The sequence below is a fragment of the Medicago sativa genome, chromosome 5 (assembly GCF_051527215.1).
Source record: "Medicago sativa cultivar Bolivia chromosome 5, Bolivia_mono, whole genome shotgun sequence".
NCBI classification, from domain to species: domain Eukaryota; kingdom Viridiplantae; phylum Streptophyta; class Magnoliopsida; order Fabales; family Fabaceae; genus Medicago; species Medicago sativa.
The window spans coordinates 8,910,295-9,052,736 of NC_140753.1; the positions used below are offsets into that span (position 1 = coordinate 8,910,295).

Consider the following 142,442-nt stretch of genomic DNA (forward strand, 5'->3'; position numbering starts at 1 on the left):
TCTGTTGGTATATCAAATGCGAATAAGAGTCTCATATTAGATAGAAAAATGGATGTTAAATAACATATAACTATAAGTGGGATGATCTATATATTCAATGCCTTGATATTTTCGGTAAATATATGGTGTGTAATATACTTGTGTGATTGTTCAAAACCCACTACAATGATAGGTTTCCCTCATGATCCATTAGTATTAGAGTCGATGATTTGACTAAAAAGTGTATGTGGATGAATAAACTTCCTCCATTTGAGGGAGAGTTTACACAGATGAGGGAGAGTTTACTTAAGTGGAGATTGTTGGTGTTTCAAGTGTGAGTTAAAAGTCTCGCATTGAATTGAAAAATAGATGTCGATATATAAATGTGTTATTCAAATCACTTGTGTGTGGTTGCTTGTAATCCAAAACCCAACCACACAAGCAGTGTTGAAGCACTTATATACCATATGGCCTTCACCTTGAATCAACATGCAGACATTTAGGTGTGTGTAACTTATTTAATGTTCAACAAAACAATAATGCAACTGTACATTTTAGTTACTACATCATCATAATTATACCGTATCATAATCATTAAAATATATTTTGAAGTAAATGCATAAAACTTGCTTGGATTTCTTGTACTTGTTTCTATGTTCAAGTGCTTTCATTTATTACAAGGTTTCTCAAATCCCAGCCACAAAAATGCATTCATTCTGTTTTATAGTTTGTTGAGTATCACTTTTCTTAAAGTATCAATCTATAGTTCTGTTTTGTAATTTTTTGAATTAAAAAATTGTGCATTTGAGTATTCTATTCTTTTCTTTATATATATGTCATACCACTTTCTTTAAATATTTAGATAGATTTTATTATGATAGCTGTTAATTTGTTAGTTATTAGAGTGCAACGAATATTTTAATTTCTGTTATGTTTAGCTTGTATAAGTAGAATTGGTTAATGAACTAATACACAAGAAGAATAAGAAAGAAAGCTAAATAGTTTTTTTTGGACAAGGAAAGTTAGTTTGTGAGTAATTTTGCTTCTTTTTTTTTTTTTAAAGAGCAAATTTATTAAAGCAAGTCTGTACAAGACGCACTCGGCTGCAAACCACAAAAGAAATGACATACAATGGTTTCGTATATAGGCGGACACACCCCAAGACCAAAACAAACCCCAAGGATGAAAACCAACTCATACATAGTCAAACACAAAAGGCTAAAACAGAACCGTTGTTGGCTCATAAAACAAGCGCAGCAGTTTCCCCCAAAACCAGCAGAAAAATAACCTCCACGGCAAGCCTACCCGCCCAGCTGCTCTGCAATTGACAGCAACATCCCCTACGCCCTAAAACAGCAACCCCAAAACAGCCGCAAAACACGAACAGCAGAAACTATCTGATCTCACACACCGAAAAACAGCTACCGCTTCAGCCTGACCTTCCAAAATCCACAATTACTTAGCTAGACTCTCCCTTGGATTCCAACACCACTCATAGTATAAATAAGAAGCAATTTTCATTCTACTTAAACTCCAATACCAATCTCCCAAGCTTTGTTGTTAAAGACCAATCCTTCCTTATCTACCAAATAACCCAAATCGTGGCATGCCAAATTAACCAAACTCCACGCCTTTGTTTTTTAGCAAACACTTCATTTGTCCAACCATTGAGGTGATAAAACAAATTTGGCGGAGATAAAATTGAATTGCAACCAATTCATCACCTTAACCCACACTTTTGAAATCACATCACAATGGATAAAAAAGTGAACCAATGTTTCCTCCATGTCACAAAAAATGCACAGTCTTGACATATCAACATTCAAGAGATGTCTCTTTGCAAGATTTTCTTCCGTTGGGATACAGTCAAGTAGAAGCGTCCAAGAGATAGCCAGAACCTTTGACGGAGTCAAACTCTTCCATAGATACTGGAAAACCACCTCCTCCTCTACACTAACTCCCTCGTCTAACAAAAACAATTTTCCAATAAAGTATAACAAGATTTTCCCAAAAAAAAACTCCACCCTCTTCCGGCTTCCACTTCCACGAATCCACTTCCAAAAAAAAAAGACTTTCTTCATGATTAGTAGTATTAGATATGATAAGATATTAAATCAAATAAAATAAGATACAATTATAACTTTTTCTTCTTGATTAATACTTTTTAATGGGATTACATCTTTTTTTTACACAAACTAGATTGCATTTTTTTTCTTCCTGAATAAACACAAGAATCTATGAAGGGAGAAATGAAAAACATAAGAAAAATCAAGAACAATGATCATTGTAGGTGTTTATTTTTGGTGTTCCGTCTATATACAGCGCCTTTGTAGTCTCTGATTCACTAATCTCTGCTCTTCTTGAGTAGGGATCTAGTTTTTAATCAAATTTTCCGTTAAAAAAAATGATCATTGTTGGTCAAATGAGCCCATCAAATAGTGTCACTTTTTGTAGTGAAACTATGGCAACAAATATAATTTTTATCATTTAGCTCCTCTTTGTGTTTTTGACATAATTAATTGTTCATGAATGTAAAGCCATCAATGTGGCACTTCAAACATTTAAATTGATGTAGAACAGTAGAAGCAATGAAAACTTGAATCGAGTAGTTTGAGCTTAGCTCTCAACCATTGAATATACATTCACAGCAATACAACGTTGATTCTCTAATTTCAAGTCTCTTAAAAATGAGACTTGAATTGAATAGTTGGACCTTAGGTTCTCAACCATTGAAATGAATAATAAGGCAATTCGTAACCTATGTATATACATAATCAAATTTACATACACAAAGGGAAAGATGAAAATCACAACACTTATGTTTACACTTAGCTTTAACGAAATTTAATAGCTTCATCAAAGTTAATAAAACTTGGCAAGTAATCACTTATTGTGCACTCTATATATTCACAAAGATTCATTGGCCAACGATTGCTCCATCGCTTTCCAAAACTTCAGCTCTACGGCAAGATTCAGAATGCACTGATTTCTGTTCTACATGGTTCTTCATATCACTGCAAAATCAACATAACTATTAAAGAATAAGTATGCATATATTAGCCAAAAAAAAATGACTCTGTTTTGAAATGAATAAGTATATCTATGCATAGTTTAGTAAAAGAATAATTCATAAAATAGAATATCGAAATTCTCTAGGTAGTGTAGAATTCTAATTGTAACACACCTGCAGCGTGGTATTCTACATTCCGAGTCTTTGCAATTCCTGGAGTGAGAAGTTAGTATAAACCATATCTTTTTACAATGCTGGCAGCCCTCATTTAATTGAATTTTGCACTTACTGGCATGATAGAACAACTTCTTGATTTGAGAACAGTTTGGATGAGAGCATGGCTCAGCATTACTTGCCCGGCGGCGGCATTGAGATGCATGCTTCAAAACGTTCAGCAGTTTCACCATCTGTGTGTAAGTCAATAAGTATGATCAACAATCTAGCTTAGGACAAATGTGTGAGGAAAACAAAAAAGCGAGAAAATTAAATTCATACATTTCTTCATTTGACTCCTGGTTCTCAGATTGACATACTTGTGTTGAACAGTTTTGAGTTAACTGGTGTTCATTTTGAGTCATCGCATTAGGATTGTGTAGATGGTAGAGAATCATCATAGAGGAATACTTGGCACGACGGAGTGTGTCAAACTGAAACTGAGACTTCTGGCAGAAGATCAAAAAGTTGTCCCTATTTCCAAACAATCTACTCTCAAGGACAATATCATTATGTTTAGTGTTGGAGGGGATATCATCAACAACGGCCTGAAAACGTTACACAATTATACGAAATCACTAATGATGAAACAATCATATGAAATGAAAAACTTCAGGTTTAGGTTGTTACCTGACAAAGTGTATGCACCTCACCATTCTTTGAAGTGTGTTGATCATAACTATGGCATCTGAAATACTTAAAGTGAAAGTCAATGACAAAAGCCCTTTTTATTTCATTCAATGCTAAAAACAGTTCAATGTGTATTCAAGTTATCATACCTTTCACACTCCTGAAATTTCTTGCATTTGGTGTAAAACCATCGCTTCCCAGACACTATCACTTCACGGCAGTGCAAGCATGAATATTGCAAGTGAGCTATGAGGAAGTTTTCCCTGGTAGGCAATATATTTTGGCCAACCTAATAGAAGTTAGGGGGAAAAAGAAAAGGAAGAAAGATCAGATTACACATGTACATATTATGAAAATAACTTAAACTAGTCTATAATAGGAACATAGCAACATTTCATTTACTCAAGTATAAAAGGATATATCCCATTGGATGACAAGATAGACATACTTTTTGCATCTCCAAAGTCTCTTTGGAAGGCTTGGCATGTCCCATGTCCTTTAATGTTCTATTTGACACTTGTTTCAACAACTTCTCATAGTCTCCTACACTCTCTTTTTCGAAGGTCTTGGCTACTTCCATAGCATTACCACACCAGCAGTCTCCTTCAAAGTATGGCAAACGAAAAGCTGTCACCTTGGAGTTCCCTTTTTCAGTAGGAAGAAAGAAATGGTCATGTATGTTGGTTAAACCAACGACAATATTTTCTTCGGTAGCTTTTTTTAGCATCAAAAGATACCTGCATAAACAAACAATATAAAAATAAGGAAAATAGCTCATGAAAATTCAACACACACAGACACATAAAGAGAAACAAAAGACAGACCAGCGGCGTAGCTTATCATTCTTCGGAGTCTTTTGCTCTTCGGGATGGCAATATAGTATATAATCATTCCCTTTCTTTGAAGGAGCACAGGTCCATATGTAGCAAGTTGAGAAACCCCTTTTGTTACAAAAATCAAGGTATCTAATCTGATGATAAGAAATAAAAATAAAGCATAAAAAGAGAGAATGGAAAGATTAAGTGTTCATTTTATTAGTTTTATTGGCATAGAATTAGAGTTTAAAAGAAAAATACCAATATCTCATGGTAAACGAAGGTACGAAGGGCTTCTCCACACTTTGTCCTTCTTTCAGGCCTAAAATACTTGACGGAATCAAGATATGATATGCATACACAAGCGCTGATTGGGACTGCTGCATTCAGAGTCAAATTCCTGGACGTACATTCCAAAAATGCATACATCTGCTCCTTCAATCAGCTTAAACAGAAGAATAACCTGAAATCAAGAGAACTTCTATTAAATGTTCGGAATAATTCAGACATGTTAGAGTATACATCAAGAGACATTTAGTTCAGAAGAAGCAACTGGTGGTATATCCATTTATTCATTGATAAACCACTGAACTTACTCTTGATCTATAAGAGAATTCAGCAGGGTAATTCTCCTCTGGGATGATGTCCAGAAACTGCTTATTCACTTTCAATTGCTTGTTGATAGATAGCACTTTTCTAATTGAAAGACTTTCTGCTGCTAAAACCTGCAATTTTGCAGTAATTCGAGACACGTAAGTAAATAATCTAGAATTTTCAAATCAATATATATTTCGAAGAAAAAGATCAATAATTTTAAGGGAACATGGCAGGATACTAATTTATTACTATTTTCAATTTACATGCTTGCATAAGAATAAGAAAATAAGATATTTGAAGTTTATGTGCATACATGCAGATTTCTCAGTATTACCTCATCAAGATTCTCATTCCCTTCAACTTTTTCCCAGTTTTCTCTCTCTTGCATGAGACGCTCGAAAAGTCTTATCTCTAAGTGGTCACTTAGCACTGTTCTTGGAAAGTCCTTAGCATCAGAATTAGCCGCCTTTGGTAAGGGAACATGCATTCCATTTTCAATTTCTTTTTGGTGGTATACATGACATATATATTCAGCACTGCAGTCTAAATCTGCTTTCTTGTTGTAGAGTGCACAAATTTGATGCTGCCATCTATTGCATTCATCCCACTAGAAGAAAAAACAGTCATAAAGAGTTAGTTTAAATTTCTCTCTATCAAGCTGAATTATATAGTAATTGATATTAAAGACAGACATAATAGAGTAGACATCAAACTTGGTGTAACACTTTAAACTTTAAACTTACTCTTAATCTATAAAAGAATTCAGCAGGGTAATTCTCATCTGGAATGATGTCCAGAAACTGCTTCTTCACTGCCAGTTGGTTGTCAACAGATAACACTTCTCTAATAGAGATACTTTCTGCAACTACAACCTACAGTTTTGGAGTCATGCATGACAAATCAGACAATAATGAATATTCAATTTCTTTTTAAATAACATACTAGGAAGGGACTGAAAAATATCAATAATACTGATAAATTTCAGACTACTATTGATCGGACTGATAGTTATATAAAAGGAATCAATTATCTAACTAATTATTACTGACAGCAATTATTGACATGTGTTGTTGTCGCCCACAGTTGAACTCTGTTAAAAAAAAAAGTGTCAACTTGTATATGGCTTAGAAAGACACAACTTCACAATGCATTAAAATTCCTATGTTATAAACCAAATGCTTAGACAACATGAATTATCATAAAACCAAATGCTTACAAACATGAATTATCATAAATCAAATGCTTAAAAGAAGAGGAAGACCGATGCCTAAACAGATCAATGTATTTAAAAACACAGGAAGGTGGTGTACTAACCTGAACGGATTTGCTTTTTCAGACTTCAAATATGTTTGGTTATTTGATCATGGGTGGACAGATCAATCAAGGAAACAACATCATTTATTTTATTTGAGGATGTGGTTTGCTTCTGTTGATTAGCTTTTGGCTCAGTGAATTTCTTGAGAATCTGTCCCCTCCTGGTTGAATCAAATTCCGTCTTGTTTGTCCTCTACATCAATAGGAATTGGAAGCTGGCTTACGAGGGCATGCATATTGTCATTCGCTCCGATGTCAATTTCCATTGAATTGTTGTCTGTCATACCATGTATTTCAAGATCTTTCCCCTCCTCTGATATCTTTTGAGCAACTGTCCCCTCCTGACTAAATACTACTCTGCCTTGTATGTCCTGTTCAACATCATCATCAATAATAGCTCAGACACAATTCAAGAAACAAACCTTTGAAGCAGCATCGGTAAATAGCAATATTTCCACAATAGGTGCAAATTTCTCGTTCTAAATGATTTCAAAACTGAATAATTTCTTTGAAAACTAAATCACTTTCACTTACATTTTTCTTCTTATCCAATTACGGTTGTACACAATTTCAGAATGATACCGCCAGTCTGTGGAGAATCCTATTTGATAGCTTAATTCTTCAAAACATCTCTTTCGTGGAATGTTTGAGATAACTGATGAAGAATGATTTGGTACTTCGCTCCAATTATTCGCACCAATATGACAACCCTTAGTAAGCATCTTCTCGCTTTATCAGATGCTATTTAAATTCTGAAGCCACAAGAAACAATCAACAAATATAAATTAGAGAAATTACAACAATGTTCTTGATGTGCCATAAACTAATAAAGAGGGAAAACATGATTAACATAAATTTAAACAAGCTCACAATTAAGTGTGCATATATAAATACCAATGTGAACAGCAATCAGAAATCATATAATCAAAGATCAAATGTTTAAGTAGAAAAGTCCATGATTCACTATTTGAATAAATAAACAAAGAAAGTGAAGAAAAAATATGCATACCCTCTTCTTCAAACGTCAATATAAAGCTTCCTGCCACCAAATATGTTGAAATTGGAGACTCCCAGGAAACTATTGGTGAGTTTCATTTTTCTTCTCTGAATTTTAAGGTTTCTCCTCCCACTTTGCGTTTAGTTTCTTAACTTAAATTATAATTCTTCCACGAGGGTAATAAGAAGATTATAAGTGAATAAATGATTGTTTGTAGCAATGGAAGACATTAACAAACAGATTGAGGAGGACCCGCTTCTTGCATTTGAGACGCTTCTTACTGAAGTGCAAAGTTATTCCATTAGAACTTTACTTCAAGAATTGAAGACTTTGATGGACTCATCATCAGACCTTGACCAACTTGTATCTAACCACGAGTCCAGATTGAAGTTGATTTCTCTTTTTCATGGACTGAATCAGCATCAAGGACTCATACCTTCTGATGTGAAGGAGTTTGTTGAGATAGTGCAGAACTTCTTCAATGACAACATTATCAAACAGGACACTTCTCAAAAAGTACCAAGGAAGCACAATCAGAAAGTAACTCTTTACTTTGTTGTGCCCATTCAGTGCATTAGCCATCAACTTCTCCTTCTGAACATCACATTTGTTCACTGCTGATTTCAAATCATCTCTTTGTTTCACAAGATCGTCAATTTGTAAAGAGAGTTTGTGTATCTGCGCATTTGCAGTTGAAGATTCACTGTCAATTTGGGTTTGTGTACTCTTTGCACTCCTAAGCTTGTTCATAAGATCAGCTTTCGAATCAAGAAGTTGGTTGTGCTTCCTAAGTACTTGTTGAGAAGTGTCCTGATTATGTTGACATTGAAGAAATTTTGCACTATCTCAACAAATTCCTTCACATCAGAAGGTAAGAGTCCTCGATGTTGATTCAGTCCATGAAAAAGAGAAATCAACTTCAGTTTGGACTCGTGGTTAGATACAAGATGGTCAAGGTCTGATGATGAGTCCATCAAAGTCTTCAATTCTTGAAGTAAAGTTCTAATGGAATAACTTTGCACTCCAGTAAGAAGCGTCTCAAATGCAAGAAGCGGATCATCCTCAATCTGTTTGTTAATGTCTTCCATTGCTACAAACAATCATTTATTCACTTATAATCTTCTTATTAGTCTAATATAAGAATTATAATTTTGGTCTGATGATGAGTCCATCAAAGTCTTCAATTCTTGAAGTAAAGTTCTAATGGAATAACTTTGCACTCCAGTAAGAAGCGTCTCAAATGCAAGAAGCGAGTCCTCCTCAATCTGTTTGTTAATGTCTTCTATTCCTACAATAAATCATTTATTTACTTATAATCTTCTTATTACTCTCATGGAAGAATTATAATTTAAGTTAAGAAACTAAATGCAAAGTGGTAGGAGAAACCTTAAAATTTAGAGAAGAAAAATAAAACTCACAAATAGTTTCCTGGGAGTCTCCAATTTCAACATATTTGGTGGCAGGAAGCTTTATATTGACATTTGAAGAAGAGGGTATGCATATTTTTTCATCACCAACTTCCTAGCAATTCAAATTAATTAACAAATAAGATCAAATTAATTAACAATTCAGGATGAACATGAGAAAGAAAATCAAAGAAGACAAATCTAATCAAAATAACAGAGCCCCTATTTGAATTTCACTTGACCAGAAAAGTTATATCGTAACATTAAAAAGTAACAACCAATGTTGTTGAATAACAGCTATAACAGCGCTATACCACTAAATCGTGGCCGAATTTTAACAATCATCTATATACCGAATTCCGCTACGCAACAATGTTATAGCACCGCAGTATTTTGTACTAAAAGTGTACTGTATCTAACAACACTCCCATTGTCACAATTAAAATCTTCCTTTCTTTTTTCTTTTTCCTTTTTTTATCCAAAATTAAAAAAGTGTCAAAGATTCTTGGAACCCTTTATCATCATCATTATTATTAATCAACATTCAAAGACTCAAATTCATTAATTCAAAGAAGAAGAAAAAAACGAATTAATTTTATAAAAGAAAACAGAAATTAACAGCAAGAAAGAAGTTATTATAATCAATTCATAACCATAGCAACGTTACAAAACTGTGGATTGAATAATCACTTGATTTAAAAAGAAAACCCACAAAATTTGAATTGAATAAAATTAAAATTAGGGTTTAAGAATTGGGAAAAAGAGAAAATTAGAGATAGAGAAAGAGGAAGAGAGACATACAAGTTACAAGCAACTTGGTGTTGACGCTCTGAGGTTGACACAATTGTTGTTCTTGTTTTCTTAATTAATCTGATAATTATTTCTTCTGAAGTAATCTGATAAGTCAAGTAATTAGTACGTATTTATACATAGCTTTCATTTCAAATGATTAAATTTCTAATCAAAAGTAATCTTACAATCAATTCTTTTGATTAAAATAGTTTATGGCAAAGTAATAAAGTCTGAGAGCTGATAGGTAAACACCCTTACGTGGTGTACCCCTCTCCTACACCCCCCACTTGTCACAATGAAGTATAAAAAAAGCCAGCTCAACAAACAAAAAAAAGAAAGTCTACTCTTTCAAAAAAATTGTCTCTCTCATTCAGCATTCAGTTCTCTTCAACCTTTCTCACTTATCCAACCACCCGTTCATCTCCACCACAACCACCGTCCTCCGCCCTCCGCCGTTTTCAACCTCAAATCTTACCACCACCACCATCGTCGTCACTAACCGTCGTCCTCATTCCGACCCTTAGATCCATCACTGTCGTCACCACCCTCGCTGTCGTCGCTGCCATCCTCACCCTCTCTTCTCGGGATCTATTATATCTCCCTCACACTCCTCCAAAACACAATGACAACAACCTTTTTAAATAAATCCAACAAAAACATTTTCAAAGATGCATACAGAGGTGGGAACGCTGGCAACATAGGCAACAAAAAGAAAGTATTGAGGGAGAAGAGAGAAAAAGAGACAAGGGGTTGAAGAGTGAGAGAGAAAGGAAGAGAAAAACGTGTAACAGAGAGATACTCCCTTCGATTTCAAAATATAAGCAAAATTCACTTTTTAGGTTCATTCATTATTTAACGATGTATGTAGACCACATACATCGTTAAATGAATTAACCTAAAAAGTGAATTTTGCTTATATTTTGAAACGGATGGAGTAGATGTGAGAGTGTTCTATTTTTTGTTTTTAATTTTTTTGTTGGATGAGACAAAAAATTAATGCCACGTGGGCAGGGTAGGAGGTGGATGGAATTATGAGATGTCTGTGTATCTTTTCTCTTTCTTTCTTGGGTAAATATTCATGGACACCCTTTTAATCCATCCACCCTTTACACCACTCCACTGTGGTATTTTTTTTCTTATTCAAACAAAATAATATAAAATATAACTTAAATATCATTAAAAAAAATTAAAAGAAAAACAAAAAAACTAGTTTATGTCTCTTCATCCTTCCACTCTCCTAGCTCTATCACTTCTTCTTTTTCTTTCTTTCAATGAAGTCTACCTCCGCCGCTGCCGGTGTCGGCCTCCTTGCCTTGCATCGTCGACCACCATCCCTCTTTTTGTCCATCTTAGATCTATCAAATTATCTTCTTTGTTTTTTCCTTAAGATTTGTGTGCTTCTTGCTATTTTAAGAGGTTGTCTTTTCTGTTTTTTCTGGGTTCTGGTGGTGGTCGGTGGCGGAGGAGAACGGTGGTGGTAGTCGGTGATGAAGGACGATGGTGATGAAAGGAAAGTAAACGTCAAAGGGGAAAGGTGCAGAAAGAAAGAGGAAGAAAGAAAACATAAAAAAAAGTTGTAGAGGAGAGAGTGAACGGCGGTGATAGGCGGCGCAGGCAGCAGTGAGAGGCGGTGTGTGGTGGTGAGAGAAGAGAGAGAGAGTGATGGGTGGTGGACTGGTTTTGTTGAAAAATTACCGAGGATAGAGAAGAGAGGAAGAGGGTGATAAGATGTTGTATGACAAATTTATCCCTTTGTTTTTGTTAATGGACAAAATTGTCCCTGTCACATGGGGATGTATGGAATGGTGGTATGCCACATAAGGTGGTTTGTCTATCACTACTCTTATTTCTTCGTATACTATGTACAAAGAGAAAACGGATATTGTGAATGTCTTCATTTTACGAAAGGACACAAATACTAATATAATAACTAACATTTTTTTAACAAGATAACAACTAAAATATTAACACTTCTTATTAAACAATAAAAAATAATTACACCGTTGATATATTTAAATTAAATTCTTATAAAAAATGATTTTGATGTTTAATAATATTATAATTTAGAGATTAATTTTAAAATTTATTTAAAACAAAGTAAAAATTGTTTTGTGTTTTTTTAGACGGAATGACAAATATTATCTAAAACTTACACACATAGTTACTACATTACCAAACTGATTCCACTCGACTTTTAAAGCATACAAGTATGCATGATGCTTCTCTTGCTACATGTTCTTTGATACGACGCCTCTATATCCAAGGAAAAAAAATCAAGTTCCTCAATTGATTGGCTTGCAATCATTTCGTCCCTGGTCATTACTGCACCATCAAAACTTGGCTCAAATGGCCTTTGAACTCGATGCAATGTTGATGATAAGTTTTTTGTTCAGTGTATTAAAGATTGTTAGAGCTCTAGAAATCTCTAGCATGCCCTTGGTTTCTCAAATGTTGAACTCTTTTTCAACATGGATCTGATGAGATGGATCAAAAGTGGCTTATCTTTGATTAACTTTGACTCTTTTGTCGCATTAATTCGGTGGTCATGTTGTAATCGTAATTCTTATTGTTTTTCTAATTTTGCAATCCCTTATCATCACCTTACCATGGAGGCACACAACATGACCTCAACCTTCCTCTCCTGCTTCTCTAGTTTCCAGTCGGTAATGCATGACAAGGTATGGGTTAAATGGAACTCCTCAATCAAGTTTACGTTATTCTTAATGTAGATAGGAGCTGCCTTGGTAACCCCGTTAGAGATGGATTACAAGTTTTAATTTGTCACTCTTCTAGGAGAAATAGATCTTAGGTTTCTCAGGGCTCCTTTCAGTATCATCTGAAATTCTTCAAGTCGAGCTTCATGCTATCTACTAAAGGTTCCTTTTAGCTAAGAAGTTGAATCACCATGAGGTGGTATGCTTCATGAATTCTCTTCACTGTGTTGACATCCTCCATGATCAAACCCCAAGATTCTACAAGTTGGCTGTAACTCCCACTTTTTCATAATTATTATTTGAGTGATTTATGGCTTTTTATTAGAATATTATTATTATTATATTTATATTGGTGGAATATATGTTAATAGTTAATAAATAAGTATTATTCTTAAGTGGGGGAGAAATATTGTTATTAGTAGAAATAATTAATTATTAGGGGAAGGAGTAAGTTTGTGGTGAGAAGAGCAATTAGGGAAAGAATAAAGTTTGTAAGTGAGAGAGAAAAATTAGAACGCGTACAACTGAGAAAAGAGGAGAGAAAGAAGAGAAGTCAAAGAGAACCCTAAAGAACGAAGAACGCGGCTGTTGGATTTCAGAAAGATAATCTAAGGTAAGGGTGAGACTAACTCTCATTATTAACAAGTTTTGATTCATAGGAAGTGGTCAATTGTTGTAGGTTTAAGGGATTGGGATTAGGTCAAAAATCATTAAATTTGGAAGATTTAAGTGAATTGTTGTGTAATTTGATGTAGAATGATATTAATCAATCATAGAAAACGTTTAGATGTTGATTCCTAACGAATTTGGGGCCTGGGTAGTGAAATTGGATGACTGAGATGAGAGAAACAGAGCTGCGACAGAACCCTGTTCTGTCATCGCTTGCCATTGCGAGCGATTCAGATCGCCATTGCGAGTAAACCCCAACTCGCCATTGCGAGTAACCTTGCTCGCCGTTGCGAGCTTCCCTGTTCAGCTCGCCATTGCGAGTGTTTTTGTGCGCCGTTGCGAGCTCCCCTGTTCAGCTCGCCATTGCGAGTAAACCCCGACTCGCCATTGCGAGTAACTTTGCTCGCCGTTGCGAGCTTCCCTATTCAGCTCGCCATTGCGAGTGTTTTTGTGCGCCGTCGCGAGCTCCCCTGTTGAGCTCGTCGTTGCGAGTAGAGTAGCTCGCCATTGCGAGCTAGTGCAGTGCAGACCTGCTGTTTTGCGAAATTATGTCCTTTCGCCCGTTTCTTTGATGAATTAGCTTATGATGTTTACATTAATGATGATGCTGTTAAATATGATGTTCCAGTGATGCTGTTTTGATGTAATGAGTCCTTGTGAATATTTGTTAATTAATTTAACATTAAAAATGAAGTTGTTGCATTTAGAGTTGAGTTGTTGCATAGTCAGCGATGGGGGCTTAACGCCTGACAGGTTCCTTATGACCTTAACGATGGGGGCTTAATGCCCGACAGGTCCAAATATGACCTTAGCGATGGGGGCTTAATGTTCTGGTGGTACCACATGCATGTTGAAGTTGTCTAAGTTGTTGTTGAAGTTGTTGTTGCATTGTAGAGTCATCATAACTTATAATAAATGATGAATGATGTGATGATGTTGTTGTCTTGCCGTTGTTGTTGCTGTCCTAACATTAATAAATGATATAAATGATGAGTTATAAGAATGAATATGTTGCTTTTGGTAACTAAGAAGTTGTTGACTACTTAGCTTTGTTAAATGATGTTAAAATGATGATATTAACGTTAGATATATGTTGTTGGTTATCTTTTTATGAATTATTATTTGTTAATTAATGAATGTGAAATCTCACCCCTTCTGCTTGAAAATGTTGCCCTTCGTATGGGTAACTTGCAGGTAACCAGGACTAGCTGTGTTCGTGAGTAGACTCCTCACATTGTGTCCAGGATGCTCTGATACGTAACAGGATGGGGATTGTCTGATGTTTGTTTTTCCTTGTTACGTATTTTATTTTAATAATGTTGAAGTATTTTGTGAAGACTAATTTAAATGTTAAGTTGTGGCCTTTTAATGCCAAGAATTTTATGAGACGATGTAAACTAAATTCTGCTGCATTTGGTTATTGAATTTTATAAAGACAGGTTGCTTAAATAAATTGTATTTCCTATTATTATATTTGTTGGAAGTGATGTATTGAAGTATGTGATGCTCCGTTATGTTGATAAACTTTGATAATTTTTATGAAATTTTTAAGTTGGGAAAACGAGGTGTTACAATTGGTATCAGAGCAGGTCGGTCCGTCCGGCCAAGTAGAGAGTCGAGTTGTGTCTTTTAGCAGTTGGAATACCCTTATTATGTTATTTTAATTCTTGTGTGTTGCGCAGAGTAGAGACCTGGAGGCTGCAAACCTTATCTGTTATAAGAGGACTAGAATGGCTGGAAGAAATGATGTTGTGATTGCTGCTGCTTTGGAAGCTGTAGCCTAAGCTGTGGGACAACATCCGAATGTTGGTGCTGGTGTTAATGCTGATGTGAGAATGTTGGAGACCTTTCTGAGGAATCATCCTCCTACTTTCAAAGGAAGGTACGACCCTGATGGAGCACAGACGTGGCTCAAAGAGGTTGAAAGAATTTTCAGAGTTATGCAATGTACTGATGATCAGAAGGTGCGTTTTGGTACGCACATGCTGGCCGAGGAAGCTGATGACTGGTGGGTGAGCATTCAACCTACCCTAGAGCAGAATGATGCGGTTATTACTTGGGCTGTGTTTAGGGAAGAGTTCCTAAACAGATATTTTCCTGAAGATGTTCACGGAAGGAAAGAGATCGAGTTCCTTAAGCTGAAGCAAGGTAACATGTCGGTGACAGAGTATGCAGCGAAGTTTGTGGAGCTGGCTCAGTTCTATCCACATTATACCGGAGATAATGCTTAGTTTTCTAAGTGTATCAAGTTTGAGAATGGTTTGCGTGCTGATATTAAGCGAGCCATTGGTTACCAACAAATCCGTGACTTTTCTGCTTTTGTGAGCAGATGTAGAATCTATCAAGATGATTCAAAGGCTCATTATAAGATTATGACTGAGAGGAGGGGTAAGCAGCAACAGAATCGTGGGAAGCCTTATAGTGCTCCAGCTGATAAGGGCAAGAAAAGGGTGAATGATGAGGGAAGACCTAAGAAGAATGGGACTTCAGCTGGGATTGTTTGTTTCAAATATGGAGAAAAAGGTCACAATAGTAATGCTTGTGGTGCTAATGAGGAAAAAGGGTGCTTCCGTTGTGGCGTTAAGGGGCATACGGTTTCAGAATGCAAGCACGACGACATTATTTGTTTCGATTGTGGTGGAAAGGGGCACATTTCTGCTCAGTGTACTGAACCAAAGAAGGCCCCGGCCAAGGGTAAAGTGTTTGCTTTAGCTGGTACTCAAACAGCTAGTGAGGACCGTTTGATCAGAGGTACTTGTTTTATTAATAATATTCCTTTAATAGCTATCATAGATACTGGTGCCACGCATTGTTTTATTGCTACTGATTGTGCTTCGAGTTTGAGTCTTGATGTGTCGCCAATGAATGGAGAGATGGTTGTCGAAACCCCATCTAATGGTTCGATAACTACCTCTCGAGTATGTTTGAGTTGTCCTTTGTCTATGTTTGGTAGAAATTTTGCTATGGATCTAATTTGTTTGCCATTGAAAGGAATGGATGTAATTCTTGGTATGAATTGGTTAGAGTATAATTACGCTCACATAAATTGTTTCAACAAGACGATACGATTTTCTTCTCCAGAAGAGGAGGCGGAGACCGAATTTATAACTACTAAGCAGTTGAAGCAGCTGATGCTTGATGGAAGTCAATTGTTTTCTTTAATGGCGTCATTGTCCATTGAGAACCAGGCGAAGATTGATAAGTTGCACGTTGTGTGTGAATTTCCAGAAGTATTTCCTGATGAAATTTCTGACGTGCCGCCAGAGAGAGAAGTTGAATTTACTATTGATCTTGTTCCAGGAACGAAGCCTGTGTCTATGACGCCCTATCGTATGTCAGCTTCAGAGTTAGCAGAATTAAAGAAGCAGTTAGAAGAATTGTTAGACAAGAAGTTTATAAGACCAAGTGTATCACCTTGGGGAGCACCAGTGTTGCTAGTAAAGAAGAAGGATGGAAGTATGAGATTGTGCATTGACTATCGTCAATTGAACAAAGTAACGATAAAGAATAGATACCCCCTCCCCAGAATTGATGATTTGATGGATCAGCTAGTGGGTGCACGTGTATTTAGCAAAATTGACTTGAGGTCAGGTTATCATCAGATTAAAGTGAAGGATGAAGATATTCAGAAGACGGCCTTTAGGACGCGTTACGGACATTATGAATATTCTGTAATGTCGTTCGGAGTATCTAACGCACCAGGTGTGTTTATGGAGTACATGAATCGCATTTTTCATGACTATTTGGATCGTTTCGTGGTTGTATTCATAGATGATATTTTGATATATTCGAAGTCTGAAGAAGAGCATGCTGAACATTTGAAGATCGTCCTGCAAGTATTGAAATAAAAGAAGTTATATGCCAAGTTATCTAAATGTGAATTCTGGTTGAAAGAAGTAAGTTTTCTTGGCCATATTATCTCTAGTAGTGGTATTGCAGTAGACCCATCCAAAGTTGATGCAGTATCAAGATGGGAGACTCCAAAGTCAGTTACCGAAGTTAGAAGCTTTTTGGGGCTAGCAGGTTATTACCGAAGATTTATAGAAGGATTTTCTAAGTTAGCACTTCCGTTAACACAGTTGACGTGTAAAGGCAAAACCTTTGTGTGGGATGTTCAGTGTGAGAACAATTTTAATGAGTTGAAGAAACGTTTGACGACGGCTCCAATTTTAATTTTGCCAAAACCTGATGAACCTTTTGTGGTGTATTGTGATGCGTCCAAGTTGGGCTTAGGTGGTGTGCTTATGCAAGATGGCAAGGTAGTGGCTTATGCTTCGAGACAATTGAGGATACATGAGAAGAACTATCCTACACATGATTTAGAGTTGGCTGCTGTGGTTTTTGTGTTGAAAATTTGGAGACACTATTTGTACGGTTCCAGATTTGAGGTGTTTAGTGATCATAAAAGTCTGAAATATTTATTTGATCAAAAGGAGTTGAACATGAGGCAGAGGAGATGGCTCGAGTTACTGAAAGACTATGATTTTGGGTTGAATTATCATCCTGGAAAAGCTAATGTTGTTGCAGATGCATTGAGTAGGAAGACTTTACACTTGTCGGCGATGATGGTTAAAGAGATGGAATTGCTTGAACAGTTCAGAGACATGAGTTTGGTTTGTGAAGTGTCGCCAAAGAGTATGAAGTTGGGGATGTTGAAGATCAACAATGAATTTCTGGATAGTATCAGAGAGGCACAGAAAGTAGATGTGAAGTTGGTAGATTTAATGGTTGCAAGCGATCCAGCTGTAGACAGTGACTTTAAGGTTGATGAGCAAGGAGTGTTGAGGTTTCGAGGAAGAATTTGTATTCCTGATAATGATGAGATGAAGAAGACGATCCTTGAAGAAGGCCATAGAAGCAGTTTGAGTATTCATCCAGGAGCTGCTAAAATGTATCAAGATTTGAAGAAAATGTTTTGGTGGTCTGGTTTGAAGCGCGACGTGGCACAATTTGTGTATGCATGTTTGACTTGTCAGAAGTCGAAAGTTGAGCATCAGAAACCTGCTGGGTTATTGACACCGCTAGAGATTCCGGAATGGAAATGGGATAGTGTATCCATGGATTTTGTGACGAGTTTGCCGAATACCAACAAAGGGAACGATGCAATTTAGGTGATCGTAGATAGATTGACGAAGTCGGCTCATTTCATTCCGATTAATATTACTTTTCCTGTATCCCAGTTAGCAGAGATTTATATTAGAGATGTCGTGAAGCTACATGGTGTCCCATCGAGTATTGTGTCGGATAGAGATCTGAGGTTTACGTCGAGGTTCTGGAAGAGTTTGCATGAGGCTTTGGGTACTAATTTGAAGTTGAGTTCAGCGTACCACCCGCAGACAGATGGACAGTCGGAAAGGACAATTCAGTCGCTGGAAGATTTATTGAGGGTTTGTGTGCTTGAGCAAGGTGGAACTTGGGATAGTTATCTACCTCTGATAGAGTTCACTTACAACAACAGTCACCATGCTAGTATTGGAATGGCACCTTTCGAGGCTTTGTATGGTCGAAGGTGTAGGACTCCGTTGTGTTGGTTTGAAACATGTGAGAGTGTGGTATTGGGACCAGAAATTGTCCAACAGACTACCGAGAAGGTAAAGTTAATTAGAGAAAAGATGAAAGAGTCACAGGATAGGCAGAAAAGTTATCATGATAAGCGCAGAAAGGATCTTGAGTTCCAAGAAGGAGACCATGTGTTTTTGAGAGTCACTCCGGTGACGTGTTGGACGTGCATTGAAGTCAAAGAAGTTGACTCCGAGATTTATTGGTCCGTATCAGATTTCAAAAAGGATTGGAACGGTTGCTTATAGGGTGGGTTTGCCACCACATCTTTCGAACTTGCATGATGTGTTCCATGTATCGCAACTTCGGAAGTATGTGCCTGATCCATCCCATGTGATTCCAAGAGATGATGTGCAAGTAAGGGACAACCTTACCATCGAGACCTTACCAGTAAGGATAGAAGATCGTGAAGTGAAGAGGCTGAGAGGCAAGTAAATATCTCTTGTGAAAGTAGTTTGGGAAGGAGCAGCTGGTGAAAGTTTGACGTGGGAATTGGAGAGTAAGATGCGAGAATCTTACCCAGAGTTGTTTGAACAAGGTACATTTACGAGGACGTAAATATTCTAAGTGGGGTAGAGTTGTAACGCCCACTTTTTCATAATTATTATTTGAGTGATTTATGGCTTTTTATTAGAATATTATTATTATTATATTTATATTGGTGGAATATATGTTAATAGTTAATAAATAAGTATTATTCTTAAGTGGGGGAGAAATATTGTTATTAGTAGAAATAATTAATTATTAAGGGAAGGAGTAAGTTTGTGGTGAGAAGAGCAATTAGGGAAAGAATAAAGTTTGTAAGTGAGAAAGAAAAATTAGAACGCGTACAACTAAGAAAAGAGGAGAGAAAGAAGAGAAGTCAGAGAGAACTCTAAAGAACGAAGAACGCGGATGTTGGATTTCAGAAAGATAATCTAAGGTAAGGGTGAGACTAACTCTCGTTATTAACAAGTTTTGATTCATAGGAAGTGGTCAATTGTTGTAGGTTTAAGGGATTAGGATTAGGTCAAAAATCGTTAAATTTGGAAGATTTAAGTGAATTGTTGTGTAATTTGATGTAGAATGATGTTAATCAATCATAGAAAACGTTTAGATGTTGATTCCTAACGAATTTGGGGCCTGGGTAGTGAAATTGGATGACTGAGATGAGAGAAACAGAGCTGCGACAGAACGCTGTTCTGTCATCGCTCGCCATTGCAAGCGATTCAGCTCGCCATTGCGAGTAAACCCCAACTCGCCATTGCGAGTAACCTTGCTCGCCGTTGCGAGCTTCCCTGTTCAGCTCGCCATTGCGAGTGTTTTTGTGCGCCGTTGCAAGCTCCCCTGTTCAGCTCGCCATTGCGAGTAAACCCCGACTCGCCATTGCGAGTAACTTTGCTCGTCGTTGCGAGCTTCCCTGTTCAGCTCGCCATTGCGAGTGTTTTTGTGCGCCGGTGCGAGCTCCCCTGTTGAGCTCGTCGTTGCGAGTAGAGTAGCTCGCCATTGCAAGCTAGTGCAGTGCAGACCTGCTGTTTTGCGAAATTGTGTCCTTTCGCACGTTTCTTTGATGAATTAGCTTCTGATGTTTACATTAATGATGATGCTGTTAAATATGATGTTCCAGTGATGCTGTTTTGATGTAATGAGTCCTTGTGAATATTTGTTAATTAATTTAACATTAAAAATGAAGTTGTTGCATTTAGAGTTGAGTTGTTGGATAGTCAGCGATGGGGGCTTAACGCCTGACAGGTTCTTTATGACCTTAGCGATGGGGGCTTAATGCCCGACAGGTCCAAATATGACCTTAGCGATGGGGGCTTAATGCCCTGGTGGTACCACATGCATGTTGAAGTTGTCTAAGTTGTTGTTGAAGTTATTGTTGCATTGTAGAGTCATCATAACTTATAATAAATGATGAATGATGTGATGATGTTGCTGTCTTGCCGTTGTTGTTGATGTCCTAACATTAATAAATGATATAAATGATGAGTTATAAGAATGAATATGTTGCGTTTGGTAACTAAGAAGTTGTTGACTACTTAGCTTTGTTAAATGATGTTAAAATGATGATATTAACGTTAGATATATGTTGTTGGTTATCTTTTTATGAATTATTATTTGTTAATTAATGAATGTGAAATCTCACCCCTTCTGCTTGAAAATGTTGCCCATCGTATGGGTAACTTGCAGGTAACCAGGACTAGCTGTGTTCGTGAGGTGAGTAGACTCCTCACATTGTGTCTAGGATGCTCTGATACGTAACGGGATGGGGATTGTCTGATGTTTGTTTTTCCTTGTTACGTATTTTATTTTAATAATGTTGAAGTATTTTGTGAAGACTAATTTAAATGTTAAGTTGTGGCCTTTTAATGCCAAGAATTTTATGAGACGATGTAAACTAAATTCCGCTGCATTTGGTTATTGAATTTTATAAAGACAGGTTGCTTAAATAAATAGTATTTCCTATTATTATATTTGTTGGAAGTGATGTATTGAAGTATGTGATGCTCCGTTATGTTGATAAACTCTGATAATTTTTATGAAATTTTTAAGTTGGGAAAACGGGGTGTTACATTGGCCACTTTGATCTAAAATATCAAAGGTATAATTTCATCAAGATTGGAAGTCTATATCTCCCACACTCTTTGAGAAGGAAATAGTTTTGTTGATTTTCATGCTAAGCTAGGTGTTTCTTATAGCATAAACTACACGAGTCATCCTTTCCTATCTCGCCCTTCCAGACCTACTCATCACAAACTTTATGGAAACCTAGTTCCATAGAGTGTAGTTCTCTTTTTCTTTTTATTGTTGTTTTTCCTTTCGTATCTTTAGCCTTTGTGACAAAAAAACACACACAATATGTTGTAGCCATTGTGAGTTTTGACAAATACTGTCATTTTTCATCGATGTGTATGTGGTATATATTTTATGTTGAAAGATAATGTGGAAGAGATAGAAACACACTTGCTGAATGAAGACGAAGTAGAAACAAGCAAGGTCTTAATAACTTGCAGCACAAGTTACTGATTTGTATAGTTGTTTGAACTTGTAACTAACTTGCTTGGCTGTCAAATAGTTAGTTACTATATGGTGTAACCTAGTACACAGTAGCTTATGATATAACTTCAGTTACAAAGACTATATAAGGTTGTTGTATCTTGCATTTCAAGTCAATGAAAAATATCATTCATTTTACACAATTTTACTCTCTTTTCATCAATCTTCATCTTCTCAAATCACCATGAAGAAAAGCATTGTTCACATCTAGTTGGTGCAGATGTCAATTGTGAATGGATGCAATAGCAAGAAGTGTTCTCACTGTAGTTAGTTTTGCCACTGGTGAGAATGTATCAAAGAAGTCAAGGCCCTCTATTTGATTATAGTCTTTAGCCACTAAGGTTGTGTGGATACAAGAAGATCAACCACTGGTTTATGTTTCTTTCTGGGTTCTTCACTCATATCTTGGAAAGCAAAGAAGCAGCCAACTATCTCTAGGTCCTCTTCAGAAGCTGAATATATGGCTCTATCAATGGCAACATGTGAACTTCAATGGATATCATATTTGTTGAAGGATCTTAACATCAACTGTGTTAAGCAGCCAGTTCTTTATTGTGACAGTCAGAGTGCTATCCACATAGCATCAAATCCAGTTTTCCATGAGAGAACAAAACATCTTGAGATTGACTGTCATTTGATCAGAGAGAAATTGCATAAGGGTGTTCTCAAGCTTCTACCTATTTCAACCAATGAGCAGCTGGCAGACTTCTTAACCAAAGCACTTCCACCTACAAAGTTTAACTCTTTCATATGCAAGCTGGGAATGATCAATATATATCATGTTCCAGCTTGTGGGAGGCTGTTGAAAGATAATGTGGAAGAGATAGAAACACACTTGCTAAATGAAGAAGAAGTAGAAACAAGCAAGGTCTCAATAACTTGCAGCACAAGTTACTGATTTGTATAGTTGTTTGAACTTGTAACTAACTTGCTTAGCTGTCAAATAGTTAGTTACTATATGGTGTAAGCTAGTACACAGTAGCTTATGATATAACTTCAGTTACAAAGACTACACAATTTTACTCTCTTTCTTTCTCTTTTTTCATCAATCTTAATCTTCTCAATATTTTACATTGAAGTTGAGTTGATGAGTGTTTTAAATACCACTTTACTAAATTTATGAAGACGTGTGATTTATCTTGATAAATGTTAATTCATCTGGTGTGTATTTGCATGAGCATAATGTTGATGCATTCTTTGTCAATCAAAATTTTACATGAATGGCATATTGTTTTCAATAAATATAGTATTGTAAAGAAACAATTTGTTTCACTTATCCTGTCTGGTGTGCAGAAGAAGAAAAAAAAGGTAGTTTTGTTGTAAATTACATCTTTTATTTTTCTTTTCTAAATGGTAATATTAAAATATGGGTTGGGCAGGTTCATCGAGCTAATTCATAGTTCATTAATGATCTATTGTGAATTTCGTCGGCTCATGTAATTCATGGGTTAGTCCAATCCAGATTATTTAGATGTATTGGGCCACTCGAGTTGTGGCGCTATTTCATCCTTCCCGATACACGTACTTCCTTGTCACGGTCGTATTCCTTGTCACCGGCATATTATGTCGTCACCAATCGTGAGTCGTGACTGTTGTGGCTAGGATCAAATTTCGGGATTGAGTTATTTCAGATTAAGTAAGTGTTTTGGAAGGAGACAACAAATGTGATTTTGAGTTATTTTGTCTTTTATTATGTCCACCGTCAGATTCATCCAATGGCTAATATTAAGAGAAGGAGAGAGAAGGAGACAATTTTGAAGGAGAGGATCCAATTCCTTAATTTTTTTTCCACAAGATAATATAAGCTTACGTATTTGAAGGGTTTATGCACAGTTGCAAAAACAAGATTGCTTAAAAAAATAAAAATAAATAAAAGGTGCATTTGATTTGATAAAAAATAATTGATTGAACAAATTTTTTGATTTAAAAATTGGTTGTGGGACTAGACAAAACAAGTAATAAACACCGGGACAAAAACGATAATTCTTGTCCCTCACTAAACCACGCAACAACTTTTTGTCCAAATTATAAACTATCAAAAATACCAAAATACTACTTTTATTTTTCAACATAAAAATCTTTTTTTTTTCCTCCAATTTTATCCATTATTTATTGCTTTACGAATCAAACATAAAAAAGGGTTGGCACTCGAAAAATAACTTAACATAAAAATCTTTTTTTTTCCTCCAATTTTGCATTGAAGATGCTAAGAGAGAGAAAAAGGAAGAGAGAGAAAAAACAATAGAGAGAGAAAAAGGAAGAGAGAGAAAAAGAATCCATCATGACAATAGAGAAGAGAAAAGTAAGGTTGTCATGAAAGTTGTCTTTCATGAAAGTTGTCATGAAAGTTGTCTTTCATGACAACCTTACTTTTCTCTTCTCTTATTGGTCAAAAACAATAGAGAGAGAAAAAGGAAGAGAGAGAAAAAGAATATCATTTGAGTATGAAAGAGAAAGTTGTCAAAAAAGTTGTCACAAATGGTTGTACAAATATCATTTCTCTAACCACAATAAACCAATTAGTGATACTATTGTTCAACAATGAAAAGCCATTTGAGAAAATTATTAACACGAAACTATTTTGATGAGATATCATTATTAATCAACGACCGAAAAATCTAGAATTTTTTCATTGCTGCAAAGGTGGATATGGATGTCAAAGGGAAGAACCGAGAGGAAAGAAAAAGAATAGTGACAAATCTAGAGTTTTGTAATTATATATACAAAACTTTCCTCTCAAAAGAACTATACAACTTTATTATCAAAGGACAAATAAAAAATAAAGGAGTGTTATTTAAATAATCATTTGGTTGACAATTTATAAGACAACTATAATTTAAAAAGAAAAAGTAAGTATTTTCATGAAAATCAAAACAATAGAGAGGTAAATTAAAAAATAATACGAGTATAAGAGAAAAAGTTATCAAAAAATGGATGTTCAAATATCATTTCTCTAAAAAATATTCTAACTTAAAATTCGTTTGATAGAGGAGAATCTATATCATGTGTTCCACTAATTTTCCGACAGAAATTAGTCTCTATTAAACAATATAGGAAATTTCGTATCAATAACGTAAAAAAAAAATAAAAATAAATCTAACTTAACCTTGGTGAAAACCTATCAAACTCTCTCATCATATCCTTTATATCTAATGGTTGCAAACATGCCAACCCTAATTCTAAAACCCTAAACCTAAAAAAATGGCTCCAAAAATTTGAAATTTAAATCCCACATTTTCAGCATTGGAAAACCATGATAATTACTATGCACACTACTCAAAACGCGTTTCCTCTTTCCAAGCTCACGCGTTTCTTCTTTTTCCTCTTATCATCATCACAACTGCCAACCCTCTCCCCCCATCCATCGGCAGCGGCGACCACCACCAAACCTCTCCCTCAATCCACCGATGTGCTTCCAACACTGCTTTCTCTCTTCCACACGCTTACTCTCCCTCTGTCCACCACCGCCTTCCCTCACGCTTTCTCTCTTCACCCCTATCTCTCTCTCACGAATCAGAAATCAACTAAAACCTTCCCCCATCTCACCACTCCTCTATGTCGTGAAATTTTGATTCGAATGCTTCTCCGCCGGATTCAGTGGTGGGTGCGGATTCAAGGAATCATTTTTTGATGAATGCATGCCATGGCTAAGGTTTCCTCCATTTCCTAATCATTTTTCTGCTGTTAACGTTTATCTTGAATCGCAAAGGTTCTGTTCCGTTTGATGAACAAATTGCAGGTGAATCTTCATTTCGCTCAGGTTCGTGGAGGTTTAGGACGAGGATTTCGAATGTTTTGTGCAGGAAAATTGATGTCGGGATTTCGTCGAATTCGAGAATGTCAGGTGTGGATTTGAATTGAATTGTGTGGCCTCTTCAGTTCATCTCTCTATCTCTGTATTCAACACTGATTTTTTTTTCATCAATGACCTCTTTCTCTGTATTCTCTGGTTTTGTCTGTTCTTTTTGATTTGTTTTTTCTTTCTTTTCAGATCTTATACATTCCTCATTAGATTGATAAATTGTTTGCGGCTGTCTTTGTAAAAACAGGTTTGTTTCTTTTTGTTTTCAAAATCTTCAATGTGCATCTTTGGATATTTGAATTATTATTGATTTTATTGTTTTCAATGGTCTGATTTTCTCCCTTTGGTTTATTCTTCTCGGTGCTGTTGGTTATTGCATATTGTGGTTGTTTGTGCAAAACTTAACTATGCTAATTTTGTATTTAACTTGAGTTGATGCCTTAATAGAGTTAATAGTAATCCATGATAAGCTACTTTGAGAAATGTCAGAGCTTTTAGATCATTACATATGAATCTCATTTAAGAACGTGTGTCAATTAGTTCTTTTTGTTGAAGTCTATTTTGACTCATTGCTGCTACATTGATGTGAGAATTGATTACATATTCCGTGCGAAAGATTTGTTTTGGTAATTAAGCGCTTTGATTTGGTCATGTTGTGTGCTCTGATTTGATATGTGATGGCTGATTCAAAGTGCATCGACAAATTTTTTCATGACTATTTCTACGCCTTTCATTGCATTGTTTTGGTTTTGGCAAGGGTCTTTGCTGCTGCAGTTTCTATGTATGCTTTGTGTGCATATAGTGCATCTACCATTTTGTCAAATTTAATATCAATTACACGTCATTCCCTTTTAAGAAAGCCACTTTTCATTCTAAGTGTCTGATAGATCTTTTTTATTCTTATTCCCTTTCACTCATTTTATCAAATTTAGGTAGACTTTTTTGTAGTTATTGTGTTTGATTTCTATAGAATTTAAATTTCTAATTCAATACACAATAGGAGCTATTTTAAAACTCAAGTGTTCATATAAAAGTTTGCAGTTAAAGAGCTCTAAGAATGGACATTAACTGGCTTCTAAACATCTTAATGAATAAAAAATCTGTTCACTTTCAAACTATTAGGTTGTTGATTATCTACTCTTTCAATGCTTATGACTCTCAATTCCCCACTTTATCGTTGGTGTAGTCCTCTTCATTTACATTCGTGGGGAAACTACAATCATACATGCTTTGCTTCTCATAAATTTCTTCAATTTCTTTTTTCATTGAACTATTTTGGAATGTAGTGCATTACTAATGTGTTAGGATTCATTCATATTCATATTGCTCTTTGCTTTTAAAGATATGAATCCCCTAAAAGTTTTGAAAGTGTGCATCTGTTTTATATCTGTCCTAATTCACCAAAAAATTGAAAAAGTCTTTTTGTTTTCTTTTGTTCAATATCTATTTATGGACAGTCCTGTTTCTACATCAATATGGCAGCAACACGGGTGTTTGGGCTGGTTTTAGGCACTACAATTGGTGCTCTAGATATAAATATCAGGACGATTTTACTAAATGATGGAAAGGAACCATAGACTAAAACACTTTGGTTGTTTTTGTTGCAGTTTACAATGTTCAAGTGCAAAGGTCTTGGTTGCAAGTTAGGAAACTGTGATAACAAGAATGAATCAGAGATTGGGGAATTTGACATAAAGATGTGTGAATATAGTTCTTCAATATTCAATTTAAATTTTCTGAAAAAGTTATCCTATGATTCTAACCTCCTGCAGATGGTCATAGATTTGAGTTATCCAAGTATTTATATGCGGTAATGCTATATAGTACGATAGGTTTACCCAGCAAAACTCACGAATGCTCACTTCTCCAAATTTTAAGGAAAAAAAAAACTGATTTAGTATTCGTAGAAAAAAGAAAAAATTGAGTTAGGTCATGTTCTATATTCCATTTGACATATGGCTGTTTATTAATTTCAGTTTATAAATTGTGGCGAAAACAACCAATGCACTCCATAGCCTGAGTGGTACGTTTATAGTCCATTAGTTCATGTTCTATATTCCATTTGACATATGGCTGTTTATTAATTTCAGTTTATAAATTGTTTGAACATATGCAGCTGACTTCGATTGGTTATTAACTCTCAGCAACGACGGTCTTTTTCAATTTTCTCAATTAAAGTGGCATACTTTCGTTGTTGAATTCAATCCAAAGGAGGTATCTTTATGTATTTGATTGATTTTCTTTGTAATTGATGACATAAGTAAGTTCTCATATTTTTCATCCCTTTCTCATATATAACAAAATTATTTAGTTTTTCCAACATTGTTGATTAAGACTTTGGGGTCGAATTTGAGACGTATTGTGTTCTTTAATGATCCTGCCTACAATCAATTTAAAGTCCTAATTGAGAAGATAAACGGAAGATTATGCTTCAGTGCTGGATGGCTTGAACTCCATAATGTTTATGACTTACGAGATAGTGGTTCTGTAACTTTGATCAACGTTCAACCAGCTCGATTCGTCATCCAAGTGAAGGATCATTATGGTGAGGAGGTGTGTATCCAAAACATTCTCTGCCGTTGTTTCAAAGATTGAACCGACTTAAATTAAATTTCCAAGGCTTGATCACTGATAAATATGGCAATTTAATTAATACATCGAAGGTTGGCGTTCCTGTCATGCTTCTGCGCAATTTAAATAATCACTGACTTTAATTTCCAAGGCTTGATCACTGATAAAGTTGAAGGTTGGCGTTCCTGTCATGCTTCTGCGCAATTTAGACGCTACAGCTGGTCTATGCAACGGTACTCGATTAATAATAACGAAGATGAGCAGATATGTGTTTGAGGGCAAAGTAATCATAGGCAGCAACATTGGAGATATAGTTTATATACCGAGATTGTCGTTGAGTCCATCGGATACAAGAATTCCATTCAAGTTTCAGCGTTGACAGTTCCCTATATCAGTTTCATTTGCAATGACGATCAACAAAAGTCAAGGGCAATCATTGAAACAAGTTGGAATATACCTTCCCCAACCGGTTTTTTCCCACGGCCAACTATATGTTGCGGTGTCTAGAGTTACATCAAGAAACGGATTGAAGATATTATTGACGGATGAAGATGGCAATTGTATGAGCACTACATCAAATGTGGTGTATAAAGAAGTCTTCCGCAATTTATAATGATGCATCAACGCTGTTGGTGTCCTACGATAAATTTACACATAAACAGGTAGCTGCTTAACTAATAATTCACAGAAATTTACATTGTTTTGTTTTCATCGCAGTGGTTGCAGCTGATGTATTAAGTTGTTTGTGCGTTTGTCCAGGGCATTATTACTATGAATGAGAATATAGAGGCTGTTAGTTTTTGGCTGACAAATATGAGATCGTACTTATAATCTTAAAGGCAATGGAATGCATTCTACTGTCATGCAAGTTGCTGTTGTGATAAAGGTAAATAATGAAATATTATAATAAAGCATCTAAATGATTATTTAGTTATGTTCCTGTACACACCCTAACCAGTGTTCACATTTAAATCATTTGCCTGTATTGCAGGTGATAATTGACTTCATTTTAGTCATAGCTTTGGAAGGTATTTTTTGGTGATAAATTGATGCTGGTTTTTTCATGCCATTACAATTGCAACATTGTCCCCGCTGTTTAAGTTTTAGCTATCTTTTTCATGTTGTTTAAATATGTCGTCGGCCGTTGCATGTTCACAATTGTCCAGGACTCGGTGGATTTGGAGGCAAGCCTTCAGTTGATTTTATGTACACTGATGAACTTGCTATATGTTGCAATTTTATATGGATATCTATATTAATATATGTTACTATATGTGAAGCTCTTTGTAATTTCGTCAGTGCAAAGTAACTGATTTAACTTGTGTCAATTTTCTTGAATGCTAATTCACCTTGCTTTCAGATCAATTCTATTTCTTCCAAATCGTTTTGTAACAGACACATGTTTGGGATTTATTAATTGCCGTTGAAGGTTATTGACGTTGTTATATTTATTTACGGTACTTCCACAATAAATTACGTTACAAATACCGTGGCGTAGTCAACCAAATGTTACCCGCATCTACTAACATTTATTCATCAAATTAACCACACTAATTCAACTATATTACCACATTGACAATTTTACATTGATTCAAGTTACATTTTTAACTTTATCTGACCCGTGCGGGAGCACGGGTAGACGTCTAGTAACTAACACATCACTATCCATTAAATATTTTCCTTACTACTAGTACTAGTTAGTACATCGTTTTCATCACTTTTGCATGTCAAACAAGAAGGCATGAGATAGAAAATGGTGTTTGACTAGTGATGGTATTGGTAGGTGTTACTTGGCGTGTATATATGATCGTTGATCGATCGATTTACTGCGTGACGTTTATGACATTGACGCAGATACTGTGGTGGTCCATCTTGGTAGGACAGACTTTATACCATATTATGATGGATTCGATATTTTTCCAGTTTCCACATCAAATAATAGTTTTTCCATTCCAATAATAGTTAGCCACGTACTAGTATGAATAACAAAGAATTACTAGTCAACATAAATATGTGTCGGGTTAATGTGACGTTGTTGGGTTGGGTCGAACAAAGAAAAAGATAGAGGCAGAGACTGAGACGTTTGATCTAATGATCATATCTGTCTCTGACCTCACCGTCCTCATTTTTTGACTCTATGCCCTTTTTTTTCTTCAATGCATTATGCAATGTAACGCCATTAATAGTCACCGGCTCACCCCTTATAAAAAACATGTTAAAGGAACAAAGGTATGATAATGGATTAAATATAAAAGAGAAAATACCAAGGTTTCTTAGAGAGTAAGAATTTGATAAATCATATTGGTTTAGTAATTCAGTTTAGTTAGAGTTAGAGTTAGTTTTATCTTTTAATAGTTTGTTAATAAACTTGCACTAGAAGTAACTATCTCAAGTTACTTGCATGTGAAGTAATGAGTTTGTTAGGAGTTTGTTTCAATTTTTGTTACATTACTTGATGTATAAATACTTCACAGCCTTTGTACATATGATTAGTTCATTCAATCAATAATATTTTCACAAGTTTATCTCTCTCTCTCTCTTCCTTCAACAACAAGAAACCCTAGAAACCCTAACCCTAATTTCTTCAAATCTGCACATAGTTCTTGTGATTTTCATTCAATCTTTATGCGTTGTTCCATCAAATTGGTATAGCAGAGCCTGGTTCGTTCATTGTTGTTAGAGAATTCGCGAAGAATGGCAACTCATAACAGCAATATCCCTGCGCATCTACCAATCTTTGAAGGCAAGAATTTTGATCAATGGAGCGTAAAGATGAAGGTGATTTTCAGATATCAGGATGTTCTGGAAATTGTGAATGAAGGTATTGCACCAATTGCAGCGAATGCAACTGATGTTCAACAAACAGCACATAGAGATTTGAAGAAGAAAGATGGGAAAGCTATGTTCTTGATGCACCAGAGTGTAAGTGATGAGATCTTTGAGAAGATCATGCACTATGGTAGCACGAAAGAGACATTGGATGCATTAGAGAAACTGTATTCTGGTGATGGGAAGTTAAAGAAGGTGAGGCTTCAAGCGTTGAGAAGACAGTATGAAGTATTGACAATGGAAGAAGAAGAATCTGTGAGTCAATACTTTGATAGGGTAATCAATCTCACAAATCAGATGACAAGGAATGGTGAGACATTCACTGATGTGATGAAGGTGGAGAAGGTTCTCAGAACACTAACATCAAGGTTTGATCACATTGTAGTGGCTCTGGAGGAATCTAAAGATCTGGATTCTATGAAGATAGAGGAACTACAAGCTAGTCTTGAAGCACATGAGTTGAGGCTGATTGAAAGGAATAAAGAAAGAGGGAAGAGCGTATCATCTGATCAAGCTTTGCAAGCTCAGTATGAGAAGAGAGGAAAGTCCAAGAAAGGGAAGAAATCCTGGAACAATCAAGCTCATAAGGATGGTGAAGGTTCTAGTAAGAATCAAGAAAAGGATGATGCAAAGTCTGATCAGAAGAAGAAAAAGAAAGATAAGAAAGAGATTCAATGTTATAATTGTCAGAAGTGGGGACATTATGCATCTGAATGCAGATCAAAGAGAGTTCCAAGGAACAAGGATGAAGCTCAGTTTGCTCAGAATAAGGATTCAGATTCTGATGAAGTACTCTTGATGGCAACAATCAAAGAGGAAGAAGAAAGAAGTAATGAATGGTATTTGGACACTAGGTGTTCAACTCATATGACAGGCAGGAAATCTTGGTTCACTGAATTAGATGATTCAGTAAACAGGAAGATAAGATTTGCATATAATAGCATAGTTTGTGCAGCTGGTATTGGGAAAGTACTGATTCATAGAAAGGATGGCGAGAGAGCTTGCATCACTGATGTGTTGTATGTACCAGACATGAGGAGCAATCTCATAAGTATTGGTCAGTTATTGGAGAAAGGATACTCTATGAAGATGGAGGCACAAATCATGAAGGTACTTGATAGCAAGAACAGGTTGATTTTGAAAGCTCCTCTATCAAAACAAAGGACTTTCAAAATTAACATTAGTGTTATTGAAGATAAGTGTCTGCTGTCAGAAGTCAAAGGTGAAAATTGGCTATGGCATCAAAGGTATGGGCATATCAACTTCAGGGACTTGAATATGCTTAGTGACAAGAAGTTGGTGTTGGGTTTGCCAAAGATAAAGCTGCCTGATGAAGTTTGTGAGAAATGTTGCACTGGAAAGCAAGCCAGAAATTCTTACAAATCAGAAGTACCATTCAATGCAACAAGAAAACTTGAGGTAATTCATTCTGATGTTTGTGGACCCTTTGAAGTGAATTCAGTAGGAGGAAATAGATACTTTGTGACATTCATAGATGAATTTACCAAAAAGTTATGGATTTACTTGTTGGTTAAGAAAAGTGATGTGCTCAGTGTGTTTAAGAAGTTCAGATTGCTTATTCAAAATGAAAGTAGTGAAGTAATAAGCAGATTAAGAACAGATGGAGGAGGTGAGTATACATCCACTGAGTTCAATGATTTTTGCTCATCAAATGGCATAAATCATGAAGTAACTGCACCCTATACACCTCAACACAATGGATCTCAGAGAGGAAGAATAGAACATTGGTGAATATGATAAGGAGCATGCTGAAGCAAAAGCAGATGCCTCATTATCTGTGGGGAGAAGCAGCTGCTACTGCAGCATATCTCATCAATAGAAGCCCCACAAAGAAGCTGCAAGACAAAACACCAGAGGAAGCATGGTGTGGAGTAAAACCAAGTGTTCAACATCTGAAAGTGTTTGGTTCATTGTGTTTCAGACATGTACCTGATCAACTGAGAAAGAAACTTGATGACAAGTCTCAAGCTATGATCATGGTTGGATATCACTCAACTGGTGCCTACACACTTTATGATCCAAGCAGTAAGAAAGTTGTATTCAGCAAGGATGTAAAGTTTGATGAATCAAAGGGCTGGAACTGGAAAGACAAGGCATCAAATAACATTGATAGTCAGCATCATCTATCTGATTCAGAAATAGAAGATGCTAGTACTGAAGAAACTGAAGAAATAGTTGGTGATACAGATGAAGGAGGTGCAGGAGTTGTCAATAGGCCAACAAGGAATACTCAACCACCAGCCAGGTTGAGAGATTATGAGAGGTTCCCAGATCAAGAAATCACAGATGAGGGTGATATGATACAGGCAGCAATGCTTGCTGAATCTGAACCAGTATCATTTGAGGAAGCTCTTAAGCAGAGTCATTGGAAGAAAGCAATGATTGAAGAACTAGACTCCATAGAAAAGAATGAAACTTGGAGATTGGTTCAATTACCTATTGGTAAGAAGTGTATTGATGTAAAGTGGGTTTTCAAGACAAAACTGAAGCCAGATGGTCAGATTGCAAAGTACAAGGCCAGGCTAGTTGCAAGAGGATTCCTGCAGAAGTATGGTCAAGATTATTATGAAGTATATGCTCCAGTGGCAAGGATGGAAACAATCATATTGATTGTTGCTATAGCAGTGAAGAACAACTGGTCAATGTATCAGTTGGATGTTAAATCTGCCTTTCTCAATGGTGAACTTGAAGAAGAAGTATATGTGAGTCAACCATCAGGATTTGAGATAAAGGGAAAGAAGGAGTATGTATATAAACTTGACAAAGCCCTGTATGGTTTGAAGCAAGCTCCAAGAGCTTGGAATAAGAAGATACATAGTTTTCTTGTTCAGCAAGGCTTCCTGAAATGTGTGACTGAACATGGAACCTACTGCAGGAACACCACAAATAAGCTCATTGTATGCTTATATGTGGATGACATGATTGTTACTGGAAACAATGAAGAGGAAATGAAAGTTTTTAAGAAGAATATGATGAAGGAGTTTGAAATGTCTGATCTGGGCAATCTCACATATTTTCTAGGAATTGAGTTTGAAATGAATTCACAAGGAATTCTAATACATCAAAGAAAATATGCACAAGATGTTTTGAAGAGGTTCAATATGCTGAATTGTAAACCAGTTTCAACTCCAGTTGACACAGGAGTGAAACTGTCTCTGGAAACTGATGAGAAAGAAGTGAATCCCACTTTGTTCAAGCAGATTGTGGGATCATTGAGGTATCTGTGTCACACTAGGCCTGACATTGCATATGGTGTAGGTTTGATCAGCAGGTACATGGTGAAACCTACCACTTCACACTTAGTTGCAGCAAAGAGGATTCTAAGATATGTGAAGGGTACAAGCAGTTATGGGATTCAGTACTCTAAGAATCAGAGTGGTGAACTAGTTGGCTATTCAGACTCTGACTGGAGTGGAGACAAAGATGATAGGAAGAGCACATCTGCATATGTGTTCATGATTGGAAATGCAGTTTTCTCTTGGAGTTCTAAGAAGGAACCAGTGGTTGCGCTATCATCCTGTGAAGCAGAGTACATTGCAGCCTCCATGACAGCATGTCAAGCTCAATGGATCAATATGTTACTGATGGAACTTCAGTTGGTGAAAGATGAGAAGATGGAGCTCAGAGTTGATAGCAAATCTGCTATAGATTTGGCTAGACATCCAGTGGCACATGGAAGAAGCAAGCATATTGAGACCAAATTCCATTTCCTAAGACACCAGGTAAACAAAGGAAAGCTGGAAGTAAAGCATTGCAAGACAGAAGAGCAGATTGCAGACCTGCTCACAAAGCCTTTGAAGCAAAGCAGCTTTGATTATCTGAAGGAAAAGCTAGGAATGGCTGAAGCATCTAACTAAATGAATTAAGGAGGTGTATTGGTTTAGTAATTCAGTTTAGTTAGAGTTAATTTTATCTTTTAATAGTTTGTTAATAAACTTGCACTAGAAGTAACTATCTCAAGTTACTTGCATGTGAAGTAATGAGTTTGTTTCAATTTTTGTTACATTACTTGATGTATAAATACTTCACAGCCTTTGTACATATGATTAGTTCATTCAATCAATAATATTTTCACAAGTTTATCTCTCTCTCTCTCTCTCTTCCTTCAACAACAAGAAACCCTAGAAACCCTAACCCTAATTTCTTCAAATCTGCACATAGTTCTTGTGATTTTCATTCAATCTTTATGCGTTGTTCCATCAAATCATATGTTTGCATCTGAAATATTTTTATTATGTTTTTTTATCTTATTCTATTTTTATCAAATTCTGTTATCTCATCTATGTTTATTCTATATATCATGATAATCTAAGAGATTAATGAAGCAATATTAATTATTCTTTGCTTTTGTTTTGTTTTCGCAATATTAATATTATTCTAGTTACGTCAACGTAAGTTAATATTAATATGATTGATATGAAGTTAGTTCATACCTTGAAAGAGTGTAGGTTCATTTCCGTTGTTAGCGTAAAAAAATATTGTTTATGAATAATTCGTAAATATGTTTATAGCGTTGTATGAACTTTGAGGAGTTAAAGATTATTTCTATTTATAATCATTTCGATTTCTTCTGCTTTGAGAAATAAAGATACAAAAAAGTTTGAGAAAAAAGTATAAAATGATTGACGACCATGAGACCTACTTAGTAGTATGATCCGCTATTTATTTTATGTGTTTATGTATCTCCAAATGACATATTCCATTTATTTTGTCAAATGAAGAGGATCCTCACCTAACTTTGAGACATGTCTAATTCTTACACTTCTTTAAAATCCAACTCATCTAAATAAAATAATGAAAAAATAGTATTCTTTTTTTAAGGATAAAAAAATACTAGTATTATTCTAGTTGCTAATTAAATCACAGGATAAATTTTGTGAACAAAAAAATAGTCTAGTTTTGAAGTTGGTTACAAACAAATTTTAAACAACCATGATTAAAAATAAATAAACTAAAAAAAATCATTTTATTGGGTTTGATCATTGTTTAGTCCTTTTTTTCTCCATTCTTTCACGTCTACTTAATAATCAAAATGCTAAGTGTAAGCATATGAGTTGGAATTTGGATCGGAATCAATTACTTACAGTACAGCTCTCGTAAATCAGAAGAACACGGAGTCGTCTCATCGAAATCATCATGCATGTAAGATAATTATGGACATGTGACAGATAAATCAGAAACAGAAGCAGTATGTATACAGAGTTGAATGTTCTGCCGTGGACTCTAACAATGGTTGACAATGAGATCAGAGATGGTTGATGGAGTACATCCTTTTTTGGGCTAAATAATTTGATAATTGTTTGATAATTGCTTCATTTAAAATGTTTAAATGGTGTTTCTATTATTGTACGTTTAATAATGGTTAATTTATGTCGGAGAATATACAAAACATACATTGTGGTTTCTTCTCTTTTAATTGAATTATCTTCTTACACAAAAGATGATCAATAAGAATCAAAGTCCTCTCAATTTTCTCCATTGTTATAGTTTTAATTGGACACCCTAAAACATTTAAAAAAATTAGTAATGAATATAATAAAAGTAGAGAGAAAATGAAAGGATCCGGTCTCGTTTGATAGTATAGTAGTAGTATTTAATTAACTGCTAGAAGGAGAGAATGTTTGTTATAGACTATAGTGCTTGGCAACAACGGTAAACAGTGGCAGCTAGCGTTAATATAATTAACCACTAGCACAGCATATACTTAAAAAACAGTGATTAATGTTCTGTAAAAGTTGGTTTAAATAATAAGGAAATGCATTCTTTTTAGCATGAGTGTATGATTTCGAGTTTAAACGTTAAATTAAGATGTGCCTCTACACTAACTAGCAAAAGAGAAGACGATGATGTGCCTCATGTGCTATATACGACACGTAGTGTAGAGCGTGCAGCTCTAGTCCACTCGACTGACATGGCAGAACAGGAACACGATTAGAAGCAAAACAGCAACAACTAGAGGAAGAGCAGTAGCGACTGTTTATTTGTGGTTCTTAAGGTTAAACATAGTTACTTTACTCATCCATCCGTCATTTTCCCGTCTTATATTAACCACTCCTTTGTTCTTCTTAACTATACTAGCTAGGTTTTACTTTTCTCTCAAAACACTATACTATCTCTTGACTCATTTAATAATTTCAAACTATGAAAAATGCATAAATTAAAGACTCAAAATGTTTCCAAGAGCATAATTGATTTGATGTAGAAGTGAAATTTCTCAACTTAGTGAAATTTTTACCATTAAACTAATGTACAAAGTCAAATAACTTTTTTACTCCCTCCGTTTCAAAATGAGTGTCGTTTTAGGTGTTTACACACATATTAAGAAATGCAATGATTAAAAGAAAGAGAATAGTTATTTTACCAAATTATCCTTATTACCTATTGGTTAGTTTTAAAAGTAATACTTTGGAAGTAGTGTGCAGAGTATTAATTGGAGGGTACAATTGAAAAGAAAAAGTTATTATTGCATTGGAAACTGAAAGCGACACTCATTTTGAAACAAATTTTTTTGGCTAAAGCGACACTCATTTTGAAACGGAGGGAGTACTTAATTACTCTTATCAAATATCAATATATGGAAACTAATAGTACATTATAAATAGTTTTTCGCATGAAAATAAGAATTCTCCCAAAAACTCTTCATGCAACAAATTTAAATATAAAATAGTAGTATATCAAGAGTAACATATTGTGATATATACTCCGTCCGGTCCTTTTTATTAGAAATAAAAGTGAGAATTTTTTTGGTCTTTTTTATAAGAAATATTGACCAAGTTTCAAGTACCATGTTTAAAACTAAATTGCTTTTGTACCCTTATTTATTATGAGAGAGAATAATAAAAGTAAGTAAGTTGGTGGAATAAAAAGTAATTAATTTATGGATATTCATGGAAATTTTTTTAAATGTGGAGGTGTATTAAATGAAGATGACTATTTTCAATGTATTTTCTTGGTCTTGATGTTTTATGTCCTTTGTTTCTTGTATAAAGGGCTAGAGGGAGTAGTAAGTAAAAAGAGAGTCAACACATGTTTTCAGGTGAGCGTTTAAGAGTCAACTCATCTAAACTTTAAAAATACTAACAACTTTTATTTTTCAATTTTTTCCTTTAACTTTCACTCTTTTATTGAATTCGCCTGAGTCTTACCATGTCATGTAAGACTCATTTTAAAAGTGTGCGACCCCAATGATTTCACTTATAAGACAATGAATGATAAAAAGAAATGAAAAGAGAGTGTTCATATCGCTCATTCAAGATATTTAAGCTCAAAAGTATGCATTGACATGCGTAATAGGGTCAACTGTGTCATGTATTATGGGACGGAGGGAGTATTATTTATTGTGGCGCGTGGGGTGCAGGTGATAGTAAGTAGCGTGAAATGATATAGTACAAAACCCGCACACAAATCTTTCCTCCATACCATGTCCATGTCCATGTTCTTCTCTTCCCATTCCACTCCATGGATTTGTGAAAATATCATCAACATTCAACTAGTTATAGTTGTTGCATAATGCATTAGTAACATTACTATGTTCAATGTTCATTCATGCTGTTCACACAAACAACACAACACCGCACCGCACGTTAACTAACCCAACCAAACCAACTTTCTCGTAACTCTCAAAACTCCACAACCATATTCAATATTTTCACACCAAGACCAAGAGAGAGAAAAATGGAACATAACAACAACATGGCTCGGTTTGACAAAAACATGTCCTCTTCACAAGACGAAATCTCTCTTTTTCTTCATCAAATTCTCCTTCGTTCATCTTCATCTTCTTCCATGCCAGGATCCATTAACCAGCTTCAAGATGGAAAGATCTCAGCCTTTGATTCAACTTCTAGACCAAACCATGCTTTAAATGTATCTTCCTCTTCTGTTGGAGCAGGAGGACTCAGTGGTAATGACACTGATGAATATGACTGTGAAAGTGAGGTATTATTCATTACTATTTTCTACTCTTCAAGTTTCAACCTTTCTTTTTATGTATTCATGTGGGGTAGCTAGTTTCTATATTTTCTTCATAACAAATTATCTTTTGTTAATTTTGTTAGAATACTATCATAAAATAATGACACTGTTTTTATTTTTTTTAATTTTTTACTCAATGTCTTGGAAAAGGTTCTTGGTTTTTAATGCAAGCAATAAAACATGGTAATTTATTGTTTGTATGTGTATTTTGGCTATGTCTCTGACTCAAATTGTTAACTGAGATTGTTGTATGTCCTAAAAAGAATAATACTTTGATTCTTGGTCTATTTCTAGTGTGGATCTTTGTATGCTATTTTGATTTAGATGAATTTGTCGTTTTGTTGTTTTTGTTGGGATTTGATTTTGGGGTTAAAAATTGCATCTTTTAAATTTGCAGGAGGGTGTGGAAGCATTGATTGAAGAAGTTCCAACAAAGTCAGCTGGTGCTTCTAGGAGTTCTTCAAAAAGAAGTAGAGCAGCTGAAGTTCATAATTTGTCAGAAAAGGTTTGTCAATTTTTGTTGATTGACGTTTCTTGATTTCAATTTTATTTGTGGTTATGTAATTTTGCTTGTGGATTTTTGTGGGACTTGTTGAGCAGAGAAGAAGGAGTAGGATTAATGAGAAAATGAAAGCTTTACAAAATCTAATTCCAAACTCTAACAAGGTGCATACAATTTTTAAACCATAGTTTAAAGGGTTTTTTTTTATTTTAATTTAGAATTATTCTTAATGTAGTGGATTGTTTCCATGTGTGTCACAGACTGATAAAGCTTCAATGCTAGATGAAGCTATTGAATACCTTAAACAGCTTCAGCTCCAAGTACAGGTTTGTATCTTTTTTATTTACTGCACTTTTGTCCTATTTTGGGAGGTTGAGAGCTTCATTTATCCTCAACTTAAACCCAGCATCTCCACTTTTCATTTTTTTACATAGGTCCCACCCTTACACTCATTTTTACTTTTTACAACACAACCACCCTATTCTCAGCCCGTCATCAATACTAAATATTTATGAAGCATTGACACATACGCCAGTGTCTTACAAGGCACCAAAACTAATTTGAGAAGATGTAAGTAATGGATTCTAAATACTTCTCTCGACGGCTGACAGTGACACATGTCAGACACCAGACACGTCTTAAATTTGAATCGTCGGTGCTACATAGATTAATATTGATTACAATTGGAGATTTTATGATATAGAGAATTACCAACATTTGAAGGATAATTAGTGGAAATACAACATGAAATGTTTGTCACTTTTCAATTAAGCAAATTGGAATATTGTTGTGTTACTACGGAGTATCTTGTTAAATCAAAGTTTATTATGTTTTTTAAAATATAAGAAAATTGACCTTGTTAGATTGAATTTGCTATCAAAGGTAGCTTAATTCCTGAACTGTATGTGATCCTTATGAGGATATTTCAGATGCTGTCATTGAGAAATGGATTGAGTTTGCATCCTATGTACTTTCATGAAGGCTTACATTCTCTGCCTTTGTCTCGGATGAGTACGGTGTTGAGTGAAGGAAACGGTTCTAACCCTTTAAATATGACATCTACTCTGCCTCATCCCCTAGACAACTCCTTACTTTATGCATCCAATCTACCTAACAAAAACACATTGTCGAGTCAGCCATCAATGTCTTCCTATCCTTCATATATTAACAACACAGAAACTTCTTTCGGGGTGGAATCTGGAATCCCAGCACAGAAAAAACGTCTCCAACAATCTTCAGAGGTAAGCCAATCCTGCAAACTTGAATGTCGTATTTAGTTAAATTTTGAATGTATGATGTTAATCATTGTTACATGTTTTCTCTTGATTTGTGAAGCCAATACACGGCGAAGACTTGTTGCAGCACCAGCAATTGAATGCAATAAATTCTTTTACCAATCTATTAGGCGGTTCTCAAGGTGAGCGCATATTTCTTCTTTTCTAACTCAATGTAACTGTTCCACTTTTATACCACAATCTCACGCTCCTTGTTTCATAACTTCAGCTGTCAAAGAATTTCAGTCGGGCGCAATGGCTACACCTACTACTAACAATACTTTGCAAACTTGTGTTGCCGGAAGAGATCAGTCAGGAGCGGTCATGAGAAATAGTGAGCCCAACATTATATTTACATCGCAGTTAAGTAGGTAAATGGTATATGAAGCATGCCAAGATTAGATGACAAAACAAAAAATCAGATTTTTTGAAGTTTGTCGCGCTTCAAAATACGTATTTTTAATTTTACTTGCCTCGTAAACATAGAAATCCCTTAAGCATTTTGTGGTGTTGGTAAGTGGTAACAAGCCTCTGGCCTATTTGACTTGGGGGATGAGTTTACATACCCAATTTTTAAAGTTGGTAAATTATGTATAATGTATGCAGACATTATAACTACTAATTGTTGTGCTGGGTATATAATAAGCACTGTAGTAAAACCTTCTACAATGATTTCAGCTTAAGATAATGTTTATTGATGTTTCGGACAACAAAAATGATGTCAAAATAACATTTGTCTAAGTACTTGGGAAGACTTTATGGGATGCTATTGTATTGTTGGATGCAGACAAAAAATTGGAACTTGTAAAAGAATTAATGTTGAAAATCTTGACCAAGATTAGATGAGGACGAAGCTTATTGTTTGTGGAAGTAGTGCATCGACCAGCTTTTGGGTTCATGCATGTAAGAAAAAACGAGATTTTGTCACCTTGTTCGAAACACGAGATAGTGTACACAACAATCATCACACGCCACAGTCCACACGTAGTGTTTATAGATTGTGGTGATATTTATTTTTTAAATAGCAAAAAGTTATATGAGTTGCATTTTGAGACTCACGTTAACGAATCGCTCAACATATGATAACTAAGATGTTTACAAATCATCTATCAAAGAAATCTATACGTTGTTAGCATGAGTTGAGTTCAAATCGAGTATGAGTTGAACTCATATCTTTGCAAGATATGTGTCAGCTTCTTATCAATTGAGACAACCTTCATTCTGGATTATGGATAAAATTGGTAATTCATGTTTTCTTTAGCCCGCAATGATGCATGTGTGCACTTTTAACAAAATTAGTTTTCCAGAAAATTTTAGATTATTGACAAATATTTGTACCAATTCCAGAGTTTATTCGTTTTTATTTTGGTAGTATATTGGAGTATACATCGAAGCAAACAAAAATAACTACAAATCATGCATACCCCAAAAAAACAATCAATGTCAGCCCTCAACTTGGTAACAAAATCATGCACACATGCTTGGATGACATTTCTCATTTATGTTTGTATTTTTCTCAATATTTCATTCCAGAAATCCAATCGTGTGTAACATTCTTGTTGAGTTTTAAGTGTGAGCGGCTAAGAGCAACATCGTCTACGAATGAGTAAAATGTTAAATATATAATATAAGTGACTCATATATCTAATATCTTAAGATTTTAGGTGAAGATGTGGCGTCCTCCTCTTATGGTTATAGAACATTGACCAGTTATTACTTCCGACACTCTTTGGACCCCCCCAAACACATCTATAATAGACTTTGTTGTCATTCATGACACTGAACATAAGATTTAACAATTTGATGACCAATTTGCCTCATAACCCGAGAAATCAGTAGCTACGTACACTTCCATCTTAATCCTGATCAAGTGCTAAATATTCATGTTAAGAGTCCCACATCGGTTAGGAGTTGGCCTGACAATTTGTTTATAAGTGGGGGCAATCCTCGCCTCACAAGCCGATTTTGTGGGGTTGTGTTAGGCCCAACCACGATTTCTAAGATGGTATCAGAGCCTCTTCACGATTCTGGGCCACCTGTTATCAGGTTTCCGTTATCGGGCCACCCGTCATTTATGATCGGGCCACCCGTCATTTATGTTCACGCTTTAGACGTCCAATCTTGAGCGTGAGGGGGTGTGTTAAGAGTCCCACATCGGTTAGGAGTTGGCCTGACAATTTGTTTATAAGTGGGGGCAATCCTCACCTCACAAGCCGGTTTTGTGGGGTTGTGTTAGGCCCAACCACGATTTCTAATAATTCATGTAGGTTTCCGTTATCGGGCCACCCGTCATTTATGATCGGGCCACCCGTCATTTATGTTCACGCTTCAGACGTCCAATCTTGAGCGTGAGGGGGTGTGTTAAGAGTCCCACATCGGTTAGGAGTTGGCCTGACAATTTGTTTATAAGTGGGGGCAATCCTCACCTCACAAGCCGATTTTGTGGGGTTGTGTTAGGCCCAACCACGATTTCTAATAATTCATGTATGGATGGAGAATATTAGTTTTAGTTAATTAAGAATAGGATGGATGACACATTAATTCGAGAAACCTTCTTCATGGTTCGTTGCATCAAAGATTATGCTCCACCTTTAATTCTTCATGATTCGTTGCATCAAAGATTATGCTCCACCTTTTAAAATGTATCAATTCATTGTTATGGGATTATGCTAAATGTTGCAAAGTTAGCTGAATAATCCATCTCATCTGGTAATGCAAAATAATGGAGTGTGAAGAAATAGATCTATTTGCATTCCAATTATGAAGAAATTTATGTCCTTATAATGTTGATGGAAGTTTGCTTGAATGGGATTATGCTAAATGTTGCAAAGTTAGCTGAATAATCCATCTCATCTGGTAATGCAAAATAATGGAGTGTGAAGAAATAGATCTATTTGCATTCCAATTATGAAGAAATTTATGTCCTTATAATGTTGATGGAAGTTTGCTTGATAATTTGTTTAAGAAATGCTTTTTATTTTGGTACAAGAAGAGGGCTGTTTAAGAAATGCTTTCGGATAGAATATCACTAAGTCTCTAATAGTAATGTTGTTGTAGTTTTAAAAAATAAATGACTTATTTCATCTACACACAAGATAAATAAATTGTTCCCCAAAAAAAAAAAAGATAAATAAATTGTTTAAAATTTTAAATTGTTTTTTTCATATAAAAACTGTATATTTAGTCAAAAGACTTCTAGTGCTAGTGCAGTTTTTTTTTTTTTTAACTTCTAGTGTAGTTTTACTTAAAGATGTTCATATTCAAATCGATCTAAAATAAAACTGTAAAATGATCTAAAAAATCTAAAACTAACACAAAATGTTTTTTTAAGGGAAACACAACATGAATATTATTGAATGTTATTGGATGCCTTTTTGAGAAAATCACTTGGATTGAATTTTGAATATACATAAATTTTATTACTTATTTAATTTTTTATTAGTATGGAATACTGCATTAATCTATTAATTTTTATTTTAATTTAAATGCATTCACCTGGGATCTCAATTATAAGATAAAATTATTAGTTTAAGGGGTATTCATCGTTTAGATTAGCACTTTTTAATCTCATTAATGTTTTGCATTTAAAATATTGGAATGGATTCTCTCCATTGATTTTTTTTTCTCATTTTTCTCAATTGGAACATTTCAATCATAAAAATTGAAAATTAGAGAGAGAGAGACAAAATTTTAAAGAAAATATGATATTGACTTTGAAAGTTGTTGTTTCAAATATAAAATATAAATTGAAGATCCATTTTATACCTCAGATTTTTTTTTCCAATCCAATTTAGTATTTGACAAAAAATAATACTCAAACTAGTCCTTGATATTTTTATTAGTACAAACTAGTCTTCGATTCATTACAATAGATAGACTAATTTGTCTATGAAACTAGTCTCAAACTAAAACCATTCCGCCAACATAAAACAAATCCCAAAATAAGTCCAGCAACCAATGAGATGCAGCAGAGTCAACAACGAACCCTAGGAAGTACAATGACAACAATGCACTCTTCTCTCTCAGTAATAGAGTTTCTTTCTCGATGTCTCAACTCTCACAATAGATTGATCATTGTTAACAAAACTCTAAATTTATTTAAGTACTAGTTTTTTTTTATTATTATATAGCATTGGGTTATGATGAGTTATGGGGTGATTCCACTTTAACTTTTGCCTAACTCATTGAAAGAAAAAAAATAGCTGGTTGATGTGTTGGCGAGCTAAACTGCCTCATTCATGTCTCGTCATGTTTTTCTTTAAGTTAAGTACAACGAGATGTTTTTCTTTAAGTCAAGTACAACGAGCCAACTAAAAAAAACGAGTTTGAAACTTCGACGCAACCCGCCTAAAATAGTGGGCTAAATAAGCTAGCCCATCAGGTTGAATCCGTTTTGCCACTCCTATAATTTGATCCACCAATCCACCATCCTTCAACTCATTAACCCATCCACCTAACAAACAATTAGTTGATGGATTGGATTGAATCAATCCATTTCATAATATGGATTGATCACAATCCACCCATTTATATTTTTGAATCCAATGGATCAACTAAAATCAAAATACAAATTCATTGTATAAGTATAAATACTTTATTGTAAAATTAATATAAATTCTTTTTTGACCAAATATTAATTCAATCTATAAAAAAAACTTCATATTTAAATTAATTTAAAAATATTAATAATACGTTAAAAACCAAAAAAAAACATTGGTGGTCAATATTTTAATGATGTAATTAAAATTGATTTTTTAGCAAAAAAATATATATTTATTTTTCCCTAACAAAATAGAATATTTAATTTAATAATGATTTATATTAAACTGGGAAAAATATAAAAGGGAGTGTAGGTAATCAACATTGGAGCACCGCCGCATGTCAATGGAGGACCATCGTGCACTGGCGTGGGATTGGCGGCGACAATTGTGGGTCATCCAGAGCCCAGAGGTCTGGCGTTGACCTAGTTATTGACCACCTCCATTAATATTCATAAATTATTTAATTTTTATTAACATAAATTTATTTTAAAAATTTATAATATTTAACTATTTTTTAAAAATTTGGAAATATTATTTCAGGCCCAATAAAAAAAAATGAGCTAGAAGTCCTCTAAGTGCGGCTCGGTTGATAAGCTTCATTGACAATTAATATACGGGAGTCGGGGTTTGAACCTTGGTTTCACCATTTATGCACACTTATAGTGTGTGAGTCTATCTACTAGGCTACTTCATAAAAAAAAAAAAATGCACTCATAATAATTTTATGTTATTGAAAATAGAATAATTAATGGATTGAATGAATTTTATGTTTAACGGATGTATTGGATTGAATCTTTTGAAATAATTTTTAGTGGATTGTCATTGAATTAATTGATTGTTTTGATTCATCCATTACCATTTAATCACTCTTAGTGGGGATTTGAAGAATCAATCTGTTTTTCACTGTCCAAACTTTCTTGGAAATGAAACAAATGAGATTTATGCAGTCAAGTTCCTTAAAAAAAGTAAAAATTTGTACTCACAAATTTATCACATTGAACACATTCCCAGTGGTTAGATAAAGAACGGACGATCCAAATTTTAATGAATTTTTAATTCATTTTAAATTAAAAAAGAAACTTAATAAAAATTTAAATCGTCTGATTTTGATTTAATCATCGCAATGAGTTGATGTAGTAAGTTTGTGACCTCTAAACCCATTTGGGTTAGCCAAGTGGTTGGCTTGGGATCTTGGAGTGTGCTCCTCTCAAGGCTTAATAGTAGTTTTCGTCACCTAACTTTTAAGAAGTTGCGATTTTGACCCCCCTAAAAAAAAACTACAAAACCACCCCCTAAGTTTTGCAACTGTAGCAATTTTGGCCCCCCAAGACAAAAAAAATAAAAATAAATAACACGTGGCACCTCACTTAGGGTGCCATGTTAGCGTAGACCGAGTCAAAATTGGCCTTGAGGGTCAAAACTGCCGCATGTGCAAAACTTAGGGGGCGGTTTTGTACTCACAAATTTATCACATTGAACACATTCCCAGTGGTTAGATAAAGAACGGACGATCCAAATTTTAATGAATTTTTAATTCATTTTAAATTAAAAAAGAAACTTTAATAAAAATTTAAATCGTCTGATTTTGATTTAATCATCGCAATGAGTCGATGTAGTAAGTTTGTGACCTCTAAACCCATTTGGGTTAGCCAAGTGGTTGGCTTGGGATCTTGGAGTGTGCTCCTCTCAAGGTCTCAAGTTCGATTCCGTCTGGTGCTAATTTCGGTGGACAAGTCCATTTAGAGTTTTGTTCTGGCTTAAAACGGGACCCCCGCAAGTGGGCGGTGGGATTGGTCCCCTCGAATTAATCGGTCCTTGAATCAGATACCGAATTTTTTTTAAAAAAAAAGTTTGTGACCTCTAGAAAGCTGTCCTAAAGAAACCCTTTCGTGTTACAAAAGACAGAGAATATTACTACTACAAACAAACAAAAGTACCAACAGAAATCATTGTCCAATCCAAACATTTTTACAAAAGAAACCCTAACGTCTGTCACCTTTTTTTGTTTGTACGCGCGTGAGCTCACGCTTTCTTCACACTGAAACTTCGTTTTTCTTCTTTACTTTGAAGAAGAAGAACACCAACGCAACAACAATGGATTCAAATGGTTCCATCAAACCCTCTAGGGTGATACCTGGACCCACAAATCCAATGGTAACACCTCTACTCACAGATCACTATCAATTCACAATGGCTTATGCATACTGGAAAGCTCACAAACATCAAGAACGTGCTGTGTAAGTCATCATCATCATTCATCATTTTCATCCAAAATATTAAAATTGTTATATTCTTCGTTCATTACATAATTTAATTTTATTATTGAATTCTAATAATGTTTTATTTTATGATGTGAATTGTCATACGTTGTTTTGGTTTATAATAATATAAGAAGATGAGATTCGGTTTAATTTATAATAATGATAATGTTTTTATTTTTCAGGTTTGATTTGTATTTTCGTAAGAATCCATTTGGAGGGGAGTATACAATCTTCGCTGGTTTAGAAGAATGTGTGAGGTTCATTTCTAATTACAAGATATCTGAGGAGGAGATTCATTTTCTTAAGGATAATTTGCCTGGTTCATGTGAGGTAGGTAACTAAACCATTATCTGAATTGCATGTGATATTGTGATTTCATTATATGTTGAGGAAGAAGAATTTAAACTATGCAAATAATTGAATTTAAGTCTATAGAAAAAATTTCAATAACAAGATGTAATGTAATTATAAAGACAGTGTATATTAAGATTTTAGTTGTTACATAGGGGACTGAAACAAAAGTATATGATATCAAGTGATTAACAACTTAATCAAGTGATTATGTATATGTTATATTATAATAGATTATCACTTCAAAAATATAATTTGAATTTGCTAATTATGGATTAAATTTAAATCATAGGATGGTTTCTTTGACTATCTTAGAGGAATCGACTGTTCCGATGTTGAGGTGTATGCTATTCCCGAAGGAACTGTTGTTTTTCCCAAGGTTCCCCTTATGAGAATTGAAGGTCCAGTTGCAGTGAGTATCTTCTACCATTAAATACTCTATTAGCTCATACACTTATTATTTTTAGTCTTATTTCTCTCAAGGACTATCCACATCTTACGTTGAATCCATGTTTCTATTTTTCAGGTTGTTCAATTGCTGGAAACACCTTTTGTCAATCTAATTAATTATGCATCGTTAGTTGCTACTAATGCTGCAAGGCACCGTTTTGTTGCTGGGAAATCTAAAACTTTACTCGAGTTTGGACTACGAAGGGCTCAGGTTACTAACTCTTACTTAAAACAAATGATGAGTTCGTTACGGAAGACTTCCTTTCCTCAATATTCATCAAAAGAATGTTGTTTTAATGCAGGGGCCTGATGGCGGAGTAAGTGCATCAAAGTACTGTTATATTGGAGGATTTGATGGAACAAGGTATTATCTATTAAACAACTTCAATTCCGGTTTGTTTGTCACGGTAATACGAAGGACATTTTGATAATATTATGTGTATATCTAGAAGTAATCTGGCTTGAGATTTTTTATGGACTATGCTTTTTACAGTGCGATATTCTGTCGTGTTAGTATTGGTTTCAATTTAAAATATTTCTAACAAGATTTTTTCATACATTGCAAAGATTAGAGAATATTTAGTTGCTTTCAATTTAAGATGGCAGGGCATGATTTTGGCATGATAGCATGTAAAATAGGCCCTATTAGTTTGTACTTTGTAATTAAGTTAGGTTAAATTGCTTCCAAAAATCTAGATTCTTTTGGGTTTTGTTCAAAAAGTTCTAGTAAATCCTGGATCACATAACTTGGAGTATGGTAGGATATAAATAAATTCATTGGAAGCAATTAGTATCTGTTACCACATACCGTATTCAGCCATATGTATTAATGCATCCTGTTGCAAGAAATCACGGAAATCTGATTTTGAAAGTGTAATTAGAGAAGAGGCAGACTTGCCAGGGATAAAGAGTAAGGTTTAAACATTGATTGCCAACTCTTGATTAAAATATCAGCATATTTTTTGTGCCATAATGATCAAAATATCATGACATCCTTTAACATTTTGTTTTGCTTTAGTAAACTTTAATTTCTTCTTGTTGCTTGTGTAGAATAACTTGTTTTTTCATGTGGCACGTTCTAGCAATGTTGCAGCAGGAAGGTTATTCGGGATCCCCCTTCGTGGCACTCATTCACATGCCTTCGTTAGCTCATATATGGTGAGTTTTCAACCATTTCATCGAATTTTTGATGTATTTAGAAAATATTTATGAAGATAATTTCAACGAGTTGTGCTCAATATTTCATTTGTAATACATAACCATTTATCGTCTAAAGGGAAAAATTTCGGTTTGATCTATCCATTCCATCCAAAATGCCAAAAGGGACAAAAAAAGTGTAATTAACTATTTCCAATTACTATGTTTTTCAAAGGAGAGTTCAAATTTTTCTAATGGAAGAAAGTGATGAGGCATGCTATTTAGTGGGAAGATAGAGTATATCCCCTCCTATTATAATAATAAAAAACCAGTCCAGAATTTGTTGATTCATATTCTTCTCTGATTGATCATGTTATGCTTTATTATGATATTATGATCTGAGTCATTTCCTTTGCTTACTTTTGTATGTCCTGCAGAGCCTTGGTGACATTTCAGACAAATCGCTGCTTAAAAAAGATGGTTCAAATACATGTAAAGATTTTGTTGTTTTGGTTCAAAATTGGCTGAACAAAATTAAGGTAGCATCCATAATGATATATTCTCGTGGTACTTAGCTGAATTGTTTTGGGGGAGTAGGGATTTGGTTTGACGTAATCTTGATAGCACTTACTTCTATAACCACATGACGACAATGATGTTCTATCGAGTTGATGATGGTATGCCTATTAGGATTGTCTTATCATGAAAGATGGAAACTTCAATTTATGTCAAAGTTGTAAGCTATTACTATCTGAGGAACATGGAATATGAATAGCAGGATATAAAATACGAATACAACATACAAGGATTATTAGGTTTATGAGAATTTATTGTTATTTTGGAATTGGTAATTTTAGGGCTATTAAGGTGTTTTAAAGAAATTTAGTAACTTAGAGCTCACATTTCTTATCAAGTTTAGATTGTTGTGTGCTTAGATTTCTACATCGAATTATGTTATGGATTAGGCATCACTGTATTGTTTGTCCCTTGTAGGCCAATTACGTAACTTGTTACACTCCCCAATTTCTTCCCCATGTGACCATTCTTATTGCATATATGTATGATCTCTGTTGTGTTTCCACTATGCAGTGGTCAAATTCGCTGTGTGGCATTTTTTCTGAGACCAATCAAAGTGAGCTGACAGCATTCATATCATATGCATTGGCATTTCCTAATAACTTTCTTGCCCTTGTAGACACTTATGATGTAAGTATTTAATATTATATTAGTTACTTTATATTTCTTACAATAAACACATAATCTTTGCTAGACTGTAACCTGCAATGTCCAATGGTTGTGGCTTAGGCTTAGTTTAGATTAGCTTCTAGCTTATGGGAGCTTCTCAATTAAAAGAAATTAATGGTTCTTCACTTATAGAAAGTCCTATATTCATGGAGAAATTAAATGAAATGACATTTAAAAAATTGAGGTGCAGAAGTTAATTGCAACTTATACGAGAAGCAATTAATTGAAGAATTCATTGCAAGATTCTTTCAATATTTCTTAATTCTTAACCGAAGGGTAAAGACCAAAAAAAAAGTTTCTGTTTCTGCATTTAATTACATTTGCGTCTCTTGACAGGTCATGAGAAGTGGAATTCCTAACTTCTGTGCAGTTGCATTAGCTCTCAGTGATCTAGGGTATGTCAAGATGTTTTTCATGTTCACCAATATAACTTGAGTATACGGTTTACGTGGCTATTTGAACTCTTTCGCTTTCTCATTTTGCTTCTGTGAGCTGCTTCCTTATTGTGGAAAGTCTATTTTTTTTTCGGCGTATCCTTAGCAGTCTTTCTGTGGCATACCTGTTTTTTGATGCAAATGTTTCTTATGTTAAGAAGCCTTTACCTATGCAGATACAAAGCAGTTGGTATTAGACTGGACTCTGGTGACCTTGCATATTTATCTAGTGAGTCGAGGAAGTTCTTTCGTTCCATTGAGGAGGAATTTGGATTATCCGGTTTCGGGAAGATGAGTATCACAGCTAGTAATGACCTTAATGAGGAAACATTAGATGCTTTAAATAAACAGGTAACTTTTATTTGGATACTGAAATTTTTAGCTTTTTTTTTATACTCAAAATTATTTGTTGGTTATTCATTATACTAATTTTAATTGCTTATTCAAGCATATATTAATTTAGTTTCTCATAATATCCTACTTTTTTGTATTGGATTGGATTTTTCCCTGTAGGGTCATGAGGTTGATGCCTATGGAATTGGAACATATCTGGTTACATGTTATGCTCAAGCAGCTTTAGGTGTGGTTTTCAAGCTGGTTGAGATAGACAATCATCCGCGTATCAAACTTTCCGAAGATGTCTCGAAGGTTTGAACACATCTAACACAAATGGAATCGTCTATTCGCATTTAATTATAAATCAATAATCTTTCTGTCCTTTTTTTCTTCTGTTTTGCAGGTCTCTATTCCTTGTAAGAAGCGAATTTATAGATTGTATGGGAAAGAAACTTACCCCTTGGTTGACATAATGACTAGAGAAAATGAACCCCCTCCAAAGGTAGTTTTTGACTTGGTTTGTGTGACCCTCTTCAAATGGATTAATAAATTTTGAACTCGTTTGATTATGCGTTGGTGCTCCTAAACTCACGTCTGCATTGTCACTTCTAAAAAAAAATTCTGCATACAACGTGAAAGCTACTATGTAGTAGCATCTCCAAAATCAAGTCCGTGTCCAATGTGACGCACCATCACACACATGCTTAATCCATGTCAATCTGCCATTATGTTGGCTAGTTAAGATTACCAGTCACATCCACGTAATTTAATCACGGGATTAATCTCTAAACTGAGAGTGACTTTAAAAGGATAAGAGACAATTATATCGATTAACTACCACTATTTTTAAAAAATATAAATTTAATCATTACTGTTTTAATCAATTATTCTAAAATGAATTTTTCTGAAATCAAATCATTATAAATGTTACACATTTGACTTTGCTTTACTACCGTAGGTAGGACAAAGAATATTGTGTCGCCATCCCTTTCAAGAATCTAAGAGAGCATATGTAGTGCCACAGCATGTTGAGGAGCTTCTAAGATGTTACTGTGATGGGAGTTCAGGTAAAATAGGACTTAATTGACATATAGATAAAAAGAAGCTTATTGTAACTTTACATGCATTTATCAGTAATTTTGATATACTCAGTAAATGTAGCTGACAGTAAAAAAAATTGTTTTTCTTTTATAACATGCTTTTTATTTATTGAAGGAGATAAACAGAAGCTTATTGTAACTTTACATGCATTTATCAGTAATTTTGATATACTCGGTAAATGTAGCTGACAGTAAAAAAAAATTGTTTTTCTTTTATAACATGCTTTTTATTTATTGAAGGTAAAAAGAGTGAAACCTTACCACCTTTGAAAGACATAAGAGAGAGATGCATCAAGCAACTTGAACAAATGCGACCTGACCACATGAGGAGACTTAATCCAACTCCATACAAGGTCTGTAGCTTTAAATTATTCTGTAATTTTCATTTTAAACAATTTTTTTGATATTTTTACTTCAAACTTTGGGCAGGTTAGTGTCAGTGCAAAATTGTATGACTTCATTCATCACCTGTGGCTCAATGAGGCACCTGTTGGGGAGCTGCAGTAACTAGAAAAATAAAATGGCATTGCTCTTTGTGATTTGGGCTAAAAGAATTACTATAGAATTCCGTACAGTCGGAGTATATACATGTTGGAGTAATCATTATTCTGTCAAGAATCATGCGCGATAAATTATCTTGGCTCTCAAGGAAATGGCCTGCTTTTTGGAACTTTTTTATTAGGTTACATGTAATATTGATTGTAGAACTTACTTGTCACAGTAGAAGTAGGAGATGCCAACGGTTTTCCTCATATGTTACAGAATATGTCTGTTAAGAGTTTTAAACTTGATTAACATATTCTGAATGCTTACAAGATAATGCTGTGTCTGTAAGAACAACACAATTCTTTATTGCGCACACACACACGATGTGTTGAGATTTCGAAAGAAAGAGATAGATGATAGGATTGAAAGAAGAGAATAGAGAGTATTTCACTTGAATGAGGTATATAATTATTATTGATCATCACTAGGTATTTATACACTTGCACAAATCCACACCCAGTTGGATCTCAACCAAAAGGGTTGCAACTAACTAACTAACAAAAAATTGAACTTTGAAACTAACTACGGTTACTTGCACATCAAGTCATCGACTCTAACTAGCTTGAATTACTCATTTCTCAACATACCACCTTAATTCATGTTAGTCAATGATTTGATTCCCATTAAATATCTCAGTTTCTTAAACACTTCGATTGCAACTCCTTTGGTCAACAAATATGCCACTTGATCTTCACAATGCTCTAGTCTTAGCGTTTATTTGCTTACTTGCTCTATAAGTAATTAAACCTCATCTCTATGTGCTTACTCCTACCATGTGCAATGGAATTTTTTGCTAGTGCATCAATATGATTCTACCAACAAAATAACTAGAACAATATGAGTCTGATGATGAACAAGTGGCATGTTCAACTTAGAGCATCTCCACCGCTAGAACAATGTTGATGTTCTCAAGTTAATTTTTGTGGGCCAATAATTGCCACATAGGATTCAAGAACTTTCCTCATTTTCACTACAATGCATTTAAGTTCTTAATTTGTTTTATATGGAATCCACCATGAACATCACATATTATATTTTCTTTTCCTTTCCTCTTCTCTCTCCCCTTGTTTTTGTTTTCTCTGACACAGCACTGCAAGAACGTGTTCCCCTACAAGAACGGTTCTCCAACTTGTCCTTCCATGTCATTCTCCTCCAATGCCTAGAACAAAATTCTATGTTCTTGTGCTTGTGTTTTAAGAACAATAGGTAGAACAAGCGTTGTTGATGCTCTTACTCACATTTATAATCAGACAATTCAAATCGCAGATTAACTTTTGGGTTGCACTCGCTTTTTACCTGCGGATACTCATTTGCTTTTTCATCCTTCTCCGGGTTGTGTTGACCTTTTATTGTAGGATGTTGCCAATATTTTTATTTTGACCACCATATTCATTTGTATTTTGACATAACGGCCTCCATTTTATAAAATAAACCAGACATACTTCCCAATTTTCTAGAATAAAAACCATAACTCTTTGGCAATGATGTAGTCCCTGAAAATGTGGATGGAATTTTTTTCATGAGTTGTGCATCTTTTCAAAATAAGAATGTTTTGTTTTTGTTTGCACAAATGTCGACAACTGACACCGTATATGAATACAGTTTTTTTTTTTTATTAATTTTTTATCCTTCTTCAAATACCTCTCTATGTAGGCGGAAGAATAGAGTAGGCATTGAGTAGTGTAGAGCAAGCCAAACAAAGTGTTAGACATTTTCTGAAACTAAAAGCTTCAAAACCCAACTCCAAGTTGCTGGAGTACTATCTCCCCTCATATTATGCAACCACTGAACATTATTTCATCGAACTTCATGCCATAGAGGAGAATGTCCTCTATGAAGAAAAATGGGAGTTTTTATCATCAACACACTACAATTGAGAAGACAACACAACTCTTGTGTGCAGACCTGCCAGCACAAAGAGATGTTGTCTCTGTTAGAAAATTTATGTTCATTAAGGTTTTCTACGGTTTGGTTTGGATATATTGTGGAAAAAAAAAATCATCTAATTTGCGTTCGTTAAGGTTGTACAAATTTATTTAGCACAACCAACATTCAAAATTTCAATTACTAGGTAAATAAAGTTTGACATAATATGTCACATCCGATAAACCTAATAAAACAACATATATTATCAAGGAGAAACTGTGAGATGAATTACGAGTAAAGAAAAATTGTATCCTCACAAACTAAAGGGATAGAGGGGGTGGACAGTGTATCAACCCGAACATGGTTCTTTCTTCCATCATGCATTGCCAAGTCCTTTAACACCCTAATTTTAATTCCATTTCATTTCGGATTAAAGTCAAACTTGGTTCATAGCTTGCAGGACAAAAATGGGTTCACATGATTGATCGGATTTTGTGGACGCCTAGTTAATTGATTGATAAAATCTTTGTTACTAACTTGTTGATCTTCGGTAAGTAAAGACAAACGTGTTAATTTTCAAAAGTTTATAATAGAAGATTCCTATTTTTGAAACAAAATAAATATCAACCTTACACTTAATTACAAAAATTATATAGAACTTAATGAAGATTACTAATGCAGAAATTGTGATTTCATAAGCTAGCAGAAGAGTACTGAGCCGGCAGAAGGGTTAAATATGTTTTTATTCTTTTATAAATATACTAATTTTTTGTTTTAATCCTCTAAAATTTTTCATTTAACTTTAAGTTCCAATAAAAAATTTAATCACTACTTTTTGTCCCTATTTTTAAATCAATTTTTGTACTTATTTTTTTAATGCAATTGTGCAGAAATGTGTAAAATATTGTAAAAATCTCTCCAAAAAAAATTAATTTTTTTAACAAAACATAAATTAAATATAAATTTTTAACCACCAAAAATATAAAAATTTATATTTAATTCATGTTTTGTTAAAAAAAAAACATTGGAAATTATTATAAATTTTTATGAAAAATTTTATTCAAAAATATGAATTCTACATGAATTTACTTTAAAGGAGAGACCAAAAGTGAAGATGAAATTTTTTTTGATAAGTTAACTTATATCAACTACTTTGACATGGTTTGGATAAAACATTTACAAATATTTGTATTGTTCTATGGATAATTACACAATCGAGAACAAAAGTCATTTCTGCCCTAATGAACCAAGGATGTGGCTGTAACACTTCACATTCTTCATAATAAGACCATAGCTTCACTTGCAAGCTACAACCCCCTTGCTGGTGTGGATTCACATATGAGCAGCTGGACAAACTGAATTTGGCATAAAACCTGCAATTTAAATTGCAACAACTAGATCCTGCAGCTTCACCCACCCAAAGGCACAACGGTCCCTGATCTTTTGTATTGTTGATGCAGCAAGATCAACTATTGGCCTGATTTTGATCAACTCCTTCTCTATCGGTATCCTAGACTTTGCCTCCATCTGGTGTAATAAAAACATGAAGCAGCAAATATAATTAATGATTAATCAAGCTGATTAATCAATTGATTGTTATTCATATTGATTGTTATTCATTTATTTGACTTTGATAACATGATTAACAAATTCTTTATAAATTTACAGGTTTACGTCAGGTTTTTTAAAATATTATCTCCATTAAGCATGTCCTAGCATCCCAGTGACATACCTTTTCTATATAACAAACAGTATCAAACACATGACAAAAATATGAGAGCTGCTTGTACAAGTCCGCTTCAGTGTACTGAAAAATCAAAGAAATATTTCGTTAGTTAATTCAACAAACCAAAGCATTAAAACCTAACTATTATAGATCATATAAATGAAAAAGCTGTTCATATTTAACAGGTTTGTGGAGTGAAACCTTTCTATTAAGATGCCCGTTGCAGCGAGGATAATTTGGACAAACAGTTCCTCGCTCAGAATCACCAACCAAACGAAAGCTGACACTTCGAGTTGTATGCTTACACGTTTCATCGTCACACTGGGTACAAAAACAGATAAGCACAGCAACATCTAATTTTGCAGGCTTTTAATATTCACAATATGCTTTAGAGAGGTGACTTACAATTAGTAAACCTCTATAATACATTAAAACAAACTTCTCTGCTCGCCGTTTGACCTGACATGAAGCAATAAGCAGATAATCACTAATACTATTCTATGCTAAATCAAAACAATCATGTTATTAAATGCCAGCGTGATAATCTGCTAAGATCCATGATCTGATATCAGCGTAAAAACCTTCATATGGCTGAAATGGCAGCTGAACAAATTTTTAGAGAAGCCTTAACCTTAAATTAATAATACCTGATTGGCTATAATTGCAGGGGAAATTCTACCAACACCATTTTCAAAGCATTTGGGACAGCACAGCTTGCGCCAGAAATTGTAGTCAGATTCCTCCGCGCCTGAGCTGGTTGGCTTTTCATTTCCCAACATACAAATAGATTTAAACACAGGAGGGCAGTCAAATACACTAGAGCAGCTGGGGCATGACAAGACCAACGGCTCACATCCCTGATACCTGCATTTAATTTTATATCATCCAATCCGTTAATTATTTACAGCTAGAGAAACCTGTATTCAAAATGAAACTGGAAATACAGATTGATAAAGAAGCTCAAAAACTTCAAAACAGAATTTATAACTACTATAACTTTGAACCTCCACATAAAATAGCTAAGTAGTAACATGTCAACAAAAAGAAAGCAGCCTCGTGTCAAAATTAACATCATAACAACTAACAGAAATTTTGGAAACAAGATGTACCTCTCATCATCATCACCAGCAAATAAAAGTGAGCTTGTAGGATCATCCCTTGCTTCACTTGATTTATGTTGAAACTGCAAACGCCAATGCAAAAGAACAGTTGATATCAAAAATAATTAAAATAAATTAGCTGCCTCTGAATGCTGAGACAAACCAAGTTTTACCTTTGATGTGTCAAGCCCTAAACAATCAGCCAGTCTTTCAGGGCTTGTGCCCTGAATTGATGCACAAAGACGTGATACCACAGGATGAATCTGCAAGAGGAAAAGAAAATACTCAAGCAGATCAGTACAGTACTTCGTAATATATATATATAATTAGGTACTAAACCGCAAGGCACCTGTTGTGACAAATAGTAATCAATATCAATTAGCCATGTCCCCTGTTCTCGTTTCAATTCATCCGGATGTCTGGCACGTAGAGCAATTCCGGTCGCACTGCCTGAATTACCGCCCTACTCAAAGAACATAATAATAAATACAAAGCAAAACTTTGGATGCCTGAATTTCAAATACCCGATGCAACATATTTCAAAGTTATCCCGGTTGTATTTTGATTGAGAGCACTAAATGACAAACCTGCTCACAGCAAATTACGTAAGGGATTGTATCGCCAACAGAGCAACCAGATGCGTAACCTTGTTGCTTCAATCTTTGTGCCACCTATATGTTAATCAAGATAGCTATCCTCAGAATTGAGCAGATCAGAACAAAATAAAACACAGATCAAATCATTTTAAGTAAAAAAAAAAAAATGTCCGTGCTTACAAGAACATGTGGCTGGTTTTTGGCATCAGGATATGCTTCGGGTGGTTTAGTCAATGTCTTTGTGATGACGTATTTTTCCAATGCTACTTGTCCGTTCCTCATTTCTTCTTGTACCTGTATTAAAACTAGCATTCAATGGTTGGCTGGAGAAATAAACCTCATACTCCAATTTTATGAAAAATTAAAAGGTAGGGAAAAATCTACTAGAACAAAATCTCCAACAAACTCTAACGCCTTCTCCTATGATTAATAATTAGACCAATTTAAGAAGTGCCATCCGCTAATGACAAATCCAATCAAATTTGGATATGCATCAAGGCATCTGGGCAACAAACCACCCTGCTATAGCATTTGGGCCCAAAGATACAAGAAGTTTCTTCCTTTAAAATTCTCCAATCATATGGTAGGTTATTATAAGCAAATATCTTATACTATAAGACATCACAATTTACCTTCATGAGAGAGTTGTGAATTGATTCGACGACATCTTCGCATGACCTATAAGCACGGAAGCCGCAATATTAAGTTACCACATAAATGAGTAAATATTGCATCCAGAATAGCCAGAGTGTGCAATGGTAACATACCCTCCCGACAAAATTTGAGTCAAGCAAAAATCTCCTAAATCTTTCGCTAACAAGCTCCAGTCACGGCGGACAATATCAAGACCTTTGCGTTCAATAACCTGCACCATATGTTAATCCTACTGGCATGTTCTTCTAAAATGTTAGATAATGCAAAATAATAAGATAGACATACCTCATATGGGGTGCCATCTTTAAACTGCACCTTAACAGCTGCATATTTCTTTTTCTTGAGAAGTAGCATCCTCTTATACAAACCATCAAGATCAATTTCTAAGCACCGATATTTCTTATTGACCTAATGACAAATTAAAGGAGAAATCACAGATCATTAGATCAAAAACGAAAACTACAATAAGGTAAAAATCATCTGTAAACATATATTCTTGAAACATGCCAAAATTATCTGTAATAGCAAACTCGCTGATGGCAAGAAACAGGAAATACAAACATTTTAAACATCAAATGCTCGCTAAAATTTTAAGTCTAGAAAAAAATCAATAAATATAGTCTATTTCATGGGGGGGGGGGGGGGGTAAAAGGCTGGAAAAGTTTGGCTCTGACATACTATGTTGCAAAAGAAAAGAAAGTTGAGGTAAATATAAACCCAATCACCACGAGTTCATCATATAGGTTCAAAGGAACTTCACGCAGCTAATGGTCAATTCTTACCTCTTGAATAACTTTCTTAGATATTGAATGTGCTTTTGCAATATCATCTAGCCCACTGTAAACCATTATTGAATCAGTATCACCATAGATCACCTACAAGACAGTACAATAATTAAGAGCTAATACCACACACAACCAGTCAAATCAAATGACCTCGTGTACATAATAAAATCGTACAATACTTCAAGAAACAGTGTAGTAGAAATAACCTCTAAATTCAAGTTATTTTGAACAAGATCAACAGTACTTTGTAGTATCTCCCTTCCCTGTATGACATCAAACATGGAAGTCAAAATGCACGTGTCTGAGACTATATTGAGAGTATGGTAATGAGTAATGACTGGTTTTGCAGAAACAAGCCAGCATATTCTTCTTACTTGTAGGGTAATGAGCTCAGCCAGCGGTTTTGCATAAAATCTTGAATTGGAAAATCCCAGGCATCCATACATACTGCATCATACACCATAACATTTTTTTATTGCAGAAGGAAGAATAAAACGTTAATTTTGAGCACCCGGAACTAGAGGCTGGGAAAAACCAAGATAAAAACCTGTTGGCAGTAAGCTTCAGTGCTTGCTGCTGAATGTCCAGTTGCTGACGTTTAAGACCAGATGCAGTTTTCATCGATGCCTTTTTGTCTCGCCTCCACATAACCAGTTTTTTCAGCAACTAGCACAAACAAATAAAAAAATGAACATATGCAACAAATCTCTGCAGTCTCCAGGAGGGGAAAGAAAATCACCATATATAGGTTACAAAGTATCTCAAATTTTTAATGCATTAAAAAAATGAACGCAAAACAGACATGTTATTTAGACCGATGTAAATCCTTTCAAATAAATATTCAAGGACCTTGAATGTGCCATTCTTGGTCAATGTAATCAACAGAGGTGCATTCTGACAGAATTCTAAAATGGCATTTAGAGAATTTAAAATGTTTATCATAAAATGCGTCGTTTGATAAGTTCAAAGAAAAATTAAAATTTTAGGGTTCTTTATCATCTCTTTTTACCTTACTTATAGTGCTATACCCTGAAGTGTCTTTCTTTGTTTCTATCTGGTTCAATTGTATTCTCTACTTGAAATAGTGAGGTAATACATCGTATAAAAGATGATCAAATCCCATTTCGATGCAAAAAAAACATCCACCATGGTACTAGAAAATAGTAAAATAGAGATGTCGTTATAAATAGTCTTTCTCTGGTCAATTTTTAACCACCTTTTATTAGCTTCATTGTAACAATCATTGCAACTAGATTTCGAATCCTTTCCTAATTTTGTGGTATTTCAAATACTAAAAGTTCTACAAATTCTCACTAAAAAGTTGGCCACAAGACTAAGAACGGCAGCTAAGATGGAGACAACTCGAGAAAATCTAATTTCATGCGCAATTATCCAAACAACAAAACTGTAAATCTCAAAATATCATTTCCTAACACGAAACACAAGATACTTTAGCCTAAATCCAATGCTAAATCAAACTTAATTAGACCTCATTAACAAACACTACTTTCATGCACCCAAAAAAAGACAACTGAGTTGTGAAAGCTGCAATGTTATCAAACACGGTAACACGGCAGCAGTTGGACACATCAAACTTGAAGTTCAAAAGTATCTGAGAAGTCCTATAACACAAAATGATTTTAGAGATAATCTTGTTTGTATCCGTGCATTTTTACCTCTGGCAAGACTCCAGTTGTTTTACTAGATGGCAGACGAGGAAAAGATCCATCTGAAGATCTTTCAACAGTTGTGAAGCAGATATTATATTCCTGCGATGCAGTTCAGTAAGTTGCAAAAGAAGAAACTGCCATAAATTACACCATAGAGGTGAAGCAGATAAGTAAATAAAATAGACAAAATGCCAAAGGAGTGGAAGTGTCACAGGAACCAGAAGCACATTTTGAAAGAGAATATTATCAACCTGAATGATGGAAGGGTATAGACTGTTGAAGTCCAGAAGTAATATGTATTTATCATATAGACCCTTCTTTGGCTCTAAAACCAGTCCTCCAGCATAGGAAGCAGCCTTTTTGTTTTTCTTATGATCACTTTCAGAAGCATCATTATGATAGTTTCCATCATTAATATCTGCATCGTCAAAGTTGCCATCATCGACACCATGAGTTACTCTGCGCTTCGTCAATTTTGTTTCTTTTGCGTAATTAGAAAACTTGTCTGGAACAATATATTTCTTATTATGGAATTCATGCAACAAAAGATACTCCACCCTCTGTGCCCGGGCACCCTGAAATAGAAAACAGTAGATGTCAACCTCCAACTGCTACATCGTGTATAATACCAAATTAAGCCAGCAAATAAATGCTGCAATGGCTCACCTGAAGAGTCTTCCCCCATAGGTTGCCACTTATATTCGTCAACTGGCGTGTGAGAGGAAGGACACTCAAATAAAACATGAGTTCCATTGACAACCATGCATCCGTTTCCCCATATTCAATCTGACCAAATCAAGAATACTATAAAAACCAGGATAGAAGCAAAGATGATTCATGTTTGATCAATCAAGTACGTCAAATGAAAGCATTTAATATAATTATCATGTTTGATCAATAAAGTATGTCAAATGGAAGTAATAAGTTGCTCAATCAACACCAATTTTTCAAAACAATTAGTTGTGAAGATCCCTTACTTAATCAACTTAGATTCTTCATTGTTCATGATAGTCATTAGACTCTGCAGAATAACTACAAACTACTTCCAACACCTTATCACTTTGAAGTTTCAACAACTTAAATAGTTGGCCAGAAGCATTATCAAGTTCAAGGCTTCAAGCTACTGCCGACATCAACAATAGTACAAAGCAAAGCAAGAGAAAATAAAGTGCTAACATCAACAACCATGACAACTGCCATACTTTTATATCTATTGGTGCAGCCTATTGCATAATGTATCTAGATGTTGTGATGCAGAAAATCAGAAATGAAAAAAAGTTCCATAACAATGAAATGCTAATCATCGGAAAAGCAACCCAAGTTTAATACTGCATAATGTATCTACATTTTGTGATGCAGAAAGTCAGAAATGAAAACAAGTTTGAAATGCTAATCAGCTACTTTATATCATTGACAAAAAAATTATATAAAAAAAGGAAAGATAAAACTGTTCTGGGACAGTGGCACCTACTAGCTCCATCAGGGATTTTGCAGTTTGGAACATTTTTGGAACTTCATTTGGAGCAACTTCCTTCCGAGACTGGTTTAGCTGTGTTTTTGCAAGGTGAGTTAAAGAATAGCTAACCTGGAAGAACCAATGAAGGTAGTTAGTAAGAAATAAAAAGCAAAACCTAAATTCCTACTTGGCAAGATTTCTCAACAAGAGAAATGCTAACAACACTCTCTCTAACAATCCCTCATTTATGGGATGAAATCCATATGAATCTCACCACTTTATGTGGAACCCATTTTCAAAGCGTGGGACCCACATTGATTTCACCCAATAATTGTGTGAGTGTTAGAGAGAGTTGAAAAAAGAGTGTTTCTAGCACTCCTCTCTCAACAAATAATTTACCTCCTTTAATAGGTCACGAGAACATAAATACGTATCACAAAGAAGCCGACCGGCAACACAAGACATGATAGCAGGATCAGCTCCAAAACCAAATGTTTTGCCTCTTCTATCGAGCTTAGGCATTGTAGAACGGTTGAGACGGCCCAGTTTAGACCACATGCTGCTTGGTACTCTACAAGCCTGCACAAGTTTTTATTTGGCTTTAAGGTGCAGCATCTTCTTTGCAGTGTAAAATGAAAGTTGGATATATGATGAAAAGAGTCTGAGAAGTCCTATTATACTTAATTTAATAATTGTCTGAAGTTGCATATTCAATTAGCTACCTTGCCGGTATATCCATCATAACCTTTCGTCTTACGTGATTTTCATACTACTTTCAGCCTAGTCCAAACAATTTGAACCAACTGTTTATCATCAAGATATCATCCATTTGAAAACAAAGAATATTTAAAAAAGCTATAAACTGAAAGAAACAATTGAGTTAATTTCTTTTTCCTTTCAGACAAAATTCAGTTAATTTTTATTCAATGAGAAAGGTCATATAATTGGACAAGAAAATGTTTCAGAGAAGCAGCCAAATTCCTACCTGAGATCTGTGTAGAAGAACATCGAGGTCGAATCCAGAAATATTATGTCCAACAAGAACGTCGCTATCCATCTTGTGTAATTGTAACATTAGACGATTTAACAAAGCTCTTTCACTGAAACAAAGTAAATAAATGGGTCAATCCTGGAAGCAAGCATATGGTATTCGAGAAATTTTTTTGCTATTTACTGATAGCATGGTATTTGAATTCTAAGGACGACATGTGGCTGTGAATAAAAGTAAAATGCTCAAACTACTAACAAATCTTAGTTTCCACCTGCTTTCAACACACAGAACATTTGACCCAGCTTTTATGTTTCTGTCCGTGACCTCCTTATTGAATCCCATTGGAAATATATTCCCATCAAGTTTGCGAATAACAGTAAAATGGGTCAGCATTCCAGGTCTCTTCCACTCTGAAGCCAGCATAGGAGTGTCAATCTAAAAAGTCAAACAGGAAAGGTTACTGTGGATCATATTTCAACCTTAACTACAACTTATATAGTATAGAAAAATCAGTACGTATCTTTAAAATTGATAATAATATTCAAGCTGTCAGTATTTACACACAGAATCTTTAAAGGTATTAAGTTCATGCTTTAATTTGTTTTAAGCTTCAAGGAATACAACGAAAAATTCAGCCTAGTGCATATTGTATCAGCTAAGATGATTATGCACAAGCACAGTCAAGCCAACTATTTGACTCTTAAGCAGAAGTATGTTAGATTGTTAAGAATTTTTTTTAGGGCTAAGATTATTAAGAATTTAGTATATATATATGCAATCATCATAAATTCCAACATATTGTGGAAGGTTCAAAAGAAATAATTAAATTTGTATTCTTCTGGTTTGTTGAATATTCCTTACAACAAACAATAATACTGGATCAGCCTGAATAGTTAAACATATGAAACTGAGTATAATTGCCTGAAGCTTAAAGCTTTGTAGTGCCATAAGTTCATGTTACAACAAGAGAACATGAGATTAAATTGAGTCAATGGCCACATTAACTGAATAAGAGATTGTGGGTTTTAAGTAAGTGCATAGAGAACATGAGATTAAATTGAGTCAATGGCCACATTAACTGAATAAGAGATTGTGGGTTTTAAGTAAATGCATTTGTAAAAGTTGTTAGTGAACACTAGTTTGGTAGTTTATTCACCCAGTATGCATCATTACCAATAAAAATATACCAAATCTATTCAAATCTGAGTTTGAAATTTATGTATGTAGGTCTCGGTATTCTTATCACGTGAAAAGAAATAGCATATAGAAGTGGCAAAGCAATGATATAACTTCGTCAGCCATAACAAACTCAAGAAGCATATTGACAGTAAATCAAGCCTTCCTGAAAAATAGATTTGCATATAGAAATATCTATGAAAAAGTGCTGGTACGCATGTGCAGATATATCAATGCACTTTGAGAAATGATGGCAAGAAATCTAAACACTAATAAAAGAACTGCAAACAACCTTAACCATATTGCAACTGACAACAGATGCAGATACAATTTCATTTATGTTCTGTTTTTCATTTATGGTGGTCTTCAAGTTTATTGCTGTGACAACCACGGGGGGAGTCACTCGAGTGATTTTTGAAGAAGAATTCCTGATGTCTTTAGGAGAGTCGACAGTCACTTCAAATTTGCACCAGCTAACCTGTAAGCAAAAGAAGCTGCTAAGACTTCAAAAAAGAAAAGGAGGCCTGTATATAGAAATAAACTATATCATATACGTAACTTATAATAGATGTGGAAAGTAAAATCTCACCCTTTGGGATGCTGAGCAGGTAGAAAAGTTTGAAACTTGTAGCCATGAAGGCCCCATAATCTTTCTTTTAATCAGAAATAACTCAAGTGCACTGCATGTGGGGATACAGTTAGTTCATCTGTTTTTCTGACAGAAATTATCGTTCAATTTAAGGACACTTTTCAACACAAGTTTGGGAATTTTAGCACCAATAAATCATTTTGGAAAGCTTATTACTGAGCAAAAATGCTTCATTGGAACAGATTTTTTGAGTACCATGACAGACAAAATAAACACACCCGAAAAATACATTTGTTATAAAGTTTCAGAAAGGCTGATTGAATAATCATCCTTCGCTATTGCATACTTTTGTTATAACCAAAAATATCAAAGGATAGCAATACCTGTTTCGAGCTCCAAGAAGAGCACAGAAACTTTCTCCTTTGAGGTCTACTGGAAGTGCCGTATCCTGTAATGTTTAAAATATTGTAAACATTGAAACAAATTACACACACATAACAAGCTTGTCGGGAAATAATGAAAGACGTACTTTGACGTTTTTAATTTAAATTGATTATGTTAATAGATTTAACATGTACCTTGAACGGATAATTTATTTTCACCACATAATTTTCACCTGCAGGAATGTCTGTTCGTTCAAATGCATATTTCCTCTGCAAAATGAGCACAGGGTCAAAATAGAAAGACGAACAAAAAATGTATGTGGCACAAAGGCATAACATAACCCATTTATGATTTGTGGCATCAGAATTTGTTAATCAGCAAACCTTAACAGGTGCCATGCTAAAGGAAGAAACACCCAAATCCACCAGATGTTTTGCTATCTCATTCTTTGTATCAGATACTGCATCCTACAATTTTAAAGAGAGGTGGGACAAAATAGACTTTATCAACTCTAGCCAACAGAAATTAGGCAAGAAATTCAAACTAACATAACATAAGAACAAAAATTATATAAATGATGTCAAAGAAAGTAAAAACTTACTTGCAGCTTTTTACGGAAATCTGCAGGAGAAATTCGAGACTCTTGGACATCTTTCTCAAGCTGTATCATCTCACTGGTTGAATGCAAAGGATGACTTGGAATTGCATAGACACACCTCTGCATGTTCTTCACAACAACACAGCAACTCTGATACAAAGTCCCTGTTTTGACCTAATTATCAACAAAGAAAACTAATAGTCAGAATCATTTTCTTTATTCAAGTTATACCAATAGGCAGAAATTATAAACTGACTGTTTAATGCAACCCGGCTTTCTGTTGGCGCCAAGTCCCAAAAACAAAGCTAAAAAACTCATTTTCACAATATGCTTTGACAACTTGCCATGTTGATGAGACCTTGGCACCAGAAAACTAACATGTTATAGGTGAATAAAAACACACGCATTATCATGCATCATGAACAAAAAGGTTCCTACTTTAATTATATTCTTGCTCACTAACAATGGGTATTAGGAGCAGTATTGTTAAATAACGGCTACGGTTGCGCTGTAGTTCTATTGCATAGCAGAATTTTAACTAATCGCTATTGTTATGCAATATGCTATTTAGTACAAAACATTGTGAAATAGCAGCTATAGCAATGCTATGCTTTATAGCATTGTCACAGCGGAATTTGAACAAAATGATATTATTCGAACAAACTGATACTATTCGTGATCCACATAACACCGTATGATAGACAATATGTGAATGTGAAAAATAAAATCATGCACGCTTTATATCAAACAACTAAGAAGTATTACTTCAAAGTTCAAAAACATATCTACAGGAGAAGTCATAAAATGTCACAATCTTCTCAAGGGAACCAGCAAAAATTAAAATGATATAAAGAACTTGAAAAATGAAATTACTAATTCAAATTAACAGATCACTTGAATTCAAAACCACAAAATTACCTTCCCAAACAAATAAAGAGTACCCATATTAGCTCCATAATACTCCTCATAAGCATCAAGTATGTAAAAAGGCAACGATCCCTCCGGATCCAAATTAAACTCCACCTGTTGTTGATTATTCGAATCAGCGACATTTACCTCCCCGCCTCCACCACCACCACTCCTCGCCGCCTGCCATCCAGCAGTAGCACACAGCTTCGGATCCACCACTTCTTCACTAACTTTCGCATTCAAAGTAAAACCCTCCTTCTTCACAACAGGTTTCACTTCCATTTCTTCATCTTTCACCTTCGCCACTTTCTCTTCAACTAAATCCCCATTACCACATTCATTACCTTCCACCACCATTCCTCCCTCGCAATTTCCCAAACTCTCGTTCACTTCTACTTCACTCTTTTCCTCTAACCCTAACCCTATTCTGGATCCATTATCCTTATCCTTACTAACCCTACCAGATTCAATTTCACCATTTCCACCATTACCGATTTTCGCAAAATTTTCACTCGCGTAAGAACCTAATACAGATTCAGCAGAGGGCTTAGGTTTAGCCTTAATCCGTGCATCATTAACAACAGAAGACGAATTCGATTGAACCTTCCTCCGACTAATTTTATCGTTCTCATCCGGCGCAAACTCCTTAAGAACATCATCAACAATACTCTCACAAACCTTATCATCTCTACTTTTCTTAAAATTAGCAGAAGTAAACATCGACGAAACTCTTGATCCGCCCATCATAGCAGCAGCAGCTGATAATTTAGCCGCAGAAGAAGAAACAGAAGGACGCTTGATCTGCGAAGCGTCTTTCTCTTTCTTCCGTTTAGGTTTCTCAGATTCATCGAATTCTTCGTCTGAGGAAAGGGAGAAACCGGCTTTGGACCAATCCTCTTCTTCGCCTTCGTCGTTGTAACCAAATCCGTCGTCATCAACGATGAATGAGCGGGATTGTTCACGGCGGCTAGCGACTAAGGCGGTGTATTCTTCCTCAGGGATTGTGTCGTAGATAGGGTTTTCGAGTCGGATTTGTGGTGTGGTGGTGGATCGGGGACCGTTGGATCTGCGGGATCGGAGAAGCTCTAAGGCTTGGCTGCGTGCGGTGGCGTCAGGGCCTCGGATTGGTCTTCGCTTCCTGCTTGAACCGTCGTCGTCCGCCATTGCTATCTCTCTCTCTCTAACTAACTTTGGTGACTGACTGTGATTTTAGAAATTTCAGAAAGGAATGAGACGATGATACGGCGCGAGGGTTTTTACGTTTTGAGCAGAGCGCGGGAAAATGTGTCCATTTTGGCGCGCTTCTGAAACAAAAGCATTTGTGATTTACTTTTTTATTTTTTATTTTTATTTTTTGGTCAAGCATTTGTGATTTATTTATTGACAAACAATAACGGCAAAAAAAAATCTTACGTATATATGCTTAAAGTTAAATGTATTGTTGGTCTACCAAAAAGACTTTGATAATATGATAAGAATCTTTTGTCAAACAACAAAAAATAAGAATCTCAAATGTTCTCGTTTTAAATTGAACAATGTTCAATCTACTAGGAGAGAGTTTAGTTACATGTTTTTTTAAACGAATAAGTTTTAGTTGGTCACAAACACAAAATAAAAATTAAGCGCACACACATAAATAAAAAAATTTAAAAGATTAAAATAAAAAATTATGTGACTAATTTATTTTTCTTTTAAACTTTTTATTTGTGTGTGTCCAAATATTTTTTATTTGGAGTTGTGTCTAAGTAATTTTTATACAACTACGTCTAAATAATACCTTATTCGTATCAAAAATAAATTATCTCTTTCGAAAAATCAAAAATAAATAGTTGTTTTTTTCACTTATTTACAATTGTATTTATTCCTCCTTGTTTTAAGTAAAAAAACTAACTCTCCAATTTCTGAAGTGTCGGAATTTTTCTTAAAGGCTCATTTTTTTTTATTAATGAAAAAAATATACATGAGGGTCAACTTTTATTAATGAAATTTTTTTTTGAAAAAAATGAATAAATGTAGTTATATTAAGAGTCAGTATAAAGAGAGACAATCTTCTTCTATATGAAATATTGAAATAACTAATTGTGATTAAATTAGAAAGCAAATTTTTTTCTTCATTCTATTATTTTCTCGTGCGTCTCATTTAAATAAAATTTGGAATGTTTAACGTGTTTTGAAAGGTTTTGTAGTGTGTGTATCTTAGAAAAGTAAGAAATAAAAAGTTGTATGACGAATGTGATAAGCAAGTGATGCATTAAAAGAGCGATAAATAGAAAATAAGTTTAAGAAATTAACAAATATACACACGTCATAGTTGATATATATATATATATATATATATATATATATATATATATATATATATATATTGCATGGGTTGGAGATAATTAGTTTGAGTATAGAGTTGGCAATTTTTAGTGTGTGTCGTCATGTGAATTGGGACTAGTCGAAATCTAAGTGTGAAACAAAACTAAGTATGACCAAAGGAATAAAGACACGAGGGTAAGGAAAAACAAGATGCAAGAAATTATATCTCAAGTTCTTAAAGAATAAATCATAATTTCTACTCAATTCTCGAGTTATTCAAACCAACAATGAAAGAGAAAACAAGAGTCAAGTTTTTTTATCATTTCTTTAACGAGACTTTGTTAGAACAAGAACGGTTCATACAAAGTCTCTTGAGTTTTGATGATAACAAGGTATTGAAGAACAATTGGTATACTAACATATGTTCAAATGTGTAGGATCTCCTTACCATGAAGAAGAAACATATGAAGAGCATTAAAAAAGGGATTGGGAAACCTAGCAGACTAGGGTGGAAGATCTACTGCAAAGTCAACCAAAAGTCAACGTCCTTAGTAGAAGGAAGTCTCACTGAAGCTGGGGAGTGATCTCCGCAAACTATGTGAAGGGTATCAGACACAGAAGCTGACTAGGCTACTTGGATTTGAGGGACCCATAATTCACGTAATCCTTTGTCTTATTATACGAGCTGTCTCTATCACAACATTTGGTAAAGCGGTTATTTTGTCTTATTCTGTCTACGTTTACAATCAGACAAAGGACATTAGGAACGAGAAAACAACAGATAATTCTCCTTTCGGCAAAGAAAATTCAAAGTACTTTCCAACAGGATTATCCATACTAGGCAAAGGGCCAACGTTCGTGATCAAAGTTTCTCAACGAATCTATATGTGATGGCACCCTTCTTCAATGTCTCTCAAATCACTATATATAAAGGAAGCTAAAGACCTGAAGAAGAAGTAATAAGACACCGCTATTTTTCTGTGCCAAAACTCTGTCAAATCAAATAGCGCAAGACACTTAGGATTATTTTTTCAGGTTTATATCTTATAAATCCTAAGGAGTGAGTTTGTTCATTTGTTTAGTTTACACTCACTGGTTAGAAAGAATGTGAGAACAAATTAACCTGCTTGCAGTTGTTCTTGGGAAAGGGAAGTTTCTGGCAGATGTGCTTGAGCAAATAAGTTTTTAGGTGAAGTCATAAAGCATAGAAGTCTCTTGTCATGTTCTTGAGCATTGAGAAGTGTTTTGGTGTTTCTTTAAGCAAGTTGTGATCAAGATTGGTTGTGGTGAAATCTCTTGGAAATGCAAGGGGACTGGACTACTCTCGTGTCGTAGGAGGAACAAATATAAACTGCTTTGTGTCTTTCTTCTCTCTCTGACTCTTTATATTTTATCTGCATTTTATGTATTTCCGCTGCATTCAGACTCTAAGTCAGGATCTGCAACATCAGATTCTGTCCAGATTTGTATTTGACACTTGGAAAAAGAAATTGAAGAAAAGATCTGTTTCTTGTGTGTTTTTCTCACCTTCAGATCTCACTGCCCAAGGTGTTTAAGAAGTGAAAATTATTTGATCTTTTATTTAAAGACACTTGACTATTAGCCTCTAAAATCCCTAGAAGCTCCCTTGTTTGGTTTGATAAAATCTTGTCAATGAATGAGTCAAATAATGCTCATACAATGTCAAAATTCAATGCAAATTAAACCATGATTGATCTAGGCTGCGCCATTATTCTAATTCTTACATTAGATTGTTTATGTTACCTAGCAAAATCGTGGCACAATTTTTGACGAAATCAAAACATGTAACCAACTATGCCAAATCCTGTCGCGATTGCACGGAATAGTGCCACAATTTGACATAATTAGCAACATCGGTTTCAAGTCATTTTCCAACATAAGTAAAATAGATGAAGGAATATGCAACGATAACTCTTCATTAATGCTAGGATACCAGCAATTAAAACACAGTTAATATTGTTAAGATCAACAGCTATTCCCTCCGTCCCTATATGTAAACACCCTTTTATTAGAGGCAAAAGGTGCTTGCATATAGAAACGGAGGGAGTAGTAGAAAGTTGTGTCAATTTGTTTTTCCCAATACAAGGGTCTTTGGTTTAAGCAAACACCTTCCGATTAAAAAAAAAAGTTAATATTGTTAAGATCACAATTTACAAAAAATAATACTTGCGATTAAAACAAAAAGTGTAGAATTTGTATAAATCATAATATATTTCCATCCAGATGTTAGGATACCAGCAAAAACACCATCCCCTAAAAAAAAAGAAGCATTGTTAATATCCTATATATTTTATCGAATGTTATTTTTTTTTAGATAGATGAAATGACAATAGTCATTGAAAACTCACATGCATAAGAGTTTGAACTTCAATCACAATATGTGACCTAACAACTTTGACATTTTATCGGTTAAGTTGAAACTTCTCTATTTAAGTATACTTTCCCTCATTACCATCATTCATAAAAAGAACATGGCATTTAATTATGATTTTTTTAAAAACAACCCACAACATTGTCTCATCGTTTCTAAAACACATATATCCGAGGTGTCACCTAAGTATTCAAAAAAATATTTTAATAGATAATTTTGACATTTCTTAGGTGATCCGCGAATATCTTCAGAGTATCGACAAAACTTCATTTTTGAAGTATTTAAATTTTATTCTTTCCCTTTTTTTCTAAAAAACCATTATCATTTTTTTACAAATTTACCCATCTTTAAATGTACACTCTATAGTTAATGACTAAACCACCAAATTGATCTATGTTTTTGTAAGTCATTATCAAATTAGTCTATAACTTTATTAATACTTTAAATTAGTCTCTGTCTTTGTTAAAAGTTTTTCAGTTAGGTCCATGTCTTTATGTTTTTGTCGCATGATGAAGAAACAAATTGAGAAACTTTTGACAAAAACAATGACTAGTTTGAAATATTAAAAAGGTTAGGGACTAATTTAAAAAGGGTTAATATGTGTTTACCCCCCTATAATATTGGCCATTTCCGGTTTTACCCCCTGTAAAATATTTTTTTTGAATTTCATCCTTGAAATTTGAAAATATTTTGGTTTTAGACCTTCATTGAATATTTCACCCCCTGTAATTTGAGCAAATTTAGGTTTACCCCTCTTGTAATTTGAAAAAAATTTGGTTTACCCCCTGTTCATTTGAGCAAATTTCGGTTTACCCCCTGCCATATCTTTGATTTTGTACTGTCAAAACTCATGAAGGTCCAAAACCAAAAATCTTCAAATTACGAGGACGAAATCCAAAAAAAATATTTTACAGGGGGTAAAACCAGAAATGACCAATATTACAGGGGGGTAAACACATATTAACCCAATTTAAAAATGTCCAACAAAGACATGGATCAATTTGATGTTTTACTTATAGTTAATCAAATAGGTTGAACCACCACAAAATTGCTTTACGAGACCGTGGCTCATCATCAACTTAACTTCCGTATTTTCACTATGAACTCCCCCATAACCACCGCAATCCATAGAAACAACAACCGCTCCGTCGTCACCCTTTGAAATTCACAGGCAATGCCAATGTCTTCTCGTACATTAGATTTCAGACAATGACCCATCACCAACTTTTGTATTTTCATCACGAACAATCCATAGCAACCACGTCACCTACGTCATCACCCCCTTCATATACTATTATTTAATGATTATATCTTGTTATGTGTTACAATTTGCAAGCAAGCAATCTAACAATAATAGAGTAGTCCCTAAAAGAAACAAGAATATAATATATTTTTAAAAAACACTAACAAAAAACGAATGATGTCAAGTAGTTTTCCTAAAAAATGAAAAATCAACAACATGACTCATTGACTCCATTCAAATTGGTTCCTCTCATTCGCCTTGTTCTATTTTTCTCCCTCGTTCTCCAATCCACGTCTTTCTCTCTTGATCATATTTTTTTTCCCTCTATCTTGATCTTCCATTTAAAATCTAGAGAGATATATATACAACGCGATGAAAAATGAAGAAGGAGAGAACGAGGAGAATGAGAGGATCCAAATCTCTCTCAATTCACTTCATTCCTATTAGGGGTGGAAATAGGTTAGGCCGGGTCGGGCTTTGTAAGACCTAAGTCTGGCCTACTTCAAAAATTATAGGCTTGAGTCTGACCTATTACCCGTCATAGGCTCATTTTCGAGGCTTGGCCTAACCTATTTCAAGGCCCGATGAAGCCTGAAAGCCTATTTAAAAGCCTATTTTACACTAAAGCCTAGAAACACATGCAAGCCTACTACTAAATAGGCCAAAATTTATGAAGGCCTAAAGCACATGAATATATCTGCAACTAAATAATGAAATCTTACGAAGGTCTAATCACACCAATATATGTGCTACCAAATAACCAATCATATGAAGGCTTGAGTTTATGAGAAAAATTTTAAACGATATCAATAATGGAAGATATATTATACATAAAAAGCTTAATAGGCCGGCCCGACGGGCTTAATAGACTTTTTTGCAAGCCTTAGCCTGACCTATTTAATTAAATAGGCTTTATAAAAAGCTTGAGTCTGACCTTGTTAATAAACGAGCTGAGTCGAGCCAGACTTTAAATAGGCTAGGCCATAGGCCCCTATCGGATGGCCTGGCCTGTTCCCACCCCTAATTCCCATCAAAGATCAAATCGAGTGATGATTACAAATTCAAGGACGAACTATCGCATTCACTTTCATTTTGTGCGTGTTTTCTTATTGTCTGACCCGTGATTAAGTGCATGTTGATAGTCGATACGATAAATCAGGTCTATGTTGATAATCTAGAATTTAAAATCATATTCAAAACAAATTAATACTCCTATAATTTTTGTGATAACCGACTTAACTTTGATGTCGAAAATGGAATTTGGGTCCAAACAAGCACTTATGAGTAGTACCTCTTTTATTGTTTGACTAATCAAAGCACTTATGACCCATTAGAGAGGAAACTATAGATTACTCTAGATTTGAGTAATAATGCAATTAGCATTTTCCAAATAAAGTATCTCTACTAGTTAAACTAAACCACACATGCAACAGTAGTTCCCACTCACTCACTTCAAAGACAACAAAACACACTGCAATTGATTCACCACCACCAACAGACCCCACCATGCCAGCTGCCATTGCCTCCTCCTCCTCTTCTTCATTCATCTCTCATCCATTCACACGTTTTTCAACCCAACTCAACACAACTCTGTTTCTTTCTCTAACCACACACATGACTCTGATCTTCAAAAAACAGAGCATTCTTTTTTCTTCACAGTAATGCACAACACCGACACAAACACAATGAACGACCAACTCTCAAACCAAACCTCAATATTCGGTCTCCGTCTCTACGTCATCCTCGGCATCATCGTTGGTGTCATCATCGTACTCCTCCTCTTCTTCATCTCTATCTACCTTGCTTTCAAACACAACAACTCCAAAAAAACAAAAACAAAAACAAAAACAAAAACAACCATTCCAAACATCTCCAAAGATGTTCCAGAAATCACTCTCGATGTTCCACCTCAACCCGACCCGTCTCCTCAACCCGACCCACCTTCCGAACAAAATCACCCAGAAGAAGAAACTGCTCCTTTAAGTTACAAGAGAATTCAGTTTGAGATAGGAAAGAATCATAGAATTTCTTACCCTGAACAACGTGGCTCTGTTGAACATAGTGGAGAACGAGAATCTCGACCGTTGGATCAAGTTAACGCGGTTATTCCTCAAGTTTCTCATCTGGGTTGGGGTCATTGGTATACTTTAAGAGAATTAGAAGATGCTACTAATGAATTTTCACCTGATAATGTTATTGGTGAAGGTGGTTATGGAATTGTTTATCATGGTATTTTGAAGGATAATACTAATATTGCTATTAAGAATTTGCTCAACAATAGGTTTGTTTCTTGGCCACACTTAATTACCTCTCGACCGAACTCTTGATTACAGAGTCTTTTTCTCTGGAACCAGAGGGAGATGTCAATGTCTTCTACATTGGAAATAAGCTTAACTAACTTTGGTTTTTTGGTTTGTGTAATTTAATGGATGATGTTAGGGGACAAGCTGAAAGAGAGTTTAAGGTTGAGGTGGAAGCTATAGGAAGAGTTCGTCATAAGAATTTAGTGAGGTTGCTTGGTTATTGTGCTGAAGGAGCTCATAGGTAAGTACTAGTCTTCTATTTAGTTTGATTTAATTTACATGCTTTTAATTTCTTCATTATTATCATAGTTATGTTACATTACTTATACTAGTTTATAACAATAAATTGACAGTGTTATTTCTTCCTAATTACAGAATGCTAGTGTATGAGTATGTTGACAATGGTAACTTGGAGCAATGGTTACATGGTGATGTTGGACCTTGTAGTCCTTTAACTTGGGAAATTCGAATGAACATTATTCTTGGAACGGCGAAAGGGTAAACACTAAGCAACAATAACATCATTTGATTTTATTTTTGTGCATTCTGTCTTGTTCGATTCACAAATTTATTGCCGAAAAATGCTTTTCCTGATATTATTTTTTGACAGGTTGACTTATCTTCACGAGGGGCTAGAACCAAAAGTTGTTCACCGCGATATTAAATCAAGCAACATTTTGCTTAGTAAGCAATGGAATTCAAAGGTTTCTGACTTTGGTCTTGCCAAACTCCTTAGTCCTGAGAGCAGCTATATTACAACCCGTGTCATGGGTACATTTGGGTTTGTACATTCTCCTTTGTCTTTTATTTGTCCTATTAAAACCTACAAGAACTATGTATAAATTTTGAGTTGAAAATAATTTGTACGAATTTTTTTTTATTTCCGCAGATATGTAGCTCCTGAGTATGCAAGTACTGGAATGTTGAATGAAAGAAGTGATGTATATAGTTTTGGAATTCTTATTATGGAAGTAATTACTGGCAGGAATCCAGTTGAATATAGTCGTCCTGCAGATGAGGTTCGGTTTGGTTTATTTTTTTTCACTATTGTGAACCTCACTGTTATTGGTTATTATGTTCGAATCTGAAAAATCGAAATTTTCAGGTGAATTTAGTTGAGTGGCTCAAGAAGATGGTCAGTAACAGAAATCCAGAGGGAGTGTTGGATCCAAAGCTTCCAGAGAAACCAACTTCGAGGGCATTAAAGCGAGCTCTTCTTGTAGCCTTACGCTGCACTGACCCTAATGCACAAAAGCGGCCTAAAATGGGGCATGTAATACACATGCTTGAAGCTGAAGATTCACCTTACAAAGAGGTAATATCATTTCTTCTTCAATTAATTCAACCTTAGTATAGTAATAGTTAATGAATAAGGAAGCATGGCATGTGGATATATAGTTCCTTTTATTAATTGAGATGTTAATCTGAAATATGACAGCTAAAAGGATTCATATCATTATTTTTCAATAAAAGCCTAGATGACAAGCGATCACTTGCCCGCTAAATTAAATTACCAATTTATCAAATTTTTATTCACCGATAAATTTAGTTTCTAATTTTGTGTCTTGATTTAAGTTGCTAGTACCAGTGTGTATCATAGTTTATGAGTGAATTATTGTTATGAAAGCCTCTTCATTATGGAACTCATGTGGTTAAATATCTCAACACCTAAATGGATATTCGTATTCATTTATGCTGATAGCAAGTAGTAACTTCTTTTCCATGTGTGGTCCTTAGCTTATCTACAAGCTTTATATTTGATCATGAACTAATATAAATTCAACAGTGTTGTTCTTTGCGCACCAACTGACTGGTCCCCCCATCGAAGTTTAATAAATGAAACCAAAATCAGAAGGATCACTTCCAACACTATAAAGAAATAGCATTACTTTGCATCCCTGATTTTCTTATGTTTCCACTGACAGTCTTTGATTTTAACTTTATTGATATAGGAACGTCGAGTTAGAAGGGATCCAGGCGTAGGAAGTTCACCTACCACCAGTATAGAGGATAGATCGAAAGAGGAGGCCACTGTATCAATTGATGATGGTATGCTTGAAAATGAGAAGTGTACTAATGAGACAAGTTCAAATCATGAAGTAGAGAAGCAATAAATTTGCATAGCTGTCTCTTTAATGACAACAAAAAACTTGTGCTACTCTCCTCCTTTTACAACCTGTCATTGCAAAAGGCCAACACAAACGTGCTTTTTGCTTTAAGATTGTTGGAACCTTCTATACCCCAGCGTATAATCGCATAACCCTGCATTGAGATTTCTTCATTTTCTCTGTCCCATGTCTTTTTTTGAGGGGATGATTGTATTTTAGCTATAGGTTTGGTCATGTAAATTATAGTCATATGGTTCAATTCTTCCAATAAATGACTGTTTTGATCTCTTTGAAGTGTTGAACATTTTATTGTATGATTAAAACATAGAGAAGTCAGTAACTTACATCAAGTAACTGGTGCATACATACATCACATTAAACGGTAATACAAATTTTTCTGGACTTTGATCCTCTACATGCCATAGCTAAATCTATTTAAAATAATCTGAATCGAACCATTTAACTAAACCGCACCAAGAAAAATTGAGTTATAACTGAGAGTTCACGATTTGGTTCTTTTCAGTTTAATGATTCGGTTCATTTGCTCAAACAGTAATGTTGGTTTCGGTTTAGTTTTTGGTTTTTTTTTCTTCCAACAATCTTAGGTTTTTTTTAAGGTAGTTTTGGTTCCGTTTGAAACACAGAACCAATGTACCAAATCTTTATACCGGTTCTAGACAAACCAAAAAAGTTTCAGGTTTATTGAACTGTTATAATGGTTCGATTCAATAAACTTCCTCAATCGAACCATGAACCGCCCTACTGCCCTACACCTATAGGCACAACACAATGCAGCAGCTATGCGCACACTTTTTTTTTTTCTTTTCTTCTTGGTGGACAATATATACAAGTGAGACACATAACAACACATTCATGTTAAATAGTTGTCACTAGATAACAAATTATCTTCACTTCAATACAGTGGTCCATTAGCTCCATGTGTAACTCAGTGGGGAATTTATGTTGTGATTTAGAAAGACCGTGACAGCTTTTTTTTTTTTTTTGACACAAAGAGCCCCTGACAGCTGTATAAAGAGAGTTCCATAAATCGTTTCATCTTTATAAGGTATCTCATAAGTGGCCACCATAATTCAACTTTTTTCCTGTGAGAAATATAAAGCCCCCACAATTGATGCCTACCTCATCTAACCAATCTTCACTAGATCTCAGTTGCATAACCTGAAAAGACATTTTTGGCATGGCTTGCTCCAGCTCAAATTTGGTAGTTCACTTAAGAAACTTGTCGGCAATAAATTGAACTTAACCAAAAACAGCTTATGCTATGTAAGTATGCAACCAATAGTTGTGAATCATTCAACAGACCAAGTCAAAACACAACCATAAAGTGCCGAGTGATGAAAAAAGGACTCAGATTCCATACAATAACACTAGGAATCAAATGACTCAATGTGTACAACATACAACATACATATACATATTTTCACATGATTAAAGACACTGCAAAACTAGTAGCATTTTATAACCATGCCAAGAAAGTTGTGGTAACCAAAGTTAACACAGCCAATTGCATCATCATAGCTGTTCTACCACTATATGCATTGTTTGCTTGACTATTATTAGGAGACTTCTGGTTTCCATTTGGTGCAGCTTCTGAAGCAGGTGGAGGTGGAGAAATTGGAGGGACATCACATGAACCAAACGTAGCATTTGCCTGAACATATATATTAGTACACAGTTAAATACAATAAGGTAAAGTTTTATGGTAAAATGTTTCCAATGAATATGCAGCATATGCTATTGTTTAATCATTTTAGGATGCAGGAATCAAACCTTGCAATAAGCAATGCTGTCACATCCACAAGTGAGATGACCATTTGCTGCATCAACAGCTTGTGGTACTCCTCCACCATCACTCCTCTATAACATCATAACCATCATTAACAAATCATTAGTATAAATTAACCTTTGTGATTAACGATTTGATGAAAATTTAGACAAATACTATATAACTACCTGATAATAATCAACAGCGATGAAATTTGGCCATCGGTTGCCGGCAGCTTCATGGCAAGTCTTCATCATGCTAAGTAATGGAGCTGAATTGTCGCCACAGGCCTGAGAACGATTCGGTGTAGAATGAAAGAAGTTCATCAGAACTAATGACCTAGATTTTGTGTTCATTGGTGGCGATTCATTTCGATTTGGACAAGAACCCGGTTGCATACCTTCATCTCCATCTAAAATTCTCAAACATATACAATCATAGTTCATTAGCTTCCATAATCGTATCATACTATTAATAAAACCCAATTCACTTATTTACTGCACATGCATCACATGACAATATCTTCGTCTATCTTTTGTATACATTGCGTCACGTCACATGACAAAAATAAGTCCAAGTAGTTAAAACATGTTTTTGAGGCATGCAATTACTCACATTGGTTTTCTACGACGTATTTCCACGTGAAAGGAATGCCTTCAGCTGCTTCCTTGGAAGATCTCGAGGAGAATGCGATAAATCGTTGATTGTTCAGGATCATGTCATCGACAACAGGCCAATCGCTACCGTTCTTGGGCAACCGACCAACCGGGAACATGTACCTGTTAATCCCTGAAGCTTGGAAGACCTTAGTTAGGGCTGCAGGAGCTCTAACATAATCCTCAATAAAGATGGTGATTATTTCAGATGGATTTGCATCCAGAAATGAACGCATGTCTCTAAGCGCGTTTACTGCAGGTATCTGCCGATCATTGATAGACATAGACAAATGGATGTTACAAAATCAACCAAACACACCAAAGTTTATGTTATGTCATTAATGATCGATGAAGTAATAATATAAGCAGATAGTAGAGCCACGCACTTACGAATGAACTGAAGTTGAAACATTTGCCTCCAGTAGAATGACACAACCATACGTCGTTTTGAAAATCATACATATCTAACATAAATCCTCGAACACCATTCTGTTAAGATACACAACAGATACATAGATAAGTGAAAAAATAAACTATAAAGTGAAGAGTTAGTTAAGTTAGTTATCTTTATCACTTTTATATGAACTCATATGTATAAATAGAGTTCATAGTTCAAAATTGATCAAATTGTCAATAAATGAGATGTTTCAGTATAAATTCATCTCCAAATTAGAATACACGATTGCCTTCTTTGGTTTATAAAATTGCTGACCTAATGTGTGAATTATTCAAATGAAGTACCGTATCATGTTGTAACTGTGACTATTTATTCTATCATAAAAAATGTGACTATGACTAATTCATTCATCACATCAGCATCTAATCTTAAAATATGGTTGTCTCATTAATAAAATGATAATTGAAAAAGGCATGTTAGTAATAGTAATATTTCGCTTTTTCAAGCAATATATTTTTATAGTGGCTGTTTCCCCCTTTTTTTTTATAATAAAACATGAGACAACTACTGCATACATGAATTATTGTGTAGTTAGCACATGATTCCCATTGAACAATGAACATGTATATTTTCCTTAACAAGTAAGATGTGTGCTTTCAAGGTTGTTCATCATGAGCATTCTTTTATGCAAAATAAAATTATTCTATGTTAATTTCGTTTTACTTTATAGCTTTAGTACACCAACTAATTCAACAACTACTAGCGTTTAGATTCTTTCCAATTATTTATTTATTTATTTATTTACTACTATTAACTTTCACCAATTTTATTTCAACCGTGCCATCTACACTACACCCACTTCATTTATGTGGTCAACATTTAACTCTTTTAAGTAAGTTTATTCAGATCTATAAACTAATGTAAAAAGACATTATACCCCTAAAAGAAAAAGACATTATACCCCTAAAAGAAAAAGACATCCAATGAAAAATTTATCATTTTTTTGTTGCTAAATTTTATCAAGCTTAATGACATCAAAACATATATGAACTAATTTTATATTATATCCTACAATGCATCATGTTAAAGAAGGTCCACGGGAATTATCAATAAAAAAGGGCCACAAGGAAGAGAAGGATTAATCCCGTGTATGCATGGACTTCCATATTTTATCAAACCTATTGTGTTTGTTTGACCGTAGAAACTAGAAAGGTCGTGTATGTTTGGTTATAAAAAATGATTTTGAATATATTGACTTATTAAAATTAATTCTGGCTAAAAATGAGTTGAAACTAAAATGATTTACGTTAGAATACATAATACATAACGTAAAAGTGAATTAAACAACAAATTTGAATGTTAAAATTAATTCTAAACTCAGAAGTTCCAATCTATAGCTACAAGTAGAATCAATTTTGGTTCTTTAGAAGTGAAACCAAACATACACGAAAAAGAAATAAAATCGTTGTAAGAGTTACAACTTTAAAAAAAACGACCATAGACCATTTCTTAGTTGTCACATAAGATACGCCAAGTAATTTTAACTAATAAATAAAAACTAGTTGAGCTGGAACCTCAATTTCAATATTCAATCTTTGTTCTTTATTCACATTCACATACTAAACAACATCTTTATTCTATGTTTTGTCTAATCTAATCTTTGCTACAAATTCCAATAGACTATTCACATTCATAAGCTAAGCTAAAACATTATATTATAATCTACCATAATAATAATAAAAAATATGAAAAGGGAAAGCAAATCTTACTTTGAGTTGATCAGCAATAGTGTCATCCTGGTTCATAGGTGCAAGGATAATTGAACCTGTGGCTGATCTTGCACCAGCCAAAGCAAATGAATTATGTGTCGTTAACCATGAATACCGATTAAACGGCAAACCTTTCACCTTCACATTATCATTATAAAAAAAAAAAAAAATCAAAAAATTGAACATAAATCAATTAAAACAGAAAATTTTTCAATTAGAATATAGGAAAAGATACAAACTTTGTTAATGGGGTTTGAAGATAGTATCCTGCTACATCTGGGACGTGTATTTCCATTTGCAGGACATGTTTGACATGTAAGACCAGCATCACATGAACCGCATGTTTCTCCGATCTGCTACCTCGTACATGGTTAAAAACAACAAACGACAAAAACAACAAAATAGTAAATATCGAAAATTAAAAAATTAAAAAATAATTATTATTACCTTCAAGCTGGATGAATAGGTGAAGAAACAAATGACGATTAATACAAAGATTTGGCTCTGCAGAAAACGAAACATTGTATGGATTAAAAACAACAGGCAGAGAGAAAATGATTAATGTAGAAGAGAAATTAAACGAAATAAGAAAAGTATGATTAATATTATTAATGTAGATATAAATACAATTAATGAATGCAATAAATATGATTAGTTGAAGATGCATAGGCATTGAATTTTCTTACCTTCATTCTACTTTTGTGTTTAGAGAGGGATGAGTCACAGACTTTTTGTTTTTGAATGTAAAAAGTCTGTGACTGAGAGATGAGCAGTTGAAGATAGCAACAGAAAGGATATGGATTTGTGAAGGAAGAGGAAAAAAGCTGATTAAGGAAGAAATAATGAATTCATTTCTTTCATAAGAAGCGATTAAGGAACAAACGCGCGTTATATTCACGTCTTGTTACAACCCCCTTCCTTCGTTAGGTACGTCCTTAAATATACTTAATTAACAAAAATAAATTATACATAGACTTGGACTATAATTAAAAAAATTGGTTAAGTTTGCTAAGAAAGAGACTATTCTATCCTTTTTCTTAATTTGATTTTCTATATAAAATTTGTTTCATGATAATATTAATGATAATGTTAAATATGATTAAGTGCTTAAAAAAACACCTTAAACTTGAAAGGACCAAGTTTGAGTCCTACTAATGCCTTCGGAAGTAGACGGAGATGAGTAATTAAACTCATTTGAAATAAACAGTTAGCGGTCTTGAGTTCAAACTTGAACAAACGATATATTAATTAAAGTTAAACGTTCTGAGTTTGAGTCCCATTAAGGGAGAGAAAATTAGTGGTTCAATTCGCTAATAAATGTAGATATTTAGAAGATTCCAATTTTTTTTTAGAAGTTCTCCTCATAATTTAGAAGTTCTCCTCATAAAAAGACGGGGTAATAGTTAGTTTGTTATTTTTTGGTGGTGGCTGGGGTTTGAACCCCGAACCTTGCATATTACCATGCGTTGTCCCTACCAACTGAGCTAAGCACACGAGGACATAGTGAATTTGTTCTTTGAATATGTAAAGAGTACTCGCAATAACCCCTTAATATATTAAAATTTTAAAATAGTCTTTGACTGTGCACTTCGATAGTTAAAATAGTCTTTGACGCTAAAATAATCCATCAATACTCACAATCTTTTCATATAGGGACTGAATTGATAGTAAATAAGAACTTATAAAAATTGATACGACAATAAGTAAGTATATTGAAGGACTTACTTTAGGATGAGAGGAAGGGGGTGAGACGTGGCAGTGGAGGAAGAAGTTGTGGGTGTGGGAGGAGGAGATGGTAGAGGAGTGTAGGGTCTTGTTATCTAATGTTTCTCTGCAGTCTCATGTTTCAGATACTTGGCAGTGGCTTCCCGACATTGTGGGGGGATACTCAGTTAGTACAGGTCACCAAGTGCTCATTTCTCAAGAACCCTCTATCCTGGATGTTTCAGATAACCTGATATGACATACTCAGGTGCCATTGAAGGTTTCCATCCTAGCATGGCGCTTGCTTCGTGACAAGTTGCCGACAAAAATTATTTACTAAATCGTGGCATTCTATATGCCACAAACACCTATTATTCGGCATGTTGTGGGCAGCTTGAAAGCGCACAACATCTATTTATTCATTGCAATGTTTTTGGCATCATTTGGCAACAGGTTCGTTCTTGGATTGGTGTTGTAGGTGTAGATCATCACAGCCTTCATGCACATTTTGTTCAGTTTACTAATTATTTAGGTGGCACAAGGGCTCGCAGATTATTTTTACAGTTGATTTGGCTTCTCTATGTTTGGCTAGTGTGGAATGAGCGTAACAATATACTTTTTAATAGCTCTCACACTCCCAACACGGAGCTTATTGATAAGGTTAAGTTTCATTCATACGGGTGGTTGAAGGCTAATAATGCCACTTTTGTTTTTGGTTGTCAACAGTGGTGGTCGGACCCGTTAGTTTGTTTGGGTATCGGCTGACTGCGTGCTTGTGTATTTGTTCTCATAACTCTGTTTATTGAGCTCCTTCTAGGGCACGTCTTGTGCTAGAAAGGCGTCTCTGATAGTGTGATTATAAATCCCATTTTTTATTCTTAAAAAAAGAAAGTATATTGAAGGACTAATATGACAATATTAACGAAACATTTTAAATGTCAAAGAATATTTTGACTAACGAAGTTACGAAGGGCATAATCATGGACTATTTTAAAATTTTGATACATTGAATGACCAAAATGACTATTACCCTAAAAAAAATATTTTAAAGTTGGTAATTTTGAATTTATTAATCAAATATATACTTTTTTTATTATTATTAAATTAGTTTCTGTAATTGTAAAAAAATTAGTTTCTTTTATTTTGACAAAAAAAAGTTTCTGTTACTATAAGTTTTATTTTATTTTTTTATTTGCGTATTTTCTTATGCAAGTACATATTTTGGTTGACTCAGTTTTGTTCCTTGTTTGTTGATAAATATATATATTTCTTGTATGTAGTGACATTTGTTGATCTTTCATACGCATACACTACTCTTATTTTTATTTTAAACTATAAAGGGCAAAAAAAGTTTTTAGTAAAAATAATAAGGATAAAATTGAGATAAAAATGAAAACACTATAAACTCAAACACTAATTAAAATAACATTTTAAAATATACTATAAACTAGTGGAAAAAAATGTAATATATCATGAGGTAATGAACATTGTGAATACACGCATCATTCACAACATTCCTCTATATGAGTTTGAAGATTATTTTAGTTGACTAGTAGATGATACCTCTGAAGTTTTTTTTAGCAAATACCTCTGAAGTTATTTTCTCTACGCTTGTTACTATTTCATTTTAGTTAGTTTTTAGGTGTTTTTTCTTTGGGTTGTTAGTCTCCTTTTTTTTTTTTTTTTTTTGCAAAATAAATAAAGTGAACATTACCATACATATTTAATTTTGTGATATGAATTTTTTTGACAAAATTTATCATATGAATTTATAAGCTAAAAAATTAGTCTTTACAGCCATAAGCTAAATTGAATATTGCATTTCTATTTCAACCATGCTTAATGGACATGTAATGACATAATTTATACATATTTTTTTTGTTTACAAGGCTAAAGAAATAAAAAATAAAAGTAAGGAAAAAAGAACAGAAACAACACTCAACGAAATCAAGTTTCCATAAAGTGGAGCGCATGGGAAAGATGGATAATGTAATCTATGCCAGAGGAAGCACATAATTTAGCAAAAACATCAACAAATCTGTTTCATTCTCAAAGAATGTAGGCGATGCTGAGATGTCAATATCGATGAAGTAAATCTTTAATGTCTTGGATCAAAGTAGCAAATTTGTGGAATCTTCGAGTTAGATCATGGAGGATGTCAATACAATGAAGAGAGCCTTTGAAGCAAATTACATAATGGTGATTCAATTTCTTAGTCAATAAAAGTCCATGATGGGCCATGAAATTCGGCTTAAGAATTTTGGAGGATTCTGCAATGAGCCCCGAGAAACTTGAGATCTGATTCTAGGAAAGGTGACGAAGCAAAATCCCAAATTTAGTTCTAATGCTTGATTGGAGGAGTTCCATTTAACCCATATATCATCATGCGTCACTAATTGAGAGTTATAGGGAAGCAAGAGATGGAGGTGAAAATCATATTGCGATCTTCCATGGTAAGACGATAATGAAGGATTGGTGAGTTGGAGAAGCATTAAGCATTCAAATTATTCCAAGACCACGAAACACATGTGGACAAAGTGTTAGAGTTGAGCGAAGATAAGCCATTCATAGCGAGCTAATCGGATCCATGTTGGCAAAGAAGTCAATATTTGAGAAACTTAAGGGCATGACAAAGATTTCTATAGGCTAAATAGTCTCTAATACAATGAAGGAAAGACTCATCATGAGTGTTGTTACACCAAGTACAAAGACCATTGGGATCCAAGTTGCGTTGTGTAGTAATGACATGATTGACACAAGATGATTGCAAGCCAACTAAAACAAGGAACTTGATCCTTTTTAGGAGATGGAGGCACCAGATCCAAGACCACATATAAAATTGACAAATCTACGCTTAAAAAGCCAATTGAAATCAGTCTTGATAGCGTAGTAACCATTACTCCATTTAGTGTTTTTAGAACAAATGAAAGTATCTTCAACTTTGGAGTTGAAGTGAAGATTTAAAGATTTAAATTAGTGATAGCTAAACTAGTTAAGGAAGAGTTCTTGAAACCCACTCGCCAAGAGTAAAGCCATCTTTGAGGATGGAGCTTCAAGTAGAAGAAGTTGTGGTGTTACTATGAGAAAGAATGTAAGTTTAGAAAGTGTACTTGTGCAACAAAATATTGACCCACAATTTCTGAGTTTCCTGAAGCATGTCCCAAACCAAAAAAGAAGGCTATAGTTTTTTTTTTCCTTACCAAAAAGTTTATAGTTTTAAAAAGCTCCAAATGCGCCTAAAAAAAGATCTAATTAAGTACATAATATTTTTTTTTTTAACAAACCAAAATGGAATATTCAACATTAATTTCGAGAGGGGCATGTCCATGTCTACAAATATTTTCACAATTCGATGATAATTCAAATCCCACCATGCTAACTAAGAACTTGATCATCTTCTGCCACATGAGTGCAGTCCATGTGGTTTTTGTGAGTGAAGAGAGGGATTGAAAAAATAAATTATTACAGTGGGTTAGAAAAAATAAATAATCAGAGTATGCTTCATCTATTATAAGCTTTAGTATATTTTTTGTTTGTACAATCCGACAATGAATAGTTCACCTATGAATTAAACTTGGGTTTTCTCGAAGGATTTCTTTTTAGGTGGAACACATTAACACTTGAGATCAATCACTTGATTGTAAAAATTTATATTTAGTTCAAAGTTCGAACTTCAATTCTGCCATGAGATATTTCTCTACACTTTGAATATTCCTATTTCCTACCATCTATGGAAAGTTTAAAGTTTAAGCACGGTTGCATTGCATTGAAGGAGTCCATTTCTGCAGTTCATACTAGTAATGTCAAGGGCATAATACCTCTTGAAGATCTTTATCCTTCTGGTTAAGATTTTAAAGTTTTGGGAACAATTCATATGTTTCTAAAATGCTGCCAAAGTTCATTCATAATCATTGCTTGAAAACTAGAACATTAAACAAAAAAGTAAATAAAAAACGTCAATGAACATAAAAGAACAAATCAATTTTGGTATATACACTTGCCAAGGTGGCGTCAAAACAATGAATCTTTATATTATCATAACTCTTCTAGCTTAAAAAACAAAAGGAACAAAATTTTAATTTGACCGAACAAAACACCAAGCATCGGATTCTGACCAATCCAACGGTCTTTGATCTGTGATTAGTCGTTGAAGCCTCTCGTCCGGTGAACAAAAACCTTGCTCAAATTTCAGTTCACATAATTCCTTTGCATCAGGAGGCAAAGTCGTAACACTAGAAGAAGCCCAATGAGTAAAATCGAAGTGAGTTCTCGGAGATGGTGACATTGACAATGGCAACTCTTTCACCAATGAAACAGTTTCATCACATGAGATAAACTCATGTTTCAAAAGCATCTCTGCGGTCCATCTTTTCAGAGGATCCTTAACGAAACACTTTTCCAGAAAATCTTTTCCAACTTGTGATAATTCGTCTGGAATCAACGGTGATTCGTCTTCTGCCCCAATTCGAATTAACAACGACCACATATTTGAACCACTGCTTACATTCCATGCAGGTTTACCCGTAGCCATCTCCACAACAGCGCAACCAAGAGCCCATATATCTGCCGGCGATTCATAAACACTCTCATTCACTGCTTCTGGGGACATATACAACGGAGTTCCTCTGCATTCCAATTTTCCACCATGTTTTGAACCTTTCTCTTTAGCAAGACCAAAATCCGAAATCTTAACTTCGCCATCCTCAAATACAAGAATGTTTTGTAGCTTCAAATCACAGTGAACAAAGCCTTTGTTGTGAATATGTTTGAGTCCTTCAACGATAGACCTTGTGTAACGATGAACGAGATTCTCCGGTAACTTGCCACCATGGTTCTTGAGTTGATCGGAGAGAGTACCGCCAGCAGCATATTCTAGAAAAATATTATAACACTCTTCACCGTTTTCGAAAGTTTGATCCTGACCAAAACACTTAATTATATGTGGGGATGATCCTAAACTATCAAGTATTTGTTTCTCGTTTACGAGAAAATGGGAGTCGTAAGTATCGGAGGTTTTGACTGCGGTGAGCGACGGAAAGGTATCGGAATTCTGTGGGTGTGTGGCTATGTTGACGGTGGCGAAGGTGCCACTACCTAGCATCTTACCTCGAACCCAATTCTTCATGTTTTTGTTATTCTGAGGTTTTTGGTTTGGTTTGGTTTGGTGTGTTACTCTATTTTGTTGGAGGAAGGAATAAAATAGTAGTATGAGAGAAACCTTGAAGAGTCGCGTCTTGTGTTAATAAGGAAACAAATATTTGGGAAGTTTATATATGTTGAAAATTTATGTTGATAATTCAATTCAAAGACCTAACAGGGAAATTTAAGATGGTGGCTATTGAAACACGTGTGTATATATATTTAAGGCGAAGAAAGCGTGTTTTTTAATTGGAAAATATCTTTTCATATTGATTCTCAATCTCAACCGTACTGTTTAGAAGATATAATTTTTATTTAGAAGATCCTAATCCTAATTAACTGCAGATCATTAACTAACTGATTATTAATTAATAATTAGTTTTCTTTTGACGGGTAACTGTTAATTATACAGTTTAATTTGATGATTCGGATAATTGGATGGTTGTTGACTGTACTTTGAAGTTTTATCTTTTGTTCTTTTTTGACAATTGAAATTTATTTTAGTTCAACGATTCCTCATGTTTTGAAGATTCCTATTTCCTACCATATATGGAAAGTTCAAACACGTTTCCCATTGAAGTATAGTACGTACTCTTTTATTAGAAGTGTGATTATAAGCATTATTTATTGATAATAAGCTCAAAACTTCTGTCTTCTGCTAAAGCCTTTGAAATCATTATTTCTGCATGAATAATAATCCTCAAATTCTTTTTAAATTTTGAATTAAGTTTAAGGTTGATGTCTATTTTGTTTTTAAGTAGAACTTAAGGAATATTCTTCTATATAATCCTTTCAAAATCAACAACTTTTTTCTTTAGATACTCTAGTCCAAAAAGAGAGATTTAGCTCAAATTTAGCGTTTATAGTTAAAAATAAAATAAAAGACACTACTTGTATCCTCACCACACGAAATCCTGCATTTGGAACATAGTCACCATTCGATCAAGATTAGATGGTCTAAAAACATACATTTTTTTTTTTTAGTTTTAATATTCAAAAACCGAGCTTGAATTTTGATCTTTTGATCATGACTTAGCGGTAACTGATGTCCCAAACTCGTGAATGCAAAAAAATACCGACTATATTCATCGGTGGATTTATCATTTATTGAGCAAACTAAGATTGTGCTTTGGCATCTGCATAACTATGCAAAGTGGTTAAATTAAATGGTAAGGGTAATGCTTGGAGATTCTATCATGAATTGGAGGTTGTTGATGAATAATGAGCAAAATGGGGATTTCAAAGGTGGACCATGGAAGAGTACTGCAAAGTCTGAAGATGATTATTGGTGTTCAAGGAAAATTATTCATTGAAAATTCTAAGGCTATAACTAAAATATCACCACAGAGGTGTATTTGTATCAATGATGTAGCTTATTTTAATGTTTTGAATTTGGCAGCTATAGGTAAACTGAACATCCTATTGAAGTATATCATATGTGAGAGGTGCTATAAGAAATTTGTTGATATCTCAGCTAAAATAATAGTATGCAGTAATGTGTGTACATTTTAGTACACTGTACTTTGCTTAACGGTATTGTGGGTTGGCTTTATCAGAAAGATTTTGATGCACATTTAGTGGGTGCTTTAGTGCAAATGTTATGTGCTACTGATGTACTAGTTTTGAACATGTTTTGTTGGCGCACCTTTGTGATGAGTAGTGATTTTTGCATAACTATCGATGATAATTTTTATGACAACTTTCTTTCTCTTTCTTTTTATTGATTAAAAACAATGAAGAGAAAAATATAGAGAGAATGTGAGTATAAAAGAGTTGTCAAAAAGTTATCACAAAATGATTATATAAATATCATTTCTCAATAAATAAAGTTGAATCAACTTATTCATTCTAAACCGTACATAATTGATTGAGTCCGATCGTATAAAAAAATATTTTTTTAAAGAAGCAATTCAAATTAAACTGAACTACAAGGTATTTTCACCTTTAAATTAGATGATTTTTTTCCCGATAAAATAAATCCAAACTAAACCACAAACACCCTCAATGGACAGACGTTTATCAATAAAGATAACATATCTGTTTGATTTATTGGAGAACTGATGAATGATTGTGACATGAGTGTTTCAGTTAAGTTTTGGGGAGGGAGGTCAGCCTTGGAAGTGGCGTCCTCGATTGTTGGTGTGGGAGGATGAGCTGTTAGGGAAGTGTAGGAATTAGCTTGACAATGTGATTTTGCAGGATAATCAGGATGACAAGTGGCTTTGGCAACTTAATCCAAGTGCGACTTTGGCAACTTAATCCAAGTGCAGGCTATAGTATTTATGGTGTCTACCAATTTCTTACTATCCAGGAACCACAACATTATACTCTAGTTTCTGATTTCATATGGAAAAATGACGTCCCTTTGAAGATATCATTGTTTTCTTGGCATCTCTTTCATAATAGGTTGCCAACTAAGGACAATTTGTCTACAAGAGGAATAATTTCTCATGATGCTCAGTTATGTGTTAATGGTTGTGCCAACATTGAATGAGCAAATAATTTGTTTTTAGGTTGTAGTGTCTTTGGTTCTATTCGGCATCTTGTGCGGAATTGGTTTGGTTTGTCTTCACTGGATCCTTTTGGAATTTTGGACCACTACCTCCAGTTTGGTTATTCAACAGGTATCTCTGAAGCTCGGCGCTCTATCGTTTCATTGAAATAGATAATAATGATTAGTTTGATTTGTTATATTTTGAAAACAAAAAACATTTATATTTTTATTTTTAATCAAAATCAAAATTTCATAAAAAAACACGGTTCATATTTTTCGAACGTTAGCGCAATAAAAAGAGCGGAAAAACGGGCACATGAGTGCCTGTCTTTTTGCTAGTACTATATATAAAGAAAGTAAATCGTTTTTGGCTGACTTTTTTTCCCTTCCAATCATACCCTTAAGCAAATTTGACCATAAAAATGCTATTTTATTGTTGTCATTAAAAAAGATAAGAATTTATATTATATTTGTTATATTGTTGGTATCATTGAAAAAGATAAGTATTATTTTTTTGTTGTGGTCGGAGTTTGAAACCCAGACCTTGGATATATGCACTGCCCCTACCAACTGAGATAAGCTTACGAGGACAAAGATAAGTATAGTTTGTTACAATATGAAAGTACAAAATATCTATTTTTTTTGAAAGAAAAATATCTATTATTTATGTTTATATACCTATAATTTTAATCGAAATTTCATAAAAACTATCATTCATAATTTACACGCATTAAAGCAATAAGAAGAGAGGACATATGAGCACATAGTTTCAGTCTAATGCCAATATCTATTCTCTACTGTATATAAAGAAAATAGGTGATTTTGGGTTGACTTTTTTTTTATTATTCCAATTATACCCTTGAACAAATTTTCCTGTAATTTTTTTGTGTGGTGGCTGGGTTCGAACCCCGGACCTTGCATATATTATGCATTGTTTAAACCAACTGAGCTATGCTCACGAGCTCACGAGCACAAAATTATATTGTTGGTGTCATTAAAAAAGATAATCTATTTTGTTTTTAAATAGAAAAAAAATCTTTATTTCATGATAATCTAAAAAACTCAATATCAAAATTTACTCTAAACCAAATAAATAAGAATAATTTCTTGATAACAATCACCTAGTTTCCGTCTAAAAATAAAACAACGATCATCTAATGAAACGAAACCACCAAAATAAATATTTACAGAGTTATCGTATGTCCTCTCAAAAAAAGTTATCGAATGTAGTTAAGATTTTAACTCAAAAAAAAAAAAAAAATTCAACTCAAACTCAATGATATATCCATGATCCATCCAATTTGATTAAAATCTCTTGTTCAAGAATTTTTAATTTTTTCTATAGGTTAGTCATCATTATTTATTAGTTGCTGTCGGTTGCTAGTTAGTAAGTGTCAATGTATAGATTTATGTTGCGGTACACGTGTTTGATAAATTGACACTAGATTGAATTCAAATGTGGTCAATGTGATTTTAGGTTTAATTTTTTCATTATTCCAACCAGCGAAAAGACGGACACTGACGTGTCTGTCTTTCAGCTCTTTTTGCTGCGCTAAAATTTGTAAATTATGAACTATGTTTTTTTTTTATGAAATTTTGAGTTTGATTAAAACTAAAAATATAAATGTTTGTTGCTTTCTAGTTATAACAAACCAAATTAAACATGATTATCTATTTCAATAACATCAACAATAATCTTTATTGTAGAAAAAGTTGTTTAAGGGTATAATTGAGATAAGAAAAGATTAAGTATAAATATATTCATTTAGTTTGTTACACTTTTTAAATGATAAAAAAGACAGACATATATTAATTCATATCATGTTTGTTACATTTTTTTAATATTTAAAATTCTTCTCTTTCAAAAAAATAAAATAAAATTATTCTTTTCAATTTGTTACATGTGTTATTTATATTGAAAATTGAGGAAATTTTTGGAAAGAAAAATCCAACTCAAAAGTGCTGAAAGGGGTAGTTTTCTTTATATATAGTATATATACCTTTGAACAAATTTTTCTATAATAATATTATATTATTGGTGTCATTAGAAAATATAATGATTTATATTATATTTGCTATATTGTGGATGTCATTGAAAAAGATAAACATAGTTTGTTGAGTTTTTATACTTTGAAATTCTCAAACATCTAATCTCTATTTTTTAAATCAAAATTTCATAAAAGACGTTATTTATTTTTTTTTAAAAAAACCGTTCATAATTACAATTGTTAACGTAATAAAAAAAACAGAAAGACGAGCATTTGCTAGTATGTTATAATAAAAAAGATAGCATTTGATTGAAAATGAACATTCAATGTAGCATGGGAGTGACACACGTATATAGGGATGACAATTGGACCCATGTCCGATGCGTACCCGTAAAAAATACCCATAATGGATAGGGTAAAACCCCGCTTTCTTGGGTACGGGCTTGGGTCCGGATATTACCCACAAATTTAAATGGGTATGGGTACGGGTAAAGGTACTATATTGCCCAGCCCCGCAACCCGCATATACATATTTATATAATATGATAAATAATTTATTTATTTTTGGTGTATAATTAATTAATGGGTCTTGCTAACAAGTGCCCTAAGGGCATTGTTTAAGGAATCCAAAAAAAGAAATTATGTCTTGAAAATACAAGTCAAACACTTTTTAAAGTCATAACCGTACAATTTCCAATGCAAAAATTGCTACTTTTAGATGCTTAAACAATGCCCTTATGGCACTTGTTAGCATTTTCCTTAATTAATTTATTTAGCTATTTAAGCTTAAGCCTAAACCTAAAAACTATTTCATACAATCATTGATCCCTCTTGTTGGTATACAATTTTTAAGGATGTTTTGGATGTTTTTTATTTTGTTAAATACTAGGATTCATACTATTTTATGAGTTGATTTTAAAAAATTTGAACCAAGTTTTATTTCAATTGTGATATTTTTATTGTCTTTTCATGGTTAAAATGCAGATAATGGGTGCGGGTATGGACACTAAGGTACCCATAGGGTATGGGGAAGGACACTAAAGTTGTTGCCCACGAGGGTACAGACACAGGTGCGAGTATTTTTTACAAACGTGGGTACGGGAAAGGGCATTGTAGTACCCTACCCATAGGGTACCCATTGCCATCCCTACGCGTATATGAAAAATAATATATATATATATATATATATATATATATATATATATATATATAATTATTAAAATTTGAATTATGATTGTTTAAAAAAAATTTGAATTATGATTAAATAAAAATTAGAAAATTTAAAATATAATGAGTAGTTTGTTGAGATATTTATACTATATAATATATTCTTTTTTTGGTAGTGTAACATTTTTTTTGGTAGTGTAGTATATAATATATTATAAATTAATTAGAAACTAAAATAAAATATTTAATAGATATTTTACATTTTCATATTGTAACAATCAATACTTATATTTTTCGATGATATCAACAATATAACAAATATACCATAAACTTCTTATCTTTTATGACATCAACAAATATTGTAACAATCAATACTTATATTTTACGATGATATCAACAATATAACAAATATACCATAAACTTCTTATCTTTTATGACATCAACAAAATAACAATTTTATATTCAAGTTTGTTCATCCTTTAAAAAAAAATAAGTTTGTTCAAGGGTATAAGTGGAATGAAAAAACACCCTAAATCCAGCCCAAATAAAATACCCAAACCTATCCTTTATAAATAGGAGAACAAGGTGAGGTGAATGGGTTACATTCATCCATTCGATACCACAAGTAACGCACGCAAGAAAAAAACTCAATTCTCCGATCGAAGATAAGAAGAGCTTGGAAACATGGTACCAATTGAGGTGAAACTGGTGAAGTCACGGTGTGGAGACGTCGGCACTACGCTCAAACCTCCAGTTCACGATCCCGATCCCTCATGGCGGTTTGAATATGATGATAGTAAGGATTTTGCTTTTCTGTTTTTTCTGTTATTTATATCCGATACAAGTTTTTCACTATTTTGCATTCATGTCGATGAATCTAATGATATGTATTGTCTACAGGTTTTGGGGATGAGTTTGAGTTTGATGACAGTTTTCTATTTCCTTGTCCAAGACATTGTTGTCAAACTGTTTATCATCCAGTTATTCCTATTGATTATATACCTCCGATTGCGGGTATGTTTGGCAATGAGCTTGAGTTTGATGACAGTTTTCCTCGTACAAGAAGTGATCCTAATACTGTTTATCCATGGCATCTTATGCGTATTGATTATATACCTCCGATTGCGGGTATGTTTGTACCTCCATGGCTGAAGGCTTTTGTGGAAGAGATGACCGACGATGACAAGAACAAGAATTCTTTTCTGGTGGTCGTAGGCAACCTCCCGTACGAGACAAGGAACCCTGATTTGCTTCAACTTTTCCAGCCTTTTGGTCATGTCATCAGTGCCGATGTTGCTATTGCTCAACACACTGGCCTTGGTGGCCGTTTTGGCTTTGCCGATGGCCTTAGTGGCCGTTTTGGCTTTGTTAAGTTTGCCACCAAGGAAGCTGCTCAGAGTGCTATTGAAACACTCAATGGGATTGAATACCACAATTTCGTCCTTAGAGTTGAATGGCACACCCCAACAACAACAACAACCTAACTATTGCTTTATGTATCTTTTTGCTTGCATAGTTGTTTATCCAAAAGTTTCAATCTTCAGTCAGTTTATTCATAAGATATTCCTCTATGTTTTGAAGATTCCTATTTCCTACCATAAATGGAAAGTTCAAACATGTTTCTAGTGAAGTATAGTACTCTTTTATTAGGAGTGGAGTGTGTTTATAAGCATTATTATTTATTGATGATTGATTGTAAACTCAAAACTCTTATGATAAGTCTCTGAAATCATTATTTCAGCATGAATAATATTCTTTTTAAATTTTGAATTAAGTTTAAGGTTCATACCTATTTTGTTTTTGAATAGAAACTTAAGGAATATTCTTCTACATATTTATTTTATTTTATTAGTCTGTAGAAAAAATCTTTATCTCATGATAATCTAAAAAACTCAATATCAAAATTTACTCTAAAACAAATATAAGAATAATTTCTTGATAACATTCACCTAATTTTTTTTTTTTGGTACACATTCACCTAATTTCTATCCAAAAATAAAACAATGATCACCTAATGAAAACGCCAAAATAAATATTTAAAGAGTTATTGTATATGCCCTCTCAAAAAAAGTTATCGTATGTTCATAAGATTTTAACTAAAAAAAAATATTTCAACTCAAACTCAACGATCCATCCAATTTGATTAAAATCTCTTGTTCGCAAATTTTTTTTTTTGTTTTTTTATATAGGTTAGTCATCATTATTTATTCGTTGATGTCGGTTACTATTTAGGAAGTATCTAAGGATAGATATAAGATAGTCAAATTGTAGGGGTTTATTCAATATAAGAGTTTTCCCTTAAAAAAATTAATAATCAATAAGAATTTTAGGGGTGTTTATTTCAAAAGTTTACTAGATTTATTCTAGGAATAACTTTCCTAAGAAGGATGAGACTTTTATTTAAGGTATTTTATAAAAAAAGATGTTTAACATGAATAAATGGGGTGTTTTGGTTCGAATTTTGACTCTTGCATGTTAAAAACAAATTAACAAATGGAAATTCTTGTGCAAATTAGGGAGTAAAGAAAATAAAAACTACAATGAACAGAACAAGAAATATGTTGATGAAAACAAATAGTAAGAGAATTCTAGATTACATTGCATTCGAAGAATTGTGGACAATTTATCCAACAATCAATTAAATGTAGCCTGGCGTCAAAACAATAAATCCGTGTAATCTACTATTTCTAGCTTTATAAAAAAAAAGAAGAAAGAACCAACATGATTTATTTTTGAGCAAATTGCACTCACCTCCCCTGAGGTTTTAATAAAAGACACTCACATCCCCTCTAGTTTTGAAAAAACATTCACCTCCCTTTTTTTAACACCGTTAACCTGACTGACGTTTCCTTGCTACTCTCAAACATCCAAATTTAAACCCTAATTTGTATTTTCTTCCAAAAGTCAAGAATATGAAACGATGCTATCAAAATTCATTTCACTCTGACGTATCATCACCAGCTTTCCACCAAAACACACCTTGCCTCTCGCCCTTGTCTCTTGCTTCTTGTTTCTACTTTAACTCATAAACAACAATTAGGGTTTTATCTTTTCTCATTAACATACAAAACCAGCCATCATAGACATCATCTCGCACGGTATTTTTCCATCTTTTGTCATCTGGTTTGTTCAATATTTCATTCTTATCAACTTTTAATCACTTTTGGCCCAAAATTCTCACATATTTTGTTGTTTGGTTATGTTTAAGGTGGGTTAGTAGATGGAGAATAACAGGCATGATGAACCAGAACCAGGATGTGTGCATTTGCTTCTACATTATGCAGGGGATGCAACTTTGCCACTACGAAATGTTGATCCTGACCGTTACTCGTATCTTGATTTGATCGACGATATTTCTAGATTGTTGGATGTTCCCACTGGATGCAACGATGACAGAGGTTTGCCTTTCTCCATTTCTTTCTGCCATCCAGGTAGCCATATAAGAATCCCAATTAATACGGATTCTCATATTCTTGATATGTTCAAATTAAACAGTAACTGCATTTACATTCATTTGTATGTTATGTTGAGGAATTTTAATGATAATCAAGTTGATAGAGCTGAACCTGAAATAGTAACTAGTGAGTCTGATGATGAATGGCAAATGACCGCCGAACCTCAACAAAATGAAGGAGGCGAAACTGATTCTGTCTCTAGCTATATAGATGAAGAAGAAATGAAAAATGAGAATAGTGATGACGGGCTAAGTGATTATGAAGAAAAATATGATGTTATTGCTTATGAAAACTCTGATGAAGATAAAGTGCCTATTTATGTTGATAGAGGTATGAAAGGGAAATTATTTGACCATGAATCTGATGGAAAAGTGAAATTAGAACAAGGTTTATTGTTTGGCGATGTGGATGAGTTTAGAGCTGCCCTTAGAGATTTTGTTATACAAGAGGGATTTGAGATCAAAAGAATTAAAAATGAAAAGGCTCGAGTAACTGCTAAATGTGCTTCAGATGGTTGTTCTTGGCGGATTCATGCCTCTCCTACACCTGATGGGAAAACATACAAGATTAAGACATATAACCATGTGCATTCTTGTATAAGATTACCAAAGAACTCAAATGCCACATCTACTTGGATTGCAACAAAGCTAGAGAGTAAACTGAAAGCTGAGCCAAATATGAGCTATGCGAGCATGAGTCAAGAGTTGTTGGATAGGTATGGCATAGAACCAACTAATGTAACTAAGCTTTATCGTGCAAGAAACAAGGTCAAACAAGATAATAAAGGTATTCATGCACTTTCTTATAATGACCTGCCAGCTTGGGCTTTTTCTGCTTTCGAAACAAACCCAGGATCTATCATAAAGCTAGAGTTGGAACCCAGACTCAACAAAAATCCAGAGTTTAAGAGGTTTTTTGTCTGCCTAAATGCAATGAAAAATGGATTTGTTAGGGGTTGTAGGCCTTGGTTTGGGATTGATGGATGTCACCTAAAAGGACCATATGGTGGAGTATTACTCTCAGCTGTAGCTATTGATGGAAACAAAGGCATGTTTCCAATTGCATTTGCGGTAGTTGAAATTGAGTGCAAGGACTCGTGGATGTTTTTTTTATCCTTGTTACGCGATTCATTGAGTTCTGTTTCTGAATGGAAAGATAGACAAGTGACAATCATGTCAGATATGCAAAAGGTTGGTGAAAATTAATTTGTTAATTTCAATTTAATTTATAGTTTTATATCATACTTGGTTGCCTACTTATAAATACTTGTGTAACAGGGGTTGCATAATGCAGTTTCAGAAATATTTCCTTATGGCAAACATAGGTAACTAACTATTTTACTTTATATGTTTTCTTGAACATATTTTTTGTCCATTCTATTAATTGTTTGTTTATGTCTCTTATCTATAGGTTTTGTTGTAATCATTTGCTAAGCAATTTCAAATTAAAATTTAGAACGTTGCTTCTAAGTACACATTTTTGGAATGTTGCAATGGCATACAATGAGTTTATGTTTGATAAATCCATGGAAAAACTTAGAAAGGTGAGCAACGAGGCTGCAAATTGGTTGTTAGATAGTGAAAGACCCAAAAGTATGTGGGCTAGACATACTATAGACCCTGAGTGCAAATCTGATCACGTAACAAATAATGTATCGGAGTCCTTTAACAACTGGTTGGGAAATGATAGAAAGAAGACAATTTTGTCGATGGTTGAGTCTATTACTTGTAGGTTGATGGCTAGATTTCAAAAGAGATATGAAGAAGGGTGTGGGTTTGAAAATGTTATCACACCTAAAGTCAGAAAAGTATTAGACACTTCAATGCAAGATGGAAGAATGTGTAAAGTCACATATGCTGGTGATGATGAGTTTAGAGTAAAAGATGGGTTTACCACCTTTGTGGTGAACTTGAGGGCTAGAGTATGTGATTGTGGTTATTGGAGGCTAACTGGTTTACCATGCAAGCATGCATGTTCATGCATTGCATATAAGAGAGCTAATGTGGAGATGTTCTGTGATGATTCTTATTCTACCACAACTTACAGTTTGTGTTACTCAGAGATTATACATCCCATGCCTGAATTAGATTCCAACAATAGAGGCTCTTATGGGAAAATTGATCCTCCGGCAATGAAGAGGCTTCCTGGAAGGCCGAAAACTAATAGGAAGAGAGGTATTACTGAAGGTCCAACAGCTTCACATGATGCAAGAAGATCAAGCACGGTTAGATGCGGGAACTGCCGTGAATTTGGGCATAATAAGTTGGGATGTCAAAGAGATAAAACTAAAAAACAGGTATTATTTCTATTTGTAATTAACCTTAATTATTGATTAGCTTTATATTGGACTAATATTGACATCTATGTTGTATTTATAGAAAAAGTTGCAGGTCAGACGTGGTACTACCAGCCAAGTTACTAATGAAATACAAGAAACTCCAAGTCAAGTGCAACTGAGTAGCCAAGTTACTCAATGAAAGGAGATAAACATTTGCTTTCTGCAACAATAAGAAGGAACCTAATTTTTAGAACTGTCTATTTGAAGAATATTAGTATTTTGGATATTGTGATTGTTTTTTCACATTAATTGTTGGGAGAACCAATGGTAAATTTGACATTGTTGCTGGTTTTGGATTTGGGAATCAATTGTCATCATATAGATTTTGGATATGTTTGAATTTTATCAATGGTTTTAGTTCCAAATATGGACTACAATTTTTTTGTTGTGCAGATAGAACACTGTCTTTGCTATGATATAACTGTTATATTATTGCTTCTTCAATTTTATGAGTGCAAACCAAATCTGTTTCAAACTTTAGACCAAATTTGCTTCCATAACTGTAACCATGTGCAAAACAAATTGAAAAGGCATGCTATATAACAGGCAGAATCTTATTTTGGCTTGTTCAGTTTTAATTGAAATTTAAGGACCCTTGCAAGAAATAGTAAGGAGAAATACTCGAGAAAATATATTTTTCTTGGTCAAAAGAAAAGGTTTACACAAATGATGACACTTGAAAGTTGAAACCATAAGAATCTTATGTCATGAGTCACGATAACAAACCAAATGGAAATTTCTTTCAAATAGCCAATTATTTAGTCAAGGTAACACACAAAATTATTCCATGAATATCTATCAATTTGCCAATTTTTCAGCCAATAACAAGTAATGCCAAGAGTAACAAGCAAAATGGATAACAGACAAAATGGATGTTCCTATTAGTTGCCAATATTTTAGTGAGGACAACAAACAATTATCAATCGTATGTATCCTAATTCAAGCTCCTTTTATACATTGTAGAAACAACTACCATGTCTTCATAATATCTTATTATTTCCCCCACAATTACCAATTTAAAGTTCCATGGATTAAAAAAAAGCTTCAGTTCCATTGCTTGATGATACTCGATAAAAAACAAATAAATTTCACTCAGACAAATCAACAAACACCTTATGCTCCAAATTCATATGCACAGAGTTGAATTTCATAGTGTGAAAAAAAAAAACTTGAATAATAAAATGCAGAAAATAAAAACGAGGAAGAAAGTTGAAGAGATGAAGAAATAATGAAAATTGGAGAAAACATGTAAACGCCGAAGAGGATTGTAGCGATGAAGAAATAGATGAAGAAATAGTGAAAATTGGAGGAAACTTATAAACACAACGTCTTTTGAACCACTGTGCTTGTGCAGGACCGTGAATGAAGATGAAGGTAGAGATTTATGGTGTGCACCGTTAAAAGTAACACTGTTAGTGTCCAAGGGGGAAAGTGCCACAATCATGATATAATTAAGGGAGGTTAATGTTTTTTCTAAACTAGAGGGGAGGTGAATGTCTTTTAATAAAACCTCAGGGGAGGTGAGTGCAATTTGCTCTTTATTTTTTTATTCACTCCTCCATTCCTTTGAAATAGGAGGCAATGTCGTAAAAGTAGAAGAAATACAATGAGCATATTGAATTAAGTTTTTGGAAACGGTGAAGGCAATGGCGACTCCTCAACTTAACTCTGTTACAACTGAAACATTTTCAACATCGGAGATAAACGGATGTTTCAAAAGCAGATCTATCGTCCATCTTCTCAAAGGATCCTTAACGAAACACTTTTCAAGAAAATCTATCCCTTCTCGTAATAATTCATCTGGAATTTTTGGTAATTCTTCTCCAACCCCAATTCGAATCGTCAACATCAACATATCCGACACATTCCATGCGGATTCTCCAGTAACCATTTCCACAATAGCGCAACCAAGAGCCCATATATCCGTCGGCGATTCATACACACTATCATTCACCGCTTCTGGTGACATAATTACCGGAGTTCCTCTTGATCGCCACTTTTCACCTTGTTCAACCCTTGTCTCTTTCGCAAGACTGAAATCTGAAATTTTAATGTTTCCATTCTCGAATACGAGAATGTTGGGCAACCAACTTCAAATCGCAATGAACAAACCCTTTTTTGTGAATATACTTGAGTCCTTCAACAACCGACCTCGTATAACGACTAATGAGGTTCTCCGAGAGCTCACCACTGTCGTTCTCGAGTTGATCGGAGAGAGTTCCACCACTGACATATTCTAGAAAAATATTATAATACTCTTCACGGTTTTCAACAATTTTATCTTAGCCAAAACACTTGATAATATGTGGTATTTTTTTGATCAAGAAAAGGAACCTGCTCCCAATCTCATGTGCCGTAAAAGAATGTGAGACCCGATCTTTCAATGTCAGAAAAACTATGTTATATTAGGTGTGATATTTTTTAAAAATAGTTTTTGTAATTAATACAAAATTTTAAAATAAAATTGATAGTGATATATATGTCACACATGGAAATAGTAATACACAGTAATATGAAACTACCGGCCTATCGACAGTTTATTTCCTATCCCTAGATCAATGAGTTGAAATTCAACCGTTTTCATTCATTCAAAAGATATGGTTGCTTTGAGGTCAAGGCAATATCATGGTGTTTCTAAATTTGATGTCTGTTCACTTTAGTGTCCCCACGTTCAACAAAAGTAAAAGAAGTCCCGGAAACCATATTTCCCCTTTCGCTTTAGTTAATAATTGAAAACCTGGTTGATCTGAAAATCTAATAGAAAATTAAAATGTTTAATGAATTTAGATATTTTTCTAAATATATAAACTTGTGTTTTGAAACAAAGAAAGTGAGGAAATTATACCGTGTACACATGCAATTAATCTTTCACCCCTACGAACTTCAAAAAATGACAATTTTTACCCTTTTTTTATTCGACTCCACCCCACAAAATAATTTTCAAAGCCAAAATTGTGAATAGGAAAACTCATTGATAGATTGTCGGAGTTGCAGATTCTATGAATGACCAAGCTTCAGTCTCCTCCTCACCAATCCTCAATGTCATTCGGGGGCTAATTTACTGTTTTTGCTTCTTCCTCCACACAAAATCATGTATTATGGAGAATCAATTTTCATAACTATTATACAAAATTATTGCAGATCTTTCGATCAATACGAACATGAAGGCATAAAGTCTTTGTTTTATTCTTTGGCATCTCAATCACAAAGTAATGGCAAATACATCCTTCCTTTCATTTTTCAGTTTCTTTATTTTTTCTTTTCGGAAGATCTCGAATCCAGAAATTATTTCCCTTCATAATCTAATTGTTATTTTTCTCTATAATCCATGATTGTTTTTCACTTTTCATACTTTGGGTTATGGTTATAATTCAAACTCCATGGCTTTGAGAGAGATTGTTTGATTTAGTCACCGAGGAGTGCAAGGATCAAATGTCTACCTTTCCAGTTCATAATTTTGATATTCAATTCAGAACAAAAATTTGTGGGGGTCAAATCAAATTACAAAAGGGATAAAATAGACTTTTTGTGTGGTTTGTAGGGGTAAATGGCTAATTGTAGGGGTACAAGATATAACATCCAGAAAAGTGATTGTCATCTTAACTAAGTTGGCAATGCAACAACACAAAAACAAACAACCAAAAATATTTTAATAATTGTTGAAATTGTGACTAAAAATTGATGAAATTTTGAAAAATGGCTATAGTGGGTGTAATTGTTGGGATTGTGAGGTGATTGGTAGTGTTTTTCCATTGGCTCGATACTACTTTCGAGATCGTGAAGTATTTCATGCATTTGATGAAAACTCAAGTGTCTATTTTAAAAGGTTGAGGTCAATATAATCCCCCCCCCCCCCCCCCCCCCCCCCCCCCCAATTGGTAGTGTTTTTTCATTGTCCCGATCCCCCCCCCCCCCCCCCCCCCCCCCCCCCCCCCCAAATTGAAAATCTTTCCTCCGCCTCTGTTGAACCAAACAGACCCTTAAGTGATACAAATATTTTTTGGAAACTTAAGTCCTACAAATTCTAATTAAAGTAATGATGGAAACAAAAATAATATATCATTAAATTTTTTTTTGAAGGAATATATCATTAAAGTTAAAGATGACTCTCCAAGTCATTCATATAAATCACCAAAAACACCACTAAGCAACTACACACACATGAATCACCAAGAACTTCACAACCAACTACATACATAAGTTTTGAATCCATTATTCTTATTTTTCATGTATTAAATATGTATTTTAGAGTCATGCATGTGATGTGATAATGAATATTATATATAAATAAAAAAAAACAATATGAATTTTAACTCTTATTATATTATATTATATTATACCTTACTATAACTGTTTCTTTTTTTCATAAATTATCGCATAAAATTTTATAACATTTCATTCTTTTGGATAAATTATAATACTTGCAATTACTACTTTGAACACAAAGATTTCATATTACTTCCCCTCTCCTACAACTTTTGTAAGGTTTTATAACTATTTTTTTTTTGAGTTACCATTTTGATCATTTCACACTTATTTTGAAGAATATATAAATAAAATAGAGTATTTTTTTGGATTAGTCGATCCAAGGACCGACTAATCTGAGGGGAAGGGGTCCCCGCTCTAAGCCAGAGCAAAGCTCTGTATGGAACCGAAATTGGCAGCAGAGGGAATCGAACCTGAGACCTTGAGAGGAGCACACTCCAAGATTCCAAGCCAACCACTAGGCCAACGCCAAATGGGTTTGAGTAATTTTTTTTATTACTAAGTACTCTTATCAAAAGTATTGTTATATTCAACATTACAATAAAAAGTAGAAAATATTGAATTAAAAGTGATGCAAGTAATATTAAGTAGAGGCTCCATATTTTGCACTCACATGACCGTCTTTTCGCTAATTTTATTGCCCTAACGCGTATAAGTTATGAACGGTATTTCATATGAAATTTTGATTTTGATTAAAATTATAAGTACAAATATTTGTGACTTTCAAATTGTAACAAACTCAAAAAATAATGTTTATCTTTTTCAATAACTATAGTAATTTAACAATTATAATATAAATCCTTATTTTTTTTAATAACACAAACAATATAAGAAAATTTTGTTTAAGGGTGTAATTTGAATTATAAAAAAATTCAGCCCAAAATCTCTATCATCTTCATATATAATATTGTTCCTATTGTAGTGGAATATTTACTATTTTAATGGGATTTAACTTTTTTAATTAAAATTTAAATATAATTTTTATTTATAGAAAAAGTTGTTTACGAGTATAATTTTGATAATGAAAAAGTAAGTATAGATATACTAATCTATTTTGTTACACTTTTTAAAGGATAAATGAAAAAAAATGGACACACACACACACACATATATATATATATATATATATACTCGTACCATGTTTGTTACGCTTTTATTTTAATATTTGAATTTACTATTTGAGGGTAGTTTTGAAAAGAGAAAAAACCATCCAAAAAAAATCGAAAAAGGAAAAACTCAAACTCATACCTAAACCCAGTCAAAGCACGGAGAATACCCTTCAAATTGGGATAGGTGTGGGCAGGCAACCGCGAGCACGTGTTTTGTTGTAATGCCTAGTTTTAAGCATGGTTTAAGTGGGATATGGAATGAATAGTCATACCTAAAGGTGATTTGACTATTTGTAGTGTGATTTTGAGTTCATGTATGTTCATGGTCGTCACTATCTTCACTTAGGTGACTGTTGAGGTCATGTCGAAATAGACGTCACACGCTTGAGCAGTTAAATAGTATGTGAGGGATGATCCTAAATGATCAAGTACTTGTTTCTCGTTTTGGAGAGGATATGAGTTGTGAAGATTGCAGGATTCGACGGCGGTGAGAGACGGAATGGTAACTGAGTCTTTAGGTGTTTGGCTAAATAGACGGCTGTGAAGCTTCCAAGTAAAGGACCACGAACCCAATTCATGATCGTTACGGTTTGGTGTGTTATCTAGGTTTTTTTTTGTAGGAGGAAATTAAATGCTAATAGTATGAAGCAAGTTTCGAAGAGTTTCCTCTCTTGTTTATAAAAGAAATATTTGAAGATAATATAGGTTTCCTGCTCCTCTTGTGGAACAAATTTTTTTGAACTAACAAAATAAAAATTTTATCTTTATTCAAACATTAATTCCACCATGAGATATTGATGACAAACAATCATACATTATTTTTGGAGTCACTTTTAGTTGAGTTTTTAGTCAATTTTTAATAGTTTAATATTTAATTTAGAATCATTTTAAATAAAATATCATTTCTGATTTATTGTGTCAAATAGTGTTTTATTATTATTATTGGTCAATTAGTGCAACATGCTTTTAAGGCTTAAGAGAATGAGAAGAAATTAATGTGCCACTTGTCTAGCCTAATGAGAAAAAGGAGGTATGAATAGAAACATAACAACAAGAATATTTGGTGTATTGGGCTATCATAGAAAAAGAAGTTGGGTTGTGGACCCAAGATGATTAACAAGGGATTCATATGTGAAGGAAATATAAGTGCCAGGAAGCCATACAAGTATCAACAATGATATGTAGACCCTTAAAAAAAAACAATGATATGTAGACACCCTTAATGTGTACACCCTTTTGTACTATTCTGAAAAATTAAAGTTAACCAAATATATAGTCTGTGTGACCACCTTTTTTTAGTTGTGCGTCCACTATTTATTTGGTTAATTAAGTGGAAAAATAGTAGTCACGCACATTTTAGTTGCGTGACCACATTTTTCAGCTTCAAAATGCTGGAAAAATAGTGGTCACATAAACCATATATTTGAATAACTGAAATTTTGCAGAGTAATACAAATGGGTGTACACATTAACAGATGTCTACCAATCTATTTTTTTTTTGTGAGTATTAGTTTTGGAACGGTATTGACGTTTGAAAATTGCTCTTCTCCCAACAAAAAATGTTTCCTCCCAACCGAACTGCCCAAAATATCCCCGTGTGAGTTAACTTACGCAGGAGTATTTTGACAAAACATACCCAGGAAAAACCAATTCTCCCCCAAATTGAAAATCGATTCTGAAAAATAGTACCCTTCTAATATATCACAAATCGTGGATCGATTACAATAGATTGACTTCACTTGAATAATCTTGAAAGCTCTTTCTTCATCTAATTGTGTTAATTTTGGTGAGTGGTGTTGGAAACGTGACTCAAAATATCATAAGATTTTAGAAGAAATATGATATCCTTATCTCTTGACGATTTGTGATATGTTTTGAGAATTTTTCATCTAATTGTGTTAATTTTTGAATCAATTTGCAATTTGGGGGCGAATTGGTTTTTCCTGGGTATGTTTTGTCAAAATACTCATGCGCGAGTTAACTCAGGTGTATAACCCTGCGTGAGTTAAGTTACACTGGTTTAACACATGCTTGACTTAACTCACGCTTGGGGCATTTTTGAAAGTTTAGTTGGGAGTGAACAAAACTTGTTGGGAGAAGAGCATTTTTCTTGACATTTTGGGGAAACCAGGAGGCTGATATCACATACAGTTAAATTAAATTATCTGGATATCACTAATTAGTTGATTGTTTTACACATGTCAATGCACACATGTCACTAATTAGTTGATTGTTTTACACATGTCAATGCACACATATCTTTGACCTTTAATATCTTTAATTATAAAAATTCAATATTTTAAAAATATTCACTGAGGCAAATCTAACATTTGGTACCAATTGTCTTTATATAATAATATAAAAATATACTCAAAGTAAATCATGTGAATAATGCACACAGTCAAACTAGATTGTTTATTTTGGGATGGAGCTACACAAAGGACATTTTATTAATATTTTCAAATAGGCACATTAACTACACTGTCGATTTTTTTTAATATACATGAAATATGTTATAAGAGCTTATATTTTTCTTCATGATTAGTAGCATTAGATTTGATAAGATATTAAATCAAATCAAATAAGATACAATTATAACTTTTTCTTCCTTTTTTTTTAATAAGTAACTTTTTCTTCCTGATTAATACTTTTTAACGGGATTACATCTGTTTTTTTTTACACAAACTGAATTACATTTTTGTTCTTTTGAAATCATATCAAAACTTTTATAAAGTCTTCATCTATTTTTTACATATCATATCAAACTTTTAATACAATGTTTTTTTTAGCTTTGGATCTAGATGATTAAATTATGTACAAAAAATTTGATCATAAAGAAATGGAGATAAAAAAGCTACAAAGTAAGAATAACAAGAATCTCTTTGGAGTGTCACTTTTTGCAGTGAAACTATGGCAACAAATATATATTTTTTTTATCATTGAGCTCCTCTTTGTGTTTTTGACATAATTGTTCATGAATGTAAAACCATCAAACATTTAAATTGATGTAGAACAGCAGAAGCAATGAAAACTTGAATTGAGTAGTTGGAGCTTAATTAGCTCTCAACCATTGAATATACATTCACAACAATGCAACATTGATCCTCTAATTTCAAGTTTCTTAAAGATGAGACTTAAATTGAATAGTTGGACCTTAGGCTCTCAACCATTGAATATATATTCACAACAACACAAAATTGAATCTCTTATTTTAAGAGAATGAATAATAAGGCTATGTATACACATAATCAAATTTATATACACAAGAGGAAAGATGAAAATCACAACACTTATGTTAAACTGATTGCACTTAGCTTCAACGAAATTTAATATGCTCCATCAAAGCTAATAGAATTTGGCAAGTAATCACTTATTGTGAACTCTATATATTCACAAAGATTCATTGGCCAGCGACTGCTCCATCGATTTCCAAAACTTCAGCTCTACGGAAAGATTCAGAATGCATTGATCTCCGTTCTACATGCTTCTTCAGATCACTGCAAAATCAACATAATTCTAAAAGAATAAGTATGCATAGATTAGCCACAAAAAAAAAGACTGTTGTGAAATGAATAACTATATTTATGCATAGTTTAGTAAAAGAATAATTCAGAAAATAGAATATCGAAATCTCTAGGTAGTGTAGAATTGTAACTGTAATACATCTGCAGCGTGGTATTCTACATTCCGAGTCTTTGCAATTCCTGGAGTGAGCGGTTAGTATAAACCATATCTGTTTGCAATGCTGGCAGCCCCCATTTACTCGAATTTTGCACTTACTGGCATGATAGAACAACTTCTTCATTTGAGAACAGTTTGGATGAGAGCATGGCTTAACATTACTTGTGCGGCGGCGGCATTGAGATGCATGCTTCAAAACGTTCAGCAGTTTCACCATCTGTGTGTAAGTCAGTAAGTATGATCAACAATCTAGTCTAGGACAAATGTGTAATGAAAACAATAAATCGAGAAAATTAAATTTTTACCGTTCCCTCATTTGACTCCTGCCTGATTCTCAGATTGACATAACTTGTTTTGAACAATGCTGAGTTAACTGGTGTTCATTTTGAGTCATGACAGTAGGATTGTGTAGATGGTAGAGGATCATCATGGAGGAATACTTAGCACGACGGAGTGTGTCAAACTGAAACTGAGACTTCTGGAAGAAGATCAAAAAGTGCTCCCTATTTCCAAACAATCTACTCTCAAGGACGATATCATTATGTTTCGTATTGGAGGGGATATCATCAACAACGGCCTGAAAACGGCAGACAATTATACGAACTTACTAATGAAGAAACAATCATATGAAATGCAAAACTTCAGGTTTAGGTTGTTACCTGACAAAGTGTATGCACCTTGCCAAAAATTAGTATGTGCTTGAGTAAGCAATAAAAATTAGTATAATGAATAACCAAGAAGTAATTTTCTATAATTTTGAGTATAAGAAAAAAGCTAAAAGTTTCAGTATCCAAATAAATTCACCTGTTTATTTAAAGCATCTAAGTTTTCCTCATTAAGGTCATTACTAGCTGTGATACTCATCTTCCCCAAACCGGGCAAATTCCTCCTCAATGAAACGAAAGAACTTCCTCGACTCACAAGACAAATATGCAAGGTCACCGAGTCTAGTCTAATACCAACTGCTTTGTATCTGCATAGGTAAAGGCTTCTCAACAAAAAGAAACATTTGCAAAAAAAAAAACAGGAATGCCACAGAAAGACTACTAAGGATACACGAATAAATAGACTTTTAGCAATAAGGAAGCAGCTCACAGAAGCAAAATGAGAAAGCGAAAGAGTTCAAATAGCTACGCAATCGATATAATCAAGTGACATTGGTAAACATGAAAAACATCTTGACATACCCTAGATCTCTGAGAGCTAACGCAACAGCACAGAAGTTAGGAATTCCACTTCTCATGACCAGTCAACAGACGCAAATGTCATACATGCAGAAGCAGATAAAAAAATTATTGGCCTTAACTCTCCAGTGAAGAATTAAGAAATATTAAAAGAATCTTCCAATGAATTCTTCAATTAATGTCTTCTTGTATAAGTTGTAATTAACTTCTGCATCTCAATTTTTTTAAAAGTCATTTCATTTAATTTCACCATAAATATAGGACTTTCTATAAGTGAAGAACCATTAATTTACTTTAATTGAGAAGCTCCCATAAGCTAGAAGCTATTCGAAACTTGACTACGCCACAGCCATTGGACATTGCAGGTTATAGTCTTGCAAAGATTACGTGTTCATTTTAAGAAATATAAAGTATCTAATATAGTCTTTCTATAATCATTCTAAAATTAGGTGCCCATTGCTTAGAAGAACTTCACCCTTCTTTTGTTTTTAAAAGTTACGAGAACAATTCACCGTTTCTAGAATTCTAGCAAGTTCGTTCATAATCATCGCATGAAGAAGAGAAAATAAATCAATAAAATAGGAAATTGAAAACCTCAATTAACATAAAACAACAAATCAAATTAGGTATCTGTACATCAATACAAATCAAATTACACTTGCCAGTGTGGCATCAATACAATGAATGTTTGCAGCCCAACTAATACTAATTTGACCTAACAACACACCAGCCATCCGATTCTAAGCAATCTGACGGTTTATGATCTACAACTAGTTGCTGAAGCCTCTCTGCCAGTGAAGGAAAACCATGCTCAAATTCAGACTCACACAACTCTAAATTAGGAGGCAGAGTCGTTGAGGTTGAAGAAGAAGACCAATGCAAAAAATCGAAGTGTGTCCGTGGAGATGGGAATGGCAATGATGACTCGTTAATCTTTAACTCTTTTGTCAACGAAACATCGCAAATGAAAGGGTGTTTTAATAGCATATCTGCACTCCATCTCTTCAAATGATCTCTAACAAAACACTTTTGAAGAAAATCTTTCCCTTCTTCTGATAATTCATTTGGAATCAACGGTATTTCTTCTCCCATTCCAATATGAGACAAAAACCACCACATATTTGTCTTGCAGCTTACATTCCATGGAGATTTTCCAGTAACCATCTCCACAACGGCACATCCAAGAGCCCATATATCTGTTGGCGATTCATAAATACTCTCACTCACTGCTTCCGGCGACATATACATCGGAGTTCCCCTACATTCCCATTTTTCACTTTTGAAGCCTTTCTCCTTAGCAAGGCCAAAATCCGAAATCTTAACTTCGCCATCATCAAATACAAGAATATTTGGCAGCTTCAAATCACAGTGAACAAAGCCTTTGTCGTGAATATGTTTGAGTCCTTCAAGGACGGACCTTGTATAACGACGAACAAGATTCTCCGGAAACTTACCACCATGATTCTTGAGTTGATCGGAGAGAGTACCACCAGCAGCATATTCTAGAAAAATATTATAACACTCTTCGCCGTTTTCGAAAGTTCGATCCTGACCAAAGCACTTAATGATATGTGGAGATGATCCTAAACTGTCAAGTATCTGTTTCTCGCTTAAGAGAAAACTGGAGTTGTATGTATCTGAAGATTTGACGGCGGTGAGAGGTGGAAAGCTATCGGAATCCTTATGTGTGGCTAAGTTGACCGTGGCAAAGCCGCCACTACCTAGCATCTCACCTCGAACCCAATTCCAATTCATGTTTCTGTGTGTTACTATATTTTGTTGAGGTGGAAATAAAACAGTACTGTCAATTGAGCAACCCTATGAAATATGACGTGACTTGTCGCGTCTGGTATATATTGCTATGAAATATGAATTGCCGCGGGAATTAGGTTAGGGTTAGGAAATATTTGAAAGGTATTGTTAGTCGGTTTAGAAGATTTAATTTTAACAGAAGACAGTTGCTAATTAAGTGCACAATAATAACTAAAACTAACTTAGCCAGCAAGTCGGAAAATTGGATGGTTTTTTTTTTTTTTTAGGGAAAAATTGGATGGTTTTTTTTTTGGTTACAAATTGGATGGGTTTGTTAACTCTTTAAAATTTTATCTTTTGTTATTTTTTGACAAAAATAACCCTTCTTTAAAGATCCAAACTTTGATTTATCCATAAGATTGCTAATATTTCCTACCATATATGGAAAGTTCAAACACGCTTCCGTTTCTTTTAGATTTTTTTAGAAAAATAACTATTTTTTTTATTTATAAAAATTCACTTTTATCATTTTTAAGTGTTTGTTTAGTAATTTTAGAAAAATCATTTTATCAAAAAAAATCAATTTTAACTAAGGATGGCAAAAAATGTCAATCCGCCCCGTCAATAACCCGTCCAAAAAGTGGCGGAGCGGGGCTAGTCAACTAAAGAAATAGGGTTGAAAATTTCACCCCGCCCCGTTTTATGACGGACCGGCGGGTTGACCCGTCTATGTTTTTAAAAAAAAATATCAATTTAAAATTTTCACATAAACAACGTAAAAATATATTAATTAAAATATATAAGTATTCAAACATATAAATTACATTCTTTAAAAAAAAACATATAAATTACATCTTCTAAAATTCTATAATAATTTAATAAATCAATAAGTCATTGAAAATAAAAACTCCATGAGTTATCAATAAATAACTGTTAAAAATATATGGCTAAAATCATGAAACAAATGTGATAAAATAAATTGAATTTTCCCCCAATATATGGAAGTGAAAATTGAAAAATTGATTTGACTTATAAATAAAAAGAAGTGAAAAAGAGAGTTTCTTTTTAACATATCAACCCAAAAGGGCCAACCCACCCCGCGCCCGTCACCTACCTACTTTTTAGCGGGTTAGGCGGAGCGGACACCCTACTTGCGGCGGGTTTAAAATCTCAACCCACCCCCGCTAAAAATGATGGGTTAAACGGGCCAACCTGAAGAGTCCAACCCATTTTGTCATCCCCTAATTTTAACTTTAAAACCGTTTGTTATGGCTTTTTTAAGAAAAAAATCATTTTAAAAAAAAAAAATCATTTTTAAGAGTATTGCGTCCGTTTTTTACAACTTTTTTAAAAAAATTAAAATCTAAAAGAAAATCTAAAAATAGCTTCAAATGAGAAGTTGTTAAAAATAGCTTCTCAAAAATAGTGTGTGTTTGGTTCAGCTTTGAATATAATTGATTCTGACAGAATTGATTCTGACAGAATTGATTCTGAGAGAATTGATTTATGTTTGGATACAATTATGTAGAATTGATTCTTGCTCACTAACAATGGGTATTAGGAGCAGTATTGTTAAATAACGGCTACGGTTGCGCTGTAGTTCTATTGCATAGCAGAATTTTAACTAATCGCTATTGTTATGCAATATGCTATTTAGTACAAAACATTGTGAAATAGCAGCTATAGCAATGCTATGCTTTATAGCATTGTCACAGCGGAATTTGAACAAAATGATATTATTCGAACAAACTGATACTATTCGTGATCCACATAACACCGTATGATAGACAATATGTGAATGTGAAAAATAAAATCATGCACGCTTTATATCAAACAACTAAGAAGTATTACTTCAAAGTTCAAAAACATATCTACAGGAGAAGTCATAAAATGTCACAATCTTCTCAAGGGAACCAGCAAAAATTAAAATGATATAAAGAACTTGAAAAATGAAATTACTAATTCAAATTAACAGATCACTTGAATTCAAAACCACAAAATTACCTTCCCAAACAAATAAAGAGTACCCATATTAGCTCCATAATACTCCTCATAAGCATCAAGTATGTAAAAAGGCAACGATCCCTCCGGATCCAAATTAAACTCCACCTGTTGTTGATTATTCGAATCAGCGACATTTACCTCCCCGCCTCCACCACCACCACTCCTCGCCGCCTGCCATCCAGCAGTAGCACACAGCTTCGGATCCACCACTTCTTCACTAACTTTCGCATTCAAAGTAAAACCCTCCTTCTTCACAACAGGTTTCACTTCCATTTCTTCATCTTTCACCTTCGCCACTTTCTCTTCAACTAAATCCCCATTACCACATTCATTACCTTCCACCACCATTCCTCCCTCGCAATTTCCCAAACTCTCGTTCACTTCTACTTCACTCTTTTCCTCTAACCCTAACCCTATTCTGGATCCATTATCCTTATCCTTACTAACCCTACCAGATTCAATTTCACCATTTCCACCATTACCGATTTTCGCAAAATTTTCACTCGCGTAAGAACCTAATACAGATTCAGCAGAGGGCTTAGGTTTAGCCTTAATCCGTGCATCATTAACAACAGAAGACGAATTCGATTGAACCTTCCTCCGACTAATTTTATCGTTCTCATCCGGCGCAAACTCCTTAAGAACATCATCAACAATACTCTCACAAACCTTATCATCTCTACTTTTCTTAAAATTAGCAGAAGTAAACATCGACGAAACTCTTGATCCGCCCATCATAGCAGCAGCAGCTGATAATTTAGCCGCAGAAGAAGAAACAGAAGGACGCTTGATCTGCGAAGCGTCTTTCTCTTTCTTCCGTTTAGGTTTCTCAGATTCATCGAATTCTTCGTCTGAGGAAAGGGAGAAACCGGCTTTGGACCAATCCTCTTCTTCGCCTTCGTCGTTGTAACCAAATCCGTCGTCATCAACGATGAATGAGCGGGATTGTTCACGGCGGCTAGCGACTAAGGCGGTGTATTCTTCCTCAGGGATTGTGTCGTAGATAGGGTTTTCGAGTCGGATTTGTGGTGTGGTGGTGGATCGGGGACCGTTGGATCTGCGGGATCGGAGAAGCTCTAAGGCTTGGCTGCGTGCGGTGGCGTCAGGGCCTCGGATTGGTCTTCGCTTCCTGCTTGAACCGTCGTCGTCCGCCATTGCTATCTCTCTCTCTCTAACTAACTTTGGTGACTGACTGTGATTTTAGAAATTTCAGAAAGGAATGAGACGATGATACGGCGCGAGGGTTTTTACGTTTTGAGCAGAGCGCGGGAAAATGTGTCCATTTTGGCGCGCTTCTGAAACAAAAGCATTTGTGATTTACTTTTTTATTTTTTATTTTTATTTTTTGGTCAAGCATTTGTGATTTATTTATTGACAAACAATAACGGCAAAAAAAAATCTTACGTATATATGCTTAAAGTTAAATGTATTGTTGGTCTACCAAAAAGACTTTGATAATATGATAAGAATCTTTTGTCAAACAACAAAAAATAAGAATCTCAAATGTTCTCGTTTTAAATTGAACAATGTTCAATCTACTAGGAGAGAGTTTAGTTACATGTTTTTTTAAACGAATAAGTTTTAGTTGGTCACAAACACAAAATAAAAATTAAGCGCACACACATAAATAAAAAAATTTAAAAGATTAAAATAAAAAATTATGTGACTAATTTATTTTTCTTTTAAACTTTTTATTTGTGTGTGTCCAAATATTTTTTATTTGGAGTTGTGTCTAAGTAATTTTTATACAACTACGTCTAAATAATACCTTATTCGTATCAAAAATAAATTATCTCTTTCGAAAAATCAAAAATAAATAGTTGTTTTTTTCACTTATTTACAATTGTATTTATTCCTCCTTGTTTTAAGTAAAAAAACTAACTCTCCAATTTCTGAAGTGTCGGAATTTTTCTTAAAGGCTCATTTTTTTTTATTAATGAAAAAAATATACATGAGGGTCAACTTTTATTAATGAAATTTTTTTTTGAAAAAAATGAATAAATGTAGTTATATTAAGAGTCAGTATAAAGAGAGACAATCTTCTTCTATATGAAATATTGAAATAACTAATTGTGATTAAATTAGAAAGCAAATTTTTTTCTTCATTCTATTATTTTCTCGTGCGTCTCATTTAAATAAAATTTGGAATGTTTAACGTGTTTTGAAAGGTTTTGTAGTGTGTGTATCTTAGAAAAGTAAGAAATAAAAAGTTGTATGACGAATGTGATAAGCAAGTGATGCATTAAAAGAGCGATAAATAGAAAATAAGTTTAAGAAATTAACAAATATACACACGTCATAGTTGATATATATATATATATATATATATATATATATATATATATATATATATATATATATATTGCATGGGTTGGAGATAATTAGTTTGAGTATAGAGTTGGCAATTTTTAGTGTGTGTCGTCATGTGAATTGGGACTAGTCGAAATCTAAGTGTGAAACAAAACTAAGTATGACCAAAGGAATAAAGACACGAGGGTAAGGAAAAACAAGATGCAAGAAATTATATCTCAAGTTCTTAAAGAATAAATCATAATTTCTACTCAATTCTCGAGTTATTCAAACCAACAATGAAAGAGAAAACAAGAGTCAAGTTTTTTTATCATTTCTTTAACGAGACTTTGTTAGAACAAGAACGGTTCATACAAAGTCTCTTGAGTTTTGATGATAACAAGGTATTGAAGAACAATTGGTATACTAACATATGTTCAAATGTGTAGGATCTCCTTACCATGAAGAAGAAACATATGAAGAGCATTAAAAAAGGGATTGGGAAACCTAGCAGACTAGGGTGGAAGATCTACTGCAAAGTCAACCAAAAGTCAACGTCCTTAGTAGAAGGAAGTCTCACTGAAGCTGGGGAGTGATCTCCGCAAACTATGTGAAGGGTATCAGACACAGAAGCTGACTAGGCTACTTGGATTTGAGGGACCCATAATTCACGTAATCCTTTGTCTTATTATACGAGCTGTCTCTATCACAACATTTGGTAAAGCGGTTATTTTGTCTTATTCTGTCTACGTTTACAATCAGACAAAGGACATTAGGAACGAGAAAACAACAGATAATTCTCCTTTCGGCAAAGAAAATTCAAAGTACTTTCCAACAGGATTATCCATACTAGGCAAAGGGCCAACGTTCGTGATCAAAGTTTCTCAACGAATCTATATGTGATGGCACCCTTCTTCAATGTCTCTCAAATCACTATATATAAAGGAAGCTAAAGACCTGAAGAAGAAGTAATAAGACACCGCTATTTTTCTGTGCCAAAACTCTGTCAAATCAAATAGCGCAAGACACTTAGGATTATTTTTTCAGGTTTATATCTTATAAATCCTAAGGAGTGAGTTTGTTCATTTGTTTAGTTTACACTCACTGGTTAGAAAGAATGTGAGAACAAATTAACCTGCTTGCAGTTGTTCTTGGGAAAGGGAAGTTTCTGGCAGATGTGCTTGAGCAAATAAGTTTTTAGGTGAAGTCATAAAGCATAGAAGTCTCTTGTCATGTTCTTGAGCATTGAGAAGTGTTTTGGTGTTTCTTTAAGCAAGTTGTGATCAAGATTGGTTGTGGTGAAATCTCTTGGAAATGCAAGGGGACTGGACTACTCTCGTGTCGTAGGAGGAACAAATATAAACTGCTTTGTGTCTTTCTTCTCTCTCTGACTCTTTATATTTTATCTGCATTTTATGTATTTCCGCTGCATTCAGACTCTAAGTCAGGATCTGCAACATCAGATTCTGTCCAGATTTGTATTTGACACTTGGAAAAAGAAATTGAAGAAAAGATCTGTTTCTTGTGTGTTTTTCTCACCTTCAGATCTCACTGCCCAAGGTGTTTAAGAAGTGAAAATTATTTGATCTTTTATTTAAAGACACTTGACTATTAGCCTCTAAAATCCCTAGAAGCTCCCTTGTTTGGTTTGATAAAATCTTGTCAATGAATGAGTCAAATAATGCTCATACAATGTCAAAATTCAATGCAAATTAAACCATGATTGATCTAGGCTGCGCCATTATTCTAATTCTTACATTAGATTGTTTATGTTACCTAGCAAAATCGTGGCACAATTTTTGACGAAATCAAAACATGTAACCAACTATGCCAAATCCTGTCGCGATTGCACGGAATAGTGCCACAATTTGACATAATTAGCAACATCGGTTTCAAGTCATTTTCCAACATAAGTAAAATAGATGAAGGAATATGCAACGATAACTCTTCATTAATGCTAGGATACCAGCAATTAAAACACAGTTAATATTGTTAAGATCAACAGCTATTCCCTCCGTCCCTATATGTAAACACCCTTTTATTAGAGGCAAAAGGTGCTTGCATATAGAAACGGAGGGAGTAGTAGAAAGTTGTGTCAATTTGTTTTTCCCAATACAAGGGTCTTTGGTTTAAGCAAACACCTTCCGATTAAAAAAAAAAGTTAATATTGTTAAGATCACAATTTACAAAAAATAATACTTGCGATTAAAACAAAAAGTGTAGAATTTGTATAAATCATAATATATTTCCATCCAGATGTTAGGATACCAGCAAAAACACCATCCCCTAAAAAAAAAGAAGCATTGTTAATATCCTATATATTTTATCGAATGTTATTTTTTTTTAGATAGATGAAATGACAATAGTCATTGAAAACTCACATGCATAAGAGTTTGAACTTCAATCACAATATGTGACCTAACAACTTTGACATTTTATCGGTTAAGTTGAAACTTCTCTATTTAAGTATACTTTCCCTCATTACCATCATTCATAAAAAGAACATGGCATTTAATTATGATTTTTTTAAAAACAACCCACAACATTGTCTCATCGTTTCTAAAACACATATATCCGAGGTGTCACCTAAGTATTCAAAAAAATATTTTAATAGATAATTTTGACATTTCTTAGGTGATCCGCGAATATCTTCAGAGTATCGACAAAACTTCATTTTTGAAGTATTTAAATTTTATTCTTTCCCTTTTTTTCTAAAAAACCATTATCATTTTTTTACAAATTTACCCATCTTTAAATGTACACTCTATAGTTAATGACTAAACCACCAAATTGATCTATGTTTTTGTAAGTCATTATCAAATTAGTCTATAACTTTATTAATACTTTAAATTAGTCTCTGTCTTTGTTAAAAGTTTTTCAGTTAGGTCCATGTCTTTATGTTTTTGTCGCATGATGAAGAAACAAATTGAGAAACTTTTGACAAAAACAATGACTAGTTTGAAATATTAAAAAGGTTAGGGACTAATTTAAAAAGGGTTAATATGTGTTTACCCCCCTATAATATTGGCCATTTCCGGTTTTACCCCCTGTAAAATATTTTTTTTGAATTTCATCCTTGAAATTTGAAAATATTTTGGTTTTAGACCTTCATTGAATATTTCACCCCCTGTAATTTGAGCAAATTTAGGTTTACCCCTCTTGTAATTTGAAAAAAATTTGGTTTACCCCCTGTTCATTTGAGCAAATTTCGGTTTACCCCCTGCCATATCTTTGATTTTGTACTGTCAAAACTCATGAAGGTCCAAAACCAAAAATCTTCAAATTACGAGGACGAAATCCAAAAAAAATATTTTACAGGGGGTAAAACCAGAAATGACCAATATTACAGGGGGGTAAACACATATTAACCCAATTTAAAAATGTCCAACAAAGACATGGATCAATTTGATGTTTTACTTATAGTTAATCAAATAGGTTGAACCACCACAAAATTGCTTTACGAGACCGTGGCTCATCATCAACTTAACTTCCGTATTTTCACTATGAACTCCCCCATAACCACCGCAATCCATAGAAACAACAACCGCTCCGTCGTCACCCTTTGAAATTCACAGGCAATGCCAATGTCTTCTCGTACATTAGATTTCAGACAATGACCCATCACCAACTTTTGTATTTTCATCACGAACAATCCATAGCAACCACGTCACCTACGTCATCACCCCCTTCATATACTATTATTTAATGATTATATCTTGTTATGTGTTACAATTTGCAAGCAAGCAATCTAACAATAATAGAGTAGTCCCTAAAAGAAACAAGAATATAATATATTTTTAAAAAACACTAACAAAAAACGAATGATGTCAAGTAGTTTTCCTAAAAAATGAAAAATCAACAACATGACTCATTGACTCCATTCAAATTGGTTCCTCTCATTCGCCTTGTTCTATTTTTCTCCCTCGTTCTCCAATCCACGTCTTTCTCTCTTGATCATATTTTTTTTCCCTCTATCTTGATCTTCCATTTAAAATCTAGAGAGATATATATACAACGCGATGAAAAATGAAGAAGGAGAGAACGAGGAGAATGAGAGGATCCAAATCTCTCTCAATTCACTTCATTCCTATTAGGGGTGGAAATAGGTTAGGCCGGGTCGGGCTTTGTAAGACCTAAGTCTGGCCTACTTCAAAAATTATAGGCTTGAGTCTGACCTATTACCCGTCATAGGCTCATTTTCGAGGCTTGGCCTAACCTATTTCAAGGCCCGATGAAGCCTGAAAGCCTATTTAAAAGCCTATTTTACACTAAAGCCTAGAAACACATGCAAGCCTACTACTAAATAGGCCAAAATTTATGAAGGCCTAAAGCACATGAATATATCTGCAACTAAATAATGAAATCTTACGAAGGTCTAATCACACCAATATATGTGCTACCAAATAACCAATCATATGAAGGCTTGAGTTTATGAGAAAAATTTTAAACGATATCAATAATGGAAGATATATTATACATAAAAAGCTTAATAGGCCGGCCCGACGGGCTTAATAGACTTTTTTGCAAGCCTTAGCCTGACCTATTTAATTAAATAGGCTTTATAAAAAGCTTGAGTCTGACCTTGTTAATAAACGAGCTGAGTCGAGCCAGACTTTAAATAGGCTAGGCCATAGGCCCCTATCGGATGGCCTGGCCTGTTCCCACCCCTAATTCCCATCAAAGATCAAATCGAGTGATGATTACAAATTCAAGGACGAACTATCGCATTCACTTTCATTTTGTGCGTGTTTTCTTATTGTCTGACCCGTGATTAAGTGCATGTTGATAGTCGATACGATAAATCAGGTCTATGTTGATAATCTAGAATTTAAAATCATATTCAAAACAAATTAATACTCCTATAATTTTTGTGATAACCGACTTAACTTTGATGTCGAAAATGGAATTTGGGTCCAAACAAGCACTTATGAGTAGTACCTCTTTTATTGTTTGACTAATCAAAGCACTTATGACCCATTAGAGAGGAAACTATAGATTACTCTAGATTTGAGTAATAATGCAATTAGCATTTTCCAAATAAAGTATCTCTACTAGTTAAACTAAACCACACATGCAACAGTAGTTCCCACTCACTCACTTCAAAGACAACAAAACACACTGCAATTGATTCACCACCACCAACAGACCCCACCATGCCAGCTGCCATTGCCTCCTCCTCCTCTTCTTCATTCATCTCTCATCCATTCACACGTTTTTCAACCCAACTCAACACAACTCTGTTTCTTTCTCTAACCACACACATGACTCTGATCTTCAAAAAACAGAGCATTCTTTTTTCTTCACAGTAATGCACAACACCGACACAAACACAATGAACGACCAACTCTCAAACCAAACCTCAATATTCGGTCTCCGTCTCTACGTCATCCTCGGCATCATCGTTGGTGTCATCATCGTACTCCTCCTCTTCTTCATCTCTATCTACCTTGCTTTCAAACACAACAACTCCAAAAAAACAAAAACAAAAACAAAAACAAAAACAACCATTCCAAACATCTCCAAAGATGTTCCAGAAATCACTCTCGATGTTCCACCTCAACCCGACCCGTCTCCTCAACCCGACCCACCTTCCGAACAAAATCACCCAGAAGAAGAAACTGCTCCTTTAAGTTACAAGAGAATTCAGTTTGAGATAGGAAAGAATCATAGAATTTCTTACCCTGAACAACGTGGCTCTGTTGAACATAGTGGAGAACGAGAATCTCGACCGTTGGATCAAGTTAACGCGGTTATTCCTCAAGTTTCTCATCTGGGTTGGGGTCATTGGTATACTTTAAGAGAATTAGAAGATGCTACTAATGAATTTTCACCTGATAATGTTATTGGTGAAGGTGGTTATGGAATTGTTTATCATGGTATTTTGAAGGATAATACTAATATTGCTATTAAGAATTTGCTCAACAATAGGTTTGTTTCTTGGCCACACTTAATTACCTCTCGACCGAACTCTTGATTACAGAGTCTTTTTCTCTGGAACCAGAGGGAGATGTCAATGTCTTCTACATTGGAAATAAGCTTAACTAACTTTGGTTTTTTGGTTTGTGTAATTTAATGGATGATGTTAGGGGACAAGCTGAAAGAGAGTTTAAGGTTGAGGTGGAAGCTATAGGAAGAGTTCGTCATAAGAATTTAGTGAGGTTGCTTGGTTATTGTGCTGAAGGAGCTCATAGGTAAGTACTAGTCTTCTATTTAGTTTGATTTAATTTACATGCTTTTAATTTCTTCATTATTATCATAGTTATGTTACATTACTTATACTAGTTTATAACAATAAATTGACAGTGTTATTTCTTCCTAATTACAGAATGCTAGTGTATGAGTATGTTGACAATGGTAACTTGGAGCAATGGTTACATGGTGATGTTGGACCTTGTAGTCCTTTAACTTGGGAAATTCGAATGAACATTATTCTTGGAACGGCGAAAGGGTAAACACTAAGCAACAATAACATCATTTGATTTTATTTTTGTGCATTCTGTCTTGTTCGATTCACAAATTTATTGCCGAAAAATGCTTTTCCTGATATTATTTTTTGACAGGTTGACTTATCTTCACGAGGGGCTAGAACCAAAAGTTGTTCACCGCGATATTAAATCAAGCAACATTTTGCTTAGTAAGCAATGGAATTCAAAGGTTTCTGACTTTGGTCTTGCCAAACTCCTTAGTCCTGAGAGCAGCTATATTACAACCCGTGTCATGGGTACATTTGGGTTTGTACATTCTCCTTTGTCTTTTATTTGTCCTATTAAAACCTACAAGAACTATGTATAAATTTTGAGTTGAAAATAATTTGTACGAATTTTTTTTTATTTCCGCAGATATGTAGCTCCTGAGTATGCAAGTACTGGAATGTTGAATGAAAGAAGTGATGTATATAGTTTTGGAATTCTTATTATGGAAGTAATTACTGGCAGGAATCCAGTTGAATATAGTCGTCCTGCAGATGAGGTTCGGTTTGGTTTATTTTTTTTCACTATTGTGAACCTCACTGTTATTGGTTATTATGTTCGAATCTGAAAAATCGAAATTTTCAGGTGAATTTAGTTGAGTGGCTCAAGAAGATGGTCAGTAACAGAAATCCAGAGGGAGTGTTGGATCCAAAGCTTCCAGAGAAACCAACTTCGAGGGCATTAAAGCGAGCTCTTCTTGTAGCCTTACGCTGCACTGACCCTAATGCACAAAAGCGGCCTAAAATGGGGCATGTAATACACATGCTTGAAGCTGAAGATTCACCTTACAAAGAGGTAATATCATTTCTTCTTCAATTAATTCAACCTTAGTATAGTAATAGTTAATGAATAAGGAAGCATGGCATGTGGATATATAGTTCCTTTTATTAATTGAGATGTTAATCTGAAATATGACAGCTAAAAGGATTCATATCATTATTTTTCAATAAAAGCCTAGATGACAAGCGATCACTTGCCCGCTAAATTAAATTACCAATTTATCAAATTTTTATTCACCGATAAATTTAGTTTCTAATTTTGTGTCTTGATTTAAGTTGCTAGTACCAGTGTGTATCATAGTTTATGAGTGAATTATTGTTATGAAAGCCTCTTCATTATGGAACTCATGTGGTTAAATATCTCAACACCTAAATGGATATTCGTATTCATTTATGCTGATAGCAAGTAGTAACTTCTTTTCCATGTGTGGTCCTTAGCTTATCTACAAGCTTTATATTTGATCATGAACTAATATAAATTCAACAGTGTTGTTCTTTGCGCACCAACTGACTGGTCCCCCCATCGAAGTTTAATAAATGAAACCAAAATCAGAAGGATCACTTCCAACACTATAAAGAAATAGCATTACTTTGCATCCCTGATTTTCTTATGTTTCCACTGACAGTCTTTGATTTTAACTTTATTGATATAGGAACGTCGAGTTAGAAGGGATCCAGGCGTAGGAAGTTCACCTACCACCAGTATAGAGGATAGATCGAAAGAGGAGGCCACTGTATCAATTGATGATGGTATGCTTGAAAATGAGAAGTGTACTAATGAGACAAGTTCAAATCATGAAGTAGAGAAGCAATAAATTTGCATAGCTGTCTCTTTAATGACAACAAAAAACTTGTGCTACTCTCCTCCTTTTACAACCTGTCATTGCAAAAGGCCAACACAAACGTGCTTTTTGCTTTAAGATTGTTGGAACCTTCTATACCCCAGCGTATAATCGCATAACCCTGCATTGAGATTTCTTCATTTTCTCTGTCCCATGTCTTTTTTTGAGGGGATGATTGTATTTTAGCTATAGGTTTGGTCATGTAAATTATAGTCATATGGTTCAATTCTTCCAATAAATGACTGTTTTGATCTCTTTGAAGTGTTGAACATTTTATTGTATGATTAAAACATAGAGAAGTCAGTAACTTACATCAAGTAACTGGTGCATACATACATCACATTAAACGGTAATACAAATTTTTCTGGACTTTGATCCTCTACATGCCATAGCTAAATCTATTTAAAATAATCTGAATCGAACCATTTAACTAAACCGCACCAAGAAAAATTGAGTTATAACTGAGAGTTCACGATTTGGTTCTTTTCAGTTTAATGATTCGGTTCATTTGCTCAAACAGTAATGTTGGTTTCGGTTTAGTTTTTGGTTTTTTTTTCTTCCAACAATCTTAGGTTTTTTTTAAGGTAGTTTTGGTTCCGTTTGAAACACAGAACCAATGTACCAAATCTTTATACCGGTTCTAGACAAACCAAAAAAGTTTCAGGTTTATTGAACTGTTATAATGGTTCGATTCAATAAACTTCCTCAATCGAACCATGAACCGCCCTACTGCCCTACACCTATAGGCACAACACAATGCAGCAGCTATGCGCACACTTTTTTTTTTTCTTTTCTTCTTGGTGGACAATATATACAAGTGAGACACATAACAACACATTCATGTTAAATAGTTGTCACTAGATAACAAATTATCTTCACTTCAATACAGTGGTCCATTAGCTCCATGTGTAACTCAGTGGGGAATTTATGTTGTGATTTAGAAAGACCGTGACAGCTTTTTTTTTTTTTTTGACACAAAGAGCCCCTGACAGCTGTATAAAGAGAGTTCCATAAATCGTTTCATCTTTATAAGGTATCTCATAAGTGGCCACCATAATTCAACTTTTTTCCTGTGAGAAATATAAAGCCCCCACAATTGATGCCTACCTCATCTAACCAATCTTCACTAGATCTCAGTTGCATAACCTGAAAAGACATTTTTGGCATGGCTTGCTCCAGCTCAAATTTGGTAGTTCACTTAAGAAACTTGTCGGCAATAAATTGAACTTAACCAAAAACAGCTTATGCTATGTAAGTATGCAACCAATAGTTGTGAATCATTCAACAGACCAAGTCAAAACACAACCATAAAGTGCCGAGTGATGAAAAAAGGACTCAGATTCCATACAATAACACTAGGAATCAAATGACTCAATGTGTACAACATACAACATACATATACATATTTTCACATGATTAAAGACACTGCAAAACTAGTAGCATTTTATAACCATGCCAAGAAAGTTGTGGTAACCAAAGTTAACACAGCCAATTGCATCATCATAGCTGTTCTACCACTATATGCATTGTTTGCTTGACTATTATTAGGAGACTTCTGGTTTCCATTTGGTGCAGCTTCTGAAGCAGGTGGAGGTGGAGAAATTGGAGGGACATCACATGAACCAAACGTAGCATTTGCCTGAACATATATATTAGTACACAGTTAAATACAATAAGGTAAAGTTTTATGGTAAAATGTTTCCAATGAATATGCAGCATATGCTATTGTTTAATCATTTTAGGATGCAGGAATCAAACCTTGCAATAAGCAATGCTGTCACATCCACAAGTGAGATGACCATTTGCTGCATCAACAGCTTGTGGTACTCCTCCACCATCACTCCTCTATAACATCATAACCATCATTAACAAATCATTAGTATAAATTAACCTTTGTGATTAACGATTTGATGAAAATTTAGACAAATACTATATAACTACCTGATAATAATCAACAGCGATGAAATTTGGCCATCGGTTGCCGGCAGCTTCATGGCAAGTCTTCATCATGCTAAGTAATGGAGCTGAATTGTCGCCACAGGCCTGAGAACGATTCGGTGTAGAATGAAAGAAGTTCATCAGAACTAATGACCTAGATTTTGTGTTCATTGGTGGCGATTCATTTCGATTTGGACAAGAACCCGGTTGCATACCTTCATCTCCATCTAAAATTCTCAAACATATACAATCATAGTTCATTAGCTTCCATAATCGTATCATACTATTAATAAAACCCAATTCACTTATTTACTGCACATGCATCACATGACAATATCTTCGTCTATCTTTTGTATACATTGCGTCACGTCACATGACAAAAATAAGTCCAAGTAGTTAAAACATGTTTTTGAGGCATGCAATTACTCACATTGGTTTTCTACGACGTATTTCCACGTGAAAGGAATGCCTTCAGCTGCTTCCTTGGAAGATCTCGAGGAGAATGCGATAAATCGTTGATTGTTCAGGATCATGTCATCGACAACAGGCCAATCGCTACCGTTCTTGGGCAACCGACCAACCGGGAACATGTACCTGTTAATCCCTGAAGCTTGGAAGACCTTAGTTAGGGCTGCAGGAGCTCTAACATAATCCTCAATAAAGATGGTGATTATTTCAGATGGATTTGCATCCAGAAATGAACGCATGTCTCTAAGCGCGTTTACTGCAGGTATCTGCCGATCATTGATAGACATAGACAAATGGATGTTACAAAATCAACCAAACACACCAAAGTTTATGTTATGTCATTAATGATCGATGAAGTAATAATATAAGCAGATAGTAGAGCCACGCACTTACGAATGAACTGAAGTTGAAACATTTGCCTCCAGTAGAATGACACAACCATACGTCGTTTTGAAAATCATACATATCTAACATAAATCCTCGAACACCATTCTGTTAAGATACACAACAGATACATAGATAAGTGAAAAAATAAACTATAAAGTGAAGAGTTAGTTAAGTTAGTTATCTTTATCACTTTTATATGAACTCATATGTATAAATAGAGTTCATAGTTCAAAATTGATCAAATTGTCAATAAATGAGATGTTTCAGTATAAATTCATCTCCAAATTAGAATACACGATTGCCTTCTTTGGTTTATAAAATTGCTGACCTAATGTGTGAATTATTCAAATGAAGTACCGTATCATGTTGTAACTGTGACTATTTATTCTATCATAAAAAATGTGACTATGACTAATTCATTCATCACATCAGCATCTAATCTTAAAATATGGTTGTCTCATTAATAAAATGATAATTGAAAAAGGCATGTTAGTAATAGTAATATTTCGCTTTTTCAAGCAATATATTTTTATAGTGGCTGTTTCCCCCTTTTTTTTTATAATAAAACATGAGACAACTACTGCATACATGAATTATTGTGTAGTTAGCACATGATTCCCATTGAACAATGAACATGTATATTTTCCTTAACAAGTAAGATGTGTGCTTTCAAGGTTGTTCATCATGAGCATTCTTTTATGCAAAATAAAATTATTCTATGTTAATTTCGTTTTACTTTATAGCTTTAGTACACCAACTAATTCAACAACTACTAGCGTTTAGATTCTTTCCAATTATTTATTTATTTATTTATTTACTACTATTAACTTTCACCAATTTTATTTCAACCGTGCCATCTACACTACACCCACTTCATTTATGTGGTCAACATTTAACTCTTTTAAGTAAGTTTATTCAGATCTATAAACTAATGTAAAAAGACATTATACCCCTAAAAGAAAAAGACATTATACCCCTAAAAGAAAAAGACATCCAATGAAAAATTTATCATTTTTTTGTTGCTAAATTTTATCAAGCTTAATGACATCAAAACATATATGAACTAATTTTATATTATATCCTACAATGCATCATGTTAAAGAAGGTCCACGGGAATTATCAATAAAAAAGGGCCACAAGGAAGAGAAGGATTAATCCCGTGTATGCATGGACTTCCATATTTTATCAAACCTATTGTGTTTGTTTGACCGTAGAAACTAGAAAGGTCGTGTATGTTTGGTTATAAAAAATGATTTTGAATATATTGACTTATTAAAATTAATTCTGGCTAAAAATGAGTTGAAACTAAAATGATTTACGTTAGAATACATAATACATAACGTAAAAGTGAATTAAACAACAAATTTGAATGTTAAAATTAATTCTAAACTCAGAAGTTCCAATCTATAGCTACAAGTAGAATCAATTTTGGTTCTTTAGAAGTGAAACCAAACATACACGAAAAAGAAATAAAATCGTTGTAAGAGTTACAACTTTAAAAAAAACGACCATAGACCATTTCTTAGTTGTCACATAAGATACGCCAAGTAATTTTAACTAATAAATAAAAACTAGTTGAGCTGGAACCTCAATTTCAATATTCAATCTTTGTTCTTTATTCACATTCACATACTAAACAACATCTTTATTCTATGTTTTGTCTAATCTAATCTTTGCTACAAATTCCAATAGACTATTCACATTCATAAGCTAAGCTAAAACATTATATTATAATCTACCATAATAATAATAAAAAATATGAAAAGGGAAAGCAAATCTTACTTTGAGTTGATCAGCAATAGTGTCATCCTGGTTCATAGGTGCAAGGATAATTGAACCTGTGGCTGATCTTGCACCAGCCAAAGCAAATGAATTATGTGTCGTTAACCATGAATACCGATTAAACGGCAAACCTTTCACCTTCACATTATCATTATAAAAAAAAAAAAAAATCAAAAAATTGAACATAAATCAATTAAAACAGAAAATTTTTCAATTAGAATATAGGAAAAGATACAAACTTTGTTAATGGGGTTTGAAGATAGTATCCTGCTACATCTGGGACGTGTATTTCCATTTGCAGGACATGTTTGACATGTAAGACCAGCATCACATGAACCGCATGTTTCTCCGATCTGCTACCTCGTACATGGTTAAAAACAACAAACGACAAAAACAACAAAATAGTAAATATCGAAAATTAAAAAATTAAAAAATAATTATTATTACCTTCAAGCTGGATGAATAGGTGAAGAAACAAATGACGATTAATACAAAGATTTGGCTCTGCAGAAAACGAAACATTGTATGGATTAAAAACAACAGGCAGAGAGAAAATGATTAATGTAGAAGAGAAATTAAACGAAATAAGAAAAGTATGATTAATATTATTAATGTAGATATAAATACAATTAATGAATGCAATAAATATGATTAGTTGAAGATGCATAGGCATTGAATTTTCTTACCTTCATTCTACTTTTGTGTTTAGAGAGGGATGAGTCACAGACTTTTTGTTTTTGAATGTAAAAAGTCTGTGACTGAGAGATGAGCAGTTGAAGATAGCAACAGAAAGGATATGGATTTGTGAAGGAAGAGGAAAAAAGCTGATTAAGGAAGAAATAATGAATTCATTTCTTTCATAAGAAGCGATTAAGGAACAAACGCGCGTTATATTCACGTCTTGTTACAACCCCCTTCCTTCGTTAGGTACGTCCTTAAATATACTTAATTAACAAAAATAAATTATACATAGACTTGGACTATAATTAAAAAAATTGGTTAAGTTTGCTAAGAAAGAGACTATTCTATCCTTTTTCTTAATTTGATTTTCTATATAAAATTTGTTTCATGATAATATTAATGATAATGTTAAATATGATTAAGTGCTTAAAAAAACACCTTAAACTTGAAAGGACCAAGTTTGAGTCCTACTAATGCCTTCGGAAGTAGACGGAGATGAGTAATTAAACTCATTTGAAATAAACAGTTAGCGGTCTTGAGTTCAAACTTGAACAAACGATATATTAATTAAAGTTAAACGTTCTGAGTTTGAGTCCCATTAAGGGAGAGAAAATTAGTGGTTCAATTCGCTAATAAATGTAGATATTTAGAAGATTCCAATTTTTTTTTAGAAGTTCTCCTCATAATTTAGAAGTTCTCCTCATAAAAAGACGGGGTAATAGTTAGTTTGTTATTTTTTGGTGGTGGCTGGGGTTTGAACCCCGAACCTTGCATATTACCATGCGTTGTCCCTACCAACTGAGCTAAGCACACGAGGACATAGTGAATTTGTTCTTTGAATATGTAAAGAGTACTCGCAATAACCCCTTAATATATTAAAATTTTAAAATAGTCTTTGACTGTGCACTTCGATAGTTAAAATAGTCTTTGACGCTAAAATAATCCATCAATACTCACAATCTTTTCATATAGGGACTGAATTGATAGTAAATAAGAACTTATAAAAATTGATACGACAATAAGTAAGTATATTGAAGGACTTACTTTAGGATGAGAGGAAGGGGGTGAGACGTGGCAGTGGAGGAAGAAGTTGTGGGTGTGGGAGGAGGAGATGGTAGAGGAGTGTAGGGTCTTGTTATCTAATGTTTCTCTGCAGTCTCATGTTTCAGATACTTGGCAGTGGCTTCCCGACATTGTGGGGGGATACTCAGTTAGTACAGGTCACCAAGTGCTCATTTCTCAAGAACCCTCTATCCTGGATGTTTCAGATAACCTGATATGACATACTCAGGTGCCATTGAAGGTTTCCATCCTAGCATGGCGCTTGCTTCGTGACAAGTTGCCGACAAAAATTATTTACTAAATCGTGGCATTCTATATGCCACAAACACCTATTATTCGGCATGTTGTGGGCAGCTTGAAAGCGCACAACATCTATTTATTCATTGCAATGTTTTTGGCATCATTTGGCAACAGGTTCGTTCTTGGATTGGTGTTGTAGGTGTAGATCATCACAGCCTTCATGCACATTTTGTTCAGTTTACTAATTATTTAGGTGGCACAAGGGCTCGCAGATTATTTTTACAGTTGATTTGGCTTCTCTATGTTTGGCTAGTGTGGAATGAGCGTAACAATATACTTTTTAATAGCTCTCACACTCCCAACACGGAGCTTATTGATAAGGTTAAGTTTCATTCATACGGGTGGTTGAAGGCTAATAATGCCACTTTTGTTTTTGGTTGTCAACAGTGGTGGTCGGACCCGTTAGTTTGTTTGGGTATCGGCTGACTGCGTGCTTGTGTATTTGTTCTCATAACTCTGTTTATTGAGCTCCTTCTAGGGCACGTCTTGTGCTAGAAAGGCGTCTCTGATAGTGTGATTATAAATCCCATTTTTTATTCTTAAAAAAAGAAAGTATATTGAAGGACTAATATGACAATATTAACGAAACATTTTAAATGTCAAAGAATATTTTGACTAACGAAGTTACGAAGGGCATAATCATGGACTATTTTAAAATTTTGATACATTGAATGACCAAAATGACTATTACCCTAAAAAAAATATTTTAAAGTTGGTAATTTTGAATTTATTAATCAAATATATACTTTTTTTATTATTATTAAATTAGTTTCTGTAATTGTAAAAAAATTAGTTTCTTTTATTTTGACAAAAAAAAGTTTCTGTTACTATAAGTTTTATTTTATTTTTTTATTTGCGTATTTTCTTATGCAAGTACATATTTTGGTTGACTCAGTTTTGTTCCTTGTTTGTTGATAAATATATATATTTCTTGTATGTAGTGACATTTGTTGATCTTTCATACGCATACACTACTCTTATTTTTATTTTAAACTATAAAGGGCAAAAAAAGTTTTTAGTAAAAATAATAAGGATAAAATTGAGATAAAAATGAAAACACTATAAACTCAAACACTAATTAAAATAACATTTTAAAATATACTATAAACTAGTGGAAAAAAATGTAATATATCATGAGGTAATGAACATTGTGAATACACGCATCATTCACAACATTCCTCTATATGAGTTTGAAGATTATTTTAGTTGACTAGTAGATGATACCTCTGAAGTTTTTTTTAGCAAATACCTCTGAAGTTATTTTCTCTACGCTTGTTACTATTTCATTTTAGTTAGTTTTTAGGTGTTTTTTCTTTGGGTTGTTAGTCTCCTTTTTTTTTTTTTTTTTTTGCAAAATAAATAAAGTGAACATTACCATACATATTTAATTTTGTGATATGAATTTTTTTGACAAAATTTATCATATGAATTTATAAGCTAAAAAATTAGTCTTTACAGCCATAAGCTAAATTGAATATTGCATTTCTATTTCAACCATGCTTAATGGACATGTAATGACATAATTTATACATATTTTTTTTGTTTACAAGGCTAAAGAAATAAAAAATAAAAGTAAGGAAAAAAGAACAGAAACAACACTCAACGAAATCAAGTTTCCATAAAGTGGAGCGCATGGGAAAGATGGATAATGTAATCTATGCCAGAGGAAGCACATAATTTAGCAAAAACATCAACAAATCTGTTTCATTCTCAAAGAATGTAGGCGATGCTGAGATGTCAATATCGATGAAGTAAATCTTTAATGTCTTGGATCAAAGTAGCAAATTTGTGGAATCTTCGAGTTAGATCATGGAGGATGTCAATACAATGAAGAGAGCCTTTGAAGCAAATTACATAATGGTGATTCAATTTCTTAGTCAATAAAAGTCCATGATGGGCCATGAAATTCGGCTTAAGAATTTTGGAGGATTCTGCAATGAGCCCCGAGAAACTTGAGATCTGATTCTAGGAAAGGTGACGAAGCAAAATCCCAAATTTAGTTCTAATGCTTGATTGGAGGAGTTCCATTTAACCCATATATCATCATGCGTCACTAATTGAGAGTTATAGGGAAGCAAGAGATGGAGGTGAAAATCATATTGCGATCTTCCATGGTAAGACGATAATGAAGGATTGGTGAGTTGGAGAAGCATTAAGCATTCAAATTATTCCAAGACCACGAAACACATGTGGACAAAGTGTTAGAGTTGAGCGAAGATAAGCCATTCATAGCGAGCTAATCGGATCCATGTTGGCAAAGAAGTCAATATTTGAGAAACTTAAGGGCATGACAAAGATTTCTATAGGCTAAATAGTCTCTAATACAATGAAGGAAAGACTCATCATGAGTGTTGTTACACCAAGTACAAAGACCATTGGGATCCAAGTTGCGTTGTGTAGTAATGACATGATTGACACAAGATGATTGCAAGCCAACTAAAACAAGGAACTTGATCCTTTTTAGGAGATGGAGGCACCAGATCCAAGACCACATATAAAATTGACAAATCTACGCTTAAAAAGCCAATTGAAATCAGTCTTGATAGCGTAGTAACCATTACTCCATTTAGTGTTTTTAGAACAAATGAAAGTATCTTCAACTTTGGAGTTGAAGTGAAGATTTAAAGATTTAAATTAGTGATAGCTAAACTAGTTAAGGAAGAGTTCTTGAAACCCACTCGCCAAGAGTAAAGCCATCTTTGAGGATGGAGCTTCAAGTAGAAGAAGTTGTGGTGTTACTATGAGAAAGAATGTAAGTTTAGAAAGTGTACTTGTGCAACAAAATATTGACCCACAATTTCTGAGTTTCCTGAAGCATGTCCCAAACCAAAAAAGAAGGCTATAGTTTTTTTTTTCCTTACCAAAAAGTTTATAGTTTTAAAAAGCTCCAAATGCGCCTAAAAAAAGATCTAATTAAGTACATAATATTTTTTTTTTTAACAAACCAAAATGGAATATTCAACATTAATTTCGAGAGGGGCATGTCCATGTCTACAAATATTTTCACAATTCGATGATAATTCAAATCCCACCATGCTAACTAAGAACTTGATCATCTTCTGCCACATGAGTGCAGTCCATGTGGTTTTTGTGAGTGAAGAGAGGGATTGAAAAAATAAATTATTACAGTGGGTTAGAAAAAATAAATAATCAGAGTATGCTTCATCTATTATAAGCTTTAGTATATTTTTTGTTTGTACAATCCGACAATGAATAGTTCACCTATGAATTAAACTTGGGTTTTCTCGAAGGATTTCTTTTTAGGTGGAACACATTAACACTTGAGATCAATCACTTGATTGTAAAAATTTATATTTAGTTCAAAGTTCGAACTTCAATTCTGCCATGAGATATTTCTCTACACTTTGAATATTCCTATTTCCTACCATCTATGGAAAGTTTAAAGTTTAAGCACGGTTGCATTGCATTGAAGGAGTCCATTTCTGCAGTTCATACTAGTAATGTCAAGGGCATAATACCTCTTGAAGATCTTTATCCTTCTGGTTAAGATTTTAAAGTTTTGGGAACAATTCATATGTTTCTAAAATGCTGCCAAAGTTCATTCATAATCATTGCTTGAAAACTAGAACATTAAACAAAAAAGTAAATAAAAAACGTCAATGAACATAAAAGAACAAATCAATTTTGGTATATACACTTGCCAAGGTGGCGTCAAAACAATGAATCTTTATATTATCATAACTCTTCTAGCTTAAAAAACAAAAGGAACAAAATTTTAATTTGACCGAACAAAACACCAAGCATCGGATTCTGACCAATCCAACGGTCTTTGATCTGTGATTAGTCGTTGAAGCCTCTCGTCCGGTGAACAAAAACCTTGCTCAAATTTCAGTTCACATAATTCCTTTGCATCAGGAGGCAAAGTCGTAACACTAGAAGAAGCCCAATGAGTAAAATCGAAGTGAGTTCTCGGAGATGGTGACATTGACAATGGCAACTCTTTCACCAATGAAACAGTTTCATCACATGAGATAAACTCATGTTTCAAAAGCATCTCTGCGGTCCATCTTTTCAGAGGATCCTTAACGAAACACTTTTCCAGAAAATCTTTTCCAACTTGTGATAATTCGTCTGGAATCAACGGTGATTCGTCTTCTGCCCCAATTCGAATTAACAACGACCACATATTTGAACCACTGCTTACATTCCATGCAGGTTTACCCGTAGCCATCTCCACAACAGCGCAACCAAGAGCCCATATATCTGCCGGCGATTCATAAACACTCTCATTCACTGCTTCTGGGGACATATACAACGGAGTTCCTCTGCATTCCAATTTTCCACCATGTTTTGAACCTTTCTCTTTAGCAAGACCAAAATCCGAAATCTTAACTTCGCCATCCTCAAATACAAGAATGTTTTGTAGCTTCAAATCACAGTGAACAAAGCCTTTGTTGTGAATATGTTTGAGTCCTTCAACGATAGACCTTGTGTAACGATGAACGAGATTCTCCGGTAACTTGCCACCATGGTTCTTGAGTTGATCGGAGAGAGTACCGCCAGCAGCATATTCTAGAAAAATATTATAACACTCTTCACCGTTTTCGAAAGTTTGATCCTGACCAAAACACTTAATTATATGTGGGGATGATCCTAAACTATCAAGTATTTGTTTCTCGTTTACGAGAAAATGGGAGTCGTAAGTATCGGAGGTTTTGACTGCGGTGAGCGACGGAAAGGTATCGGAATTCTGTGGGTGTGTGGCTATGTTGACGGTGGCGAAGGTGCCACTACCTAGCATCTTACCTCGAACCCAATTCTTCATGTTTTTGTTATTCTGAGGTTTTTGGTTTGGTTTGGTTTGGTGTGTTACTCTATTTTGTTGGAGGAAGGAATAAAATAGTAGTATGAGAGAAACCTTGAAGAGTCGCGTCTTGTGTTAATAAGGAAACAAATATTTGGGAAGTTTATATATGTTGAAAATTTATGTTGATAATTCAATTCAAAGACCTAACAGGGAAATTTAAGATGGTGGCTATTGAAACACGTGTGTATATATATTTAAGGCGAAGAAAGCGTGTTTTTTAATTGGAAAATATCTTTTCATATTGATTCTCAATCTCAACCGTACTGTTTAGAAGATATAATTTTTATTTAGAAGATCCTAATCCTAATTAACTGCAGATCATTAACTAACTGATTATTAATTAATAATTAGTTTTCTTTTGACGGGTAACTGTTAATTATACAGTTTAATTTGATGATTCGGATAATTGGATGGTTGTTGACTGTACTTTGAAGTTTTATCTTTTGTTCTTTTTTGACAATTGAAATTTATTTTAGTTCAACGATTCCTCATGTTTTGAAGATTCCTATTTCCTACCATATATGGAAAGTTCAAACACGTTTCCCATTGAAGTATAGTACGTACTCTTTTATTAGAAGTGTGATTATAAGCATTATTTATTGATAATAAGCTCAAAACTTCTGTCTTCTGCTAAAGCCTTTGAAATCATTATTTCTGCATGAATAATAATCCTCAAATTCTTTTTAAATTTTGAATTAAGTTTAAGGTTGATGTCTATTTTGTTTTTAAGTAGAACTTAAGGAATATTCTTCTATATAATCCTTTCAAAATCAACAACTTTTTTCTTTAGATACTCTAGTCCAAAAAGAGAGATTTAGCTCAAATTTAGCGTTTATAGTTAAAAATAAAATAAAAGACACTACTTGTATCCTCACCACACGAAATCCTGCATTTGGAACATAGTCACCATTCGATCAAGATTAGATGGTCTAAAAACATACATTTTTTTTTTTTAGTTTTAATATTCAAAAACCGAGCTTGAATTTTGATCTTTTGATCATGACTTAGCGGTAACTGATGTCCCAAACTCGTGAATGCAAAAAAATACCGACTATATTCATCGGTGGATTTATCATTTATTGAGCAAACTAAGATTGTGCTTTGGCATCTGCATAACTATGCAAAGTGGTTAAATTAAATGGTAAGGGTAATGCTTGGAGATTCTATCATGAATTGGAGGTTGTTGATGAATAATGAGCAAAATGGGGATTTCAAAGGTGGACCATGGAAGAGTACTGCAAAGTCTGAAGATGATTATTGGTGTTCAAGGAAAATTATTCATTGAAAATTCTAAGGCTATAACTAAAATATCACCACAGAGGTGTATTTGTATCAATGATGTAGCTTATTTTAATGTTTTGAATTTGGCAGCTATAGGTAAACTGAACATCCTATTGAAGTATATCATATGTGAGAGGTGCTATAAGAAATTTGTTGATATCTCAGCTAAAATAATAGTATGCAGTAATGTGTGTACATTTTAGTACACTGTACTTTGCTTAACGGTATTGTGGGTTGGCTTTATCAGAAAGATTTTGATGCACATTTAGTGGGTGCTTTAGTGCAAATGTTATGTGCTACTGATGTACTAGTTTTGAACATGTTTTGTTGGCGCACCTTTGTGATGAGTAGTGATTTTTGCATAACTATCGATGATAATTTTTATGACAACTTTCTTTCTCTTTCTTTTTATTGATTAAAAACAATGAAGAGAAAAATATAGAGAGAATGTGAGTATAAAAGAGTTGTCAAAAAGTTATCACAAAATGATTATATAAATATCATTTCTCAATAAATAAAGTTGAATCAACTTATTCATTCTAAACCGTACATAATTGATTGAGTCCGATCGTATAAAAAAATATTTTTTTAAAGAAGCAATTCAAATTAAACTGAACTACAAGGTATTTTCACCTTTAAATTAGATGATTTTTTTCCCGATAAAATAAATCCAAACTAAACCACAAACACCCTCAATGGACAGACGTTTATCAATAAAGATAACATATCTGTTTGATTTATTGGAGAACTGATGAATGATTGTGACATGAGTGTTTCAGTTAAGTTTTGGGGAGGGAGGTCAGCCTTGGAAGTGGCGTCCTCGATTGTTGGTGTGGGAGGATGAGCTGTTAGGGAAGTGTAGGAATTAGCTTGACAATGTGATTTTGCAGGATAATCAGGATGACAAGTGGCTTTGGCAACTTAATCCAAGTGCGACTTTGGCAACTTAATCCAAGTGCAGGCTATAGTATTTATGGTGTCTACCAATTTCTTACTATCCAGGAACCACAACATTATACTCTAGTTTCTGATTTCATATGGAAAAATGACGTCCCTTTGAAGATATCATTGTTTTCTTGGCATCTCTTTCATAATAGGTTGCCAACTAAGGACAATTTGTCTACAAGAGGAATAATTTCTCATGATGCTCAGTTATGTGTTAATGGTTGTGCCAACATTGAATGAGCAAATAATTTGTTTTTAGGTTGTAGTGTCTTTGGTTCTATTCGGCATCTTGTGCGGAATTGGTTTGGTTTGTCTTCACTGGATCCTTTTGGAATTTTGGACCACTACCTCCAGTTTGGTTATTCAACAGGTATCTCTGAAGCTCGGCGCTCTATCGTTTCATTGAAATAGATAATAATGATTAGTTTGATTTGTTATATTTTGAAAACAAAAAACATTTATATTTTTATTTTTAATCAAAATCAAAATTTCATAAAAAAACACGGTTCATATTTTTCGAACGTTAGCGCAATAAAAAGAGCGGAAAAACGGGCACATGAGTGCCTGTCTTTTTGCTAGTACTATATATAAAGAAAGTAAATCGTTTTTGGCTGACTTTTTTTCCCTTCCAATCATACCCTTAAGCAAATTTGACCATAAAAATGCTATTTTATTGTTGTCATTAAAAAAGATAAGAATTTATATTATATTTGTTATATTGTTGGTATCATTGAAAAAGATAAGTATTATTTTTTTGTTGTGGTCGGAGTTTGAAACCCAGACCTTGGATATATGCACTGCCCCTACCAACTGAGATAAGCTTACGAGGACAAAGATAAGTATAGTTTGTTACAATATGAAAGTACAAAATATCTATTTTTTTTGAAAGAAAAATATCTATTATTTATGTTTATATACCTATAATTTTAATCGAAATTTCATAAAAACTATCATTCATAATTTACACGCATTAAAGCAATAAGAAGAGAGGACATATGAGCACATAGTTTCAGTCTAATGCCAATATCTATTCTCTACTGTATATAAAGAAAATAGGTGATTTTGGGTTGACTTTTTTTTTATTATTCCAATTATACCCTTGAACAAATTTTCCTGTAATTTTTTTGTGTGGTGGCTGGGTTCGAACCCCGGACCTTGCATATATTATGCATTGTTTAAACCAACTGAGCTATGCTCACGAGCTCACGAGCACAAAATTATATTGTTGGTGTCATTAAAAAAGATAATCTATTTTGTTTTTAAATAGAAAAAAAATCTTTATTTCATGATAATCTAAAAAACTCAATATCAAAATTTACTCTAAACCAAATAAATAAGAATAATTTCTTGATAACAATCACCTAGTTTCCGTCTAAAAATAAAACAACGATCATCTAATGAAACGAAACCACCAAAATAAATATTTACAGAGTTATCGTATGTCCTCTCAAAAAAAGTTATCGAATGTAGTTAAGATTTTAACTCAAAAAAAAAAAAAAAATTCAACTCAAACTCAATGATATATCCATGATCCATCCAATTTGATTAAAATCTCTTGTTCAAGAATTTTTAATTTTTTCTATAGGTTAGTCATCATTATTTATTAGTTGCTGTCGGTTGCTAGTTAGTAAGTGTCAATGTATAGATTTATGTTGCGGTACACGTGTTTGATAAATTGACACTAGATTGAATTCAAATGTGGTCAATGTGATTTTAGGTTTAATTTTTTCATTATTCCAACCAGCGAAAAGACGGACACTGACGTGTCTGTCTTTCAGCTCTTTTTGCTGCGCTAAAATTTGTAAATTATGAACTATGTTTTTTTTTTATGAAATTTTGAGTTTGATTAAAACTAAAAATATAAATGTTTGTTGCTTTCTAGTTATAACAAACCAAATTAAACATGATTATCTATTTCAATAACATCAACAATAATCTTTATTGTAGAAAAAGTTGTTTAAGGGTATAATTGAGATAAGAAAAGATTAAGTATAAATATATTCATTTAGTTTGTTACACTTTTTAAATGATAAAAAAGACAGACATATATTAATTCATATCATGTTTGTTACATTTTTTTAATATTTAAAATTCTTCTCTTTCAAAAAAATAAAATAAAATTATTCTTTTCAATTTGTTACATGTGTTATTTATATTGAAAATTGAGGAAATTTTTGGAAAGAAAAATCCAACTCAAAAGTGCTGAAAGGGGTAGTTTTCTTTATATATAGTATATATACCTTTGAACAAATTTTTCTATAATAATATTATATTATTGGTGTCATTAGAAAATATAATGATTTATATTATATTTGCTATATTGTGGATGTCATTGAAAAAGATAAACATAGTTTGTTGAGTTTTTATACTTTGAAATTCTCAAACATCTAATCTCTATTTTTTAAATCAAAATTTCATAAAAGACGTTATTTATTTTTTTTTAAAAAAACCGTTCATAATTACAATTGTTAACGTAATAAAAAAAACAGAAAGACGAGCATTTGCTAGTATGTTATAATAAAAAAGATAGCATTTGATTGAAAATGAACATTCAATGTAGCATGGGAGTGACACACGTATATAGGGATGACAATTGGACCCATGTCCGATGCGTACCCGTAAAAAATACCCATAATGGATAGGGTAAAACCCCGCTTTCTTGGGTACGGGCTTGGGTCCGGATATTACCCACAAATTTAAATGGGTATGGGTACGGGTAAAGGTACTATATTGCCCAGCCCCGCAACCCGCATATACATATTTATATAATATGATAAATAATTTATTTATTTTTGGTGTATAATTAATTAATGGGTCTTGCTAACAAGTGCCCTAAGGGCATTGTTTAAGGAATCCAAAAAAAGAAATTATGTCTTGAAAATACAAGTCAAACACTTTTTAAAGTCATAACCGTACAATTTCCAATGCAAAAATTGCTACTTTTAGATGCTTAAACAATGCCCTTATGGCACTTGTTAGCATTTTCCTTAATTAATTTATTTAGCTATTTAAGCTTAAGCCTAAACCTAAAAACTATTTCATACAATCATTGATCCCTCTTGTTGGTATACAATTTTTAAGGATGTTTTGGATGTTTTTTATTTTGTTAAATACTAGGATTCATACTATTTTATGAGTTGATTTTAAAAAATTTGAACCAAGTTTTATTTCAATTGTGATATTTTTATTGTCTTTTCATGGTTAAAATGCAGATAATGGGTGCGGGTATGGACACTAAGGTACCCATAGGGTATGGGGAAGGACACTAAAGTTGTTGCCCACGAGGGTACAGACACAGGTGCGAGTATTTTTTACAAACGTGGGTACGGGAAAGGGCATTGTAGTACCCTACCCATAGGGTACCCATTGCCATCCCTACGCGTATATGAAAAATAATATATATATATATATATATATATATATATATATATATATATATAATTATTAAAATTTGAATTATGATTGTTTAAAAAAAATTTGAATTATGATTAAATAAAAATTAGAAAATTTAAAATATAATGAGTAGTTTGTTGAGATATTTAT

The 142,442-nt window shown here is 33.9% G+C and overlaps 12 protein-coding genes, 3 long non-coding RNA genes and 4 pseudogenes across 19 annotated transcripts; 8 read left to right on the plus strand and 11 right to left on the minus strand.

Moving 5' to 3' along the window:
• Positions 1–2,575: 2,575 nt before the first annotated feature.
• On the minus strand, positions 2,576–6,368 carry LOC146919757 (putative histone acetyltransferase HAC-like 1; annotated as a pseudogene). Its single transcript, XR_015011597.1, has 13 exons — positions 6,294–6,368; positions 5,988–6,116; positions 5,579–5,851; positions 5,244–5,372; positions 4,909–5,110; positions 4,657–4,802; positions 4,281–4,569; positions 3,982–4,121; positions 3,833–3,890; positions 3,484–3,750; positions 3,279–3,396; positions 3,164–3,202; positions 2,576–2,993 (listed from the first exon to the last, which is right to left on the minus strand). The product of XR_015011597.1 is annotated as a putative histone acetyltransferase HAC-like 1 (transcript).
• A 1,451-nt stretch (positions 6,369–7,819) lies between these two features.
• LOC146919758 (uncharacterized) lies at positions 7,820–8,783 on the minus strand (annotated as a pseudogene).
• Positions 8,784–8,979: 196 nt separating this feature from the next.
• On the minus strand, positions 8,980–9,407 carry LOC146919759 (uncharacterized). The gene is made up of 2 exons (XR_015011598.1): positions 9,276–9,407; positions 8,980–9,076 (listed from the first exon to the last, which is right to left on the minus strand). It is a non-coding gene; the product is annotated as an uncharacterized LOC146919759 (long non-coding RNA).
• A 16,030-nt stretch (positions 9,408–25,437) lies between these two features.
• LOC146919760 (uncharacterized) lies at positions 25,438–27,816 on the plus strand. Of its 2 annotated transcripts, XR_015011601.1 has the most exons (4): positions 25,438–25,578; positions 25,726–25,783; positions 27,513–27,559; positions 27,653–27,816. It is a non-coding gene; the product is annotated as an uncharacterized LOC146919760 (long non-coding RNA). The 2 variants fall into 2 exon arrangements; XR_015011600.1 differs by lacking the exons at positions 25,438–25,578; positions 25,726–25,783 and having other exon boundaries at positions 27,419–27,559.
• A 442-nt stretch (positions 27,817–28,258) lies between these two features.
• On the plus strand, positions 28,259–29,472 carry LOC146919761 (uncharacterized). The gene is made up of 3 exons (XR_015011599.1): positions 28,259–28,769; positions 28,867–28,993; positions 29,099–29,472. It is a non-coding gene; the product is annotated as an uncharacterized LOC146919761 (long non-coding RNA).
• An 8,882-nt stretch (positions 29,473–38,354) lies between these two features.
• LOC146919762 (transcription factor SPATULA-like) lies at positions 38,355–41,423 on the plus strand. The gene is made up of 7 exons (XM_085713174.1): positions 38,355–38,895; positions 39,329–39,436; positions 39,532–39,597; positions 39,694–39,759; positions 40,363–40,674; positions 40,769–40,850; positions 40,937–41,423. Exons 1-7 carry the CDS (start codon positions 38,632–38,634, stop codon positions 41,080–41,082), a joined length of 1,044 nt encoding a protein of 347 aa, XP_085569300.1. The 5' UTR covers positions 38,355–38,631; the 3' UTR covers positions 41,083–41,423.
• A 5,730-nt stretch (positions 41,424–47,153) lies between these two features.
• Positions 47,154–53,529, plus strand: LOC146919763 (nicotinate phosphoribosyltransferase 2-like). Its single transcript, XM_085713175.1, has 15 exons — positions 47,154–47,485; positions 47,692–47,839; positions 48,153–48,272; positions 48,387–48,521; positions 48,613–48,674; positions 49,393–49,468; positions 49,885–49,986; positions 50,537–50,653; positions 51,029–51,087; positions 51,303–51,477; positions 51,640–51,774; positions 51,866–51,964; positions 52,421–52,529; positions 52,803–52,915; positions 52,992–53,529. The coding sequence occupies exons 1-15, from the start codon at positions 47,343–47,345 to the stop codon at positions 53,067–53,069; spliced, it is 1,671 nt and encodes a 556-aa protein (XP_085569301.1). The 5' UTR covers positions 47,154–47,342; the 3' UTR covers positions 53,070–53,529.
• A 2,554-nt stretch (positions 53,530–56,083) lies between these two features.
• ICU2 (DNA-directed DNA polymerase) lies at positions 56,084–68,838 on the minus strand. Of its 2 annotated transcripts, XM_085713177.1 has the most exons (31): positions 67,618–68,838; positions 66,703–66,873; positions 66,485–66,568; positions 66,296–66,370; positions 66,101–66,165; positions 65,718–65,808; positions 65,421–65,606; positions 64,224–64,387; positions 63,947–64,061; positions 63,361–63,540; positions 62,977–63,090; positions 62,172–62,291; positions 61,757–62,080; positions 61,512–61,604; positions 60,383–60,501; positions 60,210–60,282; positions 60,042–60,098; positions 59,833–59,925; positions 59,336–59,458; positions 59,164–59,261; positions 59,029–59,074; positions 58,577–58,690; positions 58,388–58,471; positions 58,150–58,263; positions 57,974–58,063; positions 57,810–57,883; positions 57,348–57,564; positions 57,106–57,159; positions 56,902–57,021; positions 56,707–56,781; positions 56,084–56,501 (listed from the first exon to the last, which is right to left on the minus strand). In XM_085713177.1, exons 1-31 carry the CDS (start codon positions 68,770–68,772, stop codon positions 56,355–56,357), a joined length of 4,635 nt encoding a protein of 1,544 aa, XP_085569303.1. In that variant the 5' UTR covers positions 68,773–68,838; the 3' UTR covers positions 56,084–56,354. The 2 variants fall into 2 exon arrangements, with proteins under 2 accessions (XP_085569303.1, XP_085569302.1); XM_085713176.1 differs by having other exon boundaries at positions 60,042–60,282.
• A 6,280-nt stretch (positions 68,839–75,118) lies between these two features.
• Positions 75,119–78,245, plus strand: LOC146919765 (putative serine/threonine-protein kinase At1g01540). Its single transcript, XM_085713178.1, has 7 exons — positions 75,119–75,828; positions 75,987–76,091; positions 76,226–76,348; positions 76,461–76,631; positions 76,740–76,869; positions 76,956–77,165; positions 77,803–78,245. Exons 1-7 carry the CDS (start codon positions 75,209–75,211, stop codon positions 77,962–77,964), a joined length of 1,521 nt encoding a protein of 506 aa, XP_085569304.1. The 5' UTR covers positions 75,119–75,208; the 3' UTR covers positions 77,965–78,245.
• A 973-nt stretch (positions 78,246–79,218) lies between these two features.
• Positions 79,219–83,474, minus strand: LOC146919766 (PI-PLC X domain-containing protein At5g67130-like). The gene is made up of 9 exons (XM_085713179.1): positions 83,253–83,474; positions 83,014–83,070; positions 82,806–82,919; positions 82,567–82,704; positions 80,791–80,889; positions 80,360–80,663; positions 79,933–80,156; positions 79,750–79,836; positions 79,219–79,630 (listed from the first exon to the last, which is right to left on the minus strand). Exons 1-9 carry the CDS (start codon positions 83,256–83,258, stop codon positions 79,436–79,438), a joined length of 1,224 nt encoding a protein of 407 aa, XP_085569305.1. The 5' UTR covers positions 83,259–83,474; the 3' UTR covers positions 79,219–79,435.
• A 4,739-nt stretch (positions 83,475–88,213) lies between these two features.
• Positions 88,214–89,518, minus strand: LOC146919767 (mitogen-activated protein kinase kinase kinase 20-like). Its single transcript, XM_085713180.1, has one exon. The coding sequence runs from the start codon at positions 89,393–89,395 to the stop codon at positions 88,346–88,348; it is 1,050 nt and encodes a 349-aa protein (XP_085569306.1). The 5' UTR covers positions 89,396–89,518; the 3' UTR covers positions 88,214–88,345.
• Positions 89,519–95,659: 6,141 nt separating this feature from the next.
• On the plus strand, positions 95,660–96,832 carry LOC146919768 (uncharacterized). The gene is made up of 2 exons (XM_085710617.1): positions 95,660–95,854; positions 95,959–96,832. The coding sequence occupies exons 1-2, from the start codon at positions 95,743–95,745 to the stop codon at positions 96,540–96,542; spliced, it is 696 nt and encodes a 231-aa protein (XP_085566743.1). The 5' UTR covers positions 95,660–95,742; the 3' UTR covers positions 96,543–96,832.
• Positions 96,833–98,017: 1,185 nt separating this feature from the next.
• LOC146919769 (uncharacterized) lies at positions 98,018–101,121 on the plus strand. The gene is made up of 5 exons (XM_085713181.1): positions 98,018–98,156; positions 98,267–99,703; positions 99,791–99,837; positions 99,924–100,809; positions 100,892–101,121. The coding sequence occupies exons 2-5, from the start codon at positions 98,279–98,281 to the stop codon at positions 100,988–100,990; spliced, it is 2,457 nt and encodes an 818-aa protein (XP_085569307.1). The 5' UTR covers positions 98,018–98,156; positions 98,267–98,278; the 3' UTR covers positions 100,991–101,121.
• Positions 101,122–102,508: 1,387 nt separating this feature from the next.
• On the minus strand, positions 102,509–106,804 carry LOC146919770 (mitogen-activated protein kinase kinase kinase 20 pseudogene; annotated as a pseudogene).
• A 4,866-nt stretch (positions 106,805–111,670) lies between these two features.
• Positions 111,671–114,163, minus strand: LOC146919771 (mitogen-activated protein kinase kinase kinase 20 pseudogene; annotated as a pseudogene). The gene has a single exon (XR_015010687.1). The product of XR_015010687.1 is annotated as a mitogen-activated protein kinase kinase kinase 20 pseudogene (transcript).
• Positions 114,164–114,829: 666 nt separating this feature from the next.
• Positions 114,830–116,002, minus strand: LOC146919772 (DNA polymerase alpha catalytic subunit-like). The gene has a single exon (XM_085711068.1). It carries the CDS (start codon positions 116,000–116,002, stop codon positions 114,830–114,832), a length of 1,173 nt encoding a protein of 390 aa, XP_085567194.1.
• Positions 116,003–122,354: 6,352 nt separating this feature from the next.
• Positions 122,355–125,481, plus strand: LOC146919773 (putative serine/threonine-protein kinase At1g01540). Its single transcript, XM_085713183.1, has 7 exons — positions 122,355–123,064; positions 123,223–123,327; positions 123,462–123,584; positions 123,697–123,867; positions 123,976–124,105; positions 124,192–124,401; positions 125,039–125,481. Exons 1-7 carry the CDS (start codon positions 122,445–122,447, stop codon positions 125,198–125,200), a joined length of 1,521 nt encoding a protein of 506 aa, XP_085569309.1. The 5' UTR covers positions 122,355–122,444; the 3' UTR covers positions 125,201–125,481.
• A 973-nt stretch (positions 125,482–126,454) lies between these two features.
• Positions 126,455–130,710, minus strand: LOC146919774 (PI-PLC X domain-containing protein At5g67130-like). Its single transcript, XM_085713184.1, has 9 exons — positions 130,489–130,710; positions 130,250–130,306; positions 130,042–130,155; positions 129,803–129,940; positions 128,027–128,125; positions 127,596–127,899; positions 127,169–127,392; positions 126,986–127,072; positions 126,455–126,866 (listed from the first exon to the last, which is right to left on the minus strand). Exons 1-9 carry the CDS (start codon positions 130,492–130,494, stop codon positions 126,672–126,674), a joined length of 1,224 nt encoding a protein of 407 aa, XP_085569310.1. The 5' UTR covers positions 130,495–130,710; the 3' UTR covers positions 126,455–126,671.
• A 4,739-nt stretch (positions 130,711–135,449) lies between these two features.
• On the minus strand, positions 135,450–136,754 carry LOC146919775 (mitogen-activated protein kinase kinase kinase 20-like). The gene has a single exon (XM_085713185.1). It carries the CDS (start codon positions 136,629–136,631, stop codon positions 135,582–135,584), a length of 1,050 nt encoding a protein of 349 aa, XP_085569311.1. The 5' UTR covers positions 136,632–136,754; the 3' UTR covers positions 135,450–135,581.
• Between the last annotated feature and the right edge of the window lie 5,688 nt (positions 136,755–142,442).

Coding starts and splice junctions, on each gene's coding strand:
- LOC146919762 (XM_085713174.1), top strand. CDS start 38,632: ATGGAACATAACAACAACATGGCTCGGTTTGACAAAAACATGTCCTCT. Junction 39,760..40,362: donor AGCTTCAGCTCCAAGTACAG/GTTTGTATCTTT, acceptor AGGATATTTCAG/ATGCTGTCATTGAGAAATGG. Junction 40,851..40,936: donor TCTATTAGGCGGTTCTCAAG/GTGAGCGCATAT, acceptor TCATAACTTCAG/CTGTCAAAGAATTTCAGTCG.
- LOC146919763 (XM_085713175.1), top strand. CDS start 47,343: ATGGATTCAAATGGTTCCATCAAACCCTCTAGGGTGATACCTGGACCC. Junction 48,273..48,386: donor GAATTGAAGGTCCAGTTGCA/GTGAGTATCTTC, acceptor TCTATTTTTCAG/GTTGTTCAATTGCTGGAAAC. Junction 51,965..52,420: donor AAAATGAACCCCCTCCAAAG/GTAGTTTTTGAC, acceptor TTACTACCGTAG/GTAGGACAAAGAATATTGTG.
- ICU2 (XM_085713176.1), bottom strand. CDS start 68,772: ATGGCGGACGACGACGGTTCAAGCAGGAAGCGAAGACCAATCCGAGGC. Junction 64,388..65,420: donor TCAGTTGCAATATGGTTAAG/GTTGTTTGCAGT, acceptor TTGACTTTTTAG/ATTGACACTCCTATGCTGGC. Junction 57,022..57,105: donor ATTATAGAGGTTTACTAATT/GTAAGTCACCTC, acceptor TTTTGTACCCAG/TGTGACGATGAAACGTGTAA.
- LOC146919765 (XM_085713178.1), top strand. CDS start 75,209: ATGCACAACACCGACACAAACACAATGAACGACCAACTCTCAAACCAA. Junction 75,829..75,986: donor AAGAATTTGCTCAACAATAG/GTTTGTTTCTTG, acceptor GGATGATGTTAG/GGGACAAGCTGAAAGAGAGT. Junction 77,166..77,802: donor AAGATTCACCTTACAAAGAG/GTAATATCATTT, acceptor TTATTGATATAG/GAACGTCGAGTTAGAAGGGA.
- LOC146919766 (XM_085713179.1), bottom strand. Junction 80,890..82,566: donor CTATTGCTGATCAACTCAAA/GTAAGATTTGCT, acceptor GTATCTTAACAG/AATGGTGTTCGAGGATTTAT. Junction 79,837..79,932: donor TCGCTGTTGATTATTATCAG/GTAGTTATATAG, acceptor ATGATGTTATAG/AGGAGTGATGGTGGAGGAGT.
- LOC146919767 (XM_085713180.1), bottom strand. CDS start 89,395: ATGAAGAATTGGGTTCGAGGTAAGATGCTAGGTAGTGGCACCTTCGCC.
- LOC146919768 (XM_085710617.1), top strand. CDS start 95,743: ATGGTACCAATTGAGGTGAAACTGGTGAAGTCACGGTGTGGAGACGTC. Junction 95,855..95,958: donor GCGGTTTGAATATGATGATA/GTAAGGATTTTG, acceptor TATTGTCTACAG/GTTTTGGGGATGAGTTTGAG.
- LOC146919769 (XM_085713181.1), top strand. CDS start 98,279: ATGGAGAATAACAGGCATGATGAACCAGAACCAGGATGTGTGCATTTG. Junction 99,838..99,923: donor TTTCCTTATGGCAAACATAG/GTAACTAACTAT, acceptor TCTTATCTATAG/GTTTTGTTGTAATCATTTGC. Junction 100,810..100,891: donor GAGATAAAACTAAAAAACAG/GTATTATTTCTA, acceptor TTGTATTTATAG/AAAAAGTTGCAGGTCAGACG.
- LOC146919772 (XM_085711068.1), bottom strand. CDS start 116,002: ATGGCGGACGACGACGGTTCAAGCAGGAAGCGAAGACCAATCCGAGGC.
- LOC146919773 (XM_085713183.1), top strand. CDS start 122,445: ATGCACAACACCGACACAAACACAATGAACGACCAACTCTCAAACCAA. Junction 123,065..123,222: donor AAGAATTTGCTCAACAATAG/GTTTGTTTCTTG, acceptor GGATGATGTTAG/GGGACAAGCTGAAAGAGAGT. Junction 123,585..123,696: donor ATTCTTGGAACGGCGAAAGG/GTAAACACTAAG, acceptor ATTTTTTGACAG/GTTGACTTATCTTCACGAGG.
- LOC146919774 (XM_085713184.1), bottom strand. Junction 127,073..127,168: donor TCGCTGTTGATTATTATCAG/GTAGTTATATAG, acceptor ATGATGTTATAG/AGGAGTGATGGTGGAGGAGT. Junction 126,867..126,985: donor ACAGCATTGCTTATTGCAAG/GTTTGATTCCTG, acceptor ATATATGTTCAG/GCAAATGCTACGTTTGGTTC.
- LOC146919775 (XM_085713185.1), bottom strand. CDS start 136,631: ATGAAGAATTGGGTTCGAGGTAAGATGCTAGGTAGTGGCACCTTCGCC.